Source organism: Stegostoma tigrinum, chromosome 17 (genome assembly GCF_030684315.1).
Source record: "Stegostoma tigrinum isolate sSteTig4 chromosome 17, sSteTig4.hap1, whole genome shotgun sequence".
NCBI classification, from domain to species: domain Eukaryota; kingdom Metazoa; phylum Chordata; class Chondrichthyes; order Orectolobiformes; family Stegostomatidae; genus Stegostoma; species Stegostoma tigrinum.
The window spans coordinates 36,008,738-36,115,745 of NC_081370.1; the positions used below are offsets into that span (position 1 = coordinate 36,008,738).

The 107,008-nt window shown below is 42.2% G+C and overlaps 2 protein-coding genes across 9 annotated transcripts; one reads left to right on the plus strand and one right to left on the minus strand.

Moving 5' to 3' along the window:
* Positions 1–5,242: 5,242 nt before the first annotated feature.
* ampd3a (adenosine monophosphate deaminase 3a) lies at positions 5,243–53,084 on the plus strand. 8 transcript variants are annotated; one of them, XM_048545484.2, is made up of 16 exons: positions 5,499–5,570; positions 8,425–8,531; positions 10,074–10,299; positions 12,669–12,867; positions 14,884–15,049; positions 16,915–17,134; positions 18,004–18,133; positions 22,568–22,762; positions 28,260–28,391; positions 29,782–29,945; positions 36,157–36,283; positions 37,432–37,595; positions 38,826–38,946; positions 41,398–41,571; positions 43,823–43,933; positions 52,372–53,084. In XM_048545484.2, exons 3-16 carry the CDS (start codon positions 10,079–10,081, stop codon positions 52,546–52,548), a joined length of 2,301 nt encoding a protein of 766 aa, XP_048401441.1. In that variant the 5' UTR covers positions 5,499–5,570; positions 8,425–8,531; positions 10,074–10,078; the 3' UTR covers positions 52,549–53,084. The 8 variants fall into 8 exon arrangements, with proteins under 8 accessions (XP_048401443.1, XP_048401438.1, XP_048401441.1 ...); XM_048545482.2 differs by lacking the exon at positions 5,499–5,570 and adding an exon at positions 5,577–5,713; XM_048545486.2 differs by lacking the exons at positions 5,499–5,570; positions 8,425–8,531 and adding an exon at positions 5,243–5,336.
* A 3,212-nt stretch (positions 53,085–56,296) lies between these two features.
* On the minus strand, positions 56,297–98,550 carry rnf141 (ring finger protein 141). The gene is made up of 6 exons (XM_048545488.2): positions 98,397–98,550; positions 85,403–85,606; positions 76,617–76,725; positions 71,895–72,067; positions 62,746–62,853; positions 56,297–58,275 (listed from the first exon to the last, which is right to left on the minus strand). Exons 2-6 carry the CDS (start codon positions 85,543–85,545, stop codon positions 58,125–58,127), a joined length of 684 nt encoding a protein of 227 aa, XP_048401445.1. The 5' UTR covers positions 85,546–85,606; positions 98,397–98,550; the 3' UTR covers positions 56,297–58,124.
* Between the last annotated feature and the right edge of the window lie 8,458 nt (positions 98,551–107,008).

The following is a 107,008-nucleotide window of genomic DNA, read 5'->3' on the forward strand; positions in this document are numbered from 1 at the left end:
TCTCAGGCACTGAAGAAGGTTTTCTAAGATTACAAAGGGATCTTGCTCAAATGGATCAATAGGCTGAAAAACGGCAGATGTAGTTCAGTCTGGATAAATGCATTTTCATACAACAAACAAGGGCAGGGCTTATATTATTAATGGTAGGGTAGTGGGTAGTGTTGTAGAATAGAGGGACCTAGGAGTGAAGGTACATAATTCTTTGAAGTTTGCATCACATACAGGCAGAGTGGTTAAAAAGGCTTTTGGCACATTTGCCTTCATTGCTCAGACCTGCGAGTAAAGCAGTTGGGAAGTCATATTTGTTATACAGGACGCTGGTGAGGCCTCTTCTGGAATATTGTATCCTGTTCTGGTTGCCCAGCTAGTGGAAGGATATGATCAGGCTGGAGAGGGCTCAGAAGAGATTTACCAGGATGTTGCTGGGTATGGAAGAATTGAGTTATAAAGAAAGTCTGGATAAACTGGGCCTTATTCACTGGAACATAGGATGTTGAGAAGTGATCTGATAGAAGTTTATAAAATAATGACAGGGATATGAAGTTTATAGTAGTTTTCTTTTGCCTGCGATGGGGAATTTCAATTCTAGGGGATATATTTAAAAGGTGGGGCTAGTGGGGAGTGTGGAACGGATGAGGGATTCGTGGAGAGAGTGATCCCTACGGAAGGCGCAGTGACGCCCAGTTTTGGTTCTCCCAGGGCCACTCAGCTCCTGACCTCATTACAGCCTTGGCTCAAACATGGACAAAAGAGCTGAATTCCAGAGGCGAGGCAAGAGTGACAGCTCTTGACATCAAGGCTACATTTGACTGAAGCCATTAAGGTGCCCTACCAAAACTGGAACCAATGTGTATCAGGGGACAAACTCTCTGCTGGTTGGAATTGTACCTGGCACATAGGAAGATGGTCGTTATTGGAGGTCAATCGTTTCAGCTCCAGGACATCTCTGCAGGAGCTCCTCAGGATAGTGTCCTAGGCCCAAGCATCTTAGCTGCTTCATCGATGACCTTCCATCCTTCACAAGATCAGAATTGGGGATGTTCACCAATGATTGCACAATGTTCAGCGCCATTCATGACTCCTCAGATACTGAAGCAGTCCGTGTTCAAATGTAACACAATCTGGCCAATATCCAGACTTGGGCTGGCAAGTGGCAAGTGACATTCGCACTACACAAATGCCAGGCTATGACCATCACCAAAAAGTGACAATCAAATACTGGTCCTTGCCATTCAATGGAGTAACCCTCACTGAATCCCCCACCATCAACATCCTGGGAGCTACCATTGACCAGGAACTCAACTGGACTCACCACATACATACAGTGACTACAAAAGCAGGTCAGAGGTTAGGAGTGTTGACGTGAGTAATTCACCTCCTGACTCCTCAAAGCCTGTGCACCATCTACAAGGCAGAGGTCAGGAGTGTCATGGAATACCCTTCACTGTCTGGATGCGTGCAGCTCTAAAAACACTTAAGAAGCTTGACACCGTCCAGGACAAAGCAGCCCATTTATAGAGTCATATAGCATGGAAACAGACCCTTCGGTCTGACCCATCCATGCTGAGCAGCTCCTCAAACTAAACTAGTCCCACCTCCTGCGCATGGGCCATATTTCTCCAAACCATTGCTATTCATGAACTTATCCAAATGTCTGTGAAATACTGTAATTGTATCTGCATCCAACACATTCTCTGGTGGTTCATTCCACACATTAACCACTCACTATGCAAAAACATTGCCCCTCATGTCCTTTTTAAATCTTTCTCCTCTCATCTTAAAAATATGTCCCCTAGTTTTGAACCCTGCTCAGATGGAAATGACCCTTGTCATTCACCTTCTTTATGCCCCTCATGACTTTATAAATCTCATTTTCCTTTAATGATAAAGGACATTCCTTCTTGCACTTCCTCACAAGGCCATCGGACTTATTGAATCTTCATCTGGCCCTGTCACATTAGTTGCTCCTTTTATGTTTGGAAAGATTTGGGCTACACATTCAAAATACATGGGGATCTGCTTCAGGATAAAATGTCCCACCGTTGTTACTCACTGGATTTTGTTACCCAACAACACAGTCAACTTTCTTTAAAGTCAGAATGTGGGACAAGGTACAGGAGTGACAATCCAATTGTTAACATGTAGCTGATGATTAGCTCAGGAAAGCAATGGATATTTTTCTGACTAGGGGACAGATGTTGTAGGCCAGAGTAAATAAATGTGGGGCTGGGCAAACACAGCAGGTCTGACAGTGTCAGAAGGAGCACATTTAGTAGTTGGGAGGTTATTATAAAGATTTCATCGTGATGTTGTGACATTGAAAGACTGGTCCTCTCAGGAAGAACGATTTTGCAGCCAGGAGTGTTTTAAGTTCTTGTTTCTACAACTATCAGTGAATTGGGAGCTCGGGCTTTTGAAGCCTCAGGGCTGCTGAGATTTGTGGTCTGAATAATTGTTCTCACTCTCTACTCATGAATTATATTTCACAGGGCCGCATCTGGAATTTTTTTGAACACTCTTGTATAGGACCTTGAGACATTTTATCATGTTAAAGGCACAATATAAATGCAATTGGTGTTGTTCTGTTTCGACTGCCCTTTTTGACTATGCTGGATGATTGATAGATTTACTTGCATCTTTTTAAATGACTCAACAAGCAGAGCGTTGTGTTGTCTAGTGCATTGCTCAGGAAGTCAGGTAGTGCTCTGATCTATTATTCATAGCAGACTAACAATAAAAAGTAGATAGAATAAATTGGCCAGCCTGATAACAAAGAAGCCAACATTATCAAACCATCTGCTAACTGTCCACACCCACTAAACACTGCAGATGCTAGAAACCTGAAAGAAAACTAAACAAAACTCCGGAAACACTCATTAGGGCAGGCAACACCTGTGGAGGGAGGGTTTCAAGTTTGTGGCCTTTCATCAGAATGATAATAAGATAAATTAGCAGTTAATCTGTTTCATGGTGATGTTGGTTGAGGGATAAATATTGACCAGGACAACAGAAAAACTTCCTGTTCTTCTTCAAAGTAGTCTATGGGGGCCTTTTGTGTTCGCATCAGAGAGCAAATGGGGTTTTTGTTTAATGTATCGTTTGAATGATAGCACCCCTGACAGCATTGCAATCGCTCAGTAGTGCTTGTCCAGCAGCACAGTGCCCCCATAGTACAGCCTCCCCAGCCGTGCAACAATCCCTCAAAGCTGACCTATCAACCACACACCATTTCCCCAGTGCCAATCATGCAACAGTTTAACTTACCCTCACTAAAGCCCTTCCCCAACACCACAGATGTCCAGTAAGATGGTAGTAACATAGGGCTTCTGAGCCTGGAGCCCATCCACAATTCATTTTGTTTCTTTCTTCTATTTTCCTCCCTTTTTTGTTTTCATCTTTTATTTATTTCACTGGCCTCTTGGCAAAGAGGTTGGTCATGGTGACTGCATTGGTGGTGGCGAGTGGGCTCAGTAGTGCAGCCTGGACTAGGCCCAGCACTGCCTGATGGTGATGACGTAGGAGATGAGTTTGGATTCTGGCAGCTTCTGCATCAACGAGGAAGCCCTATTGCCAGCTCATGGCTGCTGCGGCAGTGGCAAGACTGCATCTGGTGCAGACTCACGGAGGCGGTGGAGGAGGAGATGATTTTGGGCCCAGTATGAGGACCGGCAGCATCGGTGGTATCCACATTGGCGAGGGTCAATGAGGACTCATAGCGGTGAGGGCATCAGTGGAGGCAAGGCGGCACCGAGAAGTGGTGACTTTGGTTCTAGCGGCAGTGAAACGGCGAAGGAGACTTGTGCCCGTTATTAGGCCCCATGACCCACGATGGAGCACTTAACAAGAAGCACTGTGAATTTGGACACTCCTTTACTTCTTAATTTTTGTCTTTCTGTTCTATTTTTTGATTCATTATCCTAAAGTTTTAAGATGGTGCCCGAGAGTGGCGACACTATACACCACTTTTCACTCTCTTTTTATAACAAGATACATGTGACAATAAATAAATCAAATTAACAGCGCAGCAAGCATTTGTTACTGCTTCTTTGACTATGCAGCTCAATACTGCCCCTCCATCAGTGGAGTAAACCTTCACTACAACTCCTTTGACAATGTAGCACTCCCTCAGTGCTGACTTTCTGATGCAGCACCTTTCCTTCATTACTGCAAACAGGTGAAGCAGTGAAGCAACAGAGGGATTCAAGATAATGAGGTGTCACACAACCAGCCCAGCTCTTCCCCCCCACCCACTGCATCCCAAAACCAGTTCAACCTGTCTCTGCCTCCCCAACCTGTTCTTCCTTTCACCCATCCCTTCCTCCCACCCCAAGCCGCACCCCCATCTACCTACTAACCTCATCCCACCTCCTTGACCTGTCCGTCTTCCCTGGACTGACCTATCCCCTCCTACCTCCCCACCTATACTCTCTCCACCTATCTTCTTTACTCTCCATCTTCGGTCCGCCTCCCCCTCTCTCCCTATTTATTCCAGTTCCCTCTCCCCATCCCCCTCTCTGATGAAGGGTCTAGGCCCGAAACGTCAGCTTTTGTGCTCCTGAGATGCTGCTTGGCCTGCTGTGTTCATCCAGCCTCACATTTTATTATGCAGAAGTTACTTTTCCTGGCAAGTGAACCAGCAACTAAAGGTTGCGGCTTTAAAACATTTGGCAAATCAACTAGATGGGAAAAATCTTAGGCTAATTTCTTTTTACGCAGAGGACTGTTAAGAAGTGGAAGGCATGACCTGAAGGTTCAGCGGAATCACCTCACATAGGAAATTTTAAAAATCAATTGGGAATTCACTTGACTGATATGGTGAAAGGACTGGGTGGGGTCTAATGGATCACCCTTCCAAAGATCTAGCATGGCTTGCTTCTCTGTTCATTCTTTAAGTATGATCCTGCCACTTTTAGGATTTGCAAACTCCGATTGCATTGTAGATTTAATGAGAATAATTGAGCACTCCCGCAAAAGCCATTTTATCCACTGCCTAATGGAATCTTTGCTACATTAGACATTAATCGATGTTCTGGGCTCCTCTAGTTGTATCCAGTTACGGGATCAATTAAATTATTTTTAAAATACACAATCAATATGATTTTATCTTTGCCTCTTGCTGTTTATCCAGTTCATAAATCTTCGAATATTTCCGGAACGTGGCTGGATGGTGCTCGTTAATGGGTCTCCAAAGGCAGAAGCTGAGTGGCATTCTGTGCAATCAAATGAGGGAGAAAGAGAGAGAGAATGAAAAAAGGAAAAAGACACACATCTCCTACATTGCCATTATAAAGAGGGCACTGTCTCCTTGCATTGAGTGGGTTCCTGAATTTCTACAGGTAAGACCTTTTCTGGGGCAGTTCCAGGCCACAAAACGCTTCTTAGTTTTCGAAAGAGCCAATAGCACCTTAAGTTTAAAAAAAAACTCCCTGCAACCAGCCTGCCTTAAAACATTCTGAACAAACTGAAAGCTGTCTAGCTTATCGGTGACTGGAGAGAGGGTGCGGCCCTTTCCGGAAGGATTGGCGGTTTTACTGTTGGTTACTAGGGAACAATTTTACCTGCCTGAACCAGTAAGTTTAACTTGTAAAGGAACAAACAACAGCTCTCAATATTGCTAGACTTGTCTGTGGTTCTGTTGGGAGTGACATCGGTGGAATCAATTGGGTGATTAGACTTGGGATTCCGTCTGTTGTTCCAGTTTAAATATAGCCAGGTACGAGATGGTAAGAATTCACAGTTGGGCTGTGACTAGAGCTGGTGTCAATGATTAGGTCTTAGGTCTCAGTCCTGATGTTATGGTAGGCTGTAAGGCTATATGACTCCTGTGGTATTTAACACAGTTCAGGTTACTCTCCTTGTATTAGTGAACTTATCACGTGTGTTTGCTACTTACTACAGTCTAATCTGTTAGTTTTTTTTAGAAACTTCCAACCTGAAGCATTCCCTTTAACCCAAAATTTAAATTTAACCAGACTAACATTTAAATATAGTGGCTACAAGAGCAGGTCAGAAGCTAGGAATACTGCAGCAAGTAACTCACCTCCTGACTCCCCAAAGCCTGTCCACCATCTACAAGGCACAAGTCAGGAGTGTGATGGAATACTCCCCACTTGCCTGGATGGGTGCAGCCCCAACAACACTCAAGAAGCTAGACACCATCCAGGAGAAAGCAGGCCGCCTGATTTACACCCCATCCCATCAACCCCACCACTCAACCCCTCAGCCACCATTATGCTCAATAGCAGCAGTGTGTACCATCTACAAGATGTGCTGCAGAAATTCACAAAGGTTCTTTAAGCAGTACCCGTGACCTTTAGCACTGGGGAAGGACAAGGGCAGCAGATAGATGGGAACACCAGTCAGTTCCCTTCCTGAAGTGGGACCTTCAATGTTGTCTCATCAGATTCTTAACAGTCTGTCCCCAACAGAGTTGTGTGTTACCTGCAACGCATGGACTGCAGCGGTTCTAGGAGGCTGCTCAGCATCACTTTCTCAAGGGCATGTAGGACAGGCTTTAAATGCTGGCCCCGCCAGCAACGCTAGAGATCTCTTATGAAAGAATTAAAAATGCTCTCCCTTGCCCCCGTTCACATTCCCGGTTGTGGAGTTGAGTGAGATGCCCGCTGCCCTCAATCCGGTTGCTATTTGCTGCTGATCCCGTTCGGCTGCAGCCTCTGGCGGTGCTTCAGCTGCTTAAAATAGCACAAGTCCCGGGAATAAAACACAGAGCGGCGGCTCATTGCAAAACAGCGCCGGCTTCGACACGCCGGGACCTGGGAGCGGTACCAAGCATGGCCGGGACCCCGATCATAGGTAAGGCCAGGGGGACACAGACCCCTTCTCAGATCCAGGCGGTCAGCTCTCGCAATAAATAATCTGACCCTGAGATGTTCGAGAGAGCCGGAGCAGAGTGTCCGGGGGTGCAGTTTCCCCACTCCTATGCCTTATGTCTTATTTTGTTACTGACTAACTTTTTTTTGGGTCCCGCTGCTTCTGCGTTAGAATGTTTCTGCCGCGGAGACTGGGAAAGAGATTAATTTTAGTTTTCAAAATATTTCTAATTCTACCTTCTCTAGCTAGTTCTCGAAAATTAAACCTCTCCCGCCTCAGAGAGCCACACAGAGCTTTACAGACAAATAAATATTTTTGCTCGCTATTATAATTAATGTGGGGAAAATCCATTGTGAGCATAAAAAAACTAGGCGGGAGCTAAAGAGTTAAAGACAGCCAAAACATCTTCTGCCATTAGCTTAGACTCAGTTCTTGAGATTAGTTCACTTGCTACGACTCAGGACGCACTGAAACTGCGGGGGTCAAACTAGCTTTCGATTCACTGCAGTTTGAAAGTTACAGGCAGTTCTGGTGAAGAACTGTTTCCGGAGAGTCGGGAACTGGTGGACAGAGAACCTGGGGTGGATGCAGTGTGATTGGGGAGGGGTGAATATAAATAAGCGCCGTCTCATTATTCAGTAAGTTGTGCCGACGACTCAGTGAAAGCAGATTCAATAGGAACTTTCAAAAGAAAATTGAATTTAAAAAACTTAGAAAGGCAGAACTTGTATAACAATGGGGAAAGAACAAGGGTTGGTTTGAACAGCTCCACTTGGCTTCCTTCTGTTCTTACCTCCTTTATGATTGCACAGTCTGACCTTTCACTGACCCAGATCTGTCTTTCCCAATTCTACATTTATCTTAGTTTTAACGTTCAAACCATGCTCCACGATAACGTACATCTCCACACAAAGCAAACAAAGTCTTAGAAATCCAGCTGCTGTATATTGTTGCGTTGGAAGCACAGAACGTGTTCTGTTTATGCCCCGCAGAAGTCTCCTTCCATATAAAGCTGAAGGCAGTTTGTGCTGCCATCGAGAATCAGTATGTCACATTTCGCGTGATGATGCAGGGTCATTTCTGCTGGTGGGTTAGTGATAAAAGGAGATGTAACTGAGGGTGGAGAGAGTAAACCGGGGAAGAGTATTTTGGGTTATCAATATTAGGTTACAGTGACTAATAATGGGAATTAGAAGAATGACTTTGTGCAGAGGATTGTTGAAGCACAGAACACTTTACCACAGGGAATAGTTGAGATAGAAACTATTGTATCATCAAAGGATTTGGAGGAAGAATAGATAATTTGATATTTGTACAGTGTTATGGGCCAGGAGTGGGGCAGTGGAACTCTTTAGGAAATGATCCAAAGTTATTTGGAAATAGTGAAACTGTGGGATTAGTTTGTCCGTTATACAGAACTGTGGAGAGAGCAGGTCATAGGGATTACTTGGTGGTGGACACCGAGAGCAGAGCAGTGGGATGAATTTGGGATTGATACAGAATTATGGGTTTGGGGTCAGTGGGATAAGTCTGATTTTTTTTCTAGTATCAATCAAAGATGCAGAATGGTGTCTTTGGTTTTAAATTTTTAAGGTTCACTGTGATGGACATATATGGACTGTTATAACCGTATCTACGGAATGTAATTTGTGGACAAGTGGAATGCTGTATACCGAATCTGTAACAGCACTAACTTTGAGGTATGAAAATCTAAGCCAACCTCCCAACCATTGACTTCACCTTGCTGCCCCAGGAAGGCAGCCAACATAATCAAAGAGTCCTCCCAACCTGGTTATAATCTCTTCTAATCTCTTCCACTGGGCAGAAGATACAAAAACTTAAACACACATACCAATAGATTCAAGGACAGCTTCTTCCCCGCTGTTAATAGACTTCTGAACGAACCTCTCAAATTTTAAACTTAATGTTGATCTCACGCTTTGTGCACCATTTCTGCAGCTGTAATATTGTATTCCATGTTCTGTTCTATTACCCTAATGCACTTTATATGGTATGATCTGCCTATACTGCACACAAAACAAAACATTTCACAGTACCGAGGTACATCACAGTAATAAATCAAATCAAAAAATCTGGAAATACTGTGTGCCCTCCTGAAAGTGAACTGTATGTAAATAAATAGCAAACACAATATTGTAGAATTTTAGAAGAGTACAACATGGGAGGCTATTCAGCTCATTAAGTCTGTGTTGTAGAGCATCTTCAGAAACTAAGTCCACTGACTTCCAAAACTGAATAAAGTTGTCTTGTGATGTACTAAGTATCATGATAGAATGTCACCATGAAAGCAGGCCATCCTTCCCTCCCTCCCGATTCTGTTAAATGGCAGTAAAGGTTTCTTTCAAGTTATGCTGTGTGGTTGACGGAAACATCACCGGTCTTTGTTGCCCTCCCTTTTGTAATGGTTTTTTTGATGACAGTCAGTGTATTTTTTCTATCAAAGACAATAATAATCAAAAACGCTTACAAATCACATGTAAAACCCTGATCCTAAGGGCATATTAAGGAAAATCCTGGGGTGTTCCTCTTACTCTTCCTAGTTGTCCTTTATTACCCTGGCTTTACAGCCCTAATATAGTTTCAAAATAGGCTATTCAACCCCCTCAAAAGTATTTTACAATTTAAATCATAGCTGATCTGTATTCCAACCTATGTACTTGCCTTGGCTCCCCATCTTTTATAAGCTTGAATTCAATCAATCTCTGATTTAAAATTGTTACTTGAGTTACCATCTACTCACTTTTGTGAGAGAGTTTCACACTCGTACCATGTCTTGTGTGAGATGTGCTTTCTAACTTCTCTCCTGAACAGCCCTACTTGAACTAGGGAACCCCCCCCCCCCCCCCCACAAAGTAGTTTAAGTAGTATCTACCCCATCAATTCCTTTCAAAAACACTCCAGTCTTCCACATCTGGGGAATAGACACCCCCCCCCACCAACAAAGTAGTTTAAGTAGTATCTACCCCATCAATTCCTTTCAAAAACACTCCAGTCTTCCACATCTGGGGAATAGAAGCCAAGCTTACTCCTAGTTGCAGTGCCCGGATGTGATCAGTTAACTTGACCAGGGATCATCCATGAATCATTGACCCTAAGCTGGCGTCTCTTATGAAGGGTCTTCAGTTTGACGGAAGTAGTAAATACAAGAGTGAAAGATGTTCTAATGACTCTCTTACGATATAAACAGCGATCATGTTTCCTTTATCTTATTCCCTCTACAGCTGAAATGCCCAGACAATTCCCGAAGGTAGCACAGACAGAGGAGGATGAGCAAGTTCGAATTATAGCAGAGAAGGTGTTTGCTTCTGCTCTGCGTGAGGAGGACACCAAAGATGCACTGTCTTTGTTTGACATTGCCGAAGACTGCCCGATTGGTAAAAAGGAAGCCACAGAAAGGGAGCTCCAGAAGGAGATTGCTGAACAGCAATCAGAGACCACAGCAAAGAGGTCTGCCCGTGGTTATCCAAAAATGATTCCAGTTTGACCCTGCACTAGAAATGTTGGGAAGAAACCTATTCCCTATACACTCTCGAAGAAGCATTACAAAACGTAAAAGAGGATCAACTGCTACTGGCTCTTTGAAGGAACTAGTTAGTTCCCCTTGCCTTCTGTTCCCCTTAAGTATTTATATAGACTCATAGTCATACAGCACGGAAATATAATTTCCTTTTAAAAGTTAACTGTTGAATCTCTCCATTCCAGGTCATTATAACTCAAATACAAGTTAATATCCCCTCTGATTCTTTTGCTAATTACCTTGACAGTGTGTCCTCTGGTTATTGACCTTTCTACCAGTGGAATCATTTCTTGGAATCTAACTTTCAAATCCTTCATAAATTTGAACTCTTGTATTACATTTCCCCTTCCCTTTCTGTGTTTTAATACAAATAATCCTAGTTTTTTTTTAATTCTCTCAACATATGATACACAGTAGAGAATGCTTTTCTTTATCTAATCCTGTGATTTACCTGACCTGTAACTTTTTGATGGAAACAGTATAAAAGGAACTTTTACTTTCTATCTAACACACACTGTACCTGTCAAGTGAGTGTCTGATGGCATAGTGTAAAGGGAAATTTATTCTCTCACTGACCCAGACAGCACTTGTGAAGGGAGTGTCTGATGTCACAGTGTAAAGGAAACTTTGGTCTCCGTACCTGTCAATGGAGTTGTCTGATTGCACAGTGGAAAGGGAACTTCTACTCTCTATCTGACACCGTGCCTGTCAAGGGAGAGTCTGACATCATAATATAGAGGAGGCTTTACAGAGTTTGACAGGGCTGTCCAAACATGTTTGCACAGGGATAAGGGCTGCATTTTACTTTTTCCTTCTGTTCAGGTTTAGTGGCAACTTTTACGAAAGAGCTTTGTTAACAACAGCAAGCATTAATTTCAAAAAAACTTCCAAAGCAATAAAATGATACTTTAAATAAATGAGTAATTAATAAATAAAGGCAATTATAATGTGCCAAGCAGCAGAGCTAACTGAACCCTTTTGTTTGCTCTTTGGCTAAGGAAACAGAGCTAAATAGAGAAAATGGTCAGGCCTAAATCCTGATTCCCAGCGAAAGGGGTGGGAACCTGGCCTCAGTTAACAAATTGGCGTTAATTAACATTGACCCTGGTTCACCTCTTGTGCGGCACAATCCAAGCTGGGGGTCAGAAGGAAGTTGTTCAGTTAGGATTTTCCCACTCTGTTTTGTGGATACATTTTTGGGGAGGGAGGAGGAGGGAAAGGTGAGTGTGTAGTTCATTCCCACTCACTCACCGGTCAATCTCACTGCACCCCCAACCATGGTCTCTCTCTGTCATGACCCACCCAAATCTCATCCACTCACTTACTCAACTCACACACCCCATCTCTGCCGCCTGGCTCTTAGCCCCCAATGGCAGTAGTCTGACTGTCATTTCCGCCTTCCTTAAGGCAGTGTATGTCTGAAAGCCTCCTAGCCACTTAGCCTTGCTCAAAATACAGGCCAGTAGGGATCCCAGAAGTTGTAAGTATTGAAAGGATTGGAAGAGCGACAACTTCTGGGATCCCTAGTGGCCTGTATTTTGAACAAGGCTCAAGGGGCAAAATGAGAGCCAAGAGGCTGCCTGTTGGACATACCTGCTCTAGAGCTTTTGCTCTGGTTGATAAAAACTCTTTAAATTCCCTTCCAAGAGATGGGGTCAGAATTGTGGTGACGCTTTTAGCTTAAGGCATCCCTCCACATGATAAAGGAGAAACACAGTAGAAGTTTTACTTTTATAAAGAAAAACTTAGTCCACTCCTTTTCTTCAGTACACAGTTTGTTTGTTTGCTGATCTACAATGGATCCCAATCTGTCAACCCCTCAATTACTTCAAATCACTCCACAGCTTTGCCCTCTGCTAATCTTAGTAATTCCCCCCAACTCCTGAGCACTTGGCCATCTTTGCTGTCCTCTGATTTTTGTTACTCCACTTGAATCTTTCATCAGCTGCCTGGATCCTATGTTCTGGATTTCTATCTTTAAATTTCCTATCCTCTTTGCTCCTTTTGGACACCTGGCTTAATGTCCCCTTCTCCGTTTCTCTCTGCTAATTATTTCTGTGAAGTTCCATGGGACATTAAAGCTGCTTACATGGTAAATGTTGTTGGTAATTTGTCTCCTGATCCTGATTGTTCTTTTTTCTTTCAGTATTAAATGTTCAATTAACAGCCTCCCACAAAGTCTCTGAATATTGAAGCAGGTTATTGATTTCAGTCAACTTTATTTGTGTCAGTTTTCTTTTTTGGTAACAGAAGACTTCAATCATATTTCCTTCATCTCTATGAACTTCTCTTTTCCCAGAAAGAAGAGCCTGAGGCTGATTCGATCCCATTCGTTGTCCTTGCAGATCCCAACTCCTGATGTGACTTTCTCAGTTGTGGATTCCCCATCTTTGACCCCACAGACGCCCATTCCGAGTGTCCCTTTGTTTGGAATACAACTGCCCTATGATGTGCCTGAGTTTCAGCGAGTGACCATTACTGGAGACTACTGTGCAGGGGTAATAAGCACATCACTACAGTTGATTTTTTATAACTCTCATCCATCTTTTTCTCTGATCCCTCCAGGGTTTTAATCCTCCCTATGTGTGTAAAGTCCTCTAGGCCTACAACTAAGATATCTGTGCTCCATCAGTTTTGAGCCTTTATGCATCCACTGTTTGTGGCCAGGCATTCAGTTGGAGGGTTCTGATCTCTGAAATTCCCTCCCTATCTCTCCTCCTTATAAGGTGTTTCTTAAAACCTGAAATAAGAGGAGAAAGTATTTGAACTACCTTGCAGGTCTAGCAGCATCTGTGGATTGAGAATTGGAGCTGATGTACCACTCTGCTACCTACATTGTTCTATAACATTTTTTACCTTGTGGAATGAAGTGAGTCAAAAATAATTTTATCTACTCATAGTTCACTCCTTTGATCTAGCTCAAGGTCTGTCCGAAAGAGTGAGAAGCAGTCTGGGCCCTTTCTAGCGCTATCCAACTTTGCTCTACTTGTAATGTTACTAGACTAATAAGCCACGAATTGTAATTCAAATCCCACCACAGCTGTGAATTGAATTCAGTGTATTAAATTAATCTGGAATAAAAATCTAGATTCAATGATGATGGCCTGATGGATTCTGATGATGAACCTAGGACACTAACATCCTTTCACAAAGGAAATCTGCAAAGAGCACTTGCCATCCATTTGGGCCAGCACAATGGCACAGTGGTTAGCACTGCTTCCTCACAGCATCAGGGACCTGGATTCAGTTCCACCCTCAAGCGACTGTCTGTGTGGAGTTTGCACTTCCTCTTTGTGTCTGAATGGGTTTCCTCCCACAGTCGAAAGATGTATGGGTTAGGTGAATTGGCCATGTCAAAGTGTCCATTGTGTCAGGGATGTGCAGGCTAGTTGTGTTAGCCATGGGAAATGCAAGGCCACAGGGATAGGGTAGGGGTGTGGGTCTGGGTGGGACGCTGTTTGGATGGTTGGTGGGAAACAATGGGCTGAACGGCCTGCTTGCACACTGTAGGGATGCTATGATTCTGATCCAGCCTGGCCCATGTGTGTTTCCAGACTCGGCAATGTGGCTGATATTAACTGCCCTCTGAGTAAGATAACTCATCAACACCAGTATTAAGGCAAGTCTGTACACAATCTTAACAGTGTCACAAATGTGCTGTAAATGAATAAAATGGCTTTGTCTTCTCTTCTCCACCATTCCTTCTACCAAACTCCAAACATTTTTAAAGAGAGTGCATCTAAAGGATCACTTTGGACTGAGTAACTGGTATTTCATGTGCCAATTGGCACCTCCAAATATTGGCAGTTTTAACCTTGAATGAAATAACCACAGTATACAAGTCAGTTAATATTGCTTCTGTACAAATATAGTGAGAATTTTTTTTGTGGAATACGAAAGAGGTAACAAGATAAATCAACAAGTTGTGATTATGTAGAATTATAAGATATATTCATTTATTCAAAATTGGGAAAGTGAGCATTGCTGGTGAAACTTGTCCATCCTCAATTTCTCTCAAGCAAGTGAAGAGGGTGGAGATAAGGTACTTCTTCAACACAACTGAATATCATGCTGGGCATTTCCAGAGAAGCAGCTTAAAAGTCAATCAGGTTGCTGAGGGTATGACTGAGTAAGGACAACAGATTTCCCTCCCTAAAGGACATTAGTGAACAAGATGAGTTATGGCAACAATGTGATTGTTTCAGTGGTAACCATTGTTCTAGAGTACAGAAACAGGCCATTCAGAAATTCAGGGCTGTAGTGGAGTTTATGTTCAACAAGAACCTCTTCCCATCTTACTTTCTTTTGCCTTGTGCAATACAAACTTGGAATTTAAGGCCAGTAGGCTTAGTTTGGAACTGGGAAGACTGAGGGTGGTGAGGACTTCCACAGCCCAAGAGGTGCTGAGAAAGTAGGAATTAGGAGTAAAAGTTAAGTCTAGACTTAGATACAATGAGAGAGAAGGGGAATAAAGGGAAAAGCTTAATGAGTTCTGTCCTCTACTGTCTGACCAGATCACCGTAGAGGACTATGAACACGCTGCCAGAGGCCTGATAAAAGCCTTGTTCATTCGTAAGAAGTACATGCGTCTTGCCTATCAGCTATTTCCCAGAACAACAGGCCAGTACCTACAATCAATTGAAAATGATCAATGGCTAGAGGAAGATGAAGTTTTACCAGGTAAGTGGGTTTGTATTGTATGCGTGCTTGTGCGTATGCATGTATGTATGGAGGGTATGTGTGTGCCTGTGCCTATGTATTTGAGTCTGTCCATCCCGGTGTTCACTATATTAGAGGATTTTTAAGTGTCACTATTGGGAAGAGTGAATGCATGTTGAGTATATCTATTTCAGTGTGTGTCTGTATATTTGTGTGCATTTTGGAGGTGTTTGTATGTGTGTACATGTTTGTGGCGTAGGGTTGGGGTAGGGGTTGTGCGGAATGGAAGCAGGACACAATATGAGTGCTAATTTAACAATTTCTATTGTGATAGGAATCCCAGCCAGTGACTTGAAATCTGGGCACTAATAACCAGTTAATGAACTATCATACTTCATAAAACTCAGGTTTTGATTTTGACACAAGTAAACATAAAGTTGTGTAAAGTAACAGCATGTAAAATGTATGAATATTTATTGCTTCAGCAATAGTAGGAACTGCAGATGCTGGAGAATCTGAGATAACAAGGTGTAGAGCTGGATGAACACAGCAGGCCGAGGAGCAGCAAAGATGATGTTTCGGGCCTAGACCCTTCTTCATAAATTTCCAAAGTTTCTGAAGAAGGGTCTAGGCCCGAAATGTCAGCCTTCCTGCTCCTCTGATGCTGCTTGGCCAGCTGTGTTCATCCAGCTCAACACCTTGTTATCTCTGAGTATTTATTGCTTCTGGTCTAACCAACAAGACCCCCATGCAGAATTTGGTGCAGAAGATCTCTGAGCAACTGGGAAAACTGATGAGGTCCGCAAGCCCTGTTCAGTTTATACAAGTGCCAACCACCCGCCCATTCTCTCTCTACGTCCCAAAACCCCATCTATCCATCCTTTCTCCATATCCTAGACCTCTCAGGGAGTTGCGGGTAATGCATGCACAGCAATTCAGAGATTGCCATCAGACCCAAGCACAAATTGACCCTTTTAAGTAACCACAGTGTGCAGCAGTACAAAATAGTTGAAAGAGCCCATCGATTTGAATGAACAGGCATGGCCTCAAGCAAAACTAACCAGTTACAGAATAAGGGGGAAACTCATTTAAAACTGAGATGCAAAGGAATTTGTGCCATCAGAGGGTAGTGAATGTCTGAAATTCTGTGTTCCAGAGAGACTAGTTCACTGAAAGCATTTAAGGAGGTGGCTAGCTTTTTGAAATGTCGAGGAATTGATGGCTATGAAGAACTGGCATGAAAGACACAGTCATGACCTTACAGAATGGTGGGTCAGACATGAGGGGCTGAATGGCCTATTACCTGCCCCTATTTCTAATGTTCCTAAAGGGAGTTGAGGGGCTAGAGGACATTCTAGAGATAAACAGGTGTGAGGCCATGGAGGGATTTGAAAATGAGGACAAGAATATTAAAATCAAGATGTTGCTTAACCCCCTAATGCAGTTATTGAGGGAATACAAAACGATTGTATGCAGCCTCCCTGGACGATTTAACCCCTGAATTCTAGCATTAACCCTTATTGTGGTCAGATAAAGACACTCTCTGGCAGGCGAGAAAATGAATCATGGGTAATTAAAACACTGTAGATTGTCAGACCCATGTCAGCAGAGTGTAATGCTGATTGGTGCACACCTAACCTCAAGCCAATGAATAACCTGACGCCTCTGGGATCATGTAATTGATCACTGTGATTGGTCAACAACTCTGACACCATTGAACCAAACGAATACCAATATCAACTTTGGTTTTTTTAGCAGAAATTCTGTGTGTTACCGTTTGAGATTTCTCTGTGCCTTTATGAAATGAAGGCATGTTTTATTGTTGTTCAGAGTATTGCTAGGATGCAGTTAATTGTAGCCAACTGCTGTCCGCTTGTATTGAACAGATTTCCACCCACCCCCCCGGGATGGTGACGATCCGTATGATCTCAGTGGTGCTCCAGACAATCTGGAATATGTGGTGAGGATGAAGGAGGGAATCATCTTTGTTTATGAAAACAAGGAGATGCTGGAACTGGATGAACCCAAAAGTCTTCCTTACCCAGACCTGCAAACCTTCACACTGGACCTTAATCACGTCCTCGCCCTAATTGCTGATGGGCCCACGTAAGTTCACTGCCAATGGAGCTAACACGGAGTTAGACAACTGTTGGGAAATTTAATTTTCCAAAGATGACTTCATTAGAAAGTTCTGAAAAGTTGCTCTCCTAGGTATAGATGTTTGCAATGTGCAGTTCAGTGACACAATACAGAAGTAGTGTCGTTGTAGGAGAGAAAGGGTGGAGTGCCGGTGTTGGTACACTGTAGGATGAATTCTGGGGCAGAGTGCCCTGAGTTAATAGACTGTGGGATGAACACATATAGTAGTTTTTTAGTTGGAGGTTGGCATTGCCTGGCACTGTATTGTGAATGTCGTCAGTTACTTGGCGGTCTGAGTCTGGTTGTTGTCTGATTTCTGCTGCTAGCTGGCTTGCAATGTTGAGAAAAGTTTTGAGTAGAACTGAGCATGGTGAGTTCAGCAGCCAACAGTCACCTGTTGGTTAATGAGTTGCTCAATTTTATATTGAGCATGTCTTTCATGCATTAAGAACTTGCCACTTTTTACATATTACCCGAGGTACCTCACAAAACTGATTCAAGGCGTCAAATTCAACTAACTTGACTCAGGGTTACTTTTTTCAATTACAAGTCTAGAGATTTAAAGTATTGAAAGAGTTATAATTAATCAGGCTGCATCAGGAAATTCGAGGCAGGAATGTAGCATCTCCTCCTGCCATCTCGTAATTGCATATTGAACAATTGAAGAAGATGGGGACGTTTGGGTGCTTTGGAACAATCATAAATTAAGGACCGGACTGGGCACTTAGGAGACAAAAATCTATTTCATTTGGAGGGGTTTAATGAACTTGAAAGTTGTGTAAGATATGATTTTATTTGAATATCTAATTTCAGATCTAATCACACTCCTTCCACAGGAAGACATACTGCCATCGGAGGCTGAACTTCCTGGGATCAAAGTTCTACCTGCACGAGATGTTAAACGAAATGGCGGAACTTCGGGAGCTGAAAGGTGTGCCCCATCGGGATTTTTACAATGTCAGGAAGGTAAAGCAACTGTAGACATAAAGGAATATTATTTACCATGACAGTAATGGTCTGGCATAGTTGAAGAGGAACTGGAGTTCCTAATCCTGCTGGTTATACATCTCTTAGAAGAATGCAAAAGGGTCATCAATAAATGCAACAGGGTACTCAGGAGAAACATCCTCATCCAGAGTGGTGAGGATTGGAACCTGCTACCACAAGGAGAAGCTCAGATAATGTATTGCTAGCTTCAGAAGTTCCACTCCAGTTACTGACCCACACTTAATGCAATTGTACACCAACAGATATTCCCAGTAATACATAGTGAATACACTATTCTAGGCGGATGCATAGTAGGAGAAGCTGGACAAACATGCAGGAGAAATGTATGGGAAGATAGGTTAATAGGGTGAGAGTAAGAGGGTGAGCGTGGGAGAGGGCTCTTGTAGAGCGTTAACATTGTCATGGATCAGATGGGCTGAATGGCCACGTACTATGCAAATCTATGAAATCTCCTGCTTGGAATCACCTCTTTTAATAAGGAACTGGGACATATGCAGCTTTCGGGAGGTGGGGAAGCTATCATTTATATATTTTTTTTCTCAAAAATGCCATATCCTTTCCTGGCCTCTCCCATTGTGTGCATTCACCAAATTCACCAGGTTAAGCTGTGTGGAGTTTGCACGTTCTCCCTGTGTCTGTGTGGGTTTCTGCCAGGTGCTCTGGTTTCCTCTCACAGTCCAAAGATGTACAAGTTAGGTGGATTGGTCTTGCTAAATTGCCCATAGTGTCCAAGGTTGTATAGATTAGGTGTGCTGGCCATGGGAAATGCAAGGTTACAGGGATGTGGTAGGGGGTTGGGTCTCCGTGGGATGCTTTTTGGAGGGTCAGTGTGGACTTGTAGGGCCAAATGGCATGTTTCCACACTATTGATTCTATGTAATGTTCCTGTTGCACATGAAGACCTCAAAGGAGGTAGTCCTATGTTTTGCATATGGTATGTTGTTACCCTGTGTGAGAATCAGACTCAAATAATTCTGCCCACCAACACCTTTGCAGGGCATCTAGAGATGGCTAGACAGTAAATTGTCAGTTTTGTCAGCAGATGATTTAAAGGTAATACTTTTTGTTCTTCATGATCAAACTTGGAAATCCATGGATTTAATCTTGAAGAGCAAGTTTCAAATTGATCAGTCCTTCAAGGGGAATAAACAAAGAATTTTAGATAAACTTACAGTGAAGAAAGAGATAGTAGGAACTGCAGATGCTGGAGAATCTGAGATAACAAGGTGTAGAGCTGGATGAACAGAGCAGGCCAAGCAGCATCAGAGGAACAGGAAGGCTGACGTTTCGGGCCTAGACCCTTCTTCAGATAGCTTTTCTGCTCCTTCCTGCCTTCCTGCTCCTCTGATGCTGCTTGGTCTGCTGTGTTCATCCAGCTCTATACCTTGTTATCTCTTATTACAGTGAAGGAATCTGACTGCTGTTTGTAATCCAATAGGTACTCATTTCTGTGTTTAAGGAGGAACCCTCATATTCCACAAACTTTCATTTAAATAGTACCATTCATGAGCTCATTAGCACATATTAGCTTGGTGTCATTGTGTTCAAAAGGTCATTGGTTGAAGTCCCACTCCAGAGGCTTCGGCATAAATCCAGGCAGACATACCCATTGTAGTACTGAGAGAGAGCTGCACTGTCAAGAGGGCTGGTACTGATGGAGTGCTGTGCTATTGGATGGTCAGTACCGAGGGAGCACAACACTGCCAGAAGGTCAGTAATGAGGGTGAGCTGTGCTGCCGGAGGGTTGGTACCGCGGGAACGCATCTTTTGTGAGACGTGCTATTTTTCACATGCAATGTTAAGCCAAAGTGACTGTAGAGATGTGTGGGACACATTCAGTCAAATTAACAGGGATAACAAGGTGTAGAGCTGGATGAACACCGCAGACCAAGCAGCATCAGAGGAGCATTTGTCTTATTTTCCATGTTCAATCTCATTTTTACACAAATTGGGTGGGGGGGGGGGTTGGTTTCTTGCATTTCTGACCTGTACTTGAACTAGCTTCTAATCACTTTGCGTTAATTCTGAGACATTAATGTATAATTTATATGTAGTAAACATGTCTTGAATTCCCTGAGTCTATATTTGGACTCTATCTGGTAACTATCTTTTGTCTTTATGTGTAAACACTCCATGTGTCATATTTCAGGATGGAAGTGATAGAAATAGTGAACAAATGAAACACTTCAGCACCTAAAGGTGACAGAATATGGGATCAAACCTGATACGAACAACCTATTTATATGTAGTTCTGCTCTATCAATGAAGGAATTGCTCATATAAATTGGAGAAATAGTAAACAGGGGTTTTAGATCAACTAAATTATTTTATTATGACTAACACACAGTTATGAACTGAATCTGTTTTCCAGATGGGAGCAGTAATGACTGTACCTCCTTCTCATGAAACAAAATTTTGAGGGGTGGCAAACATTGAGGAAGATAGCCTTTATTAGGAGGATATAGATGGGCTGTTTAGATGGGCTTGCAAATGGAATTCAATCCAGATAAGTGTGAAGTGATACACATGGGAAGGATAAACAAGACAAGAGAATACATATGAATAGTAGGATCCTGGGAAGCACCGAGGATCAGAAGGACTTTGCCTGCATGTCCACTGGTATATAAAGCACTTAATGAGGCCTGTGGGATACTTGTCTTTAATAGCTGAGGCAGAGAGGTTGGGAGAAGGGAGGTTAAGCTGGAACTACGTAAAATGTTTGTCAGACCACAGCTAGAGTATAGTGTGCATGTTTGGAATCCACATTCATAGGAAGGATGTGATAGCACTGGAGAGGATGCAGAGGAGATTTGTCATGATGTTGCCTGGGCTGGAGAGTTCTTGTAATGAAGAGAGATTGGACATATAGGGGCTGTTTTCCATGGAGCACAGGAATCTGAGATGTATAAAATTATGAAGGGCATACACATGGCAGACAGAAAAGAACTGTTCCATTTGCTAGAGGGATCATTGACTGGGGCTGTAGGTTTAAGGTAAGGGGCAGGCGGTTTCGAGGGGATGCAAGGAGACTTTGCTCCATCTCCCAGAGGGTGTGGCAATCTGGAACTCATTCCTGTAAGGGTGGTAGAGGCTGAAACCCTCACAACATATAAAACATATTTAGGAGTACACTTGAGATGCCAAGGTGTATCAGGCTATGGGCCAAGTGCCGGAAAACAGGATTAGAATAGTTAGGTGCTTATTTTTGACTGTCCCAGACTCAAATGGCTGAAGGCCATTTTTCTGTGCTGTAGACCTCTATGAATGTACAACTAACTGGTGAATGAAGAGATTCCTTACTCTAAGGACAAATACGTGCAGTGGAGGGTTTACGAAGATGTGGGAACTCACAAGGGAGCAGTAAGTTCACATCCTGCTATTCTCAAATCAGTGACTATGCTAGTGGAATTAACCCATGAAAATTTTTTAAAAAACATTTCCCTCCAGAATCTGTGTAGAAAGTGTCCAGTTTATAGGTTATACTTGCTGTTCTAAGGGATGGTTGGGAATTTGTTTCATGATTTCTGCCCCAAAGGTTAGCGAGACCCAGTGGGATTAAGATACCCATTCATGTTGCTATAATGAACAAGCCTTAAACAGACAATGAAGTGTTTAACCAAGCTACCTCAGTGTTAGTGTCACGTCTGCTGTGCCTCTGTAGGTAGCGCTGTCATCTTGGAGTTAGCAAGTAATTGATTCAACTCTTGCTTCAATGATTTTGAGGACATAATATTGGTCATTATCATATCGCTGTTTGTGGGAGTTTACTGTGTACAAATTGGCTGCCCATGCTTCCTATTTTACAACGGTATTTGCTCTTCAAAAGTTCTTTATTGGCTGTAAAGCAATTTGTGATGCCTTGAAGTTGTGAAGGTACTCTAGAAAAGTACGTCCTCGTTCTTCTGTAAGTACATTATTTACACATGGACTGCAACAGTTTAGACAGGCAGCTCACCACTGAAATAACTCCACTGCAGCTGACAGTCCATCACTAAGTTACCATTATATACACATGAACTGTCCTAGCACTGCCGCATTCACATTTAGATATCAGAGTAGTAATATCTCTAACACTCCTGTTCTCATGTGTCAGCCAGGGCTCCCTGATTGGACCAGGTTAACAGCTCCAGTCAGGGAACTCATATTCTGAGGTCCAGCTGGCTGACCTCGTTCCAATCACTACCTTCTCAAGGGTAACTAGAGATGGACAATAAATGCTGGCCAGCCAGAGACTGACATTTCCCATAAATGAATTTAAATAAAAAACACACAGGTGCAAATATATTACCCACATTGCAAATGTAAGCCACTGGATCACAGAGAAGTCAGTGGTGCCTGTCGTCATTTTGCTCTGTCGAGTGTCCAATTGTAACTGTGATATTCCCTTTTCAGGTTGACACCCACATCCATGCTGCTGCCTGCATGAGCCAGAAACATTTACTGAGATTTATTCAGCAGACCAACAAAACTGAGGCTGACCGAATTGTGCTGGAGAAGAAAGGACGCAAACTGACTCTGAGAGAGGTGTTTGCAAGTCTCAACATGGACCCTTATGATCTCACCGTTGATTCACTCGATGTGCATGCTGTGAGACTTGATTTTTTTACTTTTTAACCGTTGATTTTATAACATTAATAATGAACATTGAAAAACATTGGCATAGCTGGTCAGGCTGGTTTTAACATCCATTCCTAACTGTCTTTGACACGGTGATGGTGAGTCACCTTCCCCAGTAGCAGGACTGCATTTGGTACAGGAACACCTACAGTGCTGTAAGGGAGTTTCAGAATTCTAATCCAGCAGCGCCAAAAGAATAGCTGATATATTTCTAGTTCACACTGATGTGTTGCTTGGAGCAGCGTGCAAATTGTGGTGTTGTCATACATCTGGAGCCCTTGTCCTTCTAAGTGCTAGAGGCTGTATGTTTGGTAGGAACTGTAAAATGAGCTTTATGATATACGTCGCTGCCACTGGATAGAGTCATAGAGCATATAAATAGGCCCTTTGGCCCACCATGTCTAACTGACCAACAAAGCCACACTAATCCCATTTAACTCCATTTGGTCCATAGCCTGCTCTGCCCTGGCATTTTCAGTATACATGCAGATGTCTCTTAATGTTGCAACAGTGTCTGTCTCATGTTTCTGAAAAGGTGCAGTTGCCCGAGATGGGACCAGAGCAGAAGCAATGCTGTCAGAGTTACAGGACCTCAGTCACGCTGGCAATGCTGGGAACACAGCATTGTTTTCCTTGAAAAAGAGAGTGTTAAAGGGTGACCTGATAGACATGATCAAAATTATGAGTATTTGCTGGAATACACAAAGAAAACTCTGTCTCCTGATGAAGGATCAATCTCCAAAAGTTTCAGCTTGAGGGAAAGATTGACATGGAGGATTTTTAAATGACCAAGTTGCTGAGATCTGGAATACACTAGCGGAAGATATGGTGACAGCAGATGCTGGTAATGATTTGGAAGTGGTTGTTGGATAGAAATCAAATCAGCTTCTAGTCAGTAGTAACTCTCAGGATGTTGATAGTGGTAAGATTGCAGAATTAATTTCAAGATTAATTACACAGATCAGAGATGAGGAACTCCTGTCAACTGTTGCTGCATAATAAAAGTATCACAGGCATATAGGGCTAAATATCCTCTTTCTGAGATGTACGTTGCTGTGAAAAATCTCTGATTCAGTGATGATGTAAAAAAGAGATATGAAAGTTCCCAAACTGACAACTGGGAATCTCCAGCCGATGACTAATACAGATGGGGATGCCAACTGCATGCGTAACATGTGGTTTCTGAAACTCCAAATAATGTGGCACTGTCAAAGATAGAAACTGGTGATGCAGGATGTGAATATTTGTGGTAACGGCTGTGGATCTGATCAAGCAATGATTTGAACAGAGTTAGGATTCTTGAGCATAAGAAATTGGAAAAGGACAAGGAACAGACTCCAGCATTGAATAAAATCATGGACGATCAGTACATCAGTTCCATGTATCCTCTTCTATCCCCTTATTCCTTAATTCCCTCAGTGTTGTGTTGAAGTTAAATTCATCCACGCAAGTAGAGAGTATTCCATCACACTGCTGACTTAAGCCATGTGGATGGTAGACAGGGTGGGATGCTCCACAGAGAGTCACTGTAGACTATAGGCTGAATGGCCTCTTTCTGCACTGTATGGATTCTATGATCCTAGGCTTTGTGGAGTCAGGAAGTCAATTAAACACCACAGAATTCCCAGCCTCTGATCTACTACTGTAACCACTGTATTTAGAAAGCAGGACCGAATCGGTTTCTGGTCAACGGTAACTGTCAGGATGTTGATGGTGGTATGATTATTGCAAATAGTAGAAAATGGTTAAACTCCTGGTAAAACATTCAAAGTATTCACAGAAATGTAATTGGACCTAATTTTAACTTTGAGCCACATAAGGAGGTATTAGAGCAAGTAACCAAAAGATTGGTCAAAGAGGTAGATTTTAAGGAGCATGAGATACTGAGAAACGGAGAACGGTGAATGCAGTGAGCCAAAGTAAAATGAGAGAAGTTGAGTGAGGAGAAGAGCAGAGATATGGTAAGGTTATTTGTGCTCAATAGTCACTGGGTTGAGGGTGCAAAAACACATTGGTTGATGGTAGAGAAATGAACAAACTTGTCACTCTGACTTGGATTAAAATCAGAACAGGAAATAAAGGGTAGGTATGAAAATTACCAGTGGCCTTTAAAAAGGGTACAGAGAAGCTTTACTATAATAGTACTAGGGATGAAGCATTTCAGTGATAATGAGAGACAGGGGAAACTCCAGTTTTCTTGAAACAAGCAAGATTAATGTATGAGGATTCAAATTAGAAGCAGGAGCAGGTCATTTGGCTCCTTGGATCAGTTGCGTCATTCAATATGATCATGACTGTACTGATTGCTATTCATTTTATTTGCTCATGGGTTGTGTGCATTGCTGGCTGGGCACTGACTGCACTCCCAACTGAGAAGGTGATGGCAACCTGCCTTCTTGAACTGTTGCAGTGCATGTGGTGTGTGAACACCCACCATGAAAGAAGTTCCTGGATTTTGACCCAGTGACTGCAAAGGTAAGGCAGTGTTTTTCCAAGTCCGGTCACTGGGTGACTTGGAGGGGAATTTACAGGTGGCGATGTTCCATGCAGCTGCTGCCCTCGTCCTCCCAGGTGCTCTTGGTCATGGGTTCAGAAGTACTGTTTAAGGAGCGTGGATGCTGCAGTGCACCATATCAACGGCACACACTTCCATCACTGTGCTTTGGTGGTGAGGGGAGTCAATATTGAAACTGATGCATTGTGTGCCAATCAAGCCAGTTGCTTTATCCTTCATGGTTTTGACTTTCTTGAGTGTTGCTGGAGCTGCACTCATCCAAGCAAGTAGGAAGTATTGTATCACGCTCTTGTAGATGGTGGACCAACTTTGAGGAGACAGGAGGTGAGTTCTTTGCAGCAGGATTCCTGGTCTCTCGCCTGCTGTTGTAACCACAATATTGATGTGATTAGTTCAGTTTCTGATCAAGTCCTGTCTTAAATGGCAATATCATTGTGCTCAATATTAGGCAGCTATAAGGCGTTATGGGCCATCAGCAGCAGCAGAATTGTATTCAACCACAATTTTAAACTTATGGTCCAGCATACCCCCATTCTACTGTCATGATCAACCCAAGGGCAGGTCATGGCCTAATGGTATTATTGCTGCTACTAATCAGGAGACCCTGGTAATGTTCTGCACCATGGCAGATGACGTGAATGTGAATTCAATAGAATTCCATCTGGAAGTAAGAATCTAATAATGGCACCAAATGTCATCATCAGTCATGATCTGGAGAGGCAGAGAAGGCTCTGCAAACTCATGATGCACTGGGAGATGAACTTCCCCTTAGCTCCAGCTTAAGTTTGACATCCCTTATTTTTAAGATGTCTCACCTAGTTCTAGTCACTCACACAAGGGTTAAGGGGAGATTTAAAAGAGCTGTTCAAAATTATGTATAGTTCTGATAAAGTAAGTGATACAAAATTAGCCAAGCTCTTCCAGTACAGTTACAACATTGACGTGTACCCGGAAATGTGGAAAAATGCCCAAGTATGTCGTGTACATGAAAAGCAAGACAAATTCAACCTGATATATTACCGCCCCACCAGTTTACCCTCGACCATCAGTAAAGCGATGGAAGATAACATCAAGCAGCACTTGCTCAGCAATAATCTTTCCAGTGATGCCCAGTTTAGGCTCCACCAGAGGCACTCCGTTCCTGACCTCACTATAGCCTTGGCTCAAACATGGACAATAGAGCTGAAGCTGGGGAGGTGAGAGTGACAGCCCTTGACATCAAGGCCATATTCAACCAAGTGTGGCAGTAAGGAGCCCTCAGAAAACTGGAACCAAAGGTGCCGGGGCAGCTAGTTGGAATCATACTTGGCACTTAGGAAGGTGGTTGTGGTTGTTGGAGGCCAGTCATCTCCGGATCTCTCTGTGGTAGTTTCTCAGGGCAGTGTCCTAGGCCCAACCACCTTCAGCTGCTTCATTGATGACCTTCAGTCTATCACAAGGTCAGGAGCGGGGACGTTTGCCGATGACTGCGTGATGTTTAACACCATTCGTGATTCCTCAGAAATTGAAGCAGTCCATGCTCATTTACAACAAGACAATATTCACGCTTGGGCTGACAAGTGGCAAGTAACTACCATGCCACGCCACACCAGGCAATCACCATCTTCAATAAAAGAGGTCAACAGGCTAGGGACTAGGAAAACAATGGTAAATAACTGTCAACACAGTGTGGAGAGGGATGAACACAGCAGGTCAGGCAGCATCAGAGGAGTAGGAGAGTTGATGTTTTGGGTCTAGACCCTTCATCAGGACCAGTCTGCAGTTTTTGCTGTCTCTATGGTGAAAACACACCTTCTGATTTCGCAAAGCCTTGCACCATCTACAAGGCAAAAGTCAGGAGTGTGATGGAATATTCCCTGTAAGGTTTTAGAGTAGATTTGTAGCTCAGTTGGCTCGCTGAGCTGGTTTGTTGTTTCGCTGATGTTTCATTACCCTGCTGGGTAACATCCTCAGTGCAGCCTCCGAATAAGAGCCATTGTGTTTTCCCACCTGTTATTTAAGCTCTGGAGTTCGCTGAGCTGGATTACCTCATTTCTGGTTTTCTTTCACGGTGGAGTGCATATGTGTTCAAGCTCTATGTGTTTGTTGATGGCATATTCCCTGGTTACCTGGATAGATGCGACTCCAACAGCAATCAAGAAGCTTGACACGATCCAGGACGAAGCAGCCTGCTGCTTGATTGGCACCACTTCCAGAAGCATTTACTCCTTCCTCCACCTACGCTCAGTAGCAGCAGTGTGTACTATATACAAGATGCACTGCAGAAATTCACCAAATATCGTTAGACAGCTCCTTCCAAACCCAAGACCGCTTCCATCTAGAAGGACAAGGACAGCAGATACACTACCACCTGCAAGTTCCCTCCAAGCCACTCGATCCTGACTTAGAAATATACTGTCGCTGGATCAAAATCCTGGAATTCTCTCCGTAAGGGTGTTGTAGATTTACCTGTAACACATTAACTCCAACGGTTTAAGGCAGCAACTCACCACCACCTTCTCAAAGGCAACTAGGGATGGGCAATAAATGCTGGCCCAGCTAGCGATGCCCATATTCCGTGAGTGAATAAAAACAAACTCTTTACAGTGGTAGGAGGTTGATAACGAGGAGGCACAGAATTGAGAAATTACGAAAAAAACCAAAAACAGTTTTCTTTAACAGTGAGCTGTTATGTGACCTGGAATGTGCTTCCTGAAAGAGCAGTGGGTACAGATTCAGTTATAACTTCCAAGTGGAAATTGGATAAAAGCTTGAAACGGAGGAATTTGCAGGGCTTTGGGGAAAGAGCAGAGGGAGTGATTAATTAGTCAGGTATTTCGAAAAGATGGTACAGAATGATAAGTCAAATAGCCTCTTCCAGTACTTCTATGAATTTAAATTCTGTTTTCAAATATAAATCTTTTGAAGTGTATGTCTGAAGAAAACTTGTTTTTGAAATTTAATCACTTGTAGGGCCGGCAGACATTTCATCGGTTTGATAAGTTCAATGCAAAGTACAATCCAGTCGGTGCAAGTGAACTGAGAGATCTTTACCTGAAAACAGACAACTACATGCAAGGAGAGTACTTTGCTCGGATCATAAAGGTATAATCATTTCATGGAGCGTTCAACAATTTGCATCTTAAACTAAATTCACAGAAGAGGTGACTCAAGCCTAAAGAAGGGCTCAGTATTTATACCACCTTCTACAACCTCAGGACACCTCACAGTGTAGAACAGAAAATGTAGGGAATCTAATCTAATCTAAAGTGGAGGTGTTGTATGGGCATGCCAACTCGCTGCACTGAACGTGTGACTGCCAACACCCTCGTTATCTGTAGGAAACTACAGGGCATGTTTGGTATAGTGTGTTAGAGGAAAACTGTCATCCTGGCTTCATTAGAAGAGTCTTTTTTTCATGAGCAAGATGTAATTTATGACATATCGGCAGCTAGTTACTGATTAAAATAGTATCAGAGATAATGGGAACTGCAGATGCTGGAAAATCCAAGACAACAAAATGTGAGGCTGGATGAACACAGCAGGACAAGCAGCATCTCAGGAGCACAAGAGCTGACGTTTCGGGCCTAGACCCTTCATCAGGCCCGAAACGTCAGCTTATGTGCTCCTGAGATGCTGCTTGGCCTGCTGTGTTCATCCAGCCTCACATTTTGTTGTCTTAGTTACTGATTAAATTGATTTTACAGAAATTGTTATAGACACTTTGCGGGAGATCAAAAGAAAGGACCTTTGAGATCCTGAGCTGTTCTGCCCACAAGTTGGTTTCGTGTCGTCATAGTAAGTGGCACTTAATCGTAATTTTTAGCGTTGACCCTTTCATCCCCTTAAACAACGTTGAGCCCCTGGTGTAGGATACATGGCAGCCAATCCTACTCTGTCAGTCTTCTAGTCAACCAATCATTTGAGAGTAATGTTACAATCCCATAAGTAAGCATAAGAAAGAGATATCATACATGCGTACTTAAGAGTTTTTAATAAAGGTTAAGGCAACTTCTGAACCCGAACCCAGTCGTCATGGCATATGTTGCATAGGTTAATATGCAGAAAAACAATCTGACCATATCATACCAGCAGAGGTATTTGACCCTAAGGAAACCACAAGGGGGAGTACTGCCATCTTTCAGGAGAGATGTTAAAGTGAGGAGCACCTCACTTGCTTGACTGAATATAAAAGATCCCATGGCACTATATTCATAGAAAGGCAAGGGAACACTGTCTGAAGCTTGGGCCAATATTCATCCCTCTAGCAACATCACTAAAACAAAATAGGTGCGTCCTAACTCAATGTGGATTTTGGGAGTAGTTGTATATGAATGTTTGCTGTATTTTCTACATCACAACAGTAGCTACACTTCAAAAGCATGAATTGGCTGTAAAACATTTTGCGATGTCCTGAAGTGAGCAACAAAAGTAGCGAGCCATATGTTTTCCATGCTTCCTGTGGAGTCAAATGATTGTATGTGCTTGTCCACAGGAGGTCTCCCGCGACCTGGAGGAAAGCAAATATCAGTACTCAGAACCACGACTATCAATCTATGGTGGGTCACCAAATGAATGGGCCAGTCTGGCCAGGTGGTTCATTAAACAGCAAGTCTACTCTCCAAATGTCCGCTGGGTTATTCAAGTTCCTCGCATTTAGTAAGTCCAAAGTTTCTAAATGACTAAAATGTTAATGGAGGGTTAGATCCACTGACTCGTGATGAATATCACAAGAGGCAGCTGAAAGAGTATACCACACAACTCATCAATCCTGATTTGCCATTCATTGAGATGTTGGGCTTTAGCTCCACTTTCTGCCCGTTCCTCAAATACCTTGATTTCCCAAGACATCAAAAAATCTGTTTATCACACTTAATGTATGTGATAATAGCACATTCCACCAGACGGTGGGATAGCTAATTCCAAAGGCTCGTAACCCTTTGGAGTGAGGAGATTTCTCTTCATCTCAGCCCAAAGTGATCGATCCAGTAGCCAGTGTTCCTCTGTCCTGATTCCCCAGCCAGCAGATTCAAGAAGGGGCTCGACAGAGTAAATTTTGAGAAAATGCTTCCTCTTGTCAGGATATCTAAAAGTTGGACCACCATTTGAGGTTAAGGGGTCTCCCATTTTAAAATGTAGAAGACTTACAGAAGTTTATCAAATAATGCAGGGTACAGACAGAATTAATGGTAGGTGTGTTTTCCCAAGGATGGGGGATTTCAGGACTAAGGCGCATATTTTTAAGGTGAGAGGAGATTTAAAAAAGAAATGAGGGACAAATCTTTTACACAAAGGGTGGTTCATGTGTGAAATGAACTTTCAGACGATGTGGTGGACGTGGATACATTTACAACATTTAAAGGGCATTTGGACAGATACATGAACAGGAAAGGTTTGGAGAGATAGAACATAGAACAGTACAGCACAGAACAGGCCCTTCAGCCCACGATGTTGTGCCGACCATTGATCCTCATGTATGCACCCTCAAATTTCTGTGACCATATGCATGTCCAGCAGTCTCTTAAATGTCCCCAATGACCTTGCTTCCACAACTGCTGCTGGCAATGCATTCCATGCTCACACAACTCTCTGTGTAAAGAACCCGCCTCTGACATCCCCTCTATACTTTCCTCCAACCAGCTTAAAACTATGATCCCACGTGTTAGCCATTTCTGCCCTGGGAAATAGTCTCTGGCTATCAACTCTATCTCTGCCTCTCATTATCTTGTATACCTCAATTACGTCTCCTCTCCTCCTCCTTTTCTCCAATGAAAAGAGTCCGAGCTCAGTCAACCTCTCTTCATAAGATAAGCCCTCCAGTCCAGGCAGCATCCTGGTAAACCTCCTCTGCACCCTCTCCAAAGCATCCACATCTTTCCTATAATAGGGGACCAGAACTGGACGCAGTATTCCAAGTGCAGTCTAACCAAAGTTTTATAGAGCTGCAACAAGATCTCACGACTCTTAAATTCAATTCCCCTGTTAATGAAAGCCAAAACACCATATGCTTTCTTAACAATCCTGATCACTTGGGTGGCCATTTTAAGGGATCTATGTATCTGCACACCAAGATCCCTCTGTTCCTCCACACTGCCAAGAATCCTATCCTTAATCCTGTACTCAACTTTCAAATTCGACCTTCCAAAATGCATTACCTCGCATTTATCCAGGTTGAACTCCATCTGCCACCTCTCAGCCCATCTCTGTGTCCTGTCAATGTCCCGCTGCAGCCTACAACAGCCCTCTATACTGTTAATGACACCTCCAACCTTTGTGTTGTCTGCAAACTTGCTGACCCATCCTTCAATCCCCTCATCCAAGTCATTAATAAAAATTACAAACAATAGAGGCCCAAGGACAGAGCCCTGTGGAACACCACTCACCACTGACTTCCAGGCAGAATATTTTCCTTCTACTACCACTCGCTGTCTTCTGTTGGCCAGCCAATTCTGTATCCAGACAGCTAAGTTCCCCTGTATCCCATTCCTCCTGACCTTCTGAATGAGCCTACCATGGGGAACCTTATCAAATGCCTTGCTGAAGTCCCTATAGACCACATCCACAGCTCGACCCTCATCAACTTTTCTAGTCACATCCTCGAAGAACTCGATAAGGTTTGTGAGGCATGACCTGCCCCTCATAAAGCCGTGTTGACTGCATTTGATCAAGCCATGCTCTTCCGGATGGTCATAAATCCTATCCCTCAGAATCCTTTCTAACACCTTGCAGACGACAGACGTGAGACTTACTGATCTGTAATTGGCGGGGATTTCCCTATTCCCTTTCTTGAAGAGAGGAATTACATTTGCCTCTCTCCAGTCCTCAGGTACAACTCCAGTGGAGAGCGAGGATGCAAAGATCTTCGCAAGTGGCGAAGCAATTGCATTTCTCGTTTCCCAAAGAAGCCGAGGACAAATCTGGTCCGGACCTGGCAACTTGTCAATCTTAATGTTGGACAAAATTTTCAGCACATTAGCTTCCTCTATCTCTATCCATTCCAGCATGCACACCTGCTCTTCAAAGGTTTCATTCACTACAAAGTTTGTTTCTTTCGTAAAGACAGAAGCAAAAAACTCATTTAGGGCGTCCCCTACCTCCTCAGACTCCACATACAAGTTCCCTATGCTATCCCTGTTTGGCCCTACTCTTTCTTTGACCATTCTCTTATTCCTCACATAAGTGTAAAATGCCTTTGTGTTCTCCCTAATCCGTTTTGCCAAGCCTTTCTCGTGCCCCCTCCTGGCTCTCCTCAGACCATTTTTGAGCTCCTTCCTCGCCTGCCTGTAATCCTCTAGAGCTGAGCTTGACCCTAGTTTCCTCCACCTTATGTAAGCTATCTTCTTCCTTTTGACGAGAAGCTCCACTGCTCTCATCATCCAAGGTTCCTTTATCTTACCCCTTCTTGCCTGTCTCAGAGGGACATATTTATTCATCACTCGCAACAACTGTTCCTTAAACAGTCTCCACATGTCTATAGTGCCTTTACCATAGAACAATTGCTCCCAGTCCATGCTTCCTAACTCATGTCTAATCGCATCATAGTTTCCTCTTCCCCAATTAAATATCCTCCCATTTTGCCTAATCCTCTTCTTCTCCATAGCTATGTAGAATGTGAGGCAGTTATGGTCACTATCACCAAAATGCTGTCCCACCACAAGATCTGATACCTGCCCTGGCTCGTTTCCGAGCACCAAGTCTAGAATGGCCTCTCCCCTCGTCGGCCTGTCAACGTACTGCGTTAGGAAACCCTCCTGAACACACCTTACAAAAACAGCTCCATTCAAATCTTCTGCTCGAAGGAGGTTCCAATCAATATTAGGAAAGTTAAAGTCACCCATTACAACAACCGTACTGCGTGCACACTTTTCCAAAATCTGTCGACCTATGCTTTCTTCAATCTCCCTGCTGCTATTGGGGGGGCCTGTAGTAAACCCCTAACGAGGTGACTACTCCCTTGCTGTTCCTAATTTCCACCCATACTGACTCAGTAGGCAGATCTTCCTCGACAAAGGAAGCTTCTGTAGCTGTGATACCCTCTCTGATTAGTAGTGCTACACCCCCTCCTCTTTTTCCCCCCTCCCTATTCTTTTTAAATGCTCTAAACCCTGGAACATCCAGCAACCATTCCTGCCCCTGAGAAACCCATGTCTCTGTTATGGCCACAACATCATAGCACCAGGTACTGATCCATGCTCTAAGTTCATCACTTTTATTCCTGATACTCCTTGCGTTAAAGCAAACACACTTTAACCGATCCCTTGGTTCCTTCCCAGGAAAATCCTTCCCACTAGCTGGTCTACCTCTTGCTACTGCCTCACCTGCATCAACTCTCACCTCCGGTATACAGCTCAGGTTCCCACCCCCCTGCCAGGAGCAGGCAGGTGGGAGTAGTTTAGTTTGGAATTTTGGTCGGCATGGACAGATTGGGCCAGAGGATCTGTTTCCATGCTGTATGTCTCTAGGAGGAATATCTCCTCTGCAGGTTGTTAAACTGTGGAATTTTCATCCCCAAAGAGACTGGATCATTAAATAGATTCAAAGCTGAGTCCAACAGATTTGCATTCTGCAAGGGAGTTAAGAGTTATTGGGATGGGCAGGACAGTGGGAGTTAAAGTCTCAATCAGCTTAGCCATGATCTTATTGAACAAAACAAACTCGGGGCAACACTTCTCCTGTGTATATTTATTATCTTTCTATGTTTCCTATTATAAATTCAGCCACATGTCCCACTTATACAGACTTTTTAAAAGGAATGGATACCCATTAAGCATAATCCACCATTACCTCCATGACAGACCACAACAAGAAGACACAACTCGGCCAGACACTCTAGTCACCCTACTGTACATCAGAGAAATACCAGAGATGACCACAAGACGACTCAGACCCCTAGGTATCAGGGTAGCCCACAAACCAACAACCACCCTGTGACAGCTACTGACAAATGTAAAGGATCCCATACCTACAACCAAAAAAACTAACATAATATACAAAATACCACGCAAGGACTATGAAAAACATTGCATAGGCCAAACTGGAAGAAAACTGACAACATGGATTCATGAATACCAACTAACCATTGGTCTCAACACACACAGACAAAGAAGGACATGAATTTGACTGGGACAACAAATCCATTACAGCACAAACCAAACAGAGACAAGCCAGGGAATTCCTGGATGCCTGACATTCTAACTGGAACTCCATCAACATACACATTGAACTGGACCCAATACACAAACCACTGAGAAACAGAACCAGAAGTAATGCCAACAACTCCAGCAAACTGAAGCACATAAATAACACCAGCACTTCACTGGAGGTGCACTGACGATGTTACCTAGCAGGGTGATGAAATGTCTGCAACCAAACACACCACTCAGTGAGCAATTCTACAACCTCAACTTCATCAATACTGTTATTACACAAAAATAATGAGCTCTGTAATTACTTTCCCCATTGGGATTAAAACTATAAGTGTACAAAGATGATTGTGCGTAGCTAAATCTCAAGCAACAGAAGTTGAATGATGTTGGGTATGGCTGGTTGTGTTTGAAATAATGAACATTGGCGAACCTTTTGCAGATCTTTCAATTCAAAAATCAGAGTTAATGTTTCAGGACTATGATCTTTCCTCAGAACTGACACTTTATATCTAAGAAAGGGTCAGTGGACTTGATACATTAAGTCTGATTTTCTCTTTACAGATGCTGTCAGACCAGCTGAGCTTTTCCAGCAACTTCTGTTTTTGTTCCTTTTGAGGTGAAAGTTCTCCCTTGGTACTCATCCTTCAGTGCTGAAGTATTCCTTCAATACTGAGGTGGGAACGTAAGCTTTTTATCTGTTCAGTTTGATGGAATACGACTTGAACCTATTGTCTAATGAAGATGTAACCATCTCCCACTGAGGTATGTGAATGATTTTGCCCCATATGTATCTTTGTTCAAAGAAACTTGGACATGTTCACTGTGGAGTCAGACGAGGGCAATGATGAGAACACACCATATTGTCTTGAAAATCATATGAGTGGTGAGGCTGGAGAGAGTGAACTGATCTCATAGCCTGGTTGTGTGGTGCAGTGGGGGGGGGGGACGAACTGGGCTGGTTTAGGGATGCAGTAGGGGAAGGGGAGATTTTGAAGCTGGTGAAGTCCACATTGATACCATTAGGCTGCAGGGTTCCCAGGCGGAATATGAGTTGCTGTTCCTGCAACCTTCGGGTGGCATCATGTTCACATGATGTTCACATCAGCGAACAATGATGCCACCCGAAGGTTGCAGGAACAGCAACTCATATTCCGCCTGGGAACCCTGCAGCCTAATGGTATCAATGTGGACTTCACCAGTTTCAAAATCTCCCCTTCCCCTACTGCATCCCTAAACCAGCCCAGTTCGTCCCCTCCCCCCACTGCACCACACAACCAGCCCAGCTCTTCCCCCCCACCCACTGCATCCCAAAACCAGTCCAACCTGTCTCTGCCTCCCTAACCGGTTCTTCCTCTCACCCATCCCTTCCTCCCACCCCAAGCCGCATCCCCATCTACCTACTAACCTCATCCCACCTCCCTGACCTGTCCGTCTTCCCTGGACTGACCTATCCCCTCCCTACCTCCCCACCTATACTCTCTCCACCTATCTTCTTTACTCTCCATCTTCGGTCCGCCTCCCCCTCTCTCCCTATTTATTCCAGTTCCCTCTCCCCATCCCCCTCTCTGATGAAGGGTCTAGGCCCGAAACGTCAGCTTTTATGCTCCTGAGATGCTGCTTGGCCTGCTGTGTTCATCCAGCCTCACATTTTATTATCTTGGAATTCTCCAGCATCTGCAGTTCCCATTATCTCTGATCTCATAGCCTTTTTATTTTGATTGCAGCGATATATTTCGAACAAAAAAAATATTGCCTAGTTTTGGAAAAATGCTGGAGAATATTTTCTTGCCTCTCTTTGAAGCAACAATCAATCCCAAAGAAAATCGGGAACTTCACCTCTTCTTAAAATACGTGAGTAAACTATCTGTATGCTCTACTTCCGTAATAGTACTCGAAATCATCTGCCTGCTTTTTAAAAAACTGTATTTATTTAAAGAAACTGAAACTAATTTAAATAAGAAAGTCAGCAAAACATTAACTCTGGGCATCTAAATAAAATTTACTCAATTTTTGTAAGATTTATTCTGAAGAAGAACTTTTAAAATATCAAGTAAATAAACAGTAAAAATAGCATTTGGAGTTTGACCGCAGACTGATTATGTTGTAGCAAAGAAGCCTGAACAAATGATCCTGTGACATAAGTTCAGATTGGCAAATGAGGAAATAAAATTTGTTTAATTTAGTAAGACAAGAACAAAATGATGTCAGGAATCATCACCATGAAACTACCAGGTTTTTGCAACACAAAATCTGGTTCATTATGCACTAAAGGTGAGGAAGAGCCACAGACACATAGTTGATGATTGATTGGCTTCATCATGGGCAAACAAGCTGTTCAGTTGTATTAGGTGTGGGCAGTAAATGCTGCCCATGCTGATGATGCCTTTATGAAAGGATACATTTTAAAAAGGTTGTCTCGATCTTGAGACAAATTTCAGTCACTTTACATGGAAGTGTAAGGGAGTCATGACATAGTGAGAGAACTGAACAAGGCTCAGACAGAAGCTTTTAAAGATAAAGAGGGAGAGGGGATAGAACGGGTCAAAGTTATACGAACAGAGCTTCAACTTTAGCACTGGTTGCGAGCAATAAACAAGAATTAGAATACTTGCTGGGTTAATGTGGTGAAGACCACATCCTAATTATTACCGATGAGTTGCTCTGTGTAGGTGGTTAGCTGATACAATGGTGGGTCTTATGAAGCCACATCGGGACACTGGTTAAGATATGACCAAATGGTGTGGGCAAGTAAGGCCCAGGCCAGGTAAAAGAGAGATTTCCTCCTTTTAAAGGGATGTCAATAATCCAGTTGTCAGTGCATCAATTCTATATAACAGAAGGCACTAGCTTCACAGTCATTATGACCGAGATCAAGCTTTTATTCCCAGACTTCTTAAAACATGAATTAAAGCTCTCAAAACATTGTGGTTGGATTTGAGCTGGCTACTATCCGAGGCCCTGCATCATGCAATGTCCAACAGGTCTGCTTTCTGTTGTAGGTGACAGGCTTTGACAGTGTGGATGATGAATCTAAGCACAGTGCTCACATGTTCTCAGTGAAGAGTCCAACCCCTGGGGAATGGACAAGGGAGCAGAACCCACCGTACAGCTATTACCTCTACTACATGTATGCAAACATCATGGTGCTCAACAACCTGAGGAAGTAAATATCCTGTAACTACTTCACTCATTGCAATGAGGGTCACATGTTTAATGTGTAACTGAACTTTCAAAAGAAGCTCAGTAAAGTAGTTTGGAATAACCTTGTTACATAAATTAAAAACCACGGAAATTAGAGGGGCAGCGGTAGCATTGATATAAAATTAGTTGAGAGACCGCAAGCAGAATTAAGTTATTGTTTTTCAGACTGGAGACAGCTTGTACAATGGTAGGGAACTGGTATTCGGACACATCTCTCTTTGATATATACTAATAATATGCAATTGGGTAGGGCAAAACTTCAAAGATTACAGATAACACAAATCTTAGAATTGTTTTAACAATGAGGAAGGTACTAACGGGAGGGCATGGACTGGTGAAGCGAGGTGGCAAAATTTAATGCAGAGAAGAGAAAAGACATTTATTTTGGTTGGATATGAACTATTTGTCATAATTTTAAAAGATGTGTGGGAACAGAGAAGCCTGGGCGTATGTATGGAAACCTTTGAAGGTGAAAGAACAAATTGAGGAAGCTCTTTAAAATCAGTACGGAATACACTGACTTTATTAGTGGAGACATACAGTAACAAAAGCAAGGATATTATGTTATACCCTCATAAAAGCACTGGTTGAATCCTTGCCGGAACATTGCACCCAATCCTGGGCACCAGAATTTATTGACTGGCAACATATGAGAGAAGAGATCTCTCTACAGAGTGAGCTATCATTATCTTGAATGTTCTCCCTGAAAGAGTGATGTAATCAGATTCAACAGTAACTTTGTAACAGCAATTAGAAAGGGTAAAAGAAAAATAGCAGCGCTCTGGGGAAACAGCAAGATGAGTGAGACTCATGGGACAGCACTTTCAAAGAGATGGCACAAGCATGATGGGCTGAATGGATTCCGCTGTGCTGATCATTTCATTGTTCCATAGTTTGGGCTCTTCTCTGAGCCACTTTTGGTCTTCCTAAATTCTGCAGGGTTTTAGTTCACTGCTTCCAGCTCAACAATAAGTTTGGTGAGGGAGAAATGAAATGGGACTGATGAATCCTGCTACAGTCAGCCACTGGGATTGGGTTTTATTTTGGTGGGGGGGGGGGTGGGGGGGGGGGTGCGGTTAGAAGTGGGATGCAGGTTTAGTGAAAAATTCTTGACAAACCAAGGATGAGGCCTGGATCTTGTTACCTCCTGATAAACCGTGGTACGTGACTGATACTCTGGTTTGTTTTTCAGGGAACGAGGATTGAGTACATTCCAGTTCCGACCTCATTGTGGGGAGGCTGGTTCAATCACGCACTTGGTTTCAGCCTTTCTAACAGCAGACAATATTTCACATGGACTGAATCTTAAGAAGGTACGCTCAGACCCAGCAACAGTACAGAATCATGAGGGCGCTGTGAAATCCATCTTGCTCATTAACGTCTCGTGTATCTCATTTTAAACTAATAAGTGCCAGCTGCGACACTCGGGAGCACTGTTGGCTCTGAGTCAGGGATTGTGGATTCAAGTCCTACTGCAGTCACTTGGGGACATAATTCAGACTGACAGTCCCCAGTGTTGCACAGCTCAGGGAGTTGTACTGGGAATTTTGCATTGTCTTTCAGATGGATATTAAACTAAGGCTTTAGCTTCCATCTCAAGTGCATATAAAAGATCCCAAGTCACTACCTGAAGAGAACAGCAGAGTGTCTATCACAACCAACAATATTGAAATAGATCTGTGATTCTTTATGGATCTGTATTTTCTGACTACATTCCAAAAAATGATTACATTGGCCTTGAGGTGCTTTGGGAGAGCCTAACATCATGAAAGGTGCTATAAAACTGTTTGATTTCAATCTGTGTCTTTTATAGTTTCAAAATTTGAAGATGATCAATTGTAGTGAGTCGTTCTTAACAAGCGTGCTGCTGTAATCAGTAGTATGTAATCAATGATTTAGATTTGCATAAGTCATGATGAATGTGTTTGCAGATTATATTAACACTGGCTGTACGGTTGATAGTCAGGAAGGAAGCTATAGAGATATCCCTGATTTGGTCATGCAAATGGCAGAGTGACAGATGGCACTCAATCTGGACAAGACAGAGGTAATGTAAAGTAAGAGACTCAAGAATTAGAGTGACTTAATTGATTTTTTTCATTCAGAGTGTAAAGCAGAAGTCTGGAAGTCACTGCCTGAAAAAGTGTTAGAAGCAGTAACACTCATTGCATTGAGAAAAAACATTTGGATATACTCTTTACCCCACAGACTAAGTGCAGGAAGGCAAAAAAAACTGGATAGCTCTTTTAGCAAGCACAGTATAATAGGCTGAATGGTGACTGTATCATATTTTGTTTTCCATGTTTCTATGTTCTAACCCCTTTTCTGGTCTTAGTTGGAACACTATTTTTCCTTGATTGCCTTGCACTGGGAAAATGAACCCCTAGCTCTGGGAACTCTTGCTGGGAACTTTGTGTATGAACATCAGGTAGGCTCATGTAGCCAACCAGACAGCCGTTCTCAAAATGAGCAAGCATTAACAGGCCAAGAGAATACTGGGAATCTGTAATCAGCTTCCAGTATTTGTGACTGTTATGGACATGGTGTCCCTTTCTCTCTCACGACCTTCATTTAACTTCAGTGCAGGCACAGGATCTGACAGATTGCAGACTAAATGCAGAAAAGCATCCAGAATAAAAGAAGATCAGTTAGCACCCAATCCCATTCCAAATGGGCAAGAGGTCAAGACAACACTTGGTAATTCAATATTCATCTGTAAATCTCAAACTGGCTTTGCGTTTAGGGACTCACATTAGATTGCTGTAAACAGCAGCTGTAAGTTGGAAAGAAATTTGTCCTTTTGCTTTATAATAAATACGATCATTCTTCATAGTCTTAAGCACTTATGATAACTTGAATTTGCAGTGTACTTTTCATACCTGGAGTATTATTTCAATACTAAATGCCACACTTCAGGAACAATGACTAGGCTATGGAGAAGGTCCAGTATGATGGATGAAGGTATTCGAGTTCTGTGCAGAGTATTGCTTTTCTTAGAGCAGAGGGTGAGGGAAAACAGATATTTAAATATCCAATAGAAGAAAGATAGAAGTTAGATATTTGAGAAAAGAACCAACAGGAAGGCAAAAGTGTCTTAAGCTGCAGGTTATTGTGGTCTGAAATGAGCTCCTTGAAAGGGTGGTGGAAGCACAATAATTTTCAAATGGGAATTGAACAGTGTTAAAGAGGAAAACATTGCAGTGTCCTAGGGAAAGATCAGAGGTGTAGGCCTAATTGGTCAGCACTTTCAAAGAAATGGCTCACAGTCAGGGGACTGAAGTAATTCCTCTGATGCAGTCTCATTTAATGTCCCTTAGGTTATTTAACAGTTTGTTGTAGCTATTTAATAAACTTTTAAAGTTAGGCCAGCAAACGCGATAGTCATGGTGTGTCAAACAGTAATGAAAAGCAGCAGTGAATCTGTTGGTGGAGGAAATGATGGTGGCCAGGACAACAACACTGCTTTCCTTCAAATAACATCATAGGAATTTTAAGCTATCAGAACAGGCAACGGGGCATCTCAGTTTAACATGATACTCAAGGAACTGCCCCTGCTTACAGGACAGCGCTTCCTCCATCTGCCTTTCTGATAACATGAACCTCCCTCAAAACAAAGAGTGCCCCCTGGTGACTGTGCCCTCATTTTGATGGTAATTTAACTTGCCCAGATTTGTATTTTGTGTTATGTACGTTATTTATTTAGTGTAATATTGTTTTTATTTGTATTACGAGTAAGAAAGCCTGATTGTATTTGTGTTTTCCAGAGCCCAGTACTTCAGTATCTCTACTACCTCGCTCAGGTACCCATCGCCATGTCACCGCTGAGTAATAACAGCCTTTTTCTGGAATATTCTAAAAACCCACTGCGTGAATTTCTACACAAAGGCCTCAAGGTCTCTCTCTCCACAGATGACCCCATGCAGTTTCATTATACAAAGGTTGGTGTCTCCTAAATGCTGTGTAGTGCTCGTCAAGACTCTGATGGAATTATTTTATGCCCACACTGTGCGAGACTGAGTAGTGAAGCTGGGGAGCAAGCCTCAACAAACATAGAACATAGAACTAATGCACAGTACAGGCCCTTCGGCCCTCGATGTTGTGCCGACCTGTCATACCGATCTCACGCCCATCTAACCTACCGTCCATGTGCTTATCCAATAACGACTTAAATGTACCTAAAGTTGGCGAATCTACTACCGTTGCAGGCAAAGTGTTCCATTCCCTTACTACTCTGAGTAAAGAAACTACCTCTGACATCTGTCCTATATCTTTCACCCCTCAATTTAAAGCTATGCCCCCTCATGCTCACCGTTACCATCCTAGGAAAAAAGCTCTCCCTATCCACCCTATCTAACCCTCTGATTATTTTATATGTTTCAATTAAGTCACCTCTCAACCTTCTTCTCTCTAACGAAAACAGCCTCATCCCCCAACCTTTCCTCGTAAGACCTTCCCTCCATACCAGGCAACATCCTAGTAAATCTCCTCTGCACCCTTTCCAAAGTTTCCATATTCTTCTTATAATGCGGTGACCAGTACTGTACGCAATACTCCAAGTGCGGCCGCACCAGAGTTTTGTACAGCTTCACCATAACCTCTTGGTTCCAGAACTCGATTCCTCTATTAATAAAAGCTAAAACACTGTATGCCTTCTTAACAGCCCTGTCAACCTGGGTGGCAACTTTCAAGGATCTGTGTACATGGACACCGAGATCTCTCTGCTCATCTACACTACTAAGAATCTTACCATTAGCCCTGTACTTTGCCTTCTGGCTACTCCTACCAAAGTGCATCACCTCACACTTGTCCACATTAAACTCCATTTGCCACCTCTCAGCCCAGCTCTGCAGCTTATCTATGTCTCTCTGCAACCTACAGCATCCTTCGTCACTATCCACAACTCCGCCGACCTTAGTGTCGTCTGCAAATTTACTAACCCATCCTTCTACGCCCTCATCCAGGTCATTTTTAAAAATGACAAACAGCAGTGGACCCAACACCGACCCTTGCGGTACACCACGAGTAACTGGTCTCCAGGATGAACATTTCCCATCAACTACCACCCTCCGTCTTCTTTCAGCAAGCCAATTTCTGATCCAAACTGCTATATCTCCCACAATTCCATTCCTCCGCATTTTGTACAATAACCTATTATGGGGAACCTTATCGAACGCCTTGCTGAAATCCATATACACCACATCAACCGGTTTACTCTCATCTACCTGTTTGGTCACCTTCTCAAAGAAAGTCTCAACAAAGTCACCATTTAAAAAATAGCAGAATGAAACTTTCATCACAGTATGGGGCGTATAAAGGGAAAATGTATAGTTAATGATTGGGAGCTTGTGCAGCCACTTAAAGAATGATTACAGTAGGGAGAAAGGCTATTCAGCCCATCGAATCTGCACCAACCCTCCAAAGAGCATCTCAAACAGACCTATCCTTAAACCTAGATAACAAAGTGTGAAGCTGGATGAACACAGCAGGCCAAGCAGCATCTCAGGAGCACAAAAGCTGACATTTCTGACCCTTCATCAGAAAAGGGGGACTGTGGGGTAAAACTACAGCACCCGGAGGAAACCCATGCAAACTCCACACAGACAGTCACCCAAGACCAGAATTGAACCGCAGGCCCTGGCTCTGCGAGGCAGTAGTGCTAACTCGTGAGCCACTGTGCCACTCCCACAAGTGATACCAGTGGCACGGAGAATTAATGGGTTAATAGAGTTGGCAGAGACTACAGAGTCACTGTAGTCATCAGCTTAAGCTGTTTATTGACTTCTGTACCTTTGACTAGTTTGTCTGTGAAAATATAAATTCCAGAGTGAAAAACATGAATACATTGGATGATGATCAAGAATGCTTTGCTGGTTGTTTTTGTGCATCTGTTAATATTCAGAAATAATTTTATCTTCTGTACCTGATCATCAAGTTTAACAGATTTCAAAGTCAAGAGAAATCCTGGGGTGGCGGGCGGGGGGGAGGTGGTGCTGCAGGAAGCTAGCCTTTGAGTGTGTGAGAGAGAGTTGAGAGCTTGAATCTTTTGCCTGAGTGTTTATAATTATATTCTTGACTCTAGCCACCTCTATCTTCAAATTGGCAACACCAAGTTGGTTGGTTTCTGCTTTCTGGCATGTTGCTGCTTGTTCTTTGTGTTGGGAACTAACAAAGTGTTCTGTTCTGATCCAGGAGGCACTAATGGAGGAATACGCGATCGCTGCCCAAGTGTGGAAACTCAGCACCTGTGACCTGTGTGAGATAGCTAGGAATAGTGTGCTTCAAAGCGGCTTGTCACATGAGGTAAAACTATAAAAACAAAATTTTGAATAGGGCTGCATGATCTAAGGGATCTTGTTATTATCAGGTTTCAGTGCTCAGGTAGGGATGGAGATTTTCAGTGAACAGGCAGCGACTTGAGGAAAAAAACAGATGGGAGCAAGTTTAATTCTGCCAACTGCAAGTGAATATTGCCAGTGATCAGGGAAAGTGAAAATGAGAATGTGCCTGACTTGCCTTTTGTACCTCCCCTTTGACATACACCCAGATACTGTAATTCCAGTGCAGGTTTTATGGGAAATCTTTATACCAGCAGTCTAAAGCAATGTCTGCTATTGCTTTTGTGGAGGAAGAAAAGGGCATCCTACCCTGCATACTGCAGTGTGTGTGTGTGTGTCTAGGGGAATATTAAAGTTTCTCCCTGCACCAAGACAATGGAGAGAGCATTTACAGTTTTTAAACCATGATGTAATTTTGAAATCTAAGCAATGAAACGTGACCAGTAACTGAGCACAAGCCTGCACATGGTGTCAATTAATTCTCTCTCTCTCTCTCTCTCACGGGAAAATATTCTTCCCTTCTCAATCTGCGCTCTTTTCTCCAGACAAACTGAGAATCAATACAAATGCAGACAATATTCCAAAAGAAGTAAAAAAACAGAATTCTTTATGTGCAAGTAAACCGTCAGAATCGATCGCTGAAAGCACATGACCAGATTAATCCTGAGAGAGTGACTTCTGAGGTTTTGACATGATTTACAAGAGCTGCTGCAACATGAAGGCTAAACTAGCATCAATGTTTATGGTGAAGGTGAATGATCTGGGTACAGAGGTGACTTGCAGTTTATTGTGGAGGAATAAAGTGTTAAATAACATAAGGCACTGCCTCAACCAATTAAACAAAGCAGAGCTCTGTGTTATAGATAAGTGGTGGGGTAATAATATAATGGCAATATTACTTCTGGATCAGTAATGCAGGAACTTTCCCTTGTGCTCCAAGGTGGAGTTCAAAGTCACACTGTAGCAGGTGGGGGAGCTGGAATCCAGTTAATAATAAAATGAGGGTAAGCTACCTGGTAATAAAGAAGATTGCAAGGGTTTTTTCATGCCCTGAGAGGGGAGAATGGTCATTGGACTGCTAGAAAATGAGAATGGAGAATAAAAAAAATGGCAGAAGAAGTGAATAGGTGTTTTGTGTCAGTCTTCATTGTGGAAGATGTTAGTAGCATATCAGAAATTCGAGAGTCAGAGGTGAATGTAGTGGCCATCTTTAGATAAGATGGTAGGGAAGTGAAAGGTATGAGGATAAAATCACCCAGATTGGATGGACTACACCCCAGAGTTCTGAAGCAGACAGGCTTAGGAGATTTGGGAGGCATTGATGGTGATCTAGAAGAATGACTGGAGTCACAGAGGGTCCCAGAGGCCTGAAGAATGGCTAACATCACTGTTTAAGATGGCTGGGTGGCAGAGGAATAAGTAGTCTTGAGGGATGCTGTAGGGGGCCTTGGACAGGCTAGGAGGGTGGGCAAGGAAGTGGCAGATGGAATAAAATGTGGCGGAAGAGTGAGGTTATGAACTTTGGTAGGAACAGAGGTGTGGACTATTTTCTAATGGGGAAAGGCTTCGGAAATCTGAAACACAAAGGGACTTAGGAGCCCTAGTTCAAGATTCTCAAGGTTAACATGCAGATTCAGTCAGCAGTTAGGATGGCAAATGCAATGTTAGCATTAATTTTAAGAGGGCTAGATTACAAAAGCAGGGATGTACTGCTAAGGCTGTTTTAGGGTCCAAATCAGAGTACTTAGAATTTGGTATATTGTGAGCAGTTTTGGGTCACATATCGAAGGATGGATGTGTTGGCCGTAGAGGGAATCCATGGGATGTTTATGAGAATGAGCATGAGAATGAAGGGTTTGTCATACAAGGCACAATTGAGGACTCTGGGTCTGTATTTGATGGAGTTTAGAAGGATGAAGGATTTTATTGAAACTTACAGAATACTGAGAGGCCTGGATAGAATGGATAATGGAGAAGATAGTTCTACCAGTAGGATAACTTAGGACCTGAAGTACAGACTCAGTGAATGGATAACCCTTTAGATCTGAGATGAGGAGGAGTTCTTTCAGCCAGAGGGATGTAAATCTGTGGCACTCATTGGCACAGAAGGCAGTGGAGGCCAAGTCATAGAATTGTAGAATCCCTACAGTGTGAAAACAGGCCATTCGGCCCAACAAGTCCACGCCGCTCCTCCGAAGAGCATCCCACCCAGACCCATTATCCTACCCCTGATTTCCCATGTCTAACCTAAACATCCTTGGGAACTGTGGGCAATTTAGCATGGCCATCCACCTAGCCTGTACATCTTTGGAGATGAGAGAGGAAACCAGAGCAGCCGGAAGAACCCCACGCAGACACGGGGGAGAACATGCAAAATCCACACAGACAGTTGCCCTAGGCTGGAATTGAACCTGAGTCCTTGGCACTGTGAGGCAGCAGTGCTAACCACTGAGCCACCATGTCATTGAGCATATTTAATACAGAGGCTCTAGCTGAGTAAGGGGATCAAGTATCACAGGGAGAAAGTTGGAGAATGAGGTTGAGAAACATATCAACTATGATCGACTGGCCTATTTCTGCTCCTCTGTCTTAGGGTTTAAAACATTAATGATCATCAAACTACTCGATTGTTGTTTTAAACAAAAACACACCTGATGTTCTTCTGAGGAAATCTGTAGCCCTGACCTGGTCTGGCCAATATGTGAAGCAATGTGAAAAGGGTCACCAGACCTGAAACATTAATTCCGATTTCTCTCCACAGATGCTGCCAGAACTGCTGAGCTTTTCCAGCAAAGTGACTGACCCTTAACTGCCCTCAGAACGTCTTAACAGACCATTCAGTTGTACTAAGCCAAAATTAGGAAAAAAGTGTACTCTTGGGAATACACACGAGGGGAGCCTGCAGTGGTTCAAGAAGACAGCTACACCACCTCCTCCAGGGAAACCAGGGATGAACAGTAAACGCTGCAGTTCCATCCAGACAGCATATGGAAGTATATATACCTTGGAATGAGAAATTGGTCTGTTTAAGCCCCAACTCCAGTGATTGAGCCCATAATTTGACCATGAGTTCGAGAGTAAAAATGAGATGGGTGCAGCTGAGTGAGAGATAATGGGAACTGCAGATGCTGGAGTATCCGAGATAACAACGTGTGGACCTGGATGAACACAGCAGGCCAAGCAGCATCTTAGGAGCACAAAAGCTGACATTTTGGGCCTAGGCCCTTCATCAGAAAAGGGGGATGGGGAGAGGATTCTGAAATAAATAGGGAGAGAGGGGGAGGTTCGATCCATCCCTCAAGCCACACTTCCATTTCCTACCTTCTAACCTCATCTCACCCCCTTGACCTGTCTGTCCTCCCTGGACTGACCTATCCCCTCCACCTATCTTCTCCTCTATCCATCTTTGATCTGCCTCCCCTCTCTCCCAATTTATTTCAGAACCCTCTCCCTCTATTTATTTCAGAACCCTCTCCCCATCCCCCTTTTCTGATGAAGGGTCTAGGCCCGAAACATCAGCTTTTGTGCTCCTAAGGTGCTGCTTGGCCTGCTGTGTTCATCCAGCTCCACACTCTGTTGTCTGGGTGCAGCTGAATGTTTGGCTGGAGAGATGATGTAGGTGAGAGGGGCTTTAAATTCCTAGGGCACTGGAACCTATTCTTGGGAAGGTGGGTCCTGTACAAACCAGATGGGTCAACAGGGCTGGGACCAATTCTGTAGCTGGGCGGTTTGCTGGTGATGTTGGCCAGCTCAAAATTAAAGGCACAGGAAGTAAAGACTGGAAAATAGACTAATGCAAACCAAGTACTTAAATGGCATATACTCCCAAAGAATTCCATGATTAAGGCAGTGAAGATACAGGCAAGTATATCATAACTATTACTAAAACATGGCTTATAAGACAAGAACTGCAGCTTAACTTTCTTAGTCACAGGGTTTTCACATGGAATAAGGGAGAATTGGAAAAGGTAGGCAGTGTTGCAGTACTAAACATGGAAGCGAGGGGTTGAGGTTTCCTCTGGGCAGACAGTTGTTATTCCAGAGTAGCTGGGAGTTGTGGATGGGCTCCTTGCAAAATCCACATCATAGGAGAGTCTGAAGTAAACGCCAGGGGAATTGATGCTTCCACTGGGCAATTCCCCTGTACCTGAACTGAAAGTATCCATTTAATTTTAACTCCCAACTAGCTCTTTTACAGATCCTATAATTAACCCCAACCACAAGTCCCCCATACCCAGTGCAACCAGAGCTGACCGGATGCCCTCACTCTCCTTTTGGTCTGTTGGACCTGCCCCAACTGATGGAATTAGCTGAAACCCACTTGCTGCCAAACTGAACTTGAACTGAATCCCCTGCCTCTGGACCAGACCTGACCCCTTGACCATGGCTTCTGCTGCCAGACCTGACCAAGTCACAGCCGGTGGACTCAACATACACCCCACCCCCCAAAAAAACAAACACTGGAGCTGAACTGACCACTCTCACTCCCAACTAGACATGAACCAGTTTGACACTTGGTGGACACAATCCAACCAAACTGGACCAGAATCCCCTCCATTCCAACAAACCCTCCCCCACCTCTTCCAATCAGGCACCTAGCCCATTACCCAGCAGGCACGTACATACCAGGAAACCAGCCCACTTGCCACATGAATTCCCTGACACCCTACCCCCAGCTGGGATCCTACCCACATGGTACCCTCTGTACCTGGTTCACTGCTTCTTCCCATCTGGCATCCCAACCTCCAAATACCTTAATGTTATGTACCTAGGCACTTACTATCTGACAGCAGCTTGCCTAAACAGCTGTCACAACCTTTGCACTTCGGAATACGGAAGTTGACTGCTGTGGAAAGGGAGCATGGTTTGTCTTGTCAGTTCTACACAACGTAGAACTGTCAGGATGTTGGTACAGCTCTACTTTTGAAAGAACCCTGACTGGAATCTGTCAGGGATGCAGGGCTCCCCTCTTTCACAAATAAAAAAAAATTGAAAGGCTGGTGTGGCAATCTGCGTGAGATTGCCACTCGTTGGAAAATCTGGTCCAATGATAGCTTTGAGGAAGGGTAAAGGAAGAATCAGAGTAAGCCATATGGTTGAATTGAGGAAAAAAAGTGACAAATGAGTCAGTTGGGAATGTACCAAGGACCCCAGTCAGAGGCCAGTCAAAGGGAAAATATTTCTGTATATTTCTGAGAAGTGCAGAAATGAAAGCTGAGAAATTGCATGGGGATTTCAATTATCCTAATATTAACAGAGATAAAATCATTACAAATGGTATAGAAAATGCAGATTTCTTAAAATTTGTGTGATCAAAATTACTTTAGCCAGCAGACAGTAAGCCCTACAAGAAAAAGTTCTGAATTTAGTCATAGGAAATAAAGTTAGGAATATGGAAACCATGGTATAAATCGGGCAGCATTTTAGTGACAATAATCATAATTCAGTAAGACTTGGAGTGGTCACTGAAATTAATAAAGATCAACTGAGAGTAAAAATTAAAAGGGTGAATTTTACTAACCTGGTTAGCACTGATGCCTCACAGCACCAGGGACCCAGGTTCAATTTCAGCCCTGGGAGACTGTGGAATTTGCACATTCTCCCCGTGCCTGTGTGGGTTTCGTGTGGGTTTCCTCCGGGTGCTCCAGTTTCCCCACAGTCCAAAGATGTGCAGTCTAGGTGGATTGGCCATGATAAATTGCCCATATAGTATCTAGGGTGGGAAATGCAGTGATAGGGTAAAGGGTGTGTCTGGGTGGGATGCTCTTCAGAAGAGCGCTGTGGACTCGATGAGCCAAATGACCTGCTCCAACACTGTAGGGTTTCTATGATGTTACAAAAGTGGACTGGAACAGCTTCTTAAAGGTCAAATAGTGACCGGATTTTGGGAGATATTTAAGGAGGAAACAGTGAGGATTCAGAGCAAATAGGTTCCCAAAATGATTCCAAAAATCTAGATTCTTATGGATGTTAAGGAGCACAGGAGAAGAGAAAATAAGGTCAGATATTGAAAGCGAAATATTGCAAGAAGGCTAGAGTACAGAGTATAGGGGAGAGGGGAAATTAAAAAAGGAAACAGAAGGCACATAAAAAAATTGACATGCAATATCAAGTAAAACCAAAGAGGCTTTATTACTCAAAGACTAAGGGGTGAAAGAATTGGGCTAGAGACCAGAGGTTTGCAAATCATACAAAAGTTGGTTGTGTTTTATATTTTGAGAACGAAAGCCATAATCACTGCAAGACATCAGTGGACTGATTGAATAGGTAGAAAAGTGACAAATGGAATTTAATCTGAAGCAATGTGGGGCAATGTATTTGAGGTGGGCCAACAAGGCAAAGGCACGCACAATAAATGATAAGGCACCGAGATGTAAAGGAGTAGAGGACCCTCGGAATGTACGTTTGCAGATCATAGAACATTACAGCACTGTACAGGCCCTTCGGCCCTCGATGTTGGGCTGACCTTTCATACCGATCTGAAGCCCATCTAACCTACACTATTCCATGTACGTCCATGTGCTTATCCAATGACGACTTAAACGTACCTAAAGTTGGCGAATCTACTACCGTTGCAGGCAAAGCGTTCCATTCCCTTACTACTCTGAGTAAAAAAACTACCTCTGACATCTGTCCTATATCTTTCACCCCTCAATTTAAAGCTATGCCCCCTCGTGCTCGCCGTCACCATCCTAGGAAAAAGGCTCTCCCTATCCCACCCTATCTAACCCTCTGATTATTTTATATGTTTCAATTAAGTCACCTCTCAACCTTCTTCTCTCTAACGAAAACACCTCAAGTCCCTCAGCCTTTCCTTGAGAGACCTTCCCTCCATACCAGGCAACATCCTAGTAAATCTCCTCTGCACCCTTTCCAAAGCTTCCACATCCTTCTTATAATGCGGTGACCAGAACTGTACGCAATACTCCAAGTGCGGCCGCACCAGAGTTTAGTACAGCTGCAGCATAACCTCCTGGTTCCGGAACTCGATCCCTCTATTAATAAAAGCTAAAACACTGTATGCCTTCTTAACAGCTCTGTCAACCTGGGTGACAACTTTCAAGGAACTGTGTACATGGACACCGAGATCTCTCTGCTCATCTACACTACCAAGAATCTTACCATTAGCCCAGTACTTTAACTTCCGGTTACTCCTACCAAAGTGCATCACCTCACACTTGTCTGCATTAAACTCCATTTGCCACCTCTAAGTCCTTGAACATAGCAAGGTGGTTAAGAAGGCTTAAGGGATAATTTCCTTTATTAGTCAGGGCATAGAAAGTAAGAGCAAGAAGGTTATGAAACCAGAAGCCCTTGCTCATACTCTGGGGAGAAAACCCACCATGTCAGCTGGTGAAATTGCAGTGACAAGCAATTAATAAAAAATCCAAAACATAAAGCAAGGGAACTATTTTAAAAAACACGTCTAGTTCACTATTGCCTTTATGGGAAGGAATTTCACTGTACTTAGCCGGTCTAGTCATACTTGACTCCACACCCACCGCAATGAAGTCAGTTCTGAAGTGCCTTCTGAAATAGTCTAGCATATCAGTTAGTTCAACGGCAATTACAAATAGGTAATAAATGCTGGTCTTGCTAATAACATCCACATTAAAGAAAAAAAAACAACCACTAGAGAAGGTTCAGAGGAGATTAAACAGATTGCAAGGACTGGAGAATTTTAGTTATGAGTAAAGATTGCATAGTTTGGGTTGTTTTCATCAAAAAAAAAAGGCTGAGGAAATTTAATTGAAGTGTACAAAATTATGGGAGACTTAAACAGAAAGGATGGGAAAGGTCTATTGCTTTTAGCAGGGAAACCAATAACTAATGGCATAATGTGTGTTAGGATTAGAGGGGAATTGAGGAGAAATTATTTTCATTTAAAAGGGACTGGGGTGGGGGGGGGGGGGGGGGGGTTCTGGAAGTCACTGCCTGAAAGCATGATACAGGCAGAAATCCTTAACACATACACTGAATACTTCAATATGCGCTTGAAGCGTTGTAACCTAAAAGACAAGATGATCTGGAATGAAAACTAAAACAAAACAAAAAGAACTGCGGATGCTGTAAATCAGGAACAAAAACAAAGTTGCTGGATAAGCTCAGCAGTTCTGGCAACATCTGTGAAGGAGAAAACAAAGTTAACGTTTCAGGTCCGGTGATCCTGAGCAAGGGTTACCAGAGCCGAAACGTTAACTCCGTTTTCAACTTCACAGATGCTGCCAGACCTGCTGGGCTTTTCCAGCAACTTTGTTTTTGTTCATTATTTGGAATGAGATTAGGCTGGATTTTTTTTTGGATAGCACAAACAATGGATTGAATAGCTGCCTTCTGTGCTGTAAATTTCCATGATTTGAAAATGATTGAGCTAAACTAACATACTTGTCTTCTCTTCCAAAGGAGAAGCAACACTACTTGGGGGTGAACTACTTGAAGGAAGGGCCCGAGGGGAACGATATCCGGAAGACTAATGTGGCTCAGATCCGGATGGCTTTTCGATACGAGACACTGTGCAATGAGCTGTCTTTCCTGGTGGATGCAGTGAAGTCAACAGAGATGAGTCGCTCAATAAATTAGCAGCCTGGCTCATACATTTGTAGGAACATGAAAGGTGATCAATTATGCACCTTATGAGCCTGTTATACTGCTTCTGAATGCACTTAGATACCAGGCTGGTTCATAACCAGAAAAGCACAACAGCCTTGTGATTAAACCCTTACCAGCCAACGTTATGCATTGCGTCATACTATTTAATGCTGTTTGCCTCATGCTTGATTATATTTTAACACTTTTTTAAAAAAGTAATAGATAATCTTAGTACAGACACCACTGAATATATTATATATAGAATACGTATAATAGCCTTAGTATGTAAAGTGTACAGTACACTGTTTAAATTTAGCCTGGAAAGCTTGTACTTGTATAGTCAAATAGGTTTAAAATACTAATCCAGCCAGGGCATGTTCCTCTGTTTATAAGTTACTTTGCATTAGCACCACTGGTGTTAATTTCTAGACTGTTACATTTTTTAAAAAACACATCTATTCTATGGACATTGTACCTACGTGAATGTAAATGTAATACACCGATTCAAATTTTATTGAATAAACCCATTAAACTGAAAAGAGGTACAAGTTCTTACCAAGATTCTGTTGGGCAAAATGGCCTTTGTTTGATTGTTGATGCTTTTATGGAAGTTTTAACTAATTAGTTTATCCACATGTACAAAATAGGCTAGACCATGAGGACTCTTCAAACTATTAAGTTATTAGGTGCAGCTCAGCAGGCAATATACTTACAATTAAAATGTCATTAGCACCAAACCACCAGGTCATCTGTGATTAAAGACAAACGATTTATACACAACATGGTCCCTCAAACAGCACTTTATGTAAACACAGACCTCAAGATGACAAGTGTTGGTCATTCAGTTTTCAAGCCTGCTTTGTCATTCAGTAAGGTGATGGGTAATCTGGTGTGGTCTCAACTCCATTTTCTTATCTGTCCCCATAACTTTGACTCCCTTATCTAGCCTTTTAGTGATATTAGTTGAAAACTAAAGCTGGCTCCCCAACTTTCCTTCCAAGTCATGCCAGTGAAATGTCTTGCATCCTCCTGAGGGGACAGCAAGTGTTTCTATTTAGATATTTTCTTTCAGATGAAATATTAAGAGTCCAACACATTGTCAGGACTGCAGTAGAGTGTCACCCTGGGTTTTGTGTTCAGGTCCTGGAATGGCAGCGAACCCACAATCTTCTGAACTCAAGAGGCAGGTATGATGCTTTGTTCTCCGCTAATGACAAGGGGAGGCAATGATGTAACAGTATTGCTGCTGTACGAGTAATCCAGAGACCAGGCAATACTCTGTACACCCAGTTTCAAAACCCACCACACTATGGAATTAAAAGTCTAAGGATAATCACGAAAACATTGTTGATTGTCAATAAACTCCCACCTGGTTTACCAATGCCCTTTGGGGAAGAAAATCTGCAATCCTTGTCTGGTCTACATGTGACCCCGATCAACACCAATGTGAATGTGTTAACTGTCCAATGAAATGTCCCACATAGCAAGTCGCTGCTATATTAAACCACTAAAAAGTCATAAAAGATATGAAACTGGTCAGACCAATTGGCATCGAACAATGGCAAACTCAGCCATGCCACCCCTGCAAGTCTTCCTTACTAACATTGGGAAGGAAGTGCCAAAATTGAGAGACCTATCTCCATAGACTAATCAAGCAACAGCCAGACAGTCATAGGCATGGAATTATCTCATACACCACCAGCAAAGATATTCGTGCAGTGTTATATAGCCAATGGTGAGTTGCGCTGGAAGTCCTCAGCATGGACTCCAGATCCTATGAAGTCACATGGAATTAAGTAAAATGGGGCAAGGGAATGTGCTGATGGTTACCATATTCTACTTGCCTATGGCTGATAAATCAGTACCCCTTCATGGTAAACATGACCTGGAATGAACATTGAGGGTAGCAAGGGCGCAGAATTTGTGTACAAAAGTAAAGTGTCAACTTGAAGTTACAACACATTGCTGCTCCAATGTCTTATGGTCTTATTACTACTTACATGTCAAGCACCATAAACAGTAAATAACAGACAAAGCTAACCACAACCAACGGAAACTGAATTGGACTAACTACATCAATGCTATAATTTTAAGAGATCAGAAGACAGGAATCCTGCAGCAAGTAGCTCAACTTCTGTGTTCCCAGAGCCATCATCTAGAAAGCATAAGTCAAGAGTATGATGGAACACTCTCCGTTTGCCTGCAGCTTTAGCTATACTCAAGCAACTCAAAACTATATGTGACACAGTGCTTTATGATTGGCAGCACATCCATAAACATTCAGGCCCTCCACTACGGACAATCAGTAGCAGCAGTGCACTATCCATAACTGCACTGTAGAAATTCACCCAGGTTTCCTTAGACAGCACCTTCAAATTCACGAACATTACAGTAGATATGTGGAAACATCACCAAGTGCAACTTCTTCTCTAAGCTAGGCACCGTCCTGGAAATATACGACCATTCCTTCACTGTCAAATTCCTGCAGCTGTGTCTCTAAAACGTTGTAAGTGGATCTACACTAAATGGATTTTAGTGGTTCAAGATGACAGCTTACTACTATCTTCTGCATGACAGTTAGGGATGGGCAATAAGTGCTTGTTTAGCCAGAGAATTCCACATCCTTGAATTTTTTTTTTTTTAAGAAAAAGCACTGACTCTGAGCAAGACGTTTAGGCATTCTCTAAAGCTGCAAACTTAACGTTAACATTGCACTGTTGTACCTATTCTTCCAGCAGAATCAAGAAATAAATGATTTCAGCAGACACAGAAGAAGCTGATGGCTGGGTGCCTCTCGGTTTTGTTTCCAATGAACTTGCAGAAAATGCATGCACCAAACTATCAACACTGTGGGAAATAAGCCACAAACTGGCACCAAAGACTTTGCAAGTTCACATCTCAGAAAGATGGCTGAAGTTTCCAATGTATGCCAGGAATTTGAATAAATGACTGTAGGGCTAAGGTAGTTGGAGATGATACAGGGCCGTTCTCCAATCATTTGTCACTCCTCCACATTCTGTAGGCAAACTGTGTACAATAGTACACTTGGACAGAAGGGCTGATAATTGACAACTCCTGAAGAATGAAGTGGAAGAAAATAGTTTTTTTTTCCCATTCACCATGAACTCGCCTATTAATACCTTGAAATCTTTGACCAAATTTCCATAAACCCTCTAAAATTCCAGATGTGGTCAAAACAGAGATTTGTAGGTGAAGGATATTGTGTGTAGCATGCTTAATAGAAGCAGATGATTTTGGACTTGTTGATAAAGTTTTCAAATGACTGAGGATTTTCCTTACTTCCCAACTCGTTCTATCATAGATTAACTGATAAAGATTGATTGTTGTCATTAGTCAATAATACAACCACAGTGGCTTCAAATCCCTTTTAAATCCCAATACTAGTGTTTGATTGTAATAAATACACACAAGTTTGAATATTCAATCTTCATTCTGATCTCCTTATGTAGCTAAGGATAATAGGCAAGATCATACATGGTAACTGTCATTAATGGTCAGAATAGGTTTTTATTAATTATAAACCTACAGTGGCAAGTCTTATTCCCTTGCCCACCATCAACAATTACAGCTAAACAGACTTAAACATAACAGTCCTGGTTCAGGAATTATTCATAAGGTGCAAGTCTTGGGTTTACTCATTTGTAATTACCAACACAGTGTCATCGTTCACTAAGATCAGTAAAATGATAAAGTGAACACTACTTCAGGAACAGGTAAATATGTTTATGAACAAATGCTTTATTACATTAAATTGAACAATTAATGCTAATTGGTAAAAAAAATCACCAATGAAATCAAGACCTTTTCAGTACTTTCCTACACGGAACTGTTATGATTACTTGCTGCAAAACAAGGGAAATTACTGCACTTCTACTCATTGACAAACAGCTGACATAATCAAAAGCAATTGCTTAAAACTTATTAGTCATAAACCTCACCTGTGTAAAATTACAGTATTATTAATACAGGCTACTATCACCATGTTCAAACTCTGTCTGCTTAACATGGAATCTTGTTAACGTCATAAAAAGTTTCAAGAATTTAAATTCCAGTTTCTATTTTCAATTGAAGATATTTCTAAATGAATCATGGTGAATGAGGAGACAGTACAAACAAGGAGACACACAGTGACAAAACTCCAAATGAATGAAAAAAAGCCCTTTCAAGGCATGCAAAAATTGAAGCATATCACTGTGTTTAATTGCTACAATCCCATTGGCAGTATAATTTTAAACTATACTTTTTATAGTGGAATCATGAAGTGAGGAGTTGCACTGATTTACTGGAATCAAAATGCCATCAACATTACACGAACAACGAGCTAAAAACAGTGATGATAATAATAAATCATATTAGGCACAGCAAAACATCTTGATATTTCGCATTTACACTAGCTTAGTAACACAGGGACTCACTCCAACAGTGTTTACTATTTCATTTTGCTCAACACAGAAAATGAGTCATATTCATGGAGATCAATAAATATGGGTTTGATATTCTGGTCTCATCCTAGTTATGAGAATCAAAATATTCCCTTTCTCTTAAAAATGAAAGGAAGCTTTTTTTGCAATGGGGGAAATAGCAAAAATGAATGTAAATACGGATGTGTTCAATCATTTGGGCTGATCTAACAGATTATTTAAAACTGAACATTTGTGTTTTTGTTTTCATTTAATAGTTGCCCACATGCATAAGCTTAAAGGGGAGAGACATTCTTTTGTAGCAAAGTGAAATTAAAGAATTAATACATGTTAAATAATTATTTTAGTAGCTTTTCTCATTGCAAATACAAGCTGGTTTCAAGTTGTACAGAACGTGACCTTGAAGTGTCCTCAAATTCCAAACTTAAATAAACTATACCTTGTAAAATATAGCCTATCTTCTGTCAATCTCATTAGAGCTGGGTTCTCACTCTTCATTGTCAAAAATTTGTATTTTGCAAATAGTAATCAATCAATCTACAACGAAAATCTAGCAGCATCCTATCAAAAGGCACAATTTAATCATCAGCTTACCTTCTACAATCCTCACACTTTTTTCAAGCTATTACATGCATAAAGCAAGTGTTTTAAGTCTCACCAACAAATCAATAAAGTACAATTAAGAAATAATATCCCCAAACCTCTCTGGGTTAGATAACCAAAGTTCCAATGTGGCGAATAATGCAGCTCAGGAACAGATATTGGATTATACGTTCTGTTTAAAAAGGCAAACACTGTATCTCAATTCACACGAAGTCTCACAAGCAGTCACTTAGTGTTTGCACTTAGAGCATAATGCTGCAATAGCTATGAAGTATATTGTAGGCAAGAACATAATGCAAACTTGACAGGGCATCAAGTTGTGCACGGGTAAGAATACAAATAAGAATTTCAATTGAGCTTCGGTCTGCTTCAATTCATGATCGATCAGCAAGGACAATATCAAAGTAATCCAATGTACAGTGGCCTCATTGATCTTAAAGTATATCTTAAAGTGTTTATTTTGTAAAAGGCCAGATTTAAACGGTCTGCTGCAGTCTGAAAGTATAACACTCTTGGTAATTCTTAGGGTTTATGGGGCTGTCCAGCCTCATCTGCCACTTTCAGAATATAATTTGCTATGTCTTCTTCAGTAGGTGCATCAGACACAACCCAAGAATCGCCAGCTTCCTTCACTTGTAACCGACAAATAGGACAATTCCTGTTATGGTCGCTCCTGCCACAAAGAAATGAAACAAACTTTCAGATTGGGCATTTACGAGTAAGATTTTCATTTACAAAGTCAGCATATGAAACTCTAGCGAGTTTTGAGAAGATTTGTAGCTCAGATTGAGGTTCTGGATGTGAGTTTGCTCGCTGAGCTGGAAGGTTAGTTTTCAGACGTTTCGTCGCCATTCTAGGTAACATCATCAGTGAGCCTCCGATGAAGTGCTGGTGTTATGTCCCGCTTTCTATTTATCTGGTTAGGTTTCCTTGGGTTGGTGATGTCATTTCCTGTTCTTTTTCTCAGGGGATGGTAGATTGATTTGGAGCCAATGTGTTTGTTGATCGAGTTCCGGTTGGAATGCCATGCTTCTAGGAATTCTCGTGCGTGTCTCTGTTGGCTTGTCCTAGGATGGATGTGTTGTCCCAATCAAAGTGGTGTCCTTCCTCATCTGTATGTAAGGATACGAGTGATAGTGGGTCATGTCGTTTTGTGGCTAGTTGATGCTCATGTATCCTGGTGGCTAGCTTTCTGCCAGTTTGTCCAATGTAGTGTTTGTCACAGTTCTTGCAAGCTATTTTGTAGATGACGTTCGTTTTATTTGTTGTCTGTATAGGGTCTTTTAAGTTCATTAGCTGCTGTTTTAGTGTGTTGGTGGGTTTGTGGGCTACCCTGATGCCAGACTACTCAGACCTCTTGGCATCAGGGTGGCCCACAAACCCACCAACACACTAAAACAGCAGCTAATGAACTTAAAAGACCCTATACAGACAACAAATAAAACGAACGTCATCTACAAAATAGCTTGCAAGAACTGTGACAAACACTACATTGGACAAACTGGCAGAAAGCTAGCCACCAGGATACATGAACATCAACTAGCCACAAAACGACATGACCCACTATCACTCGTATCCTTACATACAGATAAGGAAGGACACCACTTTGATTGGGACAACACATTCATCCTAGGACAAGCCAAACAGAGACACGCACGAGAATTCCTAGAAGCATGGCATTCCAACTGGAACTCGATCAACAAACACATTGGCTCCAAATCAATCTACCATCCCCTGAGGAAAAGAAAGGAAATGACATCACCAACCCAAGGAAACCTAAACAGATAAATAGAAAGCAGGACATAACACCAGCTCTTCGTCGGAGGCTCACTGATGATGTTACCTAGAATGGCGACGAAACGTCTGAAAACTAACCTTCCAGCTCAGCGAGCAAACTCAGATCCATATTAAACTCTAATCTGTTTTGCTCCTGCAATTCTCAACATCCACCAAATCCTGTTCATCCATCATACCGATGCTCACTGACCTATATTAAAACCTAGTCCATCAACAACATAATTCAGAAACACCTTGTGATCAAGACCATCTGTGGCTTCGTTCTTCTCTACCTCTCCAAGCTCCTATAATCCTATAACAATTCAAAGGAGTGTAGAGTGTTTTCTAATTCAGGTCTCTCATGCAAACCAAATTCATTTGCTACTCCAATGCCAGTCCTGCTTTGGCCCAGAGATATGAAATTTCCTTTGGTGTCACTTATGTTCAGTTTGCATTTGTATTGCAGGAGGGTAAGAGACAATGTAAAATAGAACTTCTGCATTGGATGAGGCTCAGCTTCAATGGGGTAAGAGGGGGCCTAGCCCAGGTAAAGTGCAATAAGAAACTAATAGGAAAAACTAACAGAACAATGCATTATCTTTAACGAAGAGACTCAGTACATTCAAACAGATGTGATATATAGGGGAACTAAAACTAAGACAAAGAGATTATGATGACACCAGAAGGGTATGTTGTATTTCAGGTGAATTTTTCAATCAAGAACTTGGTTAAAACACGTAATTTACACAGGAGTGGCAGGGGAAAGAAGAGGAAAATAGGCTTGTAAAGTTAGAATGAAAACAAAATTACGGTCAATACAAACAGAAACACAAGAAAATTCTTTCAGCATGTAAAAAGTAAGTGATAGTAGAGGATAGGGCGAGGTCTATAAGGGATAGAGATTCTAGATACAATACACTTTTTTCAAATACAAAAAAGCCAGAATGAGAACTTTATGGCAATACTCACTAAGGAAGAGGGTACTGACAAAAATATTGCTATAATTGATCACTAGAATGTATTGAAGAAGTTCAAGAAAGCTTGGGGGACATAAGTTGTCCCATGTCGATGGTTCACCTCCAAGTTGTGAACGGAAGTGAGAATGTCCATACAGGAGTGGTCTTCAAGCATTCCCTTGGTACAAAAGCACTGTCAAAGGACTGGAAAACAGCAAATGTGACACCATTCTTTAAAAGGAGGATGTAGGGACACTGCTAAAAACTACAAGCTGGGCTGTCTTACATCACTGGTAGGTAAGAGTTTAGAACAAATATCAAAGAAAAATTGGTAGGTAGTTGGAGAGGTTTGAGTTCAATTGGGAAATAAACCTCAAACTGGGGGTACATATGCAAAGATCTTTGATGGCAGTAGGACATGTTAAGATTACTTGTTAGCAAAACATTTGGGATCTTAGGCTTCATAAAGGCATTAGGTTTAATAGTGCAGATGAAATGCTGAATTTTCATGCAACTGTGGCGAGACCACAACTAAAGTATTAAATCTAGTTCTGGTCATCATAATTTAGGAAACTATTGGAATCCTCAAGAGGGTGCAGGATCCTCAAGAGGGTGCAGAGAATATTTAACTGAAAAGTTCCATGAATGAGGAATTTTAGATACAAGATTATGTTAGAAAAGTTCAGTCATTCTTGTTTGGAGCAAATGAGGTTTGAAATGAGATTTGATAGCGGTATGCCAGATTATAACAGGTTTAGAAACAGTAGCCCAAAAAAACAAGTATTCCTATGAGCTGACAGTACAAGTTCTGGAGGGGGTTGAAGCTCCTTTGACGCTGTGGTATCAAACTTACTTTGAGCCATGAACTGCACATTCAAGTCCCATTTTAAGATTTGATTGCTGTAGAAAATGTACTTATAACATGGCCAAACAGGTTGCGTGCTGCTTGCTAATCTTTCGAATACACCTGATACCTAGGCACTAAAAGCAGAATGGTTTCCTGCTCAGACATACACACTGATAATGGCAAAACACTGCCTTTGCCAAGCATAATCATGGACCAATCCAATGGAAACTCATATTTGTCAATGCCTTCTTTGGATACAATACAATACAAGACAGGGAGGGACAAGGTCTCAGAAACACAGATTCAAGGTTTTGTTATAAAGGGAAAGTGATGAAAAAGTTACTATATGCAGCAAGTAGTAATGACCTGGAGTGCACTGCCTAGGAAGTGGAGGGAGTCAATGATCTTAAAAAGGTATTTGGGACACTCTAGGTAAATAAACACAGGGCTACAATAAAAGTAGGGTGGAATGGGACTAACTGTATTTCTCTATAGAGAACCAGCATGGACTCCCAAGGGGTAAATGCCTTCTTTCTGGAACTGTAATGGCTGCAAGACTGTTCAAAATATGGCCCTCTATGGCTAAGCATTTAGTAACCTGACCTCACTGCCATTAGTGCAGTTTCAATTCTTGTCTGATTGTAGATCTGTGAAAGGGACTGGGAAATTTTGCTATGTTAAAGGTGCTAAATAAATGCAAGTAGCAGCTGAATCATGTGCCCTAATTATTGTCACAAACTGATATAACAGCTGCCAAGAGGTTGGACGTAATGGAGAGATGAAAGTAACAATCTCAAAAAGTAAATTCACAAGAGAAATACATCTGAAACAAGCAGCTGCCACCCACTCAGTCTGGCCATGGAGATGGGCAGTTGTTTGTGGCAATATGAAGGGCTGCTGGACGATGTGACCTGTGATTGCAGGGGCTGGACAGAGAAGTGATTTTAACTTCCTATGATTAAATTCTATGTAAGGAAGCACACCAGAAGGGACGGAGGAAACTACAAGCAGTTTTAGTGAGAATATTAATGGTTATTTACGCCACATCCAAGAAAGGCAGAGTGATCTCCTCCTGTGCAAAATTTTCAATGTTTCTAATTTAGTGGGATGTACATTGTATCAGATTTAGCATTTAGGTGTAAAGGAGGTTATTTCCACAATTAGCATTTGCTCAATCCTTCTATTTGTTCATCTACACACCAAAATATTAGAATACTTTGCTGGCAAAATTTTAAATAATTAACAACTCCAAAAATCAATTCATTTAATTGCTCAAAAGTGAGATTACATCAATGACAAGCAATTGGACACTGTCAAATGTACAGGAAAGGAGTGAGATTTTCTTTCTATCAATATACAAAATGCTAGAAGGGTTAAGGCAAAATCCTGGAATTCCCTACTTAACAACATCACACCACAAGACTCGTGGTTCAAGAAGGTGACTTGTGGGTTCCAGCTCTTTGCTACAGCAATCCCAAATTCACTTTGCTGTGTTCCACTAGATTATTTAATCCACTTTCTCACTTTTGACAGCTCACTACAAATACAGGGTCAATAGACTTACCACTTATCAATGCATTTCTGGCAGAAACTATGGGTGCAGGGCAGAATGAGGTCAGCTCGACCATCCATGCAGATACAACATTCTTCTTCATCAGTCATCTCTTTAATCCTACAGAAGAGAGAAAACTGCTTTTGAGTTACATTTCATCAGGCACAAATTTCACATAAATAGCCTAATCTTTTGTTTTGATCTGCGAATGTTGTCCCTATTCTAAGTTCAGAGTTGATCAAATAACAGCATGTAGGTGCCACACACACTCAAAGCAAACATGCTTCCACGCCATTTGTGTCTATATTGACTACTTGCTCCCCTGCGTGCTTGAATTTAGTGGACCTGCACGTCTGCAAACTGTCCCCCAGTGGGATCACAATATTTGGTTGAAGTTTGCTGAGGTAGCAATTAACACACTGTACTCACTATTCAGTTTAGCACAATACTGGGTGAAACCAGATTTAGGAGTCATAGATATAAGATAATCACTAATAAATTCAATCAGGAATTCAGGAGAAACGTTTTGAATCAGAATGAATTGAAAATCTGTAACTCTACTTCAGGGACTGGTTGAGGGGAATACCGTAATATATTCGTGGGGAGGCTCGATAACCACAAGTCGTAGAGGCATACAGTGAGGAAATAAGCCCTTCGGTCCAACTAGCCCATGCCAATCATGTCCCCAAACTAGTCTCACTTACCTGCAATTTAGCCCATACCCCTCCAAACAGAAACAGAAGATGCACCAATAATAGATAACAAAGTGTGAAGCTGGACGAACACAGCAGGCCAAGCAGCATCTTAGGAGCAAAACCCGAAGGTTGCAGGAACAGAAAATCATATTCCGCTTGGGAACCCTGCTGCCCAATGGTATCAATGTGGACTTCACAAGGTTCAAAATCTCCCCTTCCCCCACCGCATCCCAAAACCAGCCTAGCTCATCCCCGCCTCCCTAACCTGTTCTTCCTCTCACCTATCCCTTCCTCCCATCTCAAGCCGCACCTCCATTTCCCACCTACTAACCTCATCCCACCCCCTTGACCTATCCATCCTCTCCGGACTGACCTATCCCCTCCCTACCTATACTCTCCTCTCCACCTATCTTCTCCTCTATCCATCTTTGGTCCGCCTCCCCCTCTCTCCCTATTTATTTCCAGAACCCTCTCCCCACCCCCCCTCTCTGATGAAGGGTCCAGGCCCGAAACGTCAGCTTTTGTGCTCCTAAGATGCTGCTTGGCCTGCTGTGTTCATCCAGCTACACTTTGTTATCTCGGATTCTCCAGCATCTGCAGTTCCCATTATCTCTAATGCAACAATAGTGGTGGGTGAGGGTTAACTATAAACATTAGCATGGATCAGTGGGGCCAAATGACCCATTTTTGTGCTGTACATTCCAAATCAATGAACAGCTTATTATCAGTTAACTGTGATAGTTACAATGTGTGATTTTCCATGGGTTAGCTGGGTACTTGCAGCTTTCTCTTGCAGTTGTTTATCAGATCCCATGATAGCACTATTTTTAACTGCAGATTATGCCACTGAATTGGTAAGCTTCTTTAAGCTGCAGATATCACTGGTGCTTTCAGTAAGTCACCCTATGTTCTAACACGTGCTTAACTACTCAGCAATCTTTTACAGCAAATAGGCATTTGGTTTCAATTTTGTATGCGTCTTTATTTCTTCACAGGTTTATTATGTAGATTATGTTCTGCATTACTTATAAACAACATCCATGAAGCAAAAGAACACCCAGAATATCTATGGTGTGAAAAGGGGTTGCTCAAATTACTGTTTATGAAAGATTATTATTTGAAGAGAAATATTTTTAATTCTGAAGTATAACATACTCCACATAATAGAAATACATACTACATGACCACTATTGCACAATGTATTTAACAGATAAATTAAAAGACCATTATATTAAATTGAAATTACTATTCTTCTGAAAATCTCGAATAATCAACTATATTCATTCCAGATTTCATCAGATAAAGTTCGCACCAGACATTAACTGAACTACAAAATAAATATTCAGAAAAGGGCAAATGATTTTAATGAAGTCTATCCACTCTAAGACTGTACCAGCAACTGACCAGACAGTATCCAGGTGGGGAAATACCCTCAACTGACAGGAATATGCCTATTGCCACACGAGGGAGATGAGAATGCATACAAATATTGTTAAGTATTCTGGTAAACTGATGAAAACAAAGCTGTGGTGGGAACAATTCTATTGGCATATAATGAATGACAGAGAGAAAAGGTCAAGTTACATCCCAACATTGCTGAGGTGGAGTTGCAAAATCAATAAAACTGGATTGCTGACAATTTCAAGCCATTGTGAGATAGACGGAGATATCATTCAAGCAATTGCTACTCATCACAGCCTACTCCCAATTGAAGAATCTATTCCTGTTCCCTTATTCTTTTCTCCGCACCTCCCACCACCCCACACAGGCAAACCCTTGTTTACAGCACTGCTCTCTGTAGCCAGTACCATTGTCTCAGTCAGCACATATTAAGCATTCAATTCTCCACAAAGTCCCAAAAGCCATTTAAGCATAGACAAGTTACTGTGGCATGCTAGGCTTAGTTACACCTCCCTTTGTAAGAGATATCTCTCAAACTGAGTAACCTTGTGTAAAGCTTCTAACACCATCTTGTGGTCAGAAAAGCCCTGCACACACATTTATTTCAATGCAAGGTACTCACTACTGTGTTGTTACACAAATACCAATACTGAATAAATAATAACAATGTCTCCTTGATGAAGCAGCTTAACATCATCACTAAGCTAAATGGACATGTATATGTGTGTCTCATGTTACTAGATTTTATTCTAGTATGCCCAGCAGGTGCAGAACTTGCAGTTTCAATAATTTAGTGATATCTATTGCATGTGTTCCATTAAAAGGGCTTACTTTTACAGGGTCTACCAAAAGCAATTCAAAAAAAGTAGAAGCCCCAACATGTAATTTTTCATTTTTAACAAAAATACAGGCTTTCCGCAAACCAACTAATCAGAAGAATTTCAGCAATTGCTATAATCGTACTTGCTATATTAGAGGCTATGTGAGATGATCACCCATAAATCAGGAATTCAAAAGGAAACTTCCTCCAAAAACTGAAGAATGTAGAACCCATTACACCATAAACTGGTTGAAGTATCGACTCATTTTGGTAAAAATTAGATGGAACAGTTTGACAGTGAGGAATTTGGATCAGAAGCAACTGCGCTAAAGTTAAATACAGGCAACTGCATGGGAATGAAGGCAAAATTAGCTGGAGTGGACTGGAAGAAAACTTTAGCCGAAAAGATGGTTAAAGGGCAATGGCAGATGTTTAAAGAAAATGTTCATGGCTCACAACAAAGATATAACTTAGTAAGGAATAAGGATTCTAAGAAGGGGATAAAATGGTTAAGTAGGGAAGTTAAGGGCAGTACCAAATTGAAATAAAAAGACATACAATGTGGTAAAGATTAATGGTTAAAAGCTAACAAAAGATGACAAAAAAAAGGAGAGAATGAACTAGGAGAGCAAGCTAGCAGGTAAAATAAATATAGACCCTAAGAGCATCTTCAAATATATAAAAAGAGAGACAGGCAACAGGGACAAGTCTAGGGAAATAATAATAGGGACTTAGGAATGGCCGAAGAGTTAAACAAATATTTTGCATCAGTTTTCATTATAAAAGGATAGCATTTGAGAATACTAGACAATCAAGGGGTAGAGCTGGAAATAAGCACAGTAACAATCATGACAGAAAAAGTATTGGGGAGACTAACTCATAACCTAGTAGGTTTCACACACAGGTAAATACATAGAACAGTACAGCACAGAACAGGCACTTCAGCCCACAATGTTGTGCTGACCATTGATCCTCATGTATGCACCCTCAAATTTCTGTGACCATATGCATGTCCAGCAGTCTCTTAAATGTCCCCAATGACCTTGCTTCCACAACTGCTGCTGGCAATGCATTCCATGCTCACACAACTCTGTGTAAAGAACCCGCCTCTGACATCGCCTCTATACTTTCCACCAACCAGCTTAAAACTATGACCCCTCGTGTTAGCCTTTTCTGCCCTGGGAAATAGTCTCTGGCTATCAACTCTATCTATGCCTCTCATTATCTTGTATACCTCAATTAGGTCCCCTCTCCTCCTCCTTTTCTCCAATGAAAAGAGTCCGAGCTCAGTCAACCTCTCTTCATAAGAAAGCCCTCCAGTCCAGGCAGCATCCTGGTAAACCTCCTCTGAACCCTCTCCAAAGCATCCACATCTTTCCTATAATAGGGCAACCAGAACTGGATGCAGTATTCCAAGTGCGGTCTAACCAAAGTTTTATAGAGCTGCAACAAGATCTCACGACTCTTAAACTCAATCCCCCTGTTAATGAAAGCCAAAACACCATACGCTTTCTTAACAACCCTGTCCACTTGGGTGGCCATTTTAAGGGATCTATGTATCTGCACACCAAGGTCCCTCTGTTCCTCCACACTACCAAGAATCCTATCCTTAATCCTGTACTCAGCTTTCAAATTCGACCTTCCAAAATGCATTACTTCGCATTTATCCAGATTGAACTCCATCTGCCACCTCTCAGCCCATCTCTGCATCCTGTCAATGTCCCGCTGCAGCCTACAACAGCCCTCTATACTGTCAACGACACCTCCAACCTTCGTGTCATCTGAAAACTTGCTGACCCATCCTTCAATCCCCTCATCCAAGTCATTAATAAAAATTACAAACAGTAGAGGCCCAAGGACAGAGCCCTGTGGAACACCACTCACCACTGACTTCCAGGCAGAATATTTTCCTTCTACTACCACTTGCTGTCTTCTGTTGGCCAGCCAATTCTGTATCCAAGCAGCTAAGTTCCCCTGTATCCCATTCCTCCTGACCTTCTGAATGAGCCTACCATGGGGAACCTTATCAAATGCCTTGCTGAAGTCCCTATAGACCACATCCACAGCTCGACCCTCATCAACTTTTCTAGTCACATCCACAAAGAACTCGATAAGGTTTGTGAGGCATGACCTGCCTCTCGCAAAGCCGTGTTGACTGCATTTAATCAAGCCATGCTCTTCCAGATGGTCATAAATCCTATCCCTCAGATTCCTTTCTAACACCTTGCAGACGACAGACGTGAGACTTACTGGTCTGTAATTGCTGGGGATTTCCCTATTTCCTTTCTTGAAGGGAGGAATTACATTTGCCTCTCTCCAGTCCTCAGGTACAACTCCAGTGGAGAGCGAGGATGCAAAGATCTTCGCAAGTGGCAAAGCAATTGCATTTCTCGTTTCCCAAAGCAGCCGAGGACAAATCTGGTCCGGGCCTGATGACTTGTCAATCTTAATGTTTGTCAAAATTTTCAGCACATCAGCTTCCTCTATCTCTATCCATTCCAGCATGCACACCTGCTCTTCAAAGGTTTCATTCACTACAGTAGATATACGGGCAGTGACCTTCCGAGAATCATTTGATTCTGGAAAAGTCCAAGAGGATTGAAAATCTGCCAATGTAACACATTTATTCAAAAAGGAAGACAAAAATGTAACCGTAGGCCAGTTAGCTTAATATCCTTTATTGGGAAAATGTTACTCTTACGCTGTTTTCCAAACTTTTCATTATCAAGACACATTTCAATGACACCATTAATTCCACCATACAACCCATTTTTCCAGTTAAATTGATTGCTTATAAAATGTCATATTTACTATGCCTTAGTAGGAAATGGAGACATTCCTGAAGGGGAGGCAATGCGGCGCTGTCACTGGACTATTAATCCAGAGACCTAGATAACATTCTGGGAACCCAGGTTCGAATCCTGCATGGCAGATGGTGGAATTTGAATTCAATTAGTATTGGGAATTAAGGGTCTAATGATGACCATGAAACCATTGTCGACTATTGGAAAATCCCATGTGGTTCATTAATGTCCGTTAGGGAAGGAAACTGCCATCCTTACCTGGTCTGGCCCATATATGACTCTAGACCCACAGCAATGTGGTTGACTCTGAACTGCCCTCTGGGCAATTAGGGATTGGTGATAAATCCTCATGTATAAATGAATAAAGAAAAACAAACTCTGTTGTGAGGGGTTCCCCTGCGGCCTCCTCATTCCTCATCTAGCCACCTCACATAACTATACCCATCTCGCAGACAACATCGTGCGGCCCTTTCATGGAGAAGAAGCCTGGGTTGCTGGAGAAGAAGCCTGGGTGAGGCGATGGACCAAACCCCTCTCTTCTGGACAGCTCCAACTAATGGCCAGCTCTGTGCACAGCAACTCCAGCACTCACCACATTCTTGGCTCAGCTCCGGTACGGCCCTGATCACCTACAGCAGCAGAAAAATGTGATTTGACTGATTCAGCCTAGCAAAGGGCAAAAGGCGATAGATGACAGGCTCACCTGTCCCATGCACTGTGACATAGCTATTCACCACACAGATGCACCACTGCCTCCATGTCAGTGGCACCTGGTATCAGCAGATAAAGTGGTGCTGCTTTCTGAAAATTTACCAGCACCCTTCTCAACTGGTCACAAACTGAAAACCACTGGTCTATTATAATGGGTGTAGTAGCAGAACATTTAGAAACACATCAAGCAATGATCAAGCAGAATCTGTATGGCTTTTGTAATGGAAAAATCATGCTTGACAAATGTATTACTGTTCTTTAGAAATATAACAAGCCAGGTAGTTAAAGGGGAACCAGTAGATGTAATATATTTCAATTTCCAAAAGGCATTTAATAATACTGCACATAAAGCTACTTGATAAGGGCCCGAGGTGTAAGTGTTGTGTATAGCCATGGAGAGGGGTTTGGCCACAGACAATCAGAATAAAGTAGACATGTGCAGAATGGCAACCTGTAATTAGTCAAGTACCAGAGGGATCAGTGCTCAGGCCACAATTACTTAATGTAGATTAATAATTTGGATGTCGGAAGTGAATGTACTATAGCTATGTTTGCAGATGGCACAAAATTAGGTGGGAAGTAGTGAGGATGACATTAGGAGGCTAGAGAAGGATATAGACACGTGAAGAGACTGGGTAAAACTCGGCAGATGGAATATAGTATGGGAAATCCTCAGGTTATGCACTTTGGCAGGAAGAATAGAAAACCTGAACATCATGTAAACGGGGAAAGACGGCAGAAAGCTGCAGTATTGGAGGATGTTGAATTCCTAGTGCATGAATCACATAAAGCTAGCATCCAAGTTCAGCAGATACTAGGAAAGGCAAATGGAATACGGTATAACAATAGGGAGCTCTTGTCAAAATTATATAAGGCTCCAGTCAGAACACATTTGGTATACTGTGAACAGTTTTATCACCTCACCTAAGGAAAGATATACTGATATTGGTAGACAGTGCAGAGAAGGTTCACTAGGTTGATCTTGGTATAGAGGAATTTTCCTACAATGAGAAGTAGGTAGGTTGGGTATGTACTCGTTGAGGTTTAGAAGAATGATACAAGGCCTTATTGAAACATCCAAGGTTCTTAGGATGCTTGACTGGTTGGATGCAGACAGGGTCTTTCCCTTTATGAGGCAGCATAATCTCAGAATAAAGAGACAAAGGAGGAATTTCTTTTCTCCCAGAGGGTGATAAATCTGTGGAATTCTTCACGACAGAGAGCAGTCATGGCTGGATCATGAAGTATATTAAAGGTTGAGACAGATTTTTAATCATTAAGAAAATAAATAGTCACAGAGATAAAGCAGGAAAGAAAGCTAAAAGCCTGCTGGCCTTCATAACAAGAGGAATTGAGTATAGGAGCAAAGAGGTCCTTCTACAGCTGTACAGGGCCGTGGTGAGACCGCACCTGGAATATTGTGTGCAGTTTTGGTCTCCAAATTTGAGGAAGGACATTCTTGCTATTGAAGGAGTACAGCATAGGTTCACGAGGTCAATTCCCGGAATGGCAAAACGATCATATGTTGAAAGATTGGAGTGACTGGGTGTGTATACACTTGAGTTTAGAAGGATGAGAGAGGATCTCATTGGGGCGTATAAGATTATTAAGGGATTGGACACTCTGGAGGCAGGAAGCATGTTTCCGCTGATGGGTGAGTCCAGAACCAGAGGACACAGTTTAAAAATAAGGGGTAGGCCGTTCTGAACAGAGAGTGGTGGATATATGGAATGCTCTGCCCCAGAAGGCAGTGGAGGCCAACTCTCTGGATACTTTCAAGAAAGAGATAGATAGAGCTCTTAAAGATAGCGGAATCAAGGGTTATGGGAATAAGGCAAGAACAGGATACTGATTGTAGATGAGAGATAATGGGAACTGCAGATGCTGAAGAATTCCAAGATAATAAAATGTGAGGCTGGATGAACATAGCAGGCCAAGCAGCATCTCAGGAGCACAAAAGCTGACGTTTCGGGCCTAGACCCTTCATCAGAGGGGGCTCTCTGATGAAGGGTCTAGGCCCGAAACGTCAGCTTTTGTGCTCCTGAGATGCTGCTTGGCCTGCTGTATTCATCCAGCCTCATTTTATTATACTGATTGTAGATGATCAGCCATGATCATAATGAATGGTGGTGCTGGCTCGAGGGGCCAAATGCCCTACTCCAGCACCCATTGTCTATTGTCTATTGAAAGTGGAGCTGAGAATCATCAGATCAGCACTGATCTTTTTTGCTTTTACGTCATATGGAAGAATGGAATCTATGCTTATGACGATATATTTAGATTAGTCAAGTTAAGAGGAGGCTTGTGTAAAGCATAAACCCAAGCAGGGACAGGTCATATTGGTTTCTATGCTGTATATTTCATGCATCTATATGGATAGGATCACATGATCTAAAGCTGGACGGAAATAATCACAGGACAAATTGTTGAAACACTCATCATTGGAGCTCAAGTTCTTCATCACTGACAGTATTTTACCATTGACTATGTGTGGCATTTTAAAACTGCTGAAAGCCATTATGCGCTCTTGCCTTAAACCTACCTGATCCTTCTCCTTGCAACATCCATACCAGGTTCTCTATTAATTTTTAAAACTAAAGTAATTTTTAAAACTAAGAATAACAAGGTTAATGTGCGATTTTTCAAAGCAGTGCAGAACAGACCAAAAAACCATGAAAAGAATATCACATCTCAGCAGTTTATTAACCTAACAATCAAAGGTTCACTTACTTTCCTAGCCAGAGACTGGCCTGACAGGATGATCCATTTGCTGCAGTCCCTTCACAGATGTTGCTTTGGGTAAGAACCCCACCTGCCTGCATGGTGATCTCTCGATATAGCTGAGTGAACTGATAGAGATTTAGAATTCTAGAGGCATCAATATTTCCCGTAGTCTTGTTAATCTGCCAAAACATATACCAAATGACTGATTAAATGCAGAAGAATGCATCAGCAGACACGAAAAAAACTTGTATTTATATAATATCTTCAATGTGTTGAAATCTCTCAAGCCACTTCAAAGGAGCATCAAGAACAAAACCTGACATTGAACCATGTAACGTCATATCAGGGTAAAAAACTGAAAGCTTCACGAAAGACATAAATTTTCAGGAGTATCTTCCAGGAGACTGAAGCAGATTTGGAGAGGTTTCGGGAAGGAATTCTAGAGCTCAGGGCCTCAGAAGCTGTGGGGGCCAAGGAAGCAGGAGGATGAGCAAGAAGGCAGAATTATAGGAAAGTAGAGATCTTGAGAAAGAGTTGTCAGAGTTGAAGCAGTTACATAGACAGGGAGGGGTGAGGCCATAGAGGGAATTGTGCACAAGGATGAGGAAAATTGAAAATTAAAAATTCGCATAAATAAGACATGACAACACTGTTGCATGTGCCGTCATTCAGATGAGATTTTAAACTAAGGCCCCATATGCCCTCTTAGGTGGCCATAAATGATCTCACAGGTCTATTTCGAAGTAGAACAGGAGGGCTATTCCAAATGTTCTGGAAACAATGTTCATCTTTCAATCAAATATCACAAAAGCAGATTGCATGGCCATTATCACTTAGCAAACTCCCATTACAGCAATGTACATATTAGCTATCAAACTTACTATACCTATAGTAACACTTCAAAATATTACGGGCTGCAAAGCACTTTGAGATATGTAGTCATTAGAGATGATAATATAAATACTTCTTTTTCTTTCATTCTTTAAGTGGTCTTCCTTCAAACCTAAACAAGTTGTTTGTATTGCTTTTTGGATTTTAGTTTGCTCTTGCACTTATTTAGCATTTTATTCAAACTTTGGTAAGTGCTAAATTGCTTCACCACCAGTTACGCAGTTTAGTACTGTTGTCACTGATGTTCTGCAGGCTCACATGATTGCTATTTGCACATACAGATATAACAAATGAGATGAATGTCTGATTACTGTTTCTTCTGGGAGCATTAGTTAAGGACAAAACATTGGTTAGAATGTGTAAAGATTGCCCCTTTCTTTTCTTTTAACCATTGAAAAGGCTGATAAAGTCTTGTTTTAACATTTTATCTGACAGAAGATGCACTGCACTATAAGTATCAGGAGATTATGTGCTTCAGTCGTAGGGTGGGGTTTGAATCTGTGCCTTTCTAGAAGTGGTATTCACCGAGTTAAACCATAAAGTCATGGGAATTCAATTATTCTTCTCTTAAAATGCTTTGCAAGAGACTTGGGTGTTGACTGTCTGTCTGGAGTTTGCGCATTCTCCCTTCATCTGCGTGGCTTTCTGCCTAGTGCTCCAGTTCCCACGCATCGTCTTAAGATGTGCAAGTTAGGTGGATTGGCCACAGTAAACTGTCCCATAGAATCCAGGGATGTGTAGGCTAGATGGATTAGCCATGGTAAATGTGGGGTTATGGGGATAGGGTGGGGGTCTGGATCTGCTTGGGACGTTCTTTAGAGGTTGGTACACACTTGATGGGTTGAAAGGTCTTTTTCTGTACTGTAGGGGTTCTATGGTTTGAACTCCAAATTCTTTCTTAACCAATTTTCCCTACTTTCTAATCTTTGGGCTGTTGGAATATTTTGTTGATTCTTGTGAGTCCACTGGCATGGACCTTTCACAATTCCGATGGCATAACATTTTCAGTTCAAACAATTTGAACATTTCTAGCCAAGTTCTCCTGGCTTTAAAGCACTTCAGCTGAAGTGACTGGTTTCCCTGAAATAAAAGCTTGATTCTTGTGCTGGAGAAACTGTTCTCCTTTCTAAACCAAACTCCTGGCTCTTATTAATTAAGCTCAAAGCTAGAACTAATAGTTTTCCGGTCTGTTGTAAATTCAGCAGTACAAACATTCCATTTATTAACACTATAGTGTTCTCTCCAGGCATGTGACTGTAGTTGAAATGTTGTTTTGGAACCGTACTTGGTTAACTGCTTCAAATGAACTTCTGAATGATTTAGAAAGGCTAGCTCACTGAAGTAATTCAACATAGTACGGTAGATACACACAAGGTATACTTTTTAAAATCACAACATCTGAATTAGATCACACCTTAAACTTCTATCATCATGGGAATACATGCCTACTCTTCAGGACTTGTGATCATAATTTAACTCTTTTTAAATTTTAAAGGGGCACACTATATGTCAATAAATGCAAGGGTCTTCTGTATTTACCTGCCCGAATGGTACAGTGAAGTCTAAAACTCTGTTCTGCATTCAATATGAATAAAGTAAAATAAAGGGAGGAACTGAACGTCTCTGCTAGGAGGTTGAAGGAAGTGTTTCAATTTGGTTTTCTAGTGGAATAATTTAGAGTTTGCTTAAAATATTAAACTCAGGAATTTTTTTTAATGTTTACTTCAATTAACAAAGCAATATATTCAGGTCAGTCAGACACAAACTGCACAATCTGTCTATATAAATCATGATTTCTGAGAATAACTTACAACTCCAATGCTTAGCTTGTACCACCCACTCTTCTAGCAACAGTCCAAAATTGAAGGAACAGATAAAGGCAGGAACAAAGGAACATTGACTGAAGGCTATAGAAGCAGTTTACCATTACCATGACACAACAATGGTAAAAGTTTAGTGCATGAATGTTCAAATTCAGTAATCAAGGTAATTAGTGAACAGGATATTAATAACAAAGTGAATTGCTTGAAATTGCACGTTTCACTGCCTGCATTAGATAATTGAATGCTTCAGCACAGAAAGAAAGCTGAGACCCATCAGGCCTATGCTAGTGTTTTGTCCTTCCCGAAGAGTCACCCACAATAATCCCTCAGTCTCTTTGACAAAGAACTAGTTAATTTCCTTTAAAATAACTTGTGGGGTCTGTGTCAACATCAGTTTCTGGTAGAGAATTCCACATCACTATGTATACAAAGAAATAATTTGATAACGTTCCCTTTTACTTGAATACAGATTTGAGATTCTTTTCACTGCTCTTTTTACAATGTTCACTACGCTGCCGCTATTCAGATACAGCTCACCAATGAAAAAAAGTGCAACACTGGGGCCGAGGATTTATCAATAGCATCTGACAGAACGATAGAAGGAATTTAGTTCCATTTGATAGCAGTCTCATCTGAGACATTATCCAGTGGGTTCTGCCTCAATCCAGGTCACAAGAATGGAGCTCAGAAATATGGGAGTAATGCATTAAGATTTATCCATTGCTGTGACAAAATACCCAGTGGATTATTGCAAGAGCAATAATTGCAAGAATATATTTGGTTGCAACTTGCCTAAGGCTGGAACCTGATTGATAAAGAGCATTTCAGAATGACAAGCTACAAAAAGGTGGAAGGGTAATTCTGCTACAGGACGGCATTAGTTCAATACTAAGATTACCTCAGTTTGAGAGATCAGGTAGAGATAGGAAATAGTAAAGATAAGGGACAATTTGTGGGAGTATGATTTAGACCCCTGAAAACATCTGGATACAGAGCAGAAAAGAAGGCACAAATGTAAGAAATGTAAGCAGCACATAAGAAATGTGTCTTAAAAATCACAGGTGACTTTAATCCACAAGTATATCAGGAGAACGGAACAGTGTATTTTTTAGAGTGGTACACTTCCGAGCCAACAGCAGAATGGGCTATCCTAGACCTGGTAATATGCAATGAAATGCAATTAATCAATAACCTTATAGTATAGGAACATTACAAAGGTAAATGACACCATGTTAGATTACACATTCAGTTTGAAAGGGAGAATTGTGAGAACATGTCTGGTGTTATAAACCTAAATAAACTTGCTTCTGCATTTGATTAAACCAAGTTGTTAGCTGAGAAGAACTGTGTGCAATGCTTGATAGAAATGCAAACTTGCTCATACATAAATGGTAGATCATAGAATCCTTACAATGTGGAAACAGACCCTTCAGACCTGCAAGTCCACACCGACCCCTTGGAGCTTCCCACCCAGACCCATCCCCCTATAATCCACCTGAACTACACATCCATGAACACTATGGGCAATACAGCATGGCCAATCCACCTAACCTGCACATCTTTGGACCGTGGGAGGAAACTGGAAGACCCGGAGGAAATCCATGCAGATACGGGGAGAATGTGCAAACCCCACACAGATAGCCGCTCGGGGGCGGAATCGAACCTAGGTCCCGGGCGCTGTGAAGCAGCAGTGCTAACCACTGAGCCACCGTGACGCCCAAGAGGAGCTTTGGAGAGTTCTAACACCTCACTGGCATGCTGTCACTTTACCTTCCACTCGTCAGCAGCAGACAAATCTCTAAAATCAATTTTTCCAACAATAGCATTTGATAAAGGCAGATATCAAAAATCTTTACACCACTTTTATATTAATAGAACTATTGACAGCCAATTTAAAAGACAAATTTTACATATGCCTATTACAAATATGTACAGACGCGCATTTTGTTTTGTTTGTATTGGAATAGTTCGACATTTTAATTGCTTTTGAATTATATAATTACTTTCTTCATACCTTTGAGCTAACAATCCTAACGATGACTTTCCAAAGGGCAGAGGAATCAGATCCAGGTTGGACTTCGAACAATAAGCATTTTTCTTGCCCAGCAGTCAGTCTTTCAGTGCTACAATGAGTGAAAAAAGCAGAATATTAACATTTGTCAGTGGTACAAGACTCAGTGCAGATAGCGTGAAACATTGAATGCAAATGAGCAATTATCCATTCAGCAAATAAGTTCCAAGTTTTTATTATAAGATTGTTCATCAATTTTGATAAGTTATTTTTTCCTCCTGTCCTTTTATAATAGTGGTGTGATGGGTGCCTGTGCCCTAGGGTGTTTTGCCCAAATGGCCATTCTTCACTCATTAGCCTAACCAACAAGTTTCAGGAGAGCGCATCACAGGAAAGAACACACTTCCAGCTGAGCACTGATGTGTGGAACGACCTTAGTATGGGGTGATCAAAGTTTGCAAAGACAAAACTAAAGGCAACTGCCATTAGCTCCACCTCACCTTTTAGCTTTAACACACTTAATTTTTTTCAAAGAATAGAGCAGTCAAAGTGACATTGTCTTGCTTGGAGGATTGTATTTACAATACAACAATTGTAAATAAACTCCAAATGTTACATAAGCACACATTTCAGCATGAAAAAGCAGACCATGGCAATGCTGAACAAAAGCAGAAGTTGCCGTAAAAGCTCAGCAGGCCTGGCAGCATTTGTGAAGAAAAGTCAGAGTTAATGTTTCAGGTCTAGTGATCCTTCCTCAGAACTGATGATAGCTAGGGCAATGTCGACACAGATGCTACCTGCTGAGCTTTTCCAGCAACTTCTGTTTTGTTCCTGATTTACAGCATCCACAGTTCTTTCAGTTTTTACATGGCAATACTGAATCTATCCATGATAAGAGCTGTCACATGTTCTGACGTCAGGTTAGTGGCAATCCTATGATCATCGAATTACAGAATTTCTAGAATGTGAGCTTCTATACTCAGTACATGAACTGCAGAATCATGAGGAATGACTGCAAACGAAACAAGCTGTCAATGCTTCTGGTGCCCAACAGATGTTCAAATGAAAATTACCTTGGAATCATTTGCAAAGACAACTGTCAAAACCAATTGCACAGCACCTTTAATAGATAAAGAAAATAATCTCAAAAGTAGTTCAAAGAAGGGTGATCAGATCGAAATGGACATTGGAACAAGGTGCAAGATATTAGATTGGATGAGTGAAAGTTAAAGTTGGGTAGCAGCAAACATAGTACTGTAGAATTTCACATCCTGTTTGAAAAGGGAAGACTGAGTCCAAGACTAGCATTTAAACTTAAATAATGGAGCCATGTGGTTTTGAAAGCAGGGTTAATTGAAGTGGCCTGGCACACAAGGCTGGGGGAAGCAGCAATAGAGAGGTAGTCACAGAAATTTTACAGAGATATTTCAAAATACTCAAAATAGGTATATTCATACTTTGAAAGAAAAATTCTAAAGGTTGAACCCAACATCCATGGAAACTAAAATTAGGGAGAACCATCAAATGTAAGTAAAAAACACATAACTGCACAACAATGAGTGGCAGGTTATATGATTAGTCAGAATTTAAAGAATGGCAGGGAATGACAAAAGATTAATCAGGAGAAAGAAATAACTGTATGAGGGGAAGCTGGCTAGAAATAAAACAGACAGTAAGAGGTACTTAAAGTGAGTACTATCGCATTCGGAGTGAGAATGCGCATTAATAGTACATGCTTTTGTTCACTCACAGGATATGTGCATCTTCAGCCAGGCCTGAATTTATTTCCCAAAGGGCAATTAAGAGTCAACCGTAATGTTGGGATCTGGAGTCAGAGGCCACGCCAGGCCAGGAAAGATTGGCAGTTTCCTTCCCAAAAGGACACTGGTGAAATAGCTGGGGCTTTCCCAAAAACTCTAGACTCTTGATTCCACATTTTTAAAATTCAATTCCAAGTCCGCAATCTGCTATGGCAATATTTGAAACTAGGTCTCCAGAATGTGACCTGGGTCCTTGGATTACCATTCTAGCGACAATTCCACTAGTGATGGATGAAATGAACGAAACATTTTGCTTCAATCTTTTCTAAAGAAGATATACAAAAATATGTGAAAAGGAGAGGGTCTTATTAAAATTACAATCACTAGGGAAACTGTACTGAGCAAACTAATGAGGAAGCAGGGTGACAAGTCTCCAGGCCCAAGTGGACTTCATCCTCAAGCAGGACATCGCAAAATTGGGGTTGGGAAATTTTGGGGTCTCACACTCAGAGGTAGCGATGGCAAGCCCCTCTCTACCCACTTTGAGGTTTTCTTAATCCCCACTGCTAACCAAGAGGTGTGACAAATTTCAACCTTGAATTAAGGTAATGGTGAGCAAAGGTTTAGCTGGCAGGATCCTAGGGCATCGGCACTAATTTTCCAAAATTCCCAACTTGCAGCAAAGGTTCCAAGAGACTTGAAAGTAACAAATATTATCTTTATTCAAGAAAGAAGATAGGCAGAAAACAGGAAATGATAGGCCAGTTAGTTTGACATCTGTTGTGAGGAAGTTGTTAGACGGATCGTTATGGAGGTTATAACTCGGTACTTGGGTAACCAGGAAGATTCAGTATCATTTTACGTAAGGGAAAGCATGTTCAACCAATTTACTGGAATTCTTTGATGCACTTACAGGTTCTGTGGATAAAAGGGAGCCTGTAGACACACTGTACTTGGGTTTCCACAAGACATTTGATAAGGTCACATCAAAGGATACTGTAAAAACTAAAAGCTCATGTAATCTATTAGCTTGGTTATGAGTGGCTGACTGACAGAAAATAGGGAGTATGCAAAAATGGGCTTTTGCCTAATTGACAGGATTTGTTGAATAGAATCATGCATGGGTTTCTGCTGGGGTCTTCACTCTTCTACAGTTTATATCAAATAATTAGAGGGAAGGGAAGGCACAATGGCTAAATTTGGAGGTAAAACAAAGAAAGGTAGGAAAGAATGTAGTGAAGAAGATATAAGGAATATAATGAAGAAAAATGGGAGGTTGTTTTCTTTGGAGGAAGAATCAAAATCGGAGTATTACTTGAATAGATAACAACAGTGGAATTCAGAGAGTCTATGGCATGTACATTGTACAATACACCTGTACAAGTAGAATGTAGGTCAAACACGCAATCAAAGCAGCCTTTGGGATGCTATCCTTCACTTTGAGGGGAATCGAACATAAAGGTAAGAACGCTATGCTTCATTCATACAAGGCACTGACAGGGCCACATCGCGAATACTGTGTAAAGTTCTGGTCTCTTTATTTAGGAAAGATGTATGCATTGGAAGTGGTTTGGATGACATTCACTAGTTTGAGACCTGGCATGAGCGATTTGTCTTACAAGAATATGTTGAATAGGCTGAGTTTGTTTCCACTGGTGTTTAAAAAAGTGATGAGTGTCTTGATTCAAATGTGCAAGATCCCGAATCATATTGACAAAGAGGATGTGGAAAGGATGTTTTCTCTATTTTAAAATTAGAGTCTGACTTTTCAGGAAAGAGATAAGAATTTTTTTTCCTGAGGATTCTGGGACTTTGGAACTCTCTGCCTCAGCAGTTGGCAGAAATGGGGTCATTGAATATTTTTTAAGACACAGGTTTTAGATTCGCGTTGGTGAAGGGAATCAGAATTTATTGCGGGGGGGGGGGGGAATAGGAATACAAAACTGCAAGACAAAAAGAGATGAACCAAGATCTTATTAAATGGCAGAACATTCTTGAGGAGCTTAATGACCTACTTCTTCTATTTCACATGTAATGGGACCCTGTTACATAGGAATCGGAGGAGGCCATTTGGCCCCTTGAGCCTGTTTCCACCATCCAATGAGATCATGGCTGATCTGTGGCCTAATTCCAAATGCCTGCCTTTGGTCCATCTCTCTTATGCAACTTTGCTTAACAAAAAAAAATGTATTTATCACAGATGTAAAATTAATAGCCGATCCAGTGTTCACTGTAGTTTGTGGAAGAGAGCTGCATAAATCTACCACTTAGTGTGGCCTAATTTACCCTGTCTTTTACTGTTAGTATCTTAAAGAATTTGATCAGATAACTATTTACCCCTCTAAATCCTCAAGAAAACATGCCTTTTTTGTATAATCTCTCCTCATGACTTAACTTCTGAAGTCCTGGTATCATTCTTGTAAACCTATGTTTAGCTTCCTCCATGTTAAGTGTATCCTTCCTAAGGTGTGGCGCCCAAATCCGCTTATAGTACTCCAAGTGGGGTTAGCCAGAGTTTTGTACACCCGCAGCATAATTTCTGCATCTTGTACTCCAGTCCTCTAAATATAAAGGCCAACATTTCATCAGCTTACTTGATTATTTTCTACAGCTGCTGGTGACATTTTCAAGATCTATGCACCTGAACCTCCAAGACTATTTAGACATCCATTGTTTAAGTTCATATCATCTGTCTATCCTTTTTGGGTCCAAAGTGGATAACCTCAAACTGCTTACACAGAATGACATCTGCCACAGTTTTACCTATTCATTCAGACCATCAATATCCCTTTGTAATTTTATGCTATCATCCGCACTGCCTACAATGATGCCTAACTTTGGGTCATCAGCAAATTAGGATACATGACTTTCTGTGCCATTATCCAAGTCATTCATAAATAAGGTGAACAAGCGAGGCCCTAACATAGATTCTTATGGGGCACCACTGGACACATCCTGCCAATTTGAGTACCTGCCATTATCTGTACTTTCTGCCCCTGCTACTCACTCAATTTCCCTACCTTGTCAGTAATGTGCATACAATTCTGTGGGCTTCTACTGTGTTTACAGTCTCTTATGTGTCTAACTTTGCCTTCTGGAAAGCCAGATAAACAATATCCATAAACATTCCCTGTCCACTACCTTAGTCACCTCTGCCAAAAATTCAATGAGGTTTGTCAAGCATGACCTACCTGTCAGAAATCTATACTGGCTCTCCCTGCTTAACTGAAAATTTTCAAGGTGTTCAGTTAACCCATCCCTGACTATAGACTCTAACAATTTCCACAACACCAATGTTAGGCTCAGAGATAATGGGAACTGCAGATGCTGGAGATTCCAAGATAATAAAATGTGAGGCTGGATGAACACAGCAGGCCAAGCAGCAAACTGGTCTGTAATTCCCTGGCTTTTCTCTTTTGCCCTTCTTAAAGAGGGGATTGACTTGCAGTTTTCCAATCCAGAGGGTCAACTCCTGCATATAAAAAGGAACTCAAAAGATCGTAGTTAGGGTTTCCATAATGTGCTCCTATAAACCCTTTAACTGCATCGGTTGGAAAACATCAGATCCCAGGGATTTGTCACTCTCTAATTTCTTCATTATTCATGTTTATTTAATGTTAGTTTTATTTACTCCCTGCTCCTGACTGACTATTACTTTTCTGGGGATTTTTGGCAAGCTGTCAGAGGCACAGTAATTATTCAACATGTCAATGACTATGGGGAAATAGGAGACAATATCCCCATTCTCAATGTTTAGTGGACCAACATTGCTCCTGACCACCTGCTTTCCTTTTGAATTGAATGATTTATTAAGGTGAACGATTTATTGTCATTTGTATTTAACAAACTCTGCACCATTTTGGTTTACAGAAGATATTAAGATATCAAGATATCTTCTTAACTAAAAACAGAGTTCTTCCTCCCTTCTTGCACTCAGTTCAACATTGAGAGGGGGCTGCGGTCACCACAACAGGCTTTGTAACTATGAATTCCACCGCATTACAATCCACCTATGAGTCCCACGCTGGGGTCTCCATTGCTGCTTCCGCTCCACCACCAGGAACACCATACCAGGCTACCATATTGCTGTCAATGCAATTGCTGCTCCTGGCGATCTGCTAGGAGTGCTGATTTGGGCCTACAGCATTGCCATAGCTGGCTGATGCCAACTGCAGATGCTGCTTTCTCTGCCACCTGCAGAGGCCACCCTGCCATCAATACCATCTTGAAAACCAGTGTTGCTCCCACTGCCTTGAGTCATGTGCTGGGTCCACCAAGGTTGAAGTCACCATGCTACGGTGCCTACTCTCGCCATTGGGCCCATACTTGCTGCCATCGCGAGCTGTCTGAGGGATTGCTCTCCTCCATGCTAGGCTTGCTCTCGCTGAGGAGCCAACTCCTGCCACTGCTACCACACATGCTTGGGAAGCCTGGCCCGCTGAATAGGCCTCCAAAGAGGAAAAGAAAAACCATACAGAAAAAAAAAAGAGTAAAAGCATAAGTTAAAAAAGAAAAAAAAAACGAAAACAAAGAAGGTAGATAGAAGTGGACATGCCCTGGGCCACAAACCCGGATGCAGGGGCGCAATCTTGGACTTAGTATAAAATTTCTTCTTGTGATTTTAATGGCTTTCTGGTACTGGGTTGAACACCCAGTGTAGATATTCTGCACCCAGCACCTGGTAGGGAAGTGGAGAAGGCCAATGGAGAGAACTTGCACTCTCCATGGAAAGGTACATAAAGCTGGAGTGGTCTTCTAGGCTCCACAAAGAAAGTATAGGGTTCATCTGTCTGGAGGCGGCCCCAAGGAGGCTTCCCCCATATTCTTCTGTGACTTGACACCAGCAGTTAGTCTCCAAACATCACGATTTTGATCATCTGGTTGCCAGTACGTATTTGGCTGACAACAGAGGGAATTAAGATAAGCGAAGCATCAAACTAATAGAGTCAGATAGGTTCGACATTCATCTGTCCTCAGTGTCGAAACACACATCTCATGGTGTTTTAAGTGCACTGGGATAGCACGACTAAAAATAATAATTAAAAAAAATTTATTTTGGGTTACCCCATCCTATCCACAAAGCTAGCTGAGGGGAACGGGAAACCTGGGTTGAAAGGTAATCTCCTTTCAACTTTGAATTTTGTATTAATTCTGCTGAATGCATCACCAGTGTTAATTAAGCCCAAATCGAGAGCTCAGTCATAGCACACCCTGCTTCCCTGGTTGGGGGTCTAGTCTGTCTATTTCTAGAAGAACACAGCAGGCCAGGCAGTATCAGTTGTGTTCCTCCAGCTCCACACTTATCTCTGATTGCAGCATCGGCAGTTCTTACTATCTCTATTTCTAACTCCTTTTCTTAAGGGAGAAGGCAAAAGAGGTTTTATTACTTAGTTCCTAAGCTTGCCACTTTTTAAATAATATTTTTACTATTTAGCCATTTTTGATATGATGCATTTTAAGTGCGAAAATGATAAATGTATGTTTAACATTATGGTAAACCTGACCTTTCCTAAATTTCCTCATTAGTCCTTTGAGCAATAAAACAATTTGACATGCCTCACATGAAAAGATTGGGCAACTGTGCTCTAAGGTGAGGAAAGCACAAACTGCAGTTAGTGCTAATGATAAAAGACCAAAGGAATGTGAATAAAGACAATTACCTTCATAGGAGGAAATGCCAGTAACAGGAAATTAAGTGGAGTGCAAACAGGTCCTTGTGAAGCAAAGACGAATCAGGGCAAATCGCCTGCTTTTGATTTGTTTTGTTGCTTCTGTAAGATGCAGGTTTATGGTGTGCTTATGAGCAGCATTAATTGAGAACGGGTTTCAGTGACTAATATCTTTGGGACGACTAGGAAACTGATTTCCTAGATTAAATATTTCAAAATAAAAAGAGAAGAGCACAGCAAGTATGTAACACATCTGTTAAATGATAGGAACAACTTGCGTTTATATAGTGCCATTAATGTGGAAAACTCTCTCAATACACTTTACTGAGCTGAAACAGGAAATGAATGTTGAACTACAAAAATGTAGAGATTAGGCATTGATGAGTTAATACTTTATAATCAACAGCTGTCACACATCAAGGCAATATGTTGGTAACAAAATAAATCCTCAACATAAAATATCGAAAGGATTTTTTTGGCTGTCACCAGAATTTACAAGAAAAATAATTTCCAGAGCAGAGCAGCTGAATAACAATAGAATATACAGAAATTTGGATGGGATCACATTTTGACTTAAGCTCCTAACAAGGCAAGTTTGCATGAGGAAGCATATTTCAAAAAATCCCACTGCATGTACAGCTTTCTGACCATACATTTTACACATACGGAACATCATGTAAAAGGTGCCTCCAAGTTTCCAATATTTGCTCCTGATGAATTAAGCGTGCAATCAAAAGCACAAGGTTGGAATACTTCCACTGTAACATTAACTTCTACACTAGTACTTCCCTTCATTCAAAGAAGCACATCCAATATTTACATGCCAGAACAGTTGCTGTTTGGAGGAAGAATTGCGGAGTGTGCTTGAGGTCAAATTGTTTGCAACAACACAATTGCTTGGCACAGCAGTGGAAATGAATGGTGGAAACATGGAGGGTCAATAGGAAACAGAATACAAATCAGCCTGTGTTATCATGCTGGCAAAGGTTCAACATCTTTTTAAAACAGAAAATCAGCAGATTTGCAAGGCTGTGAAAAAGAGTAGGAAGTGAAATTAGCTTTTCTAAAGAACTGGCATAGAAACAATCAGTTAAATGGCCTCATTTTGTGCTAACTGATTCTTTACTGAGAGGCAGCGAAATAGTTTACTTCCTGATTTGGAGAAAGAGCCACATGAAAATAGCCATGGTCAAACGAATAAGTGAAACAAGAAACTCAAAAATGACAATTCAATTATTTTGTAAACAAGAGGATTTTGGTACTTTCAACTTCAGCAACATCACATTATTAAATTTGTTCACAAGTCAGCCATGCCACCTTTTTATAACCTTGAGACATTTCACAAACATGCAAAACTCACATCTCATTAAGCTCTGCCACTCTGGCGAGAAACTCCTCATAAGTCAGGAAGCCACTTTCTCTCACCAGGGCAGCATGTTTCATCATCCGATCTGGCAATTTGTTAAAGACTGCTGGAGTTTGATTTGAAATATGTTGACCCATTACTGGACAGACAATGGGTGGCTTCCCCACAGGCTCTAGATTTGGGTCATTTGTAAAGCTCCTGTTTGATTTAAAGAAAGGAACATGTAAAAAGTTTTCATCAAAATCTTCAGTGAACTATTTGTAAGGACAAATTAAATCATTTCAAAATAGTACAAGCAATATTCATAATGTAATGCAATTCTGGTTTTCTCCACATCTACTATGAAACAAAATTATAGAGGGCATAAATACAAATTGATTTGCAAAAGTAGTAAATATCAGAGGCGGGTTCTTTACACAGAGAGTTGTGAGAGCATGGAATGCGTTGCCAGCAGCAGTTGTGGAAGCAAGATCATTGGGGTCATTTAAGTGACTGCTGGACATGCATATGGTCACAGAAATTTGAGGGTGCATACATGAGGATCAATGGTCGGCACAACATTGTGGGTTGAAGGGCCTGTTCTGTGCTGTGCTGTTCTGTTCTATGTTCTATGACGCAAAGAGAAATGCTTTATAAGCAGAGCATGGTTTGGCGCTGGATTGCACTGCTTGGAAATGTGGTGGTGGCAGGTTAAATCATAGCATTCAAAACGATATTATATAATTATTTCAATAGAAAGAATAAACAGGGTGATGAGAAAAAAAAGGCACCATTACACTGCTCATCCAGAGTGCTAGTGAAAAACGATAGGCCAAATGGCCTTTCTCAGCACATAACAATTTTGTAATAACACCAAGTCATTTTGGATGTGCTAAAATACTGAAAAATTGGTAACTGTTACATCACCAGTTCTTACTGTCCAAATCTGTGCACAGCAAGGGTCCATGCTTGGCAAATCAGATGAATGACTAAATAATCTCATTTTGCAGAAGTTCATTGAATGTTTGGGGCATTTTGTACACTTTTTACATAAAAACTATGCAAATCACTCATTCTCCATTAACTTTACAGTAACAAAATCAGGAACTGAATTGAAGGTTTCAAGGATGCTTTTTTTTTCTCATGGGATTTAGCACTAAGCGGCACAGTTTCTAAAAAAGGAATTACACTGAAGACTGAGATAAGGTTGCAATTCTTCCTTCAGAGGGTGTCTCATTTTTGAAGTTCCCCTTTTGGAGTTCTCCAAGCTGAGAGCAGCAGAAGTTGGGTTACTGAATACATTCAAGGCTGAGCTAGACAGATTTTTGGTCAACAAGATTAGAAGAAAATAGATCTTTTAAGTAAAGGTGATAATCAGATTGGGAATAATCTTATTGAGCGGTGAAGCAGGCTTATGGGATCAAACGCCCTAGCCTAGTTCTATTTCTTATGTTTTTTTTGTTATGCTGAGGTTAGAGGAAGTGCACTGGAGTTCCTGACCTCCTATTCCACAGGTCATGACATAAAACGAAAAATATATTTCCTGTTACTGAGATAACCAATTAAATATCTTACCAACCAGGCTTCTTTAATAAACGGTTTATTATTAAGACAATTTTTTTTCCAATGAAGAATGTTTAACTTATTCTAAATTTGTTTGTGGGAACGTGGATGTCACCCAAAGGGCAGCACGGTGGCTCAGTGGTTAGCACTGCAACCTCAGCACCAGAGACTCAGGTTCAGTTCCACCCTTGGCCAACTGTGTGGAGTTTGCACATTTGTTGTTGGTCTGGAGTCAAATGTAGACCCAAAGATGTATGAATTTTCTTTGCTAATAGACATCAGTGACCAAGACTTATTTTAACAATAAGTGCCAGTGTTACATGGTGACCATTGGGCTAGTTTTATTAAAAATTAATTTATTGAGTTTAAATTTCACCATTTGTGGTGGGATTTGAACACATGCCCCAGAACATTGGCCAGGCGTTCTTGATTACTAGTCCTGTGACATTTCCATTATACTTCCACTAATATAAACAGTCAGTATTTTAAAATATAAATGGTTATTCCTTTATATAACCTAAAGTGCACAATTAAACACACACACTTCTGGAAAAGAGAAAAAATCTCTCTGAAGAGATGCACTTTAAAAAAAATTTCTTGCCATTAGTGACATTTTTGAAGGTAAAATTGATAAATAATGATCTGAAATCCACTGCTCTAATTTACTGGCATATGTGGCCAAGTTAGGAATCATGTTTGACTGTCTCAAGTCTTAGCAGGCACAGCTGTACTGTAGACCTCTTTGGCTATAATTCTTTAAATCACTTTTAACAAAAGAACAAATAGATTTCATTTCAATCTCAAGAAGAGAGTCTTCTTTCAAAAACAGAGGAGATCATCAGGGTAGTCCTTTCTCACAGACTTCAGTTCCTCAACTAATTCCAGATACCAACACTTACGCATCCGGTCACACTGTTCAAAATAGGTCCACAGCCATACAGGCAGCTAACGCCAGTCATATGATTTTTAGGAAGCCTTGTTTAAAAAAAAGTCCAATGTCCACAGTGACCTTTTGACAATCTATTTTATAGAAACTACATGTTTTTACTAATGGAGAACAGGAGTAATAAGAAGTTGATATTAAGCTGTGAATCTTAGAGTTAGAAGAGGTCCATGTAGTTACAGGATGGAGGTCTGGCCTACGTGAAGTAGATTTCTTTGGGAAGTAACAGATGCTCATTGTCTGTAGATGTCATATAATCAAGATTTTAGCAAGGCTTTATTCTGATGCAAGAACAGAAACTGCTGGAAGAGCTTGGCAGGTCTGACCAGCATCTGTGGAGAGAAGTTAGAGTGAATCTTTTGGGTGGAGTGACCCTTCCTCAGAACCTCAGATTCATTCTGATGCTCATAGCACAAGGCAGGAGGGAATGCAATAGGAGACAAACCGCTGAGTTGAACTGAAAACTTGGCTAAAACACAAAATTGTTGATGGAACTGTAATAAAACCGGGAGAAGGCCACTGTTGTTTAGGGCTGTAAACAAATTATTTGAAGCTTGGAACGTGGACAATGACCTTTGATGATTACGATGAAGAGCAAGTTTTTACATTTCGCATTACTCATTGTGAGCTCCTGATGTATGTTATTCAATGTGGGAGACATAAAATGATCAGCACAGCCTTCACCAGGAAGAGATTGAAATTGAGAATCAATTGATCACCTTGTTCTTTTCAATCCATTATTTTGAATCCACATCTCCAAACTAATTTTGAAAGTTGACAGAATTTTCACATTAATCATTAACACAGGAAATCACAGAATTCCGAAGTGCGAAAGCAGGCCAGTCGACATATCGAATCCACACTGACCCTCTGAAGGGCATCCCATCCAGATCCATCCCCACTACTCTATCGCCATAACACTGCAATTCCCATTACTAATTCACTTAGCTTACACATCCCTGGACACTACGGGTAATTTAGCATGGCCAATCCACTTAAGCTGCACATCTTTAGATCTGGGAGGAAACTGGAGCACCCAGAGGAAGCCAAGCAGACACTGAGGAAAACGTGCAAACTCCGCACAGTTGTCCAAGGGTGGAACTGAACCTGAGTCTCTGGTGCTGAGGTTAGAGTGCTAATCACTGAGCCACCGTGCTGCCCAATGAATTCTAAGGCCTCACATCTACCTTTCCAATTGTGTTTCTCCTGTCATGGAGATGTACAGTACAGAAACAGACTCTTCAGTCCAATTTGCCCATGCTGACCAAATAATCTAAATTAATCTCAACCCTGCCAATTCATATGCCTTTTAAATGTTGTAATTGTACTAGCCTCCACTAGGAGCTCAATCCATACATGGATCAACCTCTGTATGAAAAAGTTGCCCCTTAGGTCCCGTGTAAATCCCCTCTCATCTTAAACCTATGCCGTCTAGTTTTGGACTCCCTCATCCCAGGGAATATACCTGTCCAGTTATGCTATTCATTCCCCTCATGATTTTATAAACCTCTATAAGGTCACCTTTCAGTCTTTGACACTCCAGGAAAAGTAGCCCCAGCCTATTCAGCCTCTCCCTATCGCTCAAGCCCTCCAACCCTGGCAACATCCCTGTAGACCTTTTCTGAATCCTTTCAAGTTTCACAACATCCTTCCTACAGCAGGGAGATCAGACTCTCAATATCTTACAGTAAACAGTGCATGCTTGGCTTTCATACTGGACTGCTCAGCTACTAAAAATAGTCTACTTCTATCCACCCTGCTCAATCATTTCAGTTTACAGGTATTCCAAATCTATGACAAGTAGCAGTTTTTGTTTATTTATAGAAAACTGACTGCAATTAAAATGGGGTGTGGAGTATGTCAGACATGGACACTGTGACATACCATGTGTATCAGCGTGTCTCCTTTGGTAAAATTCATTGCAAGTCACAGTGTATATGGATAGGAAAATTATATAATGCAACAATGTTATTTCTAAATATTAAACAGGACGTATATATACTTTTAAATACATAAAATATATCTGATGTAAAGTCAATGAAGAATGAGTTCAATAAAGAGGTTGCAGATATTGTAGATCTAACATTTTATGTTGCTTGAGAGCTCCTAAATTTGAACTCCTAATCCAGGAAGATTCCCGCTAAGTGTTACAGGAATGTGCAATGTATGTAATCTGTTACCTGAAGTCTGGCAAAAGAAGTGCACAATCCGTAAAGATTTTCCTTCAATTAACAACAGAAATTTCCTGCAATAAACTACAGGCTATTTCTTGGAAAATATGCGGAGAGCGCATAACAATTATTAGCCACCTATTTGAAACATTCATTAAGGACATGGTCTAAACAAAATTAAGTAACCTACACATATCCATTACATAACTGATTAAAGCCCTAATAGATGCAAATAAGATAAGTCTGTATTACTAACAATAATCAAAAACCAGGACTGATTCAGAAGATGCAATATAAACCCATGATTCAGTCACACTGTTTGTATCAAAATCTTGATGACCTTTATTTGTATATGGTTTGTAGATACAATAGCTACATGTTCCCAATAGCCACAGAGGTGAGAGTCTCTTGATTTTATCAGTACTATAACTCTTATGGCAAAGATTGGCAAAATCCTTTGAATTAAGCATAAATTGAAAAGTTCTTCACTATCCAATTACAGGAGAATGCACTGTGGTATTGATGGATAATTTCCAATTGACATTTGAAGGTATATCTGTGAAACTGTTGATAACCTTGTAAGATCTGGGCAGTGAAATAGTGCCGAAAATTGATGCGTTCAGACTGGAGGCCAGGTCTTAGCTCATTTCTAAAGCATACCATATTAAGTCACACTATTAACTGAATGGGTGTCAGGGCACTCAATTGACTGAAGTACCATTCAGTTAACAGCAAAACTATGTTTAAGAAATCTTTAAAAATGTTTCATCGTTGCGTCATTTTTCTGAATTTTATATTCCACATTCCCCAGGGATCCACAACCAACTATCAAAAGAAAACATTCCACCAGCAACAACAATTAGCATCTAATTTACCTGAGAAAAGCAAAAAAGCTCTGCATTTTTGTGGCACCTTGACAGTTTTGGAACATCTTAAACTGCTTTAAGTCAATTATGTGCTATGAAATTTAGTCAAGTGTTGCAATGTTAAAAAAATGACAGCTAATTCGGTCACAGCCAATTTAAGAGAAGAAGGACAGCAAAAAACTACTTATTAGCTTGATGTCTGAGGTAGGGAAAATGTTAGAATTCATAATGAAGGATGTGATAAATGAGCGTTTGGAAAATGAAAAATTCAACAGAGTCAACGTGGATTTATCAAAAGGAAAACAAATTTGACAAACTTGCTGATGTTTTCTGAAGATGTTACTCGCAGCATTGACAAAGCAAAATTAGTGAACATGGTGTATTTGAATTTTCAGAAGGCTTTTGGTAAGGCCCCAAGAAGCAGTTACTAAATAAATTTAGTCTGCACAGACTTGGGGTGAATATACTAGTATGGATTAAAAATTGACAAAGCTGAGACTATAAATAAATGGGTAATTGTCAGGATGACAGGCTGTTGAACTGGGGTACTGCAAAGGTAGGTGCTAGGTCCATAACTGTTCACAATATGTATGAATGGTTTACATGAGGGGGCCAATTGCAAATTGCTGATGACACCAAACTGCGTGGAAACATAAGCTGTAAGAAGGGTGCAGGGAGGTTTCACTAGCATTTGGGCAGGCTAATTGAATGGGCTAGAACATGGCACATGGTGCTCAGAGCACCAGGGACCTGGGTTTGATTCCAGCTGAGGGTGAGTGTTTGTGTGGAGTCTGCATGTTCTCCCTGTATCTGTCTGGGTTTTCATCAGGTGCTCCAGTTTCCTCCCACAGTCCAAAGATGCACACGTTAGATGGACTGGCAATGCTAAATTGCCCTGCAGTGTCCAAGAATGTGCAGGCTACGTGGATTAACCATGGGAAATGCAGGGTTACAGGGAATAGGATGGGGTGTGGATCTGGATGGGATGCTCTTTACAGAGTTGGTGCAGACTCAATAGGTTGAATGGCCTCTGTTTGCACTGCAGGGATACTATGATTCTAAATTAGTGCGGTTCTTCAATTTGATTGAAGAAGAACAAAAAAGGATATTTCTTAAATTGTGAAAGGTTGGAAACTGTAGGTGTCCAGAACGATCTGGGTACCCTTCTCTAGGAGTCACTAAAAGTCAGCACGCAGGTGCATAAACCATTTGGGAAGGCAAGTGGTACGCTGGCATTATGTTAATAGGAAATGTATATCGGAATAAAGAAATTTTAATGCAGTTGTACAGAAACCTGGTGAGATCTAATCTGGAGCGTTCTGCACAGTTTCAGTCTCCTTATGCAAAGAAGGACAAAAATTGCTAGAGAGCAGATCCAGATTAAAGCCTGGGATTATTTTATGAGGTGGTGGTCAGCAGCAAACTTGTAAGTGGAGTTGGAGCGGAATTTGGCCACACAGTCATGCATGTATAAGCAGTATAAGAGGCCTGTGTATGCAGGGCAGTGTTATTGAGGATTACCATGGAGGATGTGCTGTCACCTATCCTTACTGACTGCAGTCTGTTGGTCAGGAAGTTGAGAATCCAATTACAGAGGTGGGAGCAGAGACCGAACTCCCAGAGTTTGGAGATGAGTTTCTTTGGAATTATGCTAGAGCTGTAGTCAATAAGCAGGAGCATGATGTAGATATCCCTTTTGTCCAGATGTTCCAGGGATGAGTGTAGGGCCAGGGAGTTGGTGTTTGCTGTGGACCGGTTGCATCAGTCGGCAAACTGCAAGGAATCAAGGCAACCTGGGAGGCTGAAGCTGATGTGAGCCACAGACACCTCTCGAATGTACTGCTGCCAACAATTCTATTCGACTTCATTTTTGTAGCCTGTTATGTCGTGTCAGCCTTGCCACAAACATGGTTGTCCATATGGTTAGTCTGGGTCTTAAGCTTAGTTTGGTATTGCATTTTGGCATCCCTAATGGCCTTGCAATGATCGTATCTAGATTTCCAGTATAGGGCAGGGTCGCTCAACTTGACCTGGACTTCAGTGGGGGACTGTTCAGCATGCAGTCATCTATACACCTACTAATAAAGATTGTAATTGCAGTGGGATACACATTTTGGTTGACTGCTGAGTTCTTGAATATGGACCACTCCACGACTCTAATCACTCCCACAGAAGCCATTCAGTTTCCTCAGACCAACGCTGCACTTTACTGGGTCTTCACACTTCAATTTCTACTCGTAAACTGGGAGCAGGAGCACAGCGTTGTGGTCTGATTTTCTAAAGCTACCCAACACGCTCCAGAATGGGATGTAAAAATGGATTTTTAAAAAAAGTTGCTGGAAAAGCTCTGCAGGTCAGGCAGCATCTGTGAAGGAAAATACAGTGACCCTTCCTTGAAATGTTACATCTGATTTTTCTTCATGGATGCTGCCAGATCTGCTGAGCTTTGCCAGCAACTCTTGTTTTTGTTCCTGATTTATCGCATCAGCATTTAGAACATAGAACATAGAACAGTACAGCACAGAACAGGCCCTTCAGCCCACAATGTTGTGCCGACCATTGATCCTCATGTATGCACCCTCAAATTTCTGTGACCATATGCATGTCCAGCAGTCTCTTAAATGACCCCAATGACCTTGCTTCCACAACTGCTCCTGGCAACGCATTCCATGCTCTCACAACTCTCTGTGTAAAGAACCCGCCTCTGACATCCCCTCTATACTTTCCACCAACCAGCTTAAAACTATGACCCCTCGTGCTAGCCATTTCTGCCCTGGGAAATAGTCTCTGGCTATCAACTCTATCTATGCCTTTCATTATCTTGTATACCTCAATTAGGTCCCCTCTCCTCCTCCTTTTCTCCAATGAAAAGAGACCGAGCTCAGTCAACTTCTCTTCATAAGATAAGCCCTCCAGTCCAGGCAGCATCCTGGCAAACCTCCTCTGAACCCTCTCCAAAGCATCCACATCTTTCCTATAATAGGGCGACCACAACTGGACGCAGTATTCCAAGTGCGGTCTAACCAAAGTTTTATAGAGCTGCAACAAGATCTCACGACTCTTAAACTCAATCCCCCTGTTAATGAAAGCCAAAACACCATATGCTTTCTTAACAATCCTGTCCACTTGGGTGGGCATTTTAAGGGATCTATGTATCTGCACACCAAGATCCCTCTGTTCCTCCACACTGCCAAGAATCCTATCCTTAATCCTGTACTCAGCTTTCAAATTCGACCTTCCAAAATGCATCACCCCGCATTTATCCAGGTTGAACTCCATCTGCCACCTCTCAGCCCATCTCTGCATCCTGTCAATGTCCCGCTGCAGCCTACAACAGCCCTCTATACTGTCAACGACACCTCCAACCTTTGTGTCGTCTGCAAACTTGCTGACCCATCCTTCAAACCCCTCATCCAAGTCATTAATAAAAATTACAAACAGTAGAGGCCCAAGGACAGACCCCTGTGGAACACCACTTGTGTTGTAATCATTTCCCAAGAGTCAAAATTTAGCAAAGTAATTTTCAATCATTTTGAGTGCATGACCCTTCCCCCTCCCCATTTCTGAAGAAGGGTCCCGACATGAAACATCAGCTTTCCTGCTCCATTGATGCTGCCTAGCCTACTATGTTCCTCTAGCTCCACACTTTGCTATCTCTGACTCCAGCATCTGCAGTTCTTGCTACCTCACAGATCTTGTAGTAGCTTTTAAATCCTTTACTCCTATCAAAATCAATATTTCCTTCACACTTTCTAAACTTCCACATTATATATAACTCCGAGGTTGAGTGTGGGGACAGGTCACCTGTCCTTTTCCAGACAATGTAGCCCACTAGTATATAATGAAAGCAGACAGGGATTAACTCACCTCACTTTAATGCGGACCCTTGCTTCTACTGAGCACTGGAGTTGTGAGCAAGTCTGAGGTCAGGAACCTACGATTAGCATTCTGTGCTGCATTTCCAACTTATTATATACAAGGATAAGTAGTTAGCTAAAAAGAATCCTTTATGTTTCTAAACGGGACTTCTTAAAGTTGTAACTTTTCATTCACTTCAATAAATGGAAGCTCCTATGAATTAATAAAGCGTCTTACTTTTTCACCTTTGAGCCCCCTTTCTCCTTTCTCGCCATTTCTTTCGGTTTTTTGGTAAAAATAGACGCCATGGCGATTGCGAGAAATTGGGAGTAACGATCGTAGTATGAACATTAAGAAATTCTGAACAGTGAAAGGAAATTCCAGAGGGAGGGATTTATGCAGCTGAAGGCCTCTAAGTGGTGGGATGCACAAGTGGACAGAATCACCTCATTATAAGAGTACAGGAGGCCACTTGGCCCACTGTACCTGAACTAGCTCTCAGAGCATTTTAACTTAGTCTCAAGCTCCTTCATTCTTCCTGTAGCGCTATACATTATTTGCATAGAACCGATCATCCAATGCTCTCTTGAATGCCTCAACGGAACCTGACTCTGCCACACTTCCAGGCAGTGCATTCCAGATATTAACTACTTGCTTTGCAAACTAGTTTTATTTTCCAGATGAATCAGTATTAAGGAAGGGAAAGTTGTTAAACTGGAGAAGTTTACACAATTAGAAAGGAACAATGGCTGAAATGCAAGGAGCTAGTTGTTACTCAAATGTAACTTGGTGGGAATATTCAAAATCGACAGCTAAGATTTGGATGACTTAGAGTTTATGCAATAGGTGGATAACCATCTAAGCCAGATCAGTGTTACAGTACAGTCCTCATTATGATAGCAGACAGTCTGATAGTAGAATAACTTGTCGGCTACATGAACAAGGTAAAACTTCATTAAGTATAGAACTGATTAACCTGAAAAAAATGAAGCAGATTCAACAGTACCTTTCAAAAAGAATTGAAAATATACTTATACAAGAAGAAATTTACAGGGCTGTTAGGAAAGAGCTGTAGGAGTGCAATTAATTGGACATCTCTTTCAAAGCATCAGCACAGACATGGTAACCTAAATGGCCTCTCCTAGTGCTTTGGCCATCTTAATGTTCACTTTACATGGATCCATGTCAAAAATCTGCCTGATAATATTCACAGAATCCCTACATTCCTGCGGAAGCAGGCCATTCAGCCTATCGATTCCACACCAACACTCAGATGAACATCCCATCCAGACCCACCCCCTACCCTATCCCTGTCACCCTGCATTTCCCATGGCTAATCCACCTAGCCTTCACATCCCTGGACATGATGGGCAATTTAATGTGGTCAATCCATCTAATCTGCATATTTTTGGACTGTGGGAGGAAACCCGAATATGCAGAGGAAACCCATACAGACATGGGGAGAACACGCAAACTCCACACAGTCGCTCGATGGTGGTATTGAACCTAGGTCCCTAGCGCTGAGAGGCAGCCATGCTAACCACTAAGCCTCCATGCCAAATTGCTATGAAGTACTCCATAATACGTCAAGGGAGCTTTATAAATAACATGGGAACAAATATAACAGAGTAGATGCAAAAAGAATGTTTCTCCTGTGCATGGGGTCCAGACCAGAGGACGCAATCTCCAAATAAAAGGCAAGTCATTTAGAACTGAGTTGAGGAGGAACTTCTTTTACTTAGAAGGTAGTGAATTTTTGGAATTCTCTACCCCAGAGGGATGTAGAAGCTCAGTTATTAGGTAAGTTCAGAACAGAGATTGATAGATTTCATGTTACTAGTAACTAGTGATGAGGGATAGGGTAGGGATATGGCGTTGAAATAGCTGATTGGCTGCAATCTGGAATGGCAAAGCAAGATCAAGAGGCTAAAAGGCCTACTTTTGCTCCTGTATTCCTAGAAATACAAGTTTTGGTGCTATTTGATTCTACAATTAGAAATTGTAGGGAACCATGCACTTTACTGAGATGAAGTTGATGGAAAATCTAAGACCTGTTTTCCCTTTTCTCCTCCTCCGCCCCACCCCCCAACCGAGATCTGTGGATCATCGGCAGGTAGCATTTGTCGTCCATCCATAATCACCCTTAAAATGAGTGATTTTTCAGAGGACAGTGCAGAGTTAACTATCACGACAGGTCTGAAACCACATGCAGGCCCTGTAGGTAAGGTTGGCAAATTTCCCTCTCTAATGAGCATGGGTGAACTAGATGGATTTTTTTTACAGCAATCAATGATATTTCATATAGTTACCTTTACTTCAATGCAGATGTTAAATCTGTAAATTTAGCAAATTAAATAATTATAAATTAATAAGTGGTGATTACTGAATACCAGAGTCTAATTAAAATAGCCAGCTCAGTGTAAACATTGTTAAGTGTCACTGTTATGACTGACTTCATAATCATGAAAAAAAGTTACAGTACAGGTGGATAACTATCTATAGGTTGGAATAAATGGTTGTGCCAAGTGAGAATGTTGAAGTCCAAATCTTGGAATTTGTGTGACTTCATTTGCAATGCTGTGCTATCAGAGGATTAGTATGGAGACAGCACGATACTTCAAGACAGAGTACTGAGGAAGTACTGCATAGTTATACAGTGGACAGCACTAAGAGAGTGCTAACCCATGAAAGGTGTCACAACTGGGAGAAATTATAAATTTAGGACTTGCATTTGAAGAGGCATTGTCACTGAGCACAGAGTCCTCAGATTTCCTACATAACACCAATCATGATCAGAACAGATTAAATGAATAGACCTCACAACAATTCAAACACCTTAAGGACATGAAACAGCACTACATCTTGGTGTATAAACATGGCACACAGAAGTGAAATATAGAAATGAGTAAAAATCTTATTTGTATTTAAAACCAGTGTTATTTGTCCATGATAGCTGTTCAATCCAAGAAGAACATTATGCTCCTGTAGCGAGTCATATATTGTTTTTACAACTGCAAATAAGCACAGCCTAAGATGTTAGGAGCTGGAAAGGGTTAACTGCAACACGAGAAGGCATCCCATGCGAGGGAAGGAGAAAAGTGGGGGGGGGGGGCGGATGACTTCTTACCACTGGGTAAGGGTGAGGGAAGTGGAAATGGAAATGAAGGGGTAGCAACTCATCCCAGTAGGAAGGGAGACTGGTGGGAATCTCACCCCAGAGGAGTTGCAAGCTGACCTGAGCTCTAGGGAAAGGTGAAGGGAGGGAACGGGAAGGTGGGAGGGAAGTGGAAGATACATGTCACTTCCAGTGGAAGGGGAAATGGGCGAGTATTGCAGGCAGAGGAGGGTACAGCGGGGCCATTCATCTGAGGAAGGGGGGGGGTAAAAATGGTCGAGGATGGGCTAGGGGGCCCACCCAGAGTGGGGGAGGGGAAGATGGGGTGGGGCAGAAGTGGGAGTAGTTTCCAAGTGCCTCGATAACGGTTAGTTTCTGAGACGCAGCAACAGTCACTCAGGTCCCAGTGACTACAGGCGAGACGGCGGGGTAGCACCGCTCGCGAGTGGGGAATGGATGGTTGTTAGGCCCTGAGCCCAGGCCGCGCTCTCACCTGTTCCCAGCTCCGCGCTCCCGCTTTCCTGATAGCGGCACCGCTGCGCGCGCTCCCTCTGCCCTGCCAGAGCGCGCACGCACGGTGAAGTGACGACACAGAAGGAGTGTTGGCAGCGGCGCACAGGCGCGTGAGATAATATTACAAAGTGGGGAGCTGGATGAACACAGCAGGCTCAGGAGCACAAAAGCTGACGTTTCGGGCCTAGACCCTTCATCAGAGAGGGGGATGGGGAGAGGGAACTGGAATAAATAGGGAGAGAGGGGGAGGCGGACCGAAGATGGAGAGTAAAGAAGATAGGTGGAGAGAGTGTAGGTGGGGAGGTAGGGAGGGGATAGGTCAGTCCAGGGAAGATGGACAAGTCAAGGAGGTGGGATGAGGTTAGTAGGTAGATGGGGGTGCGGCTTGAGGTGGGAGGAAGGGATGGGTGAGAGGAAGAACAGGTTAGGGAGGCGGGGATGAGCTGGGCTGGTTTTGGGATGCAGTGGGGAGAGGAGACGAACTGGGCTGGTTTGGGGATGCGGTGGGGGAAGGGGAGATTTTGAAGCTGGTGAAGTCCACATTGATACCATTGGGCTGCAGGGTTCCCAGGCGGAATATGAGTTGCTGTTCCTGCAACCTTCGGGTGGCATCATTGTGGCACTGCAGGAGGCCCATGATGGACATGTCATCTAAAGAATGGGAGGGGGAGTGGAAATGGTTTGCGACTGGGAGGTGCAGTTGTTTATTGCGAACTGAGCGGAGGTGTTCTGCAAAGCGGTCCCCAAGCCTCTGCTTGGTTTCCCCAATGTAGAGGAAGCCACACCAGGTACAGCGGATGCAGTATACCACATTGGCAGATGTGCAGATGAACATCTGCTTGATATGCAAAGACATGTTGGGGCCTGGGATGGGGTTGAGGGAGGAGGTGTGGGGGCAAGTGTAGCATTTCCTGCGGTTGCACGGGAAAGTGCCAGGTGTGGCGTTGGAGGGGAATGTGGAGCGGACAAGGGAGTCACACAGAAAGTGGTCCCTCCAGAAAGCAGACAAGGCTGGGGATGGAAACATGTCTTTGGTGGTGGGGTCAGATTGTAGATGGTGGAAGTGTGGGAGGATGATGCGTTGCATCCGGAGGTTGGTGGGGTGGTATGTGAGAACCAGGGGGATCCTCTTGGGGTGGTTATTGTGGGGGCGGAGTGTGAGGGATGAGTTGCAGGAAATGCGGGAGACACGGTTGAGGGTGTTCTCGACCGGGGCGGGGGGGGAGGCGGGTGGGGGATGTTGCGGTCCTTGAAGAACGAGTATATCTGGGATGTACGGGAGTGGAATGCCTCATCCTGGGTGCAGATGTGGTAGAGGCGAAGGATTTGGGAATAGGCGATGGAACTTTTGCAGGAAGGTGGGTGGGAGGAGGTGTATTCTAGGTAGCAGTAGGAGTCGGTGGGCTTGAAATGGACATTGGTTTCTAGGTGGTTCCCTGAGATAGGGACAGAGAGGCCCAGGACGCTGAGGGATGTGTTGGAGATGGTCCAGGTGAATTTGAGGTTGGGGTGGAAGGTGTTGGTGAAGTGGATGAACTGTTCGAGCTCCTCTTGGGAGCACAAGGTGGCGCCGATACAGTCCATCAATGTAATGGAGGAAGAGGTGGGGTTTGGGGCCAGTGTAGGTGCAGAAGAGGGACTGTTCCACGTAACCTACAAAGAGGCAGGCATAGCTTGGGCTCTTCATCTCAGGCAACCACCTAGAAACCGAAATCCATTTCAAGCCTGCCGACTCCCACAGCTACCTAGAATACACCTCCTCCCACCCAGCTTCCTGCAAAAATTCAATCCCCTATTCCCAATTCCTTCGCCTCTGCCGCATTTGCTCCCAGGATGAGGCATTCCACTCCCGTACATCCCAGATATCCTCGTTCTTCAAGGACCGCAACTTCCGCCCCGCAGTGGTCGAGAATTCCCTTGAACTTGTATCCTGCATTTCCTGCAACTCATCCCTCACGCCCCCTCCCGGCAATAACTGCCAAAAGAGAATCCCCCTCATCCTCACATACCACCCCACCGACCTCTGGATACAACGCATCATCCTCTGACACTTTGCCATCTACAATCCGACCCCACCACCAAAGACATTTTCCAACCCCACCCTTGTCTGCCTTCCGGAGAGACCACTCTCTCCGTGACTCCCTTGTCTGTTCCACACTCCCCTCCAACCCCACCACACCCGGCACATGCCCCTGCAACCGCAGGAAGTGCTACACCTGCCCCCACACCTCCTCCCTCACCCCCATCCCAGGCCCAAGAAGACTTTCCACATCAAACAGATGTTCTCCTGCACATCTGCCAATGGGGTATACTGCATCCGCTGTACCCGTTGTGGCTACCGCTACATTGGGGAAACCAAGTGAAGACTTGGGGACCGCTTTGCAGAACACCTCCGCTCGGTTCTCAACGAACAACTGCACCTCCCAGTCGCGAACCATTTTAACTCCCCCTCCCGTTCCTTAGACGACATGTCCATCCTGGGCCTCCTGCAGTGCCTCAATGATGCCACCTGAAGGTTGCAGGAACAGCAACTCATATTCCACTTGGGAACCCTGCAGCCCAATGGTATCAATGTGGATTTCACAAGCTTCAAAATCTCCCCTCCCCCCAGAGCATCCCAAAACCAGCCCAGCTGTCCCCACCTCCCTAACCTGTTCTTCCTCTCACCTATGCCCTCCTCCCACCTCAAGCCACAACTCCATTTCCTACCTACTAACCTCATCCCGCTCCCTTGACCTGTCCGTCCTCCCTGGACTGACCTATCCCCTTCCTACCTCTCCACCTATACCCTCCTCTCCACCTATCTTCTCCTCTTATCCATGTTCGATCTGCCTCCCCCTCTCTCCTATTTATTTCTGAACCCTCTCCCCATCCCCCTTTTCTGATGAAGGGTCTAGGCTGGAAACATCAGCTTTTGTGCTCCTGAGATGCTGCTTGGCCTGCTGTGTTCATCCAGCTCCACAATTTGTTATCTCGGATTCTCCAGCATCTGCAGTTCCCATTATCTCTCATCGAATTTAGTAATGTTGATGGACGACGGAACCAGTTAGTGCTAATTGGAAGGATCCTTCAAGGATTATTTACCAACCATACAGATCTTCAAATTAATGTGCCTTTTGTACAGTGCGATCAACACTGTGTGTACAGTCCCTGATGGTGCAGCTTTCCTTTAGCAGAGCACTGACCCTCTGTGACAGTGCAGCTCTCCTTTCGTGGAGTAATGACCCCCTCTGACAATGCAACACTAGGGAATTTTAGCAACTCAGTAATTAAATGGGCTTCATTGTACAACGAATAAAATGATGTGTGAAGAATTCATTTCCAATGCAATATATAAAAATAAACCCAAGAAAAAAAAGTTTTGCTTTTAGATCTAGTCATGAACCAGAGTAGATAAGCAAAATATAAGTGGACTGTAATGTAATATATTTTAAGATGCGGTGGAGGTGCCAATGTTAACCTGGGATGTACAAAGTCAGAAGTCAGACGGCACCAGGTTGTAGTCCAACAGGTTTATGTCAAACCACAAGCTTTTAGAATATAGCCCTTTCATCAAGTGAAGTGAAAGAGAAGCACCAGACACAGAATTTATAGGCAGACAGATCAAGGGCAGAGAGATCAAAATATCAGACAAATGGTGTGAGTGGAGTGTTGAATAATAAATCTCTGCAGGTGATCAAAAGTGTCAGACTGTGAGAGTAAAATGTTGACAGTTGAGTAGCAAGTGAAGGATTAAATAAGGCAGAAAGATTATCATGAAAAACTAAAAATAAGGTGGTGCTGGAGACCATCCAAGTGACTGGAATAACAAGGTAGGTATGAGAATCACAAGCCAAGCATCTAAGAAAAGTAGTACATAATCCAAAGACATACAAACTAATTAAGATATCAAGGTGTAGAGCTGGATGAACACAGCAGGCCAAGCAGCATCAGAGGAGTAGGAAGGCTGATGTTTCGGGCCTAGACCCTCCTTCAGAAAGCTATCTGAAGAATGGTCTAGACCCGAAACGTCAGCCTTCCCGCTCCTCTGATGCTACTTGGCCTGCAATGTTCATCCAGCTCTACGCCTTGTTATCTTGGATTCTCCAGCATCTGCAGTTCCTACTATCTCTAAAACTAATTAAGGTAGTGTGATCATAACAATTTATTAAAGCGATATTATCAAAACAGAATAGTAAGGAATATTTTACAGATAGAGAACAGTGCGGTGGAGTCACAGGTAGCATGACATGAACCCAAGATCACAGTTGAGGTCATCTTCATGGATACGGAACTTGGCTATCAGTTTCTGCTCACTGATTCTGAGTACTTCACAGATAGGAGACTTCTACTATCTTCCAAAGATACACAAAGCCAACACGCCTGGGTGTCCCATTATATCGGGCAAATGGGACCCTGTGTGAGAATTCAGTGGCTATGTGGAAAGCATCTTGAAATCCATTATATAAACCCATTGCTTTGATTGTGATACTACAGATTTCTTACAGAATCTCAGCACCCACAGACCAGTCGAACCAGGAACATTCCTTGTCAGAATGGATGTTTTGGAACGCTGTACTAGCATCCCCCATGATGACGGCATTGCTGCCATACTTAATACTTCGTACTCAATACCAACAACTGCCAATTTCCAGTTGCCATCCTACAACTCATCTACTTCATCCTCGACCATAACGTCTTAACCTTCAATGACCACTTCTTCATCCAGATACATGGGACAGCCATAGGGTCCAAAATTGCACCCCAATATGCAACATTTTCATGCACAAATTCAAGCAAGACTTTGCTGCGCAGGACCTCTGACAAGTGCTACATCGATGACATGTTCTTCCTTTGGATTCATGGTGAGGAATCACTGAAATTACTACATAGCAATATCAACAAGTTTCATCTTACTGGCAGACTTACCATGGATTATTCCTCAGAGTCTGTTCATTCTTGGACACACATGTCCATCCTTGATGGAGATGCCTCGTACCTCAGACTACGGCAAGGCCACAGATAATCTCACGATGCTGCACTTCTTCAACTTCTACCCTTGCTATATTAAAGAAGCCAACCCCTGCAGAGAAATCCTGCACGTACACAGGATCTGATCAGATGAGGAGAAACACAACTTAAAGATTTCAAAGGATGCACTCAGAAGAACAGGATAAAATACACAACTCATCAATTGCCAGTTCCGGCATGCTCCAGAGAAAAACTGCAATCACCTCCTCAGAAGACAGACCGATAGAGCACCCTTTGCAGTCCAGTACTTCCCTGGAGCAGTGAGACTATGTTATGTTCTTCACAGCCTTCAACATGTCATCGATGATGACGAGCATATTGCCAAGATGATCTCTATGCCTCCATTACTCGCCTTAAGAAATCCACCAAACCTCAAACAGATGATTGTTCATAGCAAATTACCCAGCCTTCAGGACAACATTGACCACAACACCACACAGCCCTGCCATGGCAACCTCTGCAAGACACATCAGATCATCGACATGGATACGACCATTACGCTTGGGAACACCAGACACTGCATGCACAGCAGATACTCGTGACTCTGTCAATGTTGTCTATCTCTTACGTTGCAGGCTAGGATGTTCCGAGCCATGTTATATTGGTGAGACTATACAGATGTTTCGACAATGGGTGAATGGACACCATGCAACAGTCACCTGATCGGAATTTTCCCTCCCACTCGGGGAACACTTCAGCGGGCAAGGACATTAAGCCTCCAGTCTTGGGTAAGAATCCTCCAAGGCTGCCTTTGAGATATACAACAATGCAGAATCGCTGAGCAGAAACTTTAGCCAAGTTCTATACCCACGAAGACAGCCTCAACCGTGATCTTGCATTCATGTCGCGCTACATATGACTCAACCACACTGTTTTGTATCTGTAAAATCTTCCTCACTGTCCTGTTTTGACAACATCACCTTGATAAATTGTTATGATCTCTCTACCTTAATTAGTTTGTACAGTTTTGTATTACTTTGCTTAGACACTTAGCATGTGATTCTTATACTTATTCTTTGAGTCATTTGGATTGTCTCGAGCACCATCTTATTTTAAAGTTTTTATAATTATCTTTCTGCATCATTCAATTGGATTATTAGATTAGATTAGATTCCCTACAGTGTGGAAACAGGCCCTTCGGCCCAACAAGTCCACACTGCCCCTTGCCGCATCCCACCCAGACTCATCCCCATCCCCATATAACTCACACACCCCTGAACACTATGGGCAATATAGCATGGCCAATCCACCTAGCCCACACATCTTTGGACTGTGGGAGGAAACCGGAGCACCCGGAGGAAATCCACGCAAACACGGGGAGAATGTGCAAACTCCACACAGTAATGATTGAGAGATGACAGAAACATAAAATAAATATTTTACCAGGCAGGCATGTGTATTGAATGAAGAGATCAGCAAGAAGATTAGTACATTTAAAACAACTCAAAGGTAATACCTTTCTGATGAAGGGTCTAGGCCCGAAACATCAGCTTTTGTGCTCCTGAGATGCTGCTGGGCCTGCTGTGTTCATCCAGCCTCACATTTTATTATCTTGGAATTCTCCAGCATCTGCAGTTCCCATTATCTCTCAAAGGTAATACAGCTTTAATCAGGAAAGATTGGGTTTTTGCATGTCAAAAAACCTTGAGAGGAGATTGCAGAGCCCTTTGGCCCATCTTACCAAGGTCCCGTTATCATATTTAATACTTGATTAAAAAGATGTTGTGCTCCTCCTCCAGTAAGTTGTTTAATCCTCCACCACTATTCATGACTGGATGTGGCTGGATTGTAGAGCTTAGATCTTATCCGTTGGGTGTGGGATTGCTTAACTCTGTCTATCACTTCCTGCTTATGCTGTTTGGCATGCAAGTAGTCCTGTTTGGTGATTGCACCAGCTTGACAATTTATCTTTGCATATGCCTGATGCTGCTCCTGGCATGCCCTCCTGCACTCTCCTTTGGTCTAGGGGTGATCTCCTAGCTTCAGGGTAATATTTGAGTCGGAGATATGCTGGGCCTTGAGGTTACAGATTGTGCTCAAGTACAATTCTGCTGCTGTTAATGGCCCACAGCACCTCGTGGCTGTCCAGTCTTGAGTTGCTAGATCTGTTCAAAGTCTGTCCCATTTAGTGTGGTGATAGTGCCATGCAACATAATAGAGGTTATTCTCAATGTGAAGGTGGGGCTTAGTCTCCACAAGGACTGTGCGGTGGTCACTCTTACCAATACTGCCATGGACAGATGCATCTGCAGCTGGGTAGATGGTAAGGATGAGATCAAGTTTGTTTTTCCTTCTTGTTGGTTCCCTGTCCTCATGTCGAAGATCCAGTCCAGCAGCTGTGTCCTTTAGCACCTGACCAGCTTGATCTGTAGTTATATAATGCGATAGTTGCATTCTTGTGTGATCTTGCGCTATAGGTAATCGCCATAGAAAATCACATTATAGGGAAATCACTGTAGAAAATCACTATACCTGTACAGCAGAAAGTTTGTACCATCCAGACGGTGTGCACTATTCATCAATTGCGTTACAGCCACTTGGCATTAACAAAACATGCATACTCGCAAAACTACCTGTACTGCTACCGAGTCGATGTTGGTGTTAGACATTGAAACCCCCACCAAGAGCACAATTTCTGCCCTTGCCATCCTTAGTGCTTCCTCTAAATGTTGTTCAACATGAGGAGGAGTACCAATTCATCAACTAAGGGAGCGTGTTACGTGATAATCAGCCGGCCATTTCCTTGCCCATGTTCAGCCTGAGCCACAAAACTTCATGGGGTCTGGAGACAATGTTGAGAACTCCCAGAGAACCTTCCTCCCAATCGTATACCACTGTGCTGCCACCTCTGCAGTGTCTGTCCTGCCGGTTATATAGGACACATCCACGGATGGCAATGGTGGTGCAACAAATTTTAAATAATTGTTTCAGTAATTAACTGCCTGTAAAATTGCTTAATAAGTAGCTCAATTAAAGGCAGCTTGTGGTAATTTACCAACAATATTCTCTTGAAAAAAATAGGTCGGTCTTGAAGAAAGACCTAAAATGATTTTGAATAATTGCATTGTAGGAAAGAGTACTACGAGAGATTATTAATATAATGTAGTCACCAAAAATCCAGTAGAGAATCAGAACAAACTCATTTATTCGAAGAGCAGATTTGAGAATGTGCGAGTTGCTGGAATAGTTGAAGTAAATAGTATCGATGCATTTAAGAGGAAGCTAGGCAATAATTTGGGGAAGAAAAGAATAGATTGTTATGGTGATAGATTAGATAAGAAAATGTGAGAGGAGGCTTGAACATAGCATCAACACTAACATGGACTAATTGGGTGGTGCATTTATAAAAGTTGGTGACAGTCCTTACTGACATGCTGAATTTCCACAACAACACATCTTCTTCCACAGAAGACTAAGGAAATTCACCACCTCCACAAGGACCCTCATCAATTTTGGTAGACGCACCACAGAAAGCATTCTATCTGGATGCATCATGGCTTGGCATAGCAACTGCTCTACCCAGGACTGGATGAAACCATAGAAATGTAAACACAGCCCAGTCCATCATGCAAGCCAACCTTT

Coding starts and splice junctions, on each gene's coding strand:
- ampd3a (XM_048545479.2), top strand. CDS start 6,792: ATGGCCGGGACCCCGATCATAG. Junction 12,868..14,883: donor CTGGAGACTACTGTGCAGGG/GTAATAAGCACA, acceptor CTGTCTGACCAG/ATCACCGTAGAGGACTATGA. Junction 41,572..43,822: donor TGCAGTTTCATTATACAAAG/GTTGGTGTCTCC, acceptor GTTCTGATCCAG/GAGGCACTAATGGAGGAATA.
- rnf141 (XM_048545488.2), bottom strand. CDS start 85,545: ATGGGTCAACATATTTCAAATCAAACTCCAGCAGTCTTTAACAAATTG. Junction 72,068..76,616: donor TTAGGATTGTTAGCTCAAAG/GTATGAAGAAAG, acceptor ATGTTTTGGCAG/ATTAACAAGACTACGGGAAA. Junction 58,276..62,745: donor CAGAAATGCATTGATAAGTG/GTAAGTCTATTG, acceptor TCTTTGTGGCAG/GAGCGACCATAACAGGAATT.